At 48.3% G+C, this 144,179-nt stretch overlaps 3 protein-coding genes and 1 long non-coding RNA gene across 6 annotated transcripts in view; all 4 read right to left on the bottom strand.

Moving 5' to 3' along the window:
* GATAD2B (GATA zinc finger domain containing 2B) overlaps positions 1 to 3,530 on the bottom strand; it is an 8,292-nt gene extending 4,762 nt beyond the window's left edge. The window contains exons 1-3 of the mRNA XM_056546214.1: positions 3,204 to 3,530; positions 306 to 435; positions 32 to 163 (exon numbers count right to left, since the gene is read on the bottom strand). Of these exons, the coding sequence (XP_056402189.1) occupies positions 32 to 163; positions 306 to 435; positions 3,204 to 3,529 (588 nt within the window). The 5' untranslated portion in view covers position 3,530. The remainder of the gene's footprint in view (positions 1 to 31; positions 164 to 305; positions 436 to 3,203) is intronic.
* A 58,913-nt stretch (positions 3,531 to 62,443) lies between these two features.
* Positions 62,444 to 107,670, bottom strand: DENND4B (DENN domain containing 4B). Of its 2 annotated transcripts, XM_056545557.1 has the most exons (29): positions 107,469 to 107,670; positions 93,026 to 93,193; positions 92,512 to 92,825; positions 92,178 to 92,430; positions 90,142 to 90,211; positions 89,878 to 90,047; positions 89,556 to 89,797; positions 88,988 to 89,054; positions 85,729 to 85,787; positions 84,530 to 84,674; positions 84,257 to 84,432; positions 83,995 to 84,095; positions 83,685 to 83,900; positions 82,762 to 82,907; positions 82,541 to 82,680; positions 82,338 to 82,461; positions 80,715 to 80,921; positions 75,303 to 75,431; positions 75,048 to 75,219; positions 69,898 to 70,083; positions 67,207 to 67,652; positions 66,973 to 67,089; positions 66,723 to 66,898; positions 66,409 to 66,544; positions 66,078 to 66,320; positions 65,147 to 65,246; positions 64,718 to 64,886; positions 64,564 to 64,628; positions 62,444 to 63,806 (listed from the first exon to the last, which is right to left on the bottom strand). In XM_056545557.1, the coding sequence occupies exons 3-29, from the start codon at positions 92,802 to 92,804 to the stop codon at positions 63,661 to 63,663; spliced, it is 4,494 nt and encodes a 1,497-aa protein (XP_056401532.1). In that variant the 5' UTR covers positions 92,805 to 92,825; positions 93,026 to 93,193; positions 107,469 to 107,670; the 3' UTR covers positions 62,444 to 63,660. The 2 variants fall into 2 exon arrangements, with proteins under 2 accessions (XP_056401532.1, XP_056401533.1); XM_056545558.1 differs by lacking the exons at positions 62,444 to 63,806; positions 64,564 to 64,628; positions 64,718 to 64,886; positions 65,147 to 65,246 and having other exon boundaries at positions 66,186 to 66,320; positions 66,727 to 66,898.
* A 10,793-nt stretch (positions 107,671 to 118,463) lies between these two features.
* Positions 118,464 to 119,558, bottom strand: LOC130295409 (uncharacterized). The gene is made up of 2 exons (XR_008848818.1): positions 118,761 to 119,558; positions 118,464 to 118,678 (listed from the first exon to the last, which is right to left on the bottom strand). It is a non-coding gene; the product is annotated as an uncharacterized LOC130295409 (long non-coding RNA).
* A 638-nt stretch (positions 119,559 to 120,196) lies between these two features.
* On the bottom strand, positions 120,197 to 143,571 carry CRTC2 (CREB regulated transcription coactivator 2). Of its 2 annotated transcripts, none has more exons than XM_056546379.1 (14): positions 143,208 to 143,571; positions 137,068 to 137,163; positions 132,038 to 132,154; positions 128,215 to 128,276; positions 127,252 to 127,320; positions 126,920 to 127,023; positions 126,644 to 126,723; positions 126,510 to 126,559; positions 126,196 to 126,434; positions 123,108 to 123,523; positions 122,509 to 123,030; positions 122,360 to 122,434; positions 121,504 to 121,669; positions 120,197 to 121,421 (listed from the first exon to the last, which is right to left on the bottom strand). In XM_056546379.1, exons 1-14 carry the CDS (start codon positions 143,445 to 143,447, stop codon positions 121,213 to 121,215), a joined length of 2,445 nt encoding a protein of 814 aa, XP_056402354.1. In that variant the 5' UTR covers positions 143,448 to 143,571; the 3' UTR covers positions 120,197 to 121,212. The 2 variants fall into 2 exon arrangements, with proteins under 2 accessions (XP_056402354.1, XP_056402353.1); XM_056546378.1 differs by having other exon boundaries at positions 120,200 to 121,421; positions 137,068 to 137,169; positions 143,208 to 143,570.
* Positions 143,572 to 144,179: the final 608 nt, after the last annotated feature.

The raw sequence follows: 144,179 nt of genomic DNA, 5'->3' as shown, positions 1-144,179 counted from the left end.
GGCGTTTTAGGACAGGTCAGAGTCGCCTCACCTTCTGTAGGACGTTCTCTTTCTGGAGCTGACTCTGCCGCAGCTTCTTCAGCAGGACCAGGCGCGCCTCCTCCAGCCGGAGCTCGTCCTTCAGCTGTTTGATGAGCTGCTGACGCTCCTCTAGAGTCTTACCCTGGAGGAACAGAACAACATGGAGTCTGTGACTGATCAGCCAATCAGAAGCCCTGAGACAGCTCATGTGACATCCTCAGACCCCCTTCTGACTGAGGGGAAATGCGGATAGCGGCCCCTGACTACAGGATTCATGCTGGTACCTTGAACATCTCCAGGTTGGCCCCCCTAATCCGATCTTCTAATCTGGAGCTGGAGCGGGGGCTCGAGGCTTCATTGTCAGACAAGACGATGACGTCTGGAGAAGGGGTCAGTCCGGCCCGGTCCTGGTCACTAATGACAGACAACACATGATGATGAGCCAACATGGCGGGGTAATACAGGTGTGGAACCTTCCAGAAGCAGAGACGCCAGGGAGTGTAGGGTACGAACACGTCCCTAAGGACTACAGGGCCATGAAGCCACCGCCTCAGGGACCGGGACCATTGGAGGCTGATAATTCACAATTCAGATGGGAGCAGCCGATCCTCACTGACCGATCCAGCGACCATGTGACACATCCCTCTCTCTCCACAGCACTGCAACATTAGTGCCCCCTGCAGGCAGAGTATTATCTCCTGTCAGAAGAGGCCATCGCACCGCGGGTACGGACCTATAAAGGGGCACTCCGCTAAATATAAATCTCTACTCTGCCGGCTGAAAGATAAATACTTTAACGCCCCTCCCACGATGTGCAGATAGCGCTCTCCTGTCTCATGGTCTTGGGGGGGGGGGGGGGGGGGAGAGGAGATCAGGAGGATAGCTGTCAGCTGAGTGTACATGTGTATGGGGGGGGGGGATCAGGAGGATAGCTGTCAGCTGAGTGTACATGTGTATGGGGGGGATCAGGAGGATAGCTGTCAGCTGAGTGTACATGTGTATGGGGGGGGGATCAGGAGGATAGCTGTCAGCTGAGTGTACATGTGTATGGGGGGGGGGATCAGGAGGATAGCTGTCAGCTGAGTGTACATGTGTATGGGGGGGGGGATCAGGAGGATAGCTGTCAGCGGAGTGTACATGTGTATGGGGGGGGGATCAGGAGGATAGCTGTCAGCTGAGTGTACATGTGTATGGGGGGGGGATCAGGAGGATAGCTGTCAGCGGAGTGTACATGTGTATGGGGGGGGATCAGGAGGATAGCTGTCAGCGGAGTGTACATGTGTATGGGAGGGGGATCAGGAGGACCTGACTGGTGATGGGGCGCTGCAGGCTATGCTGACCTGGGGTCCAGGAGTGTCTCCCCCTGCAGGCTATGCTGACCTGGGGTCCAGGAATGTCTCCCCCTGCAGGCTATGCTGACCTGGTGTACAGGAGTGTCTCCCCCCTGCAGGCTATGCTGACCTGGTGTACAGGAGTGTCTCCCCCTGCAGGCTATGCTGACCTGGGGTCCAGGAGTGTCTCCCCCTGCAGGCTATGCTCACCTGGTGTACAGGAGTGTCTCCCCCTGCAGGCTATGCTCACCTGGTGTACAGGAGTGTCTCCCCCTGCAGGCTATGCTCACCTGGTGTACAGGAGTGTCTCCCCCTGCAGGCTATGCTGACCTGGGGTACAGGAGTGTCTCCCCCTGCAGGCTATGCTGACCTGTGGTCCAGGAGTGTCTCCCCCTGCAGGCTATGCTCACCTGATGTACAGGAGTGTCTCCCCCTGCAGGCTATGCTGACCTGGTGTACAGGAGTGTCTCCCCCTGCAGGCTATGCTGACCTGGTGTACAGGAGTGTCTCCCCCTGCAGGCTATGCTCACCTGATGTACAGGAGTGTCTCCCCCTGCAGGCTATGCTCACCTGGTGTACAGGAGTGTCTCCCCCTGCAGGCTATGCTGACCTGGTGTACAGGAGTGTCTCCCCCTGCAGGCTATGCTGACCTGTGGTCCAGGAGTGTCTCCCCCTGCAGGCTATGCTCCCCTGGTGTACAGGAGTGTCTCCCCCTGCAGGCTATGCTGACCTGGTGTACAGGAGTGTCTCCCCCTGCAGGCTATGCTCCCCTGGTCTACAGGAGTGTCTCCCCCTGCAGGCTATGCTGACCTGGTGTACAGGAGTGTCTCCCCCTGCAGGCTATGCTGACCTGGTGTACAGGAGTGTCTCCCCCTGCAGGCTATGCTGACCTGGTGTACAGGAGTGTCTCCCCCTGCAGGCTATGCTGACCTGGTGTACAGGAGTGTCTCCCCCTGCAGGCTATGCTGACCTGGTGTACAGGAGTGTCTCCCCCTGCAGGCTATGCTCACCTGGGGTCCAGGAGTGTCTCCCCCTGCAGGCTATGCTGACCTGGTGTACAGGAGTGTCTCCCCCTGCAGGCTATGCTCACCTGGTGTACAGGAGTGTCTCCCCCTGCAGGCTATGCTGACCTGTGGTCCAGGAGTGTCTCCCCCTGCAGGCTATGCTCCCCTGGTGTACAGGAGTGTCTCCCCCTGCAGGCTATGCTCCCCTGGTGTACAGGAGTGTCTCCCCCTGCAGGCTATGCTGACCTGGTGTACAGGAGTGTCTCCCCCTGCAGGCTATGCTCCCCTGGTGTACAGGAGTGTCTCCCCCTGCAGGCTATGCTCACCTGGTGTACAGGAGTGTCTCCCCCCTGCAGGCTATGCTCACCTGGTGTACAGGAGTGTCTCCCCCTGCAGGCTATGCTCACCTGGTGTACAGGAGTGTCTCCCCCCTGCAGGCTATGCTCACCTGGTGTACAGGAGTGTCTCCCCCTGCAGGCTATGCTCACCTGGTGTACAGGAGTGTCTCCCCCTGCAGGCTATGCTCACCTGGTGTACAGGAGCGTCTCCCCCTGCAGGCTATGCTCCCCTGGTGTACAGGAGAGTCTCCCCCTGCAGGCTATGCTGACCTGGTGTACAGGAGTGTCTCCCCCTGCAGGCTATGCTCACCTGGTGTACAGGAGAGTCTCCCCCTGCAGGCTATGCTCACCTGGGGTCCAGGAGTGTCTCCCCCTGCAGGCTATGCTCCCCTGGTGTACAGGAGTGTCTCCCCCTGCAGGCTATGCTGACCTGGTGTACAGGAGTGTCTCCCCCTGCAGGCTATGCTCCCCTGGTGTACAGGAGTGTCTCCTCCCCATATGGTTCTCACCTCCGTCTGGAGCTCATGTCCACGGGCTCCTCCATGTTCTCCTTGCCGTGTCTCCCCCCCGGCCGGGTGTCCACGTGAGGCCGGAGGTTCCCGTTCATCTTCTCCTCGTACATCTTCAGGCCGTCCGGTTTGGTCGGGTGCTCGTGCGGCAGCTCCAGTCCCGGAAGGTCCTTTCTCTTCAGTAAGGCCAACATCTTCAGCCTCTCCATGGCCTCGTGTCCCTCCATCTTCAGCTGCTTGGCCAGGACATCCTCACGATCGTCCGGCTGCTCCAGACCGCGCTTCAGCAGGTTGAGGCGCAAGGCGTCTTCTGTGACTCTGTCCATCCTACAGCGGAAGAGGAGATTATAATGTACAGATCCCTTATATAAGGAGATTATAATGTACAGATACCTTATATAAGGAGATTATAATGTACAGATACCTTATATAAGGAGATCATCATGTCCAGATACCTTATATAAGGAGATCATCATGTCCAGATACCTTATATAAGGAGCCGAATATATCCTGTACAGATACCTTATATAAGGAGCCGAATATATCATGTACAGATCCCTTATATAAGGAGATTATAATGTACAGATCCCTTATATAAGGAGCCGAATATATCATGTACAGATCCCTTATATAAGGAGCCGAATATATCCTGTCCAGATACCTTATATAAGGAGCCGAATATATCATGTACAGATACCTTATATAAGGAGCCGAATATATCCTGTCCAGATCCCTTATATAAGGAGCCGAATATATCATGTACAGATCCCTTATATAAGGAGCCGAATATATCATGTACAGATACCTTATATAAGGAGCCGAATATATAATGTACAGATACCTTATATAAGGAGCCGAATATATCATGTACAGATACCTTATATAAGGAGATTATAATGTACAGATCCCTTATATAAGGAGATTATAATGTACAGATCCCTTATATAAGGAGCCGAATATATCATGTACAGATCCCTTATATAAGGAGCCGAATATATCATGTACAGATACCTTATATAAGGAGCCGAATATATAATGTACAGATACCTTATATAAGGAGCCGAATATATCATGTACAGATACCTTATATAAGGAGATTATAATGTACAGATCCCTTATATAAGGAGATTATAATGTACAGATCCCTTATATAAGGAGCCGAATATATCCTGTACAGATCCCTTATATAAGGAGCCGAATATATCATGTACAGATACCTTATATAAGGAGCCGAATATATAATGTACAGATACCTTATATAAGGAGCCGAATATATCCTGTACAGATCCCTTATATAAGGAGCCGAATATATCCTGGACAGATACCTTATATAAGGAGCCGAATATATCCTGTACAGATCCCTTATATAAGGAGATTATAATGTACAGATCCCTTATATAAGGAGATCATCATGTCCAGATACCTTATATAAGGAGCCGAATATATCATGTCCAGATACCTTATATAAGGAGCGGAATATATCCTGTACAGATACCTTATATAAGGAGCCGAATATATCCTGGACAGATACCTTATATAAGGAGCCGAATATATCATGTACAGATACCTTATATAAGGAGATTATAATGTACAGATACCTTATATAAGGAGCCGAATATATCCTGGACAGATCCCTTATATAAGGAGATTATAATGTACAGATCCCTTATATAAGGAGATTATAATGTACAGATACCTTATATAAGGAGCCGAATATATCATGTACAGATACCTTATATAAGGAGCCGAATATATCTTGTACAGATACCTTATATAAGGAGATTATAATGTACAGATACCTTATATAAGGAGCCGAATATATCCTGGACAGATACCTTATATAAGGAGCGGAATATATCCTGTACAGATACCTTATATAAGGAGCAGAATATATCCTGTACAGATCCCTTATATAAGGAGATTATAATGTACAGATCCCTTATATAAGGAGCCGAATATATCATGTCCAGATACCTTATATAAGGAGCCGAATATATCCTGGACAGATACCTTATATAAGGAGCCGAATATATCCTGTACAGATACCTTATATAAGGAGCCGAATATATCCTGTACAGATACCTTATATAAGGAGCCGAATATATCCTGTACAGATACCTTATATAAGGAGCCGAATATATCCTGGACAGATACCTTATATAAGGAGCCGAATATATCCTGTACAGATACCTTATATAAGGAGCCGAATATATCCTGGACAGATACCTTATATAAGGAGCCGAATATATCCTGGACAGATACCTTATATAAGGAGCCGAATATATCCTGGACAGATACCTTATATAAGGAGCCGAATATATCCTGGACAGATACCTTATATAAGGAGATTATCATGTCCAGATACCTTATATAAGGAGCCGAATATATCCTGTACAGATACCTTATATAAGGAGCCGAATATATCCTGTACAGATACCTTATATAAGGAGCCGAATATATCCTGTACAGATACCTTATATAAGGAGCCGAATATATCCTGGACAGATACCTTATATAAGGAGCCGAATATATCCTGTACAGATACCTTATATAAGGAGCCGAATATATCCTGTACAGATACCTTATATAAGGAGCCGAATATATAATGTACAGATACCTTATATAAGGAGCCGAATATATCCTGTACAGATACCTTATATAAGGAGCCGAATATATCCTGGACAGATACCTTATATAAGGAGCGGAATATATCATGTACAGATACCTTATATAAGGAGCCGAATATATCCTGTACAGATACCTTATATAAAGGAGCGGAATATATCCTGTACAGATACCTTATATAAGGAGCGGAATATATCATGTACAGATACCTTATATAAGGAGCAGAATATATCCTGTACAGATACCTTATATAAGGAGCCGAATATATCCTGTACAGATACCTTATATAAGGAGCCGAATATATCATGTACAGATACCTAATATAAGGAGCCGAATATATCATGTACAGATACCTTATATAAGGAGCAGAATATATAATGTCCAGATACCTAATATAAGGAGATTATAATGTACAGAAGAGATTATAATATATAACATCCAGATGCCTTCTATAAGTAGATTATAATATATAATGTCCAGATAATTTATATAAGGAGATTATAAGTCACCGGATATTAAATATAATGTACAGAGATCTAGTGGCCGGATATTCTATATAATGTACAGAGATCTAGTGACCGGATATTCTATATAATGTACAGAGATCTAGTGACCGGATATTCTATATAATGTACAGAGATCTAGTGCCCGGATATTCTATATAATGTACAGAGATCTAGAGCCGGATATTCTATATAATGTACAGAGATCTAGTGCCGGATATTCTATATAATGTACAGAGATCTAGTGACCGGATATTCTATATAATGTACAGAGATCTAGTGCCGGATATTCTATATAATGTACAGAGATCTAGAGCCGGATATTCTATATAATGTACAGAGATCTAGTGCCGGATATTCTATATAATGTACAGAGATCTAGAGCCGGATATTGTATATAATGTACAGAGATCTAGTGCCGGATATTCTATATAATGTACAGAGATCTAGTGACCGGATATTCTATATAATGTACAGAGATCTAGTGACCGGATATTCTATATAATGTACAGAGATCTAGTGCCGGATATTCTATATAATGTACAGAGATCTAGAGCCGGATATTGTATATAATGTACAGAGATCTAGTGCCCGGATATTCTATATAATGTACAGAGATCTAGTGCCCGGATATTCTATATAATGTACAGAGATCTAGTGCCGGATATTCTATATAATGTACAGAGATCTAGTGGCCGGATATTCTATATAATGTACAGAGATCTAGTGGCCGGATATTCTATATAATGTACAGAGATCTAGTGGCCGGATATTCTATATAATGTACAGAGATCTAGTGGCCGGATATTCTATATAATGTACAGAGATCTAGTGGCCGGATATTCTATATAATGTACAGAGATCTAGTGGCCGGATATTCTATATAATGTACAGAGATCTAGTGGCCGGATATTGTATATAATGTACAGAGATCTAGTGGCCGGATATTATATATAATGTACAGAGATCTAGTGCCCGGATATTCTATATAATGTACAGAGATCTAGTGCCGGATATTCTATATAATGTACAGAGATCTAGTGGCCGGATATTGTATATAATGTACAGAGATCTAGTGGCCGGATATTCTATATAATGTACAGAGATCTAGTGCCGGATATTCTATATAATGTACAGAGATCTAGAGCCGGATATTGTATATAATGTACAGAGATCTAGTGCCCGGATATTCTATATAATGTACAGAGATCTAGTGCCCGGATATTCTATATAATGTACAGAGATCTAGTGCCGGATATTCTATATAATGTACAGAGATCTAGTGGCCGGATATTCTATATAATGTACAGAGATCTAGTGGCCGGATATTCTATATAATGTACAGAGATCTAGTGGCCGGATATTCTATATAATGTAGAGAGATCTAGTGGCCGGATATTCTATATAATGTACAGAGATCTAGTGGCCGGATATTGTATATAATGTACAGAGATCTAGTGCCCGGATATTCTATATAATGTACAGAGATCTAGTGGCCGGATATTGTATATAATGTACAGAGATCTAGTGGCCGGATATTGTATATAATGTACAGAGATCTAGTGGCCGGATATTGTATATAATGTACAGAGATCTAGTGCCGGATATTCTATATAATGTACAGAGATCTAGTGCCCGGATATTCTATATAATGTACAGAGATCTAGTGCCCGGATATTCTATATAATGTACAGAGATCTAGTGCCCGGATATTCTATATAATGTACAGAGATCTAGTGCCGGATATTCTATATAATGTACAGAGATCTAGTGCCCGGATATTCTATATAATGTACAGAGATCTAGTGCCGGATATTCTATATAATGTACAGAGATCTAGTGCCCGGATATTCTATATAATGTACAGAGATCTAGTGCCCGGATATTCTATATAATGTACAGAGATCTAGTGCCGGATATTCTATATAATGTACAGAGATCTAGTGCCCGGATATTCTATATAATGTACAGAGATCTAGTGCCCGGATATTCTATATAATGTACAGAGATCTAGTGCCCGGATATTGTATATAATGTACAGAGATCTAGTGCCGGATATTCTATATAATGTACAGAGATCTAGAGCCGGATATTGTATATAATGTACAGAGATCTAGTGCCCGGATATTCTATATAATGTACAGAGATCTAGTGCCCGGATATTCTATATAATGTACAGAGATCTAGTGCCGGATATTCTATATAATGTACAGAGATCTAGTGCCGGTTATTCTATATAATGTACAGAGATCTAGTGCCCGGATATTCTATATAATGTACAGAGATCTAGTGCCGGATATTCTATATAATGTACAGAGATCTAGTGCCCGGATATTCTATATAATGTACAGAGATCTAGTGCCCGGATATTGTATATAATGTACAGAGATCTAGTGCCGGATATTCTATATAATGTACAGAGATCTAGTGCCGGATATTCTATATAATGTACAGAGATCTAGTGCCCGGATATTGTATATAATGTACAGAGATCTAGTGCCGGATATTCTATATAATGTACAGAGATCTAGTGCCCGGATATTCTATATAATGTACAGAGATCTAGTGCCGGATATTCTATATAATGTACAGAGATCTAGTGCCGGATATTCTATATAATGTACAGAGATCTAGTGCCCGGATATTGTATATAATGTACAGAGATCTAGTGACACCCCTGAAATGTTTCTATAAAATGAAGTATCCCTCACAGGAAAGGATTGCAGTAACACACGTTGATTCCCTTTGTGTGTCACCAAACAAAAAATGGGCTGGACAAAATTATTGGTCCCCTTTCAAAATTGTGGGAAAATAAGATTGTTTCAAGCATGTTGGCAAAAATTTTGAAGAATTTTGTTGTTAAAAGGGAGTTTTGAGTTCACACCGATATGGAGTAATTAGTAAAATTACAAAATGTATAAATTGGAAAGATAAGGGAATAGATCAAGTGCTCCAATTATCTAGGAAGGGAAGGCGAAAAAGGGGACACATTTGTAATAAGTTTGGGTTAAGGGAGGGGAATACATTTGGGTATTGTCATGTAAAAGAAGCATGGCGGAGGGATAGGGAGAATGAAAGGTGGAAGACGGGAACAAGGAATAGTGGAATATTTGATGGGGTAAAAGGTGGAGAATTTGTTAGGGATAATATATAGAAAGGTGGTGAATGATACTGGAAACACCCAAAACTGGAAATGTAAAAAGCAATGGGAGGAGGATTTAGGGGTAATAACAGGAGGAATGGGAGGAGGATTTAGGTGTAATAACAGGAGGAATGGGAGGAGGATTTAGGGGTAATAACAGGAGGAGGAATGGGAGGAGGATTTAGGTGTAATAACAGGAGGAATGGGAGGAGGATTTAGGGGTAATAACAGGAGGAATGGGAGGAGGATTTAGGGGTAATAAGAGGAGGAATGGGAGGAGGATTTAGGGGTAAGAAGAGGAGGAATGGGAGTAGGATTTAGGGGTAATAACAGGAGGAATGGGAAGAGGATTTAGGGGTAATAACAGGAGGAGGAATGGGAGGAGGATTTAGGGGTAATAACAGAGGAGGAATGGGAGGAGGATTTAGGGGTAATAACAGAGGAGGAATGGGAGGAGGATTTAGGTGTAATAACAGGAGGAATGGGAGGAGGATTTAGGGGTAATAACAGAGGAGGAATGGGAGGAGGATTTAGGGGTAATAACAGGAGGAATGGGAGGAGGATTTAGGGGTAATAACAGAGGAGGAATGGGAGGAGGATTTAGGGGTAATGACAGGAGGAATGGGAGGAGGATTTAGGTGTAATAACAGGAGGAATGGGAGGAGGATTTAGGGGTAATAACAGAGGAGGAATGGGAGGAGGATTTAGGGGTAATAACAGGAGGAATGGGAGGAGGATTTAGGTGTAATAACAGGAGGAATGGGAGGAGGATTTAGGTGTAATAACAGGAGGAATGGGAAGAGGATTTAGGTGTAATAACAGGAGGAATGGGAGGAGGATTTAGGGGTAATGACAGGAGGAATGGGAGGAGGATTTAGGTGTAATAACAGGAGGAATGGGAGGAGGATTTAGGTGTAATAACAGGAGGAATGGGAAGAGGATTTAGGGGTAATAACAGGAGGAATGGGAGGAGGATTTAGGGGTAATAACAGGAGGAATGTGAGGAGGATTTAGGTGTAATAACAGGAGGAACGGGAGGAGGATTTAGGTGTAATAACAGGAGGAACGGGAAGAGGATTTAGGGGTAATAACAGGAGGGATGGGAGGAGGATTTAGGGGTAATAACAGGAGGGATGGGAGGAGGATTTAGGTGTAATAACAGGAGGAATGGGAGGAGGATTTAGGGGTAATAACAGGAGGAATGGGAGGAGGATTTAGGTGTAATAACAGGAGGAATGGGAGGAGGATTTAGGTGTAATAACAGGAGGAATGGGAGGAGGATTTAGGGGTAATAACATAGGAGGAATGGGAGGAGGATTTAGGGGTAATAACAGAGGAGGAATGGGAGGAGGATTTAGGTGTAATAACAGGAGGAATGGGAGGAGGATTTAGGTGTAATAACAGGAGGAATGGGAGGAGGATTTAGGTGTAATAACAGGAGGAATGGGAGGAGGATTTAGGTGTAATAACAGGAGGAATGGGAGGAGGATTTAGGGGTAATAACAGGAGGAATGGGAGGAGGATTTAGGGGTAATAACATAGGAGGAATTGGAGGAGGATTTAGAGGTAATAACAGAGGAGGAATGGGAGGAGGATTTAGGGGTAATAACAGGAGGAATGGGAGGAGGATTTAGGTGTAATAACAGGAGGAATGGGAGGAGGATTTAGGGGTAATAACAGGAGGTTTTCAAAAATGTTAAGAGGGCGTCCGTTATTATGAACCATTGTGTCTCCTATTGGAAAATTAATCACAGGATTCATTATACACCAAAACTTCTCGAAAAAAATGGGGGTAAGAAAAGATGCTCTGTGCCCTAAGTGTAGTAAGGAAGAAGCTGATTTATATCATGTAGAGTGGGATTGTTGGAGAATTAAAGAATTTTGGGAGAGCGTGTATAAGAAAAATTTGGACCATTTCAAGGTTTCTCTGCCGTTTGATTCCAGAAATGCAATTTTGGGGACAGGATTAAACATAAAAGGGTGTGGAAAAGTGAATTAGCAAAGATGGTTATACATAGAAAGATGGCTGCGGGGGAACCAATGGAAAGAATGGATAGGTTTGGGTAATAGGGTAAAAAATATGAAGAAATCATTTATAAGGATAGAAAAAAAATAAAATAAAAAGGAGAGGTGGTTATTATGGAAAAACTAGGGCGCCTCCTCTGCTACAGGAATAGGTTTCTTACTTGTTCTCTCTGTGGTAAGGTAATAGCAGAATAGGACAAGATAGTAATGCCAGGCCGAAAGGTGGGATGGGGGGCGGGGTATCATGAATTGTATTTCTGCACTTTTTTGTATAGAATTTATATGAAGAAAAAAAAAAATAATAATATGATTGTTTCAAGCATGTGATGTTCCTTATACTCACCTGGGGCAAGTAACAGGTGTGGGCAATATAAAAATCACACCTGAGAGCAGTTAAAAAGGAGAGAAGTTCACTTAGTCTTTGCATTGCGTGTCTGTGTGTGTCACACTAAGCATGGACAACAGAAAGAGGAGAAGAGAACTGTCTGAGGACTTGAGAACCAAAATTGTGGAAAAATATCAACAATCTCAAGGTTACAAGTCCATGTCCAGAGATCTAGATTTGTCTTTGTCCACAGTGCGCAACATTATCAAGAAGTTTACAACCCATGGCGCTGTAGATAATCTCCCTGAACAGTGGATAAGCAGCCCCAAACAAGTTCCAAAGATATTCAAGCTGTCCTGCAGGCTCAGGGAGCATCAGTGTCCGCGCAAACTATCTGCCGACATTCAAATGAAATTAAAAACGCTATGGAGGAGACCCAGGAGGACCCCACTATGGAGGAGACCCAGGAGGACCCCACTATGGAGGAGACCCAGGAGGACCCCACTATGGAGGAGACCCAGGAGGACCCCACTGCTGACTCAGAGACATAAAAAGCAAGACTACAATTTACCAAAATGAACTTGAGTAACCAAAATCCTTCTGGAAAACGTCTTGTGGACAGATGAGACCAAGATAGATCTTTTTGGTAAAGCAAATCATTCTACTGTTTACCGAAAATGGAATGAGGCCTACAAAGAAAAGAACACAGTACCTACAGTGACATATGGGGGAGGTCAGTGATGTTTTGGGTTGTTTTGCTGCCTCTGGCACTGGGGGCCTTGAATGTGTACAAGACATCATGAAATCTGAGGATTACCAATGGATTTTGGGTCGCACTCTACAGCCCAGTGTCAGAAAGCTGGGTTTGAGTCCGAGATCTTGGGTCTTCCAGCAGGACAATGAACCAAAACATACGTCAAAAAGCCCCAGAAATGGAGGCAACAAAGCGCTGGAGAGTTCTGAAGTGTCAGCAATGAGTCCAGATCTAAATCCCATTGATCACCTGTGGAGAGATCTTATAATTACTGTTGGGAAAAGGCGCCGTCCAATAAGAGACCTGGAGCAGTTTGTAAAGGAAGAGTGGTCCAACATTCCGGCTGAGAGGTGTAAGAAGCTTATTGATGCTTATAGGAAGAGTGGTCCAACATTCCGACTGAGAGGTGTAAGAAGCTTATTGATGCTTATAGGAAGAGTGGTCCAACATTCCAGCTGAGAGGTGTAAGAAGCTTATTGATGGTTATAGGAAGAGTGGTCCAACATCCCGGCTGAGAGGTGTAAGAAGCTTATTAATGGTTATAGGAAGAGTGGTCCAACATCCCGGCTGAGAGGTGTAAGAAGCTTATTGATGGTTATAGGAAGAGACTGATTTCACTTATTTATTCCAAAGAGTGTACAACCAAATATTAAGTTAAAGGGGCCAATAATTGTGTCCAGCCCATTTTTGGAGTTTGGTGACATTATGTCCAATTTGCATTTTTTTCCTCCTTTTTTGGTTTAGTTCCAATACAGACAAAGGGAATAAACATGTGTATAGCAAAACCTGTGTTACTGCAATATATATATATATATACAGAGGAGAGGAGATCTATATATATATATATACAGAGGAGAGGAGATCTATATATATATATCTATCTATCTATCTATCTATCTATCTATCTATCTATCTATCTATCTATCTATCTATCCAAAGGGAATAAACATGTGTATAGCAAAACCTGTGTTACTGCAATATATATATATATATATATATATATATATATATATACAGAGGAGAGGAGATCTATATATATATATATCTATCTATCTATCTATCTATCCAAAGGGAATAAACATGTGTATAGCAAAACCTGTGTTACTGCAATATATATATATATATATATATATATATATATATATATATATATATATATATATATATATATATATATATATATATATGAATGAGGAGAGGAGATCTATATATATATATATATATATATATATATATATATATATATATATATACACACACAGAGGAGAGGAGATCTATATATATATATATACACAGAGGAGAGGAGATCTATATATATATATATACACAGAGGAGAGGAGATCTATATATATATATATATATATACACAGAGGAGAGGAGATATATATATCTATATCTCTATATATCTATATATAGCTATCTATCTATCTATCTATATATATACACACACATATATACACACAAAGGGAATAAACATGTGTATAGCAAAACCTGTTACTGCAATATATATATATATATATACACAGAGGAGAGGAGATCTATATATATATACATATATATATATATACACATATACAGAGGAGAGGAGATCTATATATCTATCTATCTATCTATCTATCTATACAAAGGGAATAAACATGTGTATAGCAAAACCTGTGTTACTGCAATCAATATATATATATATATATACACAGAGGAGAGGAGATCTATATATATATATATATATATATATATATATATATATACACAGAGGAGAGGAGATCTATATATATATATACACAGAGGAGAGGAGATATATATATCTATATCTCTATATATAGCTATCTATCTATCTATCTATATATATATATACACATATATACACACAAAGGGAATAAACATGTGTATAGCAAAACATGTGTTACTGCAATCCTTTCCTGTGCGAAATATATACACACACCACATATATGTACAGAGTATACACACACACGCAGTACACACACACAGCTCTATGCACACGCAGTATACACACACACACAGCTCTATGCACACGCAGTATACACACACACACAGCTCTATGCACACGCAGTATACACACACACACACACAGCTCTATGCACACGCAGTATACACACACAGCTCTATGCACACGCAGTATACACACACACACAGCTCTATGCACACGCAGTATACACACACACACACAGCTCTATGCACGCGCAGTATACACACACACACACACAGCTCTATGCACGCGCAGTATACACACACACAGCTCTATGCACGCGCAGTATACACACACACAGCTCTATGCACGCGCAGTATACACACACACACAGCTCTATGCACGCGCAGTATACACACACACAGCTCTATGCACGCGCAGTATACACACACACAGCTCTATGCACACGCAGTACACACACAGCTCTATGCACACGCAGTATACACACACACACAGCTCTATGCACACGCAGTACACACACACACACAGCTCTATGCACACGCAGTACACACACACACACACAGCTCTATGCACACGCAGTACACACACACACAGCTCTATGCACACGCAGTACACACACACAGCTCTATGCACACGCAGTACACACACACACACAGCTCTATGCACACGCAGTACACACACACACACACACACAGCTCTATGCACACGCAGTACACACGCACACAGCTCTATGCACACGCAGTACACACACACAGCTCTATGCACACGCAGTACACACACAGCTCTATGCACACGCAGTACACACGCACACACAGCTCTATGCACACGCAGTACACACGCACACACAGCTCTATGCACACGCAGTACACACGCACACACAGCTCTATGCACACGCAGTACACACGCACACAGCTCTATCCACACGCAGTACACACACAGCTCTATGCACACGCAGTACACACGCACACACAGCTCTATGCACACGCAGTACACACGCACACACAGCTCTATGCACACGCAGTACACACGCACACACAGCTCTATGCACACGCAGTACACACGCACACACAGCTCTATGCACACGCAGTACACACGCACACACAGCTCTATGCACACGCAGTACACACGCACACACAGCTCTATGCACACGCAGTACACACGCACACACAGCTCTATGCACACGCAGTACACACGCACACACAGCTCTATGCACACGCAGTACACACGCACACACAGCTCTATGCACACGCAGTACACACGCACACACAGCTCTATGCACACGCAGTACACACGCACACACAGCTCTATGCACACGCAGTACACACGCACACACAGCTCTATGCACACGCAGTACACACGCACACACAGCTCTATGCACACGCAGTACACACGCACACACAGCTCTATGCACACGCAGTACACACGCACACACAGCTCTATGCACACGCAGTACACGCACACACAGCTCTATGCACACGCAGTACACACGCACACACAGCTCTATGCACACGCAGTACACACGCACACAGCTCTATGCACACGCAGTACACACGCACACAGCTCTATGCACACGCAGTACACACGCACACAGCTCTATGCACACGCAGTACACACGCACACAGCTCTATGCACACGCAGTACACACAGCTCTATGCACACGCAGTACACACAGCTCTATGCACACGCAGTACACACAGCTCTATGCACACGCAGTACACACAGCTCTATGCACACGCAGTACACACGCACACAGCTCTATGCACACGCAGTACACACGCACACAGCTCTATGCACACGCAGTACACACGCACACAGCTCTATGCACACGCAGTACACACGCACACAGCTCTATGCACACGCAGTACACACGCACACAGCTCTATGCACACGCAGTACACACGCACACGCAGTACACACGCACACAGCTCTATGCACACGCAGTACACACGCACACAGCTCTATGCACACGCAGTACACACGCACACAGCTCTATGCACACGCAGTATACACACACACACAGCTCTATGCACGCGCAGTATACACACACACAGCTCTATGCACGCGCAGTATACACACACACAGCTCTATGCACACGCAGTACACACACAGCTCTATGCACACGCAGTATACACACACACACAGCTCTATGCACACGCAGTACACACACACACACAGCTCTATGCACACGCAGTACACACACACACACACACAGCTCTATGCACACGCAGTACACACACACACAGCTCTATGCACACGCAGTACACACACACAGCTCTATGCACACGCAGTACACACACACACACACAGCTCTATGCACACGCAGTACACACACACACACACACACAGCTCTATGCACACGCAGTACACACGCACACAGCTCTATGCACACGCAGTACACACACACAGCTCTATGCACACGCAGTACACACACAGCTCTATGCACACGCAGTACACACGCACACACAGCTCTATGCACACGCAGTACACACGCACACACAGCTCTATGCACACGCAGTACACACGCACACACAGCTCTATGCACACGCAGTACACACGCACACAGCTCTATCCACACGCAGTACACACACAGCTCTATGCACACGCAGTACACACGCACACACAGCTCTATGCACACGCAGTACACACGCACACACAGCTCTATGCACACGCAGTACACACGCACACACAGCTCTATGCACACGCAGTACACACGCACACACAGCTCTATGCACACGCAGTACACACGCACACACAGCTCTATGCACACGCAGTACACACGCACACACAGCTCTATGCACACGCAGTACACACGCACACACAGCTCTATGCACACGCAGTACACACGCACACACAGCTCTATGCACACGCAGTACACACGCACACACAGCTCTATGCACACGCAGTACACACGCACACACAGCTCTATGCACACGCAGTACACACGCACACACAGCTCTATGCACACGCAGTACACACGCACACACAGCTCTATGCACACGCAGTACACACGCACACACAGCTCTATGCACACGCAGTACACACGCACACACAGCTCTATGCACACGCAGTACACACGCACACACAGCTCTATGCACACGCAGTACACGCACACACAGCTCTATGCACACGCAGTACACACGCACACACAGCTCTATGCACACGCAGTACACACGCACACAGCTCTATGCACACGCAGTACACACGCACACAGCTCTATGCACACGCAGTACACACGCACACAGCTCTATGCACACGCAGTACACACGCACACAGCTCTATGCACACGCAGTACACACAGCTCTATGCACACGCAGTACACACAGCTCTATGCACACGCAGTACACACAGCTCTATGCACACGCAGTACACACAGCTCTATGCACACGCAGTACACACGCACACAGCTCTATGCACACGCAGTACACACGCACACAGCTCTATGCACACGCAGTACACACGCACACAGCTCTATGCACACGCAGTACACACGCACACAGCTCTATGCACACGCAGTACACACGCACACAGCTCTATGCACACGCAGTACACACGCACACGCAGTACACACGCACACAGCTCTATGCACACGCAGTACACACGCACACAGCTCTATGCACACGCAGTACACACGCACACAGCTCTATGCACACGCAGTACACACGCACACAGCTCTATGCACACGCAGTACACACGCACACAGCTCTATGCACACGCAGTACACACGCACACAGCTCTATGCACACGCAGTACACACGCACACAGCTCTATGCACACGCAGTACACACGCACACAGCTCTATGCACACGCAGTACACACACACACAGCTCTATGCACACGCAGTACACACACACACGCAGTATCTACACAGCTCTATGCACACCCAGCTCTATGCACACCCAGCTCTATGCACACACAGTATATACACAGCTCTATGTACACACAGTATATACACAGCTCTATGTACACACAGTATATACACAGCTCTATGTACACACAGTATATACACAGCTCTATGTACACACAGTATATATACACACACACCACACAGATAAAGTATATCTGTGTGTGTGTATATACATATATCTGTGTGGTATGTGTGTATAAACTGTGTATACATATATGTATACACAGTATTTACACACCACAGATATATGTATACACAGTATTTACACACCACACAGATATATGTATACACACACACACCACAGATATGTATACACAGTATTTACACACCACACAGATATATGTATACACAGTATTTACACACCACACAGATATGTATACACACACACACACACACATATATATATATATACACACACACACACATATATATATATACATATATATATATACACACACACACACACACACACACAGTATATACACACACACACACCACAGATATATGTACACACAGTATATATAAACCAGATATATGTATACACACACATATATGTATACACAGTACACACACACACACCACACATATAAATATATACAGTATATACACCACACATATATGTATACACACTATATACACCACACACATGTATACACAGACAACAAAGATCTATGTATACACAGTATATACCCATACACCACAAATTATATGTATACACACACACACACATATGTACACAGTATATGTACACACTATACACACACACACACACACACACACACACACAATATATGCACAGTATATACACACACATATATATATATATATATATATATATATATATATATATATACATATACACACACACACATATGTACACAGTATATTTACACACAGTATATTTACACACACACACACATAAATGTACACACTATACACACACACACACACAATATATGCACAGTATATATACACACACACATATATATATATAATATATATACACACACACACACACACACACACACACAGTATATTTACACACACACATATATGTACACACTATACACACACACACACACAATATATGCACAGTATATATACACACACACATATATATATAATATATATACACACACACACACACAGTATATTTACACACACACACATATATATGTACACACTATACACACACACACACAATATATGCACAGTATATATACACACACATATATATATAATATATATACACACACACACATATATATGTACACACTATACACACACACACACACACACACACACACACAATATATGCACAGTATATATACACACACATATATATATATAATATATATACACACACACACACACAGTATATTTACACACACATGTACACACTATACACACACACACACACACACACACACACAATATATACACAGTATATATACACACACATATACACACACACACACACCCTATACATATATACACACACACAATACAGCACATCAGCGCCTCTATATGAAGCTGGTTATTACAGGTCACATATAATGGACCAATAAGCAACCAGCAAAGGGTTAACACAAGTATGTGCATCCAGGGGTGCCTACAGCAAAAGATGGAGGAGCCCGGCGTGCCCTGCACCTGTTTCTAGTTGTGACACATGCCATGGGGGAGGGGAGCGTGCGTGCCCCGACTTATTTTTACATAATGGTGGTTGTGTTCACGTCTCCAGATGTCCCAGCGGCGCAGATCAGCCATCACGGGAGTCGCCGTGTACCATGACCGCCCCCCCCTGCAGAGCTCCTCCATGGCGGGTGACATCCAGCCTGTAGTGGCAGCGCTGCCCGGGCACATGTTGGCGAAGCTACTCTGTTGTGGGGGTGAACTGAGGTGAGGGCAGGAGCCGCGGCGTGTGTACGAGGCGCAGACAGACGGCCGCCGGTGCCCAGGTAATGAGGCATTCACCACTCTACGCCACCAGACTGGCACAATGGACACGGCGCCTACACATCGCACCTACCCCAACAGAACGCAGCCCCAATCCATCACACGGCACCGGCGGCTTCACCAATCCTGATCCTAAACTGGAGGCCGGCACAATGCTCCAACAATTAGATGGCCGGCACAGTACAGAGGGTCCCTGCAACCCCCCCAGACGGCATCAATCCCCCCGTGCCCACCCCTCGGCTGGAGAATCCGCTGCATTTACCTGCCATATCATGACTCTCGTATTCCATGGGCCAGACAGCCGCCCCCCCTCCTCTATCCTCACAATGAGGAGGGAGGAAGAAATGGAGGAGGTCCCCCTCCCCCCCCCCCCCCATCCTCCTCCTCCTCCTCCTCGAGTCTTCACTCAGGCCCCGCTGCTTACACTCACAATATCCCAGGCCTCGCACTACCTACACGCACACCGGAGGCTGGCACCTCGCCATCCCCAGCCGCCCGTCAGCTGACTGTCCTCATTCACAGAGCTGGAGGAGGGGGAGCGCCAGGAAGGGGGAGCCATTACCTCAAACCTCATCCCAACCAACAAAAGAATCCATGTCACCTCCAGCAGCCGTGCTGCAGCCCCCCCAGACCCCGGGATGTGACGATTCCATCACCGCCGCCGCGCACGTTTGGCCCCCCAGGACGCACACATTCCAGAACATACTCACAGATCTCCGGCAGCAGCTGTCTGGGGGGGGGGGGGACACAGGGAAGGGGGGCACCAGGAGACACAGACGGAGGGAAGGAAGGGGGGGACGCAGGAGGGAGAGGTGAGGGGGTGTCTATACTGGGATGTAAGGATTGTGTTGGGTGGGCGGCTCATGACACCAGTGCCCCCCCCCTCCCCGGAGCCCTGCGGGATTCCTGCCCTGAGTGTGGGCACTGAGCCGCCATCCAGCCAATCATAACCTTACAGTCAGATTAAACAAAAGGAAAGAGGGGGGGTGATACGGAGGGGGGAAGATGCATACTTTTACCCATGATTCATAGCGTGGGCACAGGGGGGGTTAAGATCCAGTTGCAGCTGGTTTAAAACCTCTGGACATGGAATTAGCTCTTAATTTTTTGGTTTAGGTAATTTGTGGCTGCGCACGACCATCATCATACCCCCCAGCCTGGACCCCCTCACACCCCACCCTGCAGGCCTGGACCCCCTCACACCCCACCCTGCAGGCCTGGACCCCCTCACACCCCACCCTGCAGGCCTGGACCCCCTCACACCCCACCCTGCAGGCCGGGACCCCCTCACACCCACTGATCCCCCCAGCCTGGACCCCCTCACACCCCACCCTGCAGGCCGGGACCCCCTCACACCCGACCCTGTGGGCCTGGACCCCCCCTCACACCCCCAAGGCACACCACTCAAGCTCCCCCGTTCCCAGCCTGGACCCCCTCACACCCTACCTTATGGGCCTGGGCCCCTCACAACCCCCAAGCCTGCAGGTCCCCCCCCCCCCCCAAGCATGGACCCCCACACACCCCACCCTGCAGGCCTGGACCCCCTCACACCCACCGGGCCCACTACTCCCCCAGCCTGGACCCCCTCACACCTGACCCTGTGGGCCTATAAGTCCCCTATACTACATACCCAACGGGCCTATAAGTCCCCTATACTACATACCCAACAGACCAGAGACGTCCCCTATACTACATACCCAACAGACCAGAGACGTCCCCTATACTACATACCCAACAGACCAGAGACGTCCCCTATACTACATACCCAACAGACCAGAGACGTCCCCTATACTACATACCCAACAGACCAGAGACGTCCCCTATACTACATACCCAACAGACCAGAGACGTCCCCTATACTACATACCCAACAGACCAGAGACGTCCCCTATACTACATACCCAACAGACCAGAGACGTCCCCTATACTACATACCCAACAGACCAGAGACGTCCCCTATACTACATACCCAACAGACCAGAGACGTCCCCTATACTACATACCCAACAGACCAGAGACGTCCCCTATACTACATACCCAACAGACCAGAGACGTCCCCTATACTACATACCCAACAGACCAGAGACGTCCCCTATACTACATACCCAACAGACCAGAGACGTCCCCTATACTACATACCCAACAGACCAGAGACGTCCCCTATACTACATACCCAACAGACCAGAGACGTCCCCTATACTACATACCCAACAGACCAGAGACGTCCCCTATACTACATACCCAACAGACCAGAGACGTCCCCTATACTACATACCCAACAGACCAGAGACGTCCCCTATACTACATACCCAACAGACCAGAGACGTCCCCTATACTACATACCCAACAGACCAGAGACGTCCCCTATACTACATACCCAACAGACCAGAGACGTCCCCTATACTACATACCCAACAGACCAGAGACGTCCCCTATACTACATACCCAACAGACCAGAGACGTCCCCTATACTACATACCCAACAGACCAGAGACGTCCCCTATACTACATACCCAACAGACCAGAGACGTCCCCTATACTACATACCCAACAGACCAGAGACGTCCCCTATACTACATACCCAACAGACCAGAGACGTCCCCTATACTACATACCCAACAGACCAGAGACGTCCCCTATACTACATACCCAACAGACCAGAGACGTCCCCTATACTACATACCCAACAGACCAGAGACGTCCCCTATACTACATACCCAACAGACCAGAGACGTCCCCTATACTACATACCCAACAGACCAGAGACGTCCCCTATACTACATACCCAACAGACCAGAGACGTCCCCTATACTACATACCCAACAGACCAGAGACGTCCCCTATACTACATACCCAACAGACCAGAGACGTCCCCTATACTACATACCCAACAGACCAGAGACGTCCCCTATACTACATACCCAACAGACCAGAGACGTCCCCTATACTACATACCCAACAGACCAGAGACGTCCCCTATACTACATACCCAACAGACCAGAGACGTCCCCTATACTACATACCCAACAGACCAGAGACGTCCCCTATACTACATACCCAACAGACCAGAGACGTCCCCTATACTACATACCCAACAGACCAGAGACGTCCCCTATACTACATACCCAACAGACCAGAGACGTCCCCTATACTACATACCCAACAGACCAGAGACGTCCCCTGTACTACATACCCAACAGACCAGAGACGTCCCCTGTACTACATACCCAACAGACCAGAGACGTCCCCTGTACTACATACCCAACAGACCAGAGACGTCCCCTGTACTACATACCCAACAGACCAGAGACGTCCCCTGTACTACATACCCAACAGACCAGAGACGTCCCCTGTACTACATACCCAACAGACCAGAGACGTCCCCTGTACTACATACCCAACAGACCAGAGACGTCCCCTGTACTACATACCCAACAGACCAGAGACGTCCCCTATACTACATACCCAACAGACCAGAGACGTCCCCTATACTACATACCCAACAGACCAGAGACGTCCCCTGTACTACATACCCAACAGACCAGAGACGTCCCCTGTACTACATACCCAACAGACCAGAGACGTCCCCTATACTACATACCCAACAGACCAGAGACGTCCCCTATACTACATACCCAACAGACCAGAGACGTCCCCTGTACTACATACCCAACAGACCAGAGACGTCCCCTGTACTACATACCCAACAGACCAGAGACGTCCCCTATACTACATACCCAACAGACCAGAGACGTCCCCTATACTACATACCCAACAGACCAGAGACGTCCCCTATACTACATACCCAACAGACCAGAGACGTCCCCTATACTACATACCCAACAGACCAGAGACGTCCCCTATACTACATACCCAACAGACCAGAGACGTCCCCTATACTACATACCCAACAGACCAGAGACGTCCCCTATACTACATACCCAACAGACCAGAGACGTCCCCTATACTACATACCCAACAGACCAGAGACGTCCCCTATACTACATACCCAACAGACCAGAGACGTCCCCTATACTATATACCCAACAGACCAGAGATGTCCCCTATACTATTTACCCAACAGACCAGAGATGTCCCCTATACTATATACCCAACAGACCAGAGATGTCCCCTATACTATTTACCCAACAGACCAGAGATGTCCCCTATACTATATACCCAACAGACCAGAGATGTCCCCTATACTATATACCCAACAGACCAGAGATGTCCCCTATACTATATACCCAACAGACCAGAGATGTCCCCTATACTATATACCCAACAGACCAGAGATGTCCCCTATACTATATACCCAACAGACCAGAGATGTCCCCTATACTATATACCCAACAGACCAGAGATGTCCCCTATACTATATACCCAACAGACCAGAGATGTCCCCTATACTATATACCCAACAGACCAGAGATGTCCCCTATACTATATACCCAACAGACCAGAGATGTCCCCTATACTATATACCCAACAGACCAGAGATGTCCCCTATACTATATACCCAACAGACCAGAGATGTCCCCTATACTATATACCCAACAGACCAGAGATGTCCCCTATACTATATACCCAACAGACCAGAGATGTCCCCTATACTATATACCCAACAGACCAGAGATGTCCCCTATACTATATACCCAACAGACCAGAGATGTCCCCTATACTATATACCCAACAGACCAGAGATGTCCCCTATACTATATACCCAACAGACCAGAGATGTCCCCTATACTATATACCCAACAGACCAGAGATGTCCCCTATACTATATACCCAACAGACCAGAGATGTCCCCTATACTATATACCCAACAGACCAGAGATGTCCCCTATACTATATACCCAACAGACCAGAGATGTCCCCTATACTATATACCCAACAGACCAGAGACGTCCCCTACACTACATACAAGAGGCTAAAGGTGCCAGAAATTCCCACTATGCTATATACACATACACAACAGATGAGGACCCCCCCCCTAGTCTGTATTCTCAGTGATGTCACCGCTGATCTCTAGTGATGGATAGACTGTATTCTCAGTGATGTCTCCGCTGATCTCTAGTGATGGATAGACTGTATTCTCAGTGATGTCACCGCTGATCTCTAGTGAATGGATAGGCTGTATTCTCAGTGATGTCACTGCTGATCTCTAGTGATGGATAGGCTGTATTCTCAGTGATGTCACCGCTGATCTCTAGTGATGGATAGGCTGTATTCTCAGTGATGTCATCGCTGATCTCTAGTGATGGATAGGCTGTATTCTCAGTGATGTCACCGCTGATCTCTAGTGATGGATAGGCTGTATTCTCAGTGATGTCACCGCTGATCTCTAGTGATGGATAGGCTGTATTCTCAGTGATGTCACCGCTGATCTCTATTGATGGATAGACTGTATTCTCAGTGATGTCACTGCTGATCTCTAGTGATGGATAGGCTGTATTCTCAGTGATGTCACCGCTGATCTCTAGTGATGGATAGGCTGTATTCTCTGTGATGTCACCGCTGATCTCTAGTGATGGATAGGCTGTATTCTCAGTGATGTCACCGCTGATCTCTAGTGATGGATAGGCTGTATTCTCAGTGATGTCACCGCTGATCTCTAGTGATGGATAGACTGTATTCTCAGTGATGTCACCGCTGATCTCTAGTGATGGATAGGCTGTATTCTCAGTGATGTCACCGCTGATCTCTAGTGATGGATAGGCTGTATTCTCAGTGATGTCACCGCTGATCTCTAGTGATGGATAGGCTGTATTCTCAGTGATGTCACCGCTGATCTCTAGTGATGGATAGGCTGTATTCTCAGTGATGTCACCGCTGATCTCTGGTGATGGATAGGCTGTATTCTCAGTGATGTCACTGCTGATCTCTAGTGAATGGACAGGCTGTACTCTCAGTGATGTCACCGCTGATCTCTAGTGATGGATAGGCTGTATTCTCAGTGATGTCACCGCTGATCTCTAGTGATGGATAGGCTGTATTCTCAGTGATGTCACCGCTGATCTCTAGTGATGGATAGGCTGTATTCTCGGTGATGTCACCGCTGATCTCTAGTGATGGATAGGCTGTATTCTCAGTGATGTCACCGCTGATCTCTAGTGATGGATAGGCTGTATTCTCAGTGATGTCACCGCTGATCTCTAGTGATGGATAGGCTGTATTCTCAGTGATGTCACCGCTGATCTCTAGTGATGGATAGGCTGTATTCTCAGTGATGTCACCGCTGATCTCTAGTGATGGATAGGATGTATTCTCAGTGATGTCACCGCTGATCTCTAGTGATGGATAGGCTGTATTCTCAGTGATGTCACCGCTGATCTCTAGTGATGGATAGCCATAGTAGCTTCTCTTTATATAACACATACCCAGTAGGTTATAATATATACATGGCCCGGTAATTCTCATTAGGTTTATAGTAAAGATACCATCATACAATAAAATAGTCGCCGACTAATAACGCACAGCGGTGTGTGAACCGTCGGTCACCGCTTGGCTGTACGGGCTCGCGGGTCTCTGACATATCGCAGCACCGGAGTGGTGAGCGCCATCGCCTCCTCTCCTAGAGATAATAGTGAAGAGCGTTCCCTCCTTATGGCGGCTGTGATGGTCCCGTAAGTGCGCGTCCGCCGTATTATCATCCGAGTCTCTGGATACATTATACAATCACCGTACTAAAGAAACCACAGACGAGACTGCACGGAGCCGGGAGACTAGGATACACCGTATCACAGGCTTAGATACATTCCCCATCCTCTCTAATACAGAAGGAGCTCTACAAAGCATCAATGATTCTCCCCCCTCCTCCATCCACCGATCGGGAACCATGGCCCCCCCCTCCTCCATCCACCGATCGGGAACCATGCTCCCCCCTCCTCCATCCACCGATCGGGAACCATGCTCCCCCCTCCTCCATCCACCGATCGGGAACCATGCTCCCCCCTCCTCCATCCACCGATCGGGAACCATGCTCCTCCCTCCTCCATCCACCGATCGGGAACCATGCTCCTCCCTCCTCCATCCACCGATCGGGAACCATGCTCCCCCCTCCTCCATCCACCGATCGGGAACCATGCTCCCCCCTCCTCCATCCACCGATCGGGAACCATGCTCCCCCCCTCCTCCATCCACCGATCGGGAACCATGCTCCCCCCTCCTCCATCCACCGATCGGGAACCATGCTCCCCCCCTCCACCGATCGGGAACCATGCTCCCCCCTCCACCGATCGGGGAACCATGCTCCCCCCTCCACGGATCGGGAACCATGCTCCTCCATCCACCGATCGGGAACCATGCTCCCCCCTCCTCCATCCACCGATCGGGAACCATGCTCCCCCCTCCTCCATCCACCGATCGGGAACCATGCTCCCCCCTCCTCCATCCACCGATCGGGAACCATGCTCCCCCCTCCTCCATCCACCGATCGGGAACCATGCTCCCCCCTCCTCCATCCACCGATCGGGAACCATGCTTCCCCCCTCCTCCATCCACCGATCGGGAACCATGCTCCCCCCTCCTCCATCCACCGATCGGGAACCATGCTCCCCCCTCCTCCATCCACCGATCGGGAACCATGCTCGCCCCTCCTCCATCCACCGATCGGGAACCATGCTCCCCCCTCCTCCATCCACCGATCGGGAACCATGCTCCCCCTCCTCCATCCACCGATCGGGAACCATGCTCCCCCCTCCTCCTTCCACCGATCGGGAACCATGCTCCCCCCTCCTCCATCCACCGATCGGGAACCATGGCCCCCCCCTCCTCCATCCACCGATCGGGAACCATGGCCCCCCCTCCTCCATCCACCGATCGGGAACCATGGCCCCCCCTCCTCCATCCACCGATCGGGAACCATGCTCCCCCCTCCTCCATCCACCGATCGGGAACCATGCTCCCCCCTCCTCCATCCACCGATCGGGAACCATGCTCCCCCCTCCTCCATCCACCGATCGGGAACCATGCTCCCCCCTCCTCCATCCACCGATCGGGAACCATGCTCCCCCCCTCCTCCATCCACCAATCGGGAACCATGCTCCCCCCCTCCTCCATCCACCGATCGGGAACCATGCTCCCCCCTCCTCCATCCACCGATCGGGAACCATGCTCCCCCCTCCTCCTTCCACCGATCGGGAACCATGCTCCCCCCTCCTCCATCCACCGATCGGGAACCATGCTCCCCCCTCCTCTATCCACCGATCGGGAACCATGCTCCCCCTCCTCTATCCACTGATCCTCTATATATTCTACGCCCTTCTCTATCTACTGATCCAGAACCATTCTCCACCCTTCTCTACTGACCCAGAAACATTTTACGCCTTTATCTAATGATCCAGAAACATTATCCCTGATTGTCATTATCAATGATAGTTTATCTTGTATCGACTGATCTAGAAACAAACCACTCTATTCTGTATCTTCTGGTCTAGAGACATCAACAATGCTCCATATTCTATCTACTGACCTAGAAATCCCTATTCTCTTTTTTTCTACGGATCTAGAAACTCCAATGAGATCTAGAGCAGTTCTTCATCCAATAGACAACACAAATCTAGAGCCCCCTTCTATTCTTGTGGAGTGTAAGATGTCAGGGTCTGTCATTTACTGTATGTATCTTAAACCCTTATATGTGCAGCACCCTGGAACCAAGACCCCTACGAAAATAAATCAAGATCTCCCCCATCATACAAACAATTCTAGAGCCACTCTTCTATATTATTCAGTAACCTAGAGGTGCTCTTCATCTAATAGCAATCTCGGGCCAATCTATATTCTGCATTCCTCAGTGATCTAGAGCTGCTCTTTATTCAATATATCAGTGATCTAGTCACTCCATTCCTCAGTGATCTAGAGCTCTCATCCAGCCAACATACGAGCCATCAAGAGACAATTTTTGCTGCTCTCCATCCAATAGATCAGTGATCTAGAGCCAATCACTATAGATGTGAGGTACAGCTGTCCTCGATCAAATATACCAGTGTTCTAAAGCCACTTTATTCTGTAGTGATCTAGAGCTGCTGTCCATCCAATATACCAGCAATCTAGAGCCATTTTTTTGCATTCCTGTGAATTAGTACTGCTCCTCATCTAGTATACCAGTGATCTAGGGATGCCCTAGTCTGGATTCCTCATCTAGAGCTGCTCTTCAAACAATATACGAGCACACCAAAGTGAGCTAGAACTGCTCTCCATCCAAAATACCAGTGATCTAGAGCCACTCTCTAATTTGCATTCCTAGGACATAGAATTGCTCTCCATTCAATATACAATAATCCTACAGCCCCTCTATTCTCTTCTGCATTTCTCTGATCTAGAGCTGCTCTCATCCCAACATATGATCTAGAGCTGCTCTCATCCCAACATATGATCTAGAGCTGCTCTCATCCCAACATATGATCTAGAGCTGCTCTCATCCCAACATATGATCTAGAGCTGCTCTCATCCCAACATATGATCTAGAGCTGCTCTCATCCCAACATATGATCTAGAGCTGCTCTCATCCCAACATATGATCTAGAGCTGCTCTCATCCCAACATATGATCTAGAGCTGCTCTCATCCCAACATATGATCTAGAGCTGCTCTCATCCCAACATATGATCTAGAGTCAATCTCTGCATTTCTTAGTGATCTAGATAGAGCTCCAATATACAAGCAATCTAGTGCAACCAATGTAAATTCCTTAGAAATCTAGAGCTGTTCTCCATCCAATATTCCACCAGGGGCCCAGAACCAGGGGCCCAGAACCAGGGGCCCAGAACCAGGGGCCCAGAACCAGGGGCCCAGAACCAGGGGCCCAGAACCTGTACTGTAGATTTACCAGACAAACAATTAAGATTATTAAAACCATCAAAATATGCTGTAAAATAAACACTGAACTAAGGAAACAACATAATGTCGTCTACCACCCCCCCCCCCACCCCGTACATACCCCGTCCCCTCTATGCCCCCGTGTACATACCCCCCCCCCCACCCCGTACATACCCCGTCCCCTCTATGCCCCCGTGTACATACCCCCCCCCCCCACCCCGTACATACCCCGTCCCCTCTATGCCCCCGTGTACATACCCCGTCCCCTCTATGCCCCCGTGTACATACCCCGTCCCCTCTATGCCCCCGTGTACATACCCCGTCCCCTCTATGCCCCCGTGTACATACCCCGTCCCCTCTATGCCCCCGTGTACATACCCCCGTCCCCTCTATGCCCCCGTGTACATACCCCGTCCCCTCTATGCCCCCGTGTACATACCCCGTCCCCTCTATGCCCCCGTGTACATACCCCGTCCCCTCTATGCCCCCGTGTACATACCCCGTCCCTCTATGCCCCCGTGTACATACCCCGTCCCCTCTATGCCCCCGTGTACATACCCCGTCCCCTCTATGCCCCCGTGTACATACCCCGTCCCCTCTATGCCCCCGTGTACATACCCCGTCCCCTCTATGCCCCCGTGTACATACCCCGTCCCCTCTATGCCCCCGTGTACATACCCCGTCCCCTCTATGCCCCCGTGTACATACCCCGTCCCCTCTATGCCCCCGTGTATATACCCCGTCCCCTCTATACCCCCGTGTATATACCCCGTCCCCTCTATACCCCCGTGTATATACCCCGTCCCCTCTATACCCCCGTGTATATACCCCGTCCCCTCTATGCCCCCGTGTACATACCCCGTCCCCTCTATGCCCCCGTGTACATACCCCGTCCCCTCTATGCCCCCGTGTACATACCCCGTCCCCTCTATGCCCCCGTGTACATACCCCGTCCCCTCTATGCCCCCGTGTACATACCCCGTCCCCTCTATGCCCCCGTGTACATACCCCGTCTCCTCTATACCCCCGTGTACATACCCCGTCCCCTCTATACCCCCGTGTATATACCCCGTCCCCTCTATACCCCCGTGTATATACCCCGTCCCCTCTATACCCCCGTGTACATACCCCGTCCCCTCTATGCCCCCGTGTACATACCCCGTCCCCTCTATGCCCCCGTGTACATACCCCGTCCCCTCTATACCCCCGTGTATATACCCCGTCCCCTCTATACCCCCGTGTATATACCCCGTCCCCTCTATACCCCCGTGTATATACCCCGTCTCCTCACGGTCAGTGTTCCGCTGTTTGTGTCATTTCTCTCCGGTGTTTTGCTCTCTACACATCCGGGCTTCCCCTCACTGTCCCGGTCACAGCTGTATCTCCCCACCGCTCATCACCACACCCTCCCCTCCATTCCCGCCATCTTCCCCGGCCTCCACCTGACGGCCTCGGATCCCCGGGCTCACCTGGGTGCTGTGTCCGGCTGCGGGGAGTCTCACTGCGGCAGACACCGGCCACACACAAACAATGACTCTGATTGGGCGAAAGCCAAAGCTCTGAGGACCGCCCACCGGCGCTGCTGTTGCACATCATTGGTTACCACTGGCGGGGAACCGGCGGAAGTGGGTGGGACGAAAATAACAACCAATCAACGCGCCGAACCGTGTTTCGCTACTGTGACAAACGTGACAGCCGCCCAATCAGCGGCGACAAACCAATTCTTAGTACTCGTCCTGTAATTGGCTGTACGCTCTGACTGACAGAAACGTCTAAGAATCAGCTTCTCATAGGCATCTACGGGGGGCGGAGACTCAAGGGATTGGCTGACAACGGGCAGATTGACTGCATAAGGCGTGACTTAGCTGTGAGTGACAATCAGACCGGCCAATAGAAAACGAGAACCCGCAGTAAGATTGACAGGTAGTAGTGACCGCTACTCCAGCTGTGACACTGACTGATTGCCCCTCCCCTACACACTGTATCCTCCTCTGCTATACTACTACCCCCCCCCCGTATATACCTCCCCACACTGTATATACCTCCTCCCCCCCGTATATACCTCCCCCACACTGTATATACCTCCTCCCCCCGTATATACCTCCCCCACACACTGTATATACCTCCTCCCCCCCGTATATAATTCCCCCCGTATATACCTCCCCACACTGTATATACCTCCTCCCCCCATATATACCTCCTCCACACTGTATATACCTCCTCCCCCCGTATATACCTCCCCCACACTGTATATACCTCCTCCCCCCGTATATACCTCCCCCACACACTGTATATACCTCCTCCCCCCCGTATATACCTCCCCCACACACTGTATATACCTCCTCCACACTGTATATACCTCCCCCACACACTGTATATACCTCCTCCACACTGTATATACCTCCTCCCCCCGTATATACCTCCTCCCCCCGTATATACCTCCTCCCCCCGTATATACCTCCTCCCCCCCGTATATACCTCCTCCCCCCCGTATATACCTCCTCCCCCCGTATATACCTCCTCCCCCCCGTATATACCTCCTCCCCCCGTATATACCTCCTCCCCCCGTATATACCTCCTCCCCCCCGTATATACCTCCTCCCCCCGTATATACCTCCTCCCCCCGTATATACCTCCTCCCCCCCGTATATACCTCCTCCCCCCCGTATATACCTCCTCCCCCGTACATACCTCCCCCACACTGTATATACCTCCCCCCGTATATACCTCCCCCACACTGTATATACCTCCTCCCCCCGTATATACCTCCTCCACACTGTATATACCTCCTCCCCCCGTATATACCTCCTCCACACTGTATATACCTCCCCCCGTATATACCTCCCCACACTGTATATACCTCCTCCCCCCCGTATATACCTCTCCCCGTATATACCTCCCCCACACTGTATATACCTCCTCCCCCACACTGTATATACCTCCTCCCCCCGTATATACCTCCTCCACACTGTATATACCTCCCCCCCGTATATACCTCCCCCACACTGTATATACCTCCTCCCCCCGTATATACCTCCCCCACACTGTATATACCTCCCCCCGTATATACCTCCCCCACACTGTATATACCTCCTCCACACTGTATATACCTCCCCCCCGTATATACCTCCCCACACTGTATATACCTCCTCCCCCCGTATATACCTCCCCCACACTGTATATACCTCCTCCCCCCCGTATATACCTCCTCCCCCGTATATACCTCCTCCCCCGAACACTGTATATACCTCCCCCCCGTATATACCTCCCCCACACTGTATATACCTCCTCCCACACTGTATATACCTCTCCTCCCCACGTATATACCTCCTCCCACCGTATATACCTCCCCCCCCGTATATACCTCCTCCCCCCCGTATATACCTCCCCCCGTATATACCTCCCCCACACTGTATATACCTCCTCCCCCCCGTATATACCCTCCCCACACACTGTATATACCTCCTCCCCCCTGTATATACCTCCCCCCCGTATATACCTCCCCCACACTGTATATACCTCCTCCCCCCGTATATACCTCCCCCAACACTGTATATACCTCCCCCCCGTATATACCTCCCCCACACTGTATATACCTCCTCCCCCGTATATACCTCCCCCACACTGTATATACCTCCTCCCCCCCGTATATACCTCCCCCACACTGTATATACCTCCTCCCCCCGTATATACCTCCCCCACACTGTATATACCTCCTCCCCCCGTATATACCTCCCCCCACACTGTATATACCTCCTCCACACTGTATATACCTCCCCCCCGTATATACCTCCCCCACACTGTATATACCTCCTCCCCCCGTATATACCTCCCCCACACTGTATATACCTCCCCCCCGTATATACCTCCCCCACACTGTATATACCTCCTCCCCCCGTATATACCTCCTCCACACTGTATATACCTCCCCCACACTGTATATACCTCCTCCACACTGTATATACCTCCTCCCCCCGTATATACCTCCCCCACACTGTATATACCTCCTCCCCCGTATATACCTCCCCACACTGTATATACCTCCTCCCCCGTATATACCTCCCCCACACTGTATATACCTCCTCCACACTGTATATACCTCCGTATATACCTCCCCCACACTGTATATACCTCCTCCCCCCGTATATACCTCCTCCCCCGTATATACCTCCCCCACACTGTATATACCTCCTCCCCCGTATATACCTCCCCCACACTGTATATACCTCCTCCCCCCGTATATACCTCCCCCACACTGTATATACCTCCTCCACACTGTATATACCTCCTCCCCCGTATATACCTCCCCCACACTGTATATACCTCCTCCCCCCGTATATACCTCCCCCACACTGTATATACCTCCTCCCCCGTATATACCTCCCCCACACTGTATATACCTCCCTCCACACTGTATATACCTCCCCCCCGTATATACCTCCCCCACACTGTATATACCTCCTCCCCCCGTATATACCTCCCCCACACTGTATATACCTCCTCCCCCCGTATATACCTCCTCCACACTGTATATACCTCCCCCCCCGTATATACCTCCCCCACACTGTATATACCTCCTCCCACACTGTATATACCTCCTCCCCACCGTATATACCTCTCCCCGTATATACCTCCCCCACACTGTATATACCTCCTCCCCCCCGTATATACCTCTCCCCGTATATACCTCCCCCACACTGTATATACCTCCTCCCCCCGTATATACCTCCCCCACACACTGTATATACCTCCTCCACACTGTATATACCTCCCCCCCGTATATACCTCCCCCACACTGTATATACCTCCTCCCCCCGTATATACCTCCCCCACACTGTATATACCTCCCCCCGTATATACCTCCCCCACACTGTATATACCTCCTCCACACTGCATATACCTCCTCCCCCCGTATATACCTCCTCCACACTGTATATACCTCCTCCCCCCGTATATACCTCCCCCACACTGTATATACCTCCTCCCCCCGTATATACCTCCCCCACACTGTATATACCTCCTCCCCCCGTATATACCTCCTCCACACTGTATATACCTCCTCCCCCCGTATATACCTCCCCCACACTGTATATACCTCCTCCCCCGTATATACCTCCCCACACTGTATATACCTCCTCCCCCCGTATATACCTCCCCCACACTGTATATACCTCCTCCCCCCGTATATACCTCCTCCACACTGTATATACCTCCTCCCCCCGTATATACCTCCTCCACACTGTATATACCTCCTCCCCCCCGTATATACCTCCTCCACACTGTATATACCTCCTCCCCCCGTATATACCTCCCCACACTGTATATACCTCCCCCCGTATATACCTCCTCCACACTGTATATACCTCCCCCCCGTATATACCTCCCCCACACTGTATATACCTCCCCCACACTGTATATACCTCCTCCCCCCGTATATACCTCCTCCCCCCGTATATACCTCTCCCCGTATATACCTCCCCCACACTGTATATACCTCCTCCCCCCGTATATACCTCCTCCACACTGTATATACCTCCTCCCCCCCGTATATACCTCCCCCGTATATACCTCCCCCACACTGTATATACCTCCTCCCCCCCGTATATACCTCCCCCACACTGTATATACCTCCCCACACTGTATATACCTCCCCCCGTATATACCTCCTCCACACTGTATATACCTCCCCCCCCGTATATACCTCCCCCACACTGTATATACCTCCCCCACACTGTATATACCTCCTCCCCCCGTATATACCTCCCCCCGTATATACCTCCCCCACACTGTATATACCTCCCCCACACTGTATATACCTCCTCCCCCCGAATATACCTCTCCCCGTATATACCTCCCCCACACTGTATATACCTCCTCCCCCTGTATATACCTCCCCCCCGTATATACCTCCCCCCGTATATACCTCCCCCACACTGTATATACCTCCTCCCCCCGTATATACCTCCCCCACACTGTATATACCTCCTCCCCCCCGTATATACCTCTCCCCATATATACCTCCCCCACACTGTATATACCTCCTCCCCCCGTATATACCTCCTCCACACTGTATATACCTCCTCCCCCCCGTATATACCTCCCCACACTGTATATACCTCCCCACACTGTATATACCTCCCCACACTGTATATACCTCCTCCCCCCGTATATACCTCCTCCACACTGTATATACCTCCTCCCCCCGTATATACCTCCTCCACACTGTATATACCTCCTCCCCCCGTATATACCTCCTCCACACTGTATATACCTCCTCCCCCCCGTATATACTTCCTCCACACTGTATATACCTCCTCCCCCCGTATATACCTCCTCCACACTGTATATACCTCCCCCCCGTATATACCTCCCCCACACTGTATATACCTCCTCCCCCCGTATATACCTCCCCCACACTGTATATACCTCCTCCCCCCCGTATATACCTCTCCCCGTATATACCTCCCCCACACTGTATATACCTCCTCCCCCCCGTATATACCTCTCCCCATATATACCTCCCCTACACTGTATATACCTCCTCCCCCCGTATATACCTCCCCACACTGTATATACCTCCCCACACTGTATATACCTCCCCACACTGTATATACCTCCTCCCCCCGTATATACCTCCTCCACACTGTATATACCTCCTCCCCCCGTATATACCTCCTCCCCCCGTATATACCTCCTCCACACTGTATATACCTCCTCCCCCCCGTATATACTTCCTCCACACTGTATATACCTCCTCCCCCCGTATATACCTCCTCCACACTGTATATACCTCCCCCCCATATATACCTCCCCCACACTGTATATACCTCCCCCACACTGTATATACCTCCTCCCCCCCGTATATACCTCCCCCACACTGTATATACCTCCTCCCCCCCGTATATACCTCTCCCCGTATATACCTCCCCCACACTGTATATACCTCCTCCCCCCGTATATACCTCCTCCACACTGTATATACCTCCTCCCCCCGTATATACCTCCCCCACACTGTATATACCTCCTCCCCCCGTATATACCTCCTCCACACTGTATATACCTCCTCCCCCCGTATATACCTCCTCCACACTGTATATACCTCCTCCCCCCGTATATACCTCCCCCCGTATATACCTCCCCCACACTGTATATACCTCCTCCCCCCGTATATACCTCCCCCACACTGTATATACCTCCTCCCCTGTATATACCTCCCCCACACTGTATATACCTCCTCCCCCCGTATATACCTCCCCACACTGTATATACCTCCTCCCCCCGTATATACCTCTCCCCATATATACCTCCCCCACACTGTATATACCTCCTCCACACTGTATATACCTCCTCCCCCCCGTATATACCTCCTCCACACTGTATATACCTCCTCCACACTGTATATACCTCCCCACACTGTATATACCTCCTCCCCCCCGTATATACCTCCCCACACTGTATATACCTCCCCACACTGTATATACCTCCCCACACTGTATATACCTCCTCCCCCCGTATATACCTCCTCCACACTGTATATACCTCCCCCCCCATATATACCTCCTCCACACTGTATATACCTCCTCCCACCGTATATACCTCCTCCACACTGTATATACCTCCTCCCCCCCGTATATACCTCCTCCACACTGTATATACCTCCTCCCCCGTATATACCTCCTCCACACTGTATATACCTCCTCCCCCCGTATATACCTCCTCCACACTGTATATGCCTCCTCCCCCCGTATATACCTCCTCCACACTGTATATGCCTCCTCCCCCCGTATATACCTCCTCCACACTGTATATGCCTCCTCCCCCCGTATATACCTCCCCCACACTGTATATACCTCCCCCACACTGTATATACCTCCTCCCCCCCGTATATACCTCCCCCACACTGTATATACCTCCTCCCCCCGTATATACCTCTCCCCGTATATACCTCCCCCACACTGTATATACCTCCTCCCCCCCGTATATACCTCCTCCACACTGTATATACCTCCTCCCCCCGTATATACCTCCCCCACACTGTATATACCTCCTCCCCCCGTATATACCTCCTCCACACTGTATATACCTCCTCCCCCCCGTATATACCTCCTCCACACTGTATATACCTCCTCCCCCCGTATATACCTCCCCCCGTATATACCTCCCCCACACTGTATATACCTCCTCCCCCCGTATATACCTCCCCCACACTGTATATACCTCCTCCCCCGTATATACCTCCCCCACACTGTATATACCTCCTCCCCCCGTATATACCTCCCCACACTGTATATACCTCCTCCCCCCGTATATACCTCTCCCCATATATACCTCCCCCACACTGTATATACCTCCTCCACACTGTATATACCTCCTCCCCCCCGTATATACCTCCTCCACACTGTATATACCTCCTCCACACTGTATATACCTCCCCACACTGTATATACCTCCTCCCCCCCGTATATACCTCCCCACACTGTATATACCTCCCCACACTGTATATACCTCCCCACACTGTATATACCTCCTCCCCCCGTATATACCTCTCCCCGTATATACCTCCCCCACACTGTATATACCTCCTCCACACTGTATATACCTCCCCCCCCCATATATACCTCCTCCACACTGTATATACCTCCTCCCCCCGTATATACCTCCTCCACACTGTATATACCTCCTCCCCCCCGTATATACCTCCTCCACACTGTATATACCTCCTCCCCCGTATATACCTCCTCCACACTGTATATACCTCCTCCCCCCGTATATACCTCCTCCACACTGTATATGCCTCCTCCCCCCGTATATACCTCCTCCACACTGTATATGCCTCCTCCCCCCGTATATACCTCCTCCACACTGTATATGCCTCCTCCCCCCGTATATACCTCCCCCACACTGTATATACCTCCCCCACACTGTATATACCTCCTCCCCCCGTATATACCTCCCCCACACTGTATATACCTCCTCCCCCCCGTATATACCTCTCCCCGTATATACCTCCCCCACACTGTATATACCTCCTCCCCCCGTATATACCTCCTCCACACTGTATATACCTCCTCCCCCCGTATATACCTCCCCCACACTGTATATACCTCCTCCCCCCGTATATACCTCCTCCACACTGTATATACCTCCTCCCCCCCGTATATACCTCCTCCACACTGTATATACCTCCTCCCCCCGTATATACCTCCCCCCGTATATACCTCCCCCACACTGTATATACCTCCTCCCCCCGTATATACCTCCCCCACACTGTATATACCTCCTCCCCCCGTATATACCTCCCCCACACTGTATATACCTCCTCCCCCCGTATATACCTCCCCACACTGTATATACCTCCTCCCCCCGTATATACCTCTCCCCATATATACCTCCCCCACACTGTATATACCTCCTCCACACTGTATATACCTCCTCCCCCCCGTATATACCTCCTCCACACTGTATATACCTCCTCCACACTGTATATACCTCCCCACACTGTATATACCTCCTCCCCCCGTATATACCTCCCCACACTGTATATACCTCCCCACACTGTATATACCTCCCCACACTGTATATACCTCCTCCCCCCGTATATACCTCCTCCACACTGTATATACCTCCCCCCCCATATATACCTCCTCCACACTGTATATGCCTCCTCCCCCCGTATATACCTCCTCCACACTGTATATACCTCCTCCCCCCCGTATATACCTCCTCCACACTGTATATACCTCCTCCCCCCGTATATACCTCCTCCACACTGTATATACCTCCTCCCCCCGTATATACCTCCTCCACACTGTATATGCCTCCTCCCCCCGTATATACCTCCTCCACACTGTATATGCCTCCTCCCCCCGTATATACCTCCTCCACACTGTATATACCTCCTCCCTCCGTATATACCTCCTCCACACTGTATATACCTCCTCCCCACAGTATATACCTCCCCACACTGTATATACCTCCTCCCCCCGTATATACCTCCTCCACACTGTATATACCTCCTCCCCCCGTATATACCTCCTCCACACTGTATATACCTCCTCCCCCCCGTATATACCTCCCCACACTGTATATACCTCCTCCACACTGTATATACCTCCTCCACACTGTATATACCTCCTCCCCCCGTATATACCTCCTCAACACTGTATATACCTCCCCACACTGTATATACCTCCCCACACTGTATATACCTCCTCCCACACTGTATATACCTCCTCCCACACTGTATATACCTCCTCCCACACACTGTATATACCCCCGTATATACCTCCCCACACTGTATATACCCCCCGTATATACCTCCCCACACTGTATATACCTCCTCCACACTGTATATACCTCCTCCCACACACTGTATATACCCCCCGTATATACCTCCCCACACTGTATATACCTCCTCCACACTGTATATACCTCCTCCCAACGTATATACCTCCCCACACTGTATATACCTCCTCCCACACACTGTATATACCCCCGTATATACCTCCCCACACTGTATATACCTCCTCCACACTGTATATACCTCCTCCCACACACTGTATATACCCCCCGTATATACCTCCCCACACTGTATATACCTCCTCCACACTGTATATACCCCCCGTATATACCTCCTCCACACACTGTATATACACACTTCCCCCAGACAATGCCCCCCAGTACACACACAGCCCCCAGACAATGCCCCCCAGTATACACACTGCCCCCAGACAATGCCCCCCAGTATACACACCGCCCCCAGACAATACCCCCCAGTATACACACCGCCCCCAGACAATGCCCCCAGTATACACACCGCCCCCATACAATGCCCCCCAGTATACACACTGCCCCCAGACAATACCCCCAGTATACAGACTGCCCCCAGACAATGCCCCCCAGTATACACACTGCCCCCAGACAATACCCCCCAGTATACACACTGCCCCCAGACAATGCCCCCCAGTATACACACTGCCCCCAGACAATGCCCCCCAGTATACACACCGCCCCCAGACAATGCCCCCCAGTATACACACTGCCCCCAGACAATGCCCCCAGTATACACACTGCCCCCAGACAATGCCCCCCAGTACACACACTGCCCCCAGACAATACCCCCCAGTATACACACTGCCCCCAGACAATGCCCCCCAGTACACACACCGCCCCCAGACAATACCCCCCAGTATACACACCGCCCCCAGACAATGCCCCCCAGTGTACACACCGCCCCCAGACAATACCCCCCAGTATACACACTGCCCCCAGACAATGCCCCCCAGTATACACACTGCCCCCAGACAATACCCCCCAGTATACACACTGCCCCCAGACAATGCCCCCAGACAATGCCCCCCAGTATACACACTGCCCCCAGACAATACCCCGCAGTACACACACTGCCCCCAGACAATGCCCCCAGTATACACACCGCCCCCAGACAATGCCCCCCCAGTACACACACTGCCCCCAGACAATGCCCCCCAGTATACACACTGCCCCCAGACAATACCCCGCAGTATACACACCGCCCCCAGACAATGCCCCCCCAGTACACACACTGCCCCCAGACAATGCCCCCCAGTATACACACTGCCCCCAGACAATGTCCCCCCAGTATACACACTGCCCCCAGACAATACCCCCCAGTATACACACCGCCCCCAGACAATACCCCCCAGTATACACACCGCCCCCAGACAATGCCCCCCAGTATACACACTGCCCCCAGACAATGTCCCCCCAGTATACACACTGCCCCCAGACAATACCCCCCAGTATACACACCGCCCCCAGACAATGCCCCCCAGTATACACACTGCCCCCAGACAATGCCCCCCAGTATACACACTGCCCCCCAGACAATGCCCCCCAGTATACACACTGCCCCCAGACAATGCCCCCCAGTACACACACTGCCCCCAGACAATGCCCCCCAGTATACACACTGCCCCCAGACAATGCCCCCCAGTATACACACTGCCCCCAGACAATGCCCCCCAGTATACACACTGCCCCCAGACAATGCCCCCCAGTATACACACTGCCCCCAGACAATGCCCCCCAGTATACACACTGCCCCCAGACAATGCCCCCAGTACACACACTGCCCCCAGACAATGCCCCCCAGTACACACACTGCCCCCAGACAATGCCCCCCAGTACACACACTGCCCCCAGACAATGCCCCCCAGTACACACACTGCCCCCAGACAATGCCCCCCAGTACACACACCGCCCCCAGACAATACCCCCCAGTATACACACCGCCCCCAGACAATGCCCCCCAGTGTACACACCGCCCCCAGACAATACCCCCCAGTATACACACCGCCCCCAGACAATGCCCCCCAGTACACACACTGCCCCCAGACAATACCCCCCAGTATACACACTGCCCCCAGACAATACCCCCCAGTATACACACTGCCCCCAGACAATGCCCCCCAGTACACACACTGCCCCCAGACAATACCCCCCAGTATACACACTGCCCCCAGACAATGCCCCCCAGTATACACACTGCCCCCAGACAATGCCCCCCAGTATACACACTGCCCCCAGACAATACCCCCAGTATACACACTGCCCCCAGACAATGCCCCCAGACAATGCCCCCCAGTATACACACTGCCCCCAGACAATACCCCGCAGTATACACACCGCCCCCAGACAATGCCCCCACTATACACACTGCCCCCAGACAATGCCCCCCAGTACACACACTGCCCCCAGACAATGCCCCCAGTACACACACTGCCCCGAGACAATGCCCCCCAGTACACACACCGCCCCCAGACAATACCCCCCAGTATACACACCGCCCCCAGACAATGCCCCCCAGTGTACACACCGCCCCCAGACAATACCCCCCAGTATACACACCGCCCCCAGACAATGCCCCCAGTATACACACCGCCCCCATACAATGCCCCCCAGTACACACACTGCCCCCAGACAATACCCCCCAGTATACACACTGCCCCCAGACAATGCCCCCCAGTATACACACTGCCCCCAGACAATACCCCCAGTATACACACTGCCCCCAGACAATGCCCCCAGACAATGCCCCCCAGTATACACACTGCCCCCAGACAATACCCCGCAGTATACACACCGCCCCCAGACAATGCCCCAGTATACACACCGCCCCCAGACAATGCCCCCCAGTACACACACTGCCCCCAGACAATGCCCCCCAGTATACACACTGCCCCCAGACAATGCCCCCCCAGTACACACACTGCCCCCAGACAATGCCCGCCAGTACACACACTGCCCCCAGACAATGCCCCCCAGTATACACACTGCCCCCAGACAATACCCCCCAGTATACACACCGCCCCCAGACAATGCCCCCCAGTATACACACTGCCCCAGACAATGCCCCCCAGTATACACACTGCCCCCAGACAATACCCCCCAGTATACACACCGCCCCCAGACAATACCCCCCAGTATACACACTGCCCCCAGACAATGCCCCCAGTATACACACCGCCCCCATACAATGCCCCCCAGTACACACACCGCCCCCAGACAATACCCCCCAGTATACACACCGCCCCCAGACAATGCCCCCCAGTATACACACTGCCCCAGACAATGCCCCCCAGTATACACACTGCCCCCAGACAATACCCCCCAGTATACACACCGCCCCCAGACAATACCCCCCAGTATACACACTGCCCCCAGACAATGCCCCCAGTATACACACCGCCCCCATACAATGCCCCCCAGTACACACACCGCCCCCAGACAATACCCCCCAGTATACACACCGCCCCCAGACAATGCCCCCCAGTACACACACCGCCCCCAGACAATACCCCCCAGTATACACACTGCCCCCAGACAATGCCCCCCAGTATACACACTGCCCCCAGGTAATTGCAATAATGCCATTTTGGCCCAAGAGATCCTTGTTTGCCCTGATCATGACAACGAGTCGAGGGACATATTGGACTCTTCCACTCAAGCAGAATCTAGTGTCACAAGGGACACAGGTCTGTCACAGCCTCAGATCATACAACCCGACTGATCACACCCTTTTAGTAGCCAGTGGCTATTCAGAAAGGGTATAGACACACTTGCCTACTCAAGGAGTGAGGCTACCAATAGATCCTATGCCAGAATCAAAGGAATTTTCCAGGCTTGGTGGGTGTCTAAAGGTATTGAACCCTCTATACCCTTCAATCATGACATTTTAGAATTTCTCCAGGATGGGTTTGATAAGGGTTTGTTTACCAAGTACTTTAAAAGTACAAATCTCAGCCCTTTCTGCAGTTCTACAAAGAAGATTTTGACTAATTCCTGAGTTCAAGGCTTTCGTCAGAGCGGTATCTAGGATTTTGAGGCCTGTTTCGCCCTGGGACTTACCCTTAGTTTTGAAGAGGCTTTCTGATCATCCCTTGTGAACCCATCCAAGAGATCATTTTGAAGCTTCTCTCCTTAAAGACAGCTTTTCTTTTGCCCATTACTTCAGGCAAGAGGGTGGGTGAGCTGCAGGCTTTTTCGGCCAAAGAGCTTTACACTGTTTTCGAGGGCAGGGTCCTTTTGAGGTTTCTTCCCAGCTTCTTACCTAAATGTGCCTCCTTTCTTAATACAAACCAGGTCCTTGCTTTGCCTGCTCTTCCAGAGAATGAGGATCAGCTACTCAGGAATCTGGATGTTGTTGGTTGTCTTAGGACTTACCTGGATAGAACATCTACCTTCAGGATGGACGAGAGCTTGTTTATTTTGTTTCTGGGAACTAATAGAGGCAAGAAGGCCTCTGAACCTACCAACACTCTAGATGGATTTGTAACTGTATAAACTTTTGTTATGTTTTGGAGGTAGTAGATCCCCTGCTTTCACTAAAGCCCACCCTCCCAGAGCAGTAGGATCCTCTCAGGCTGAGAAATGCTCAGTCCCAATTGAACACATTTGTGTATCTGCTACCTGGTCCACACCAGTAACCTTTTTTTGTTTTTATAGAATGGAGACCAGACTTTCTGCCCAACTGAGTTTTGCTAACTCTGTAATTAAGTCTGTTAAGCGTTGAGACCCTACCTATGGGGTATTCTCTTCTTGCTAAACCCCCCTATTGTGCTGCTGAGGGATGCTAGGGAAGATATTATTTGATTGATAATCTGGTTTCCTATAGTCTCCTCAGCAGCACAAGTTTCCCTCCTTTTTTTAGGTTAGGTTTTTACTTTTTAATTTACTCTGTGGTCATTTGCAGGTAAGCCCGATTTATGGGCTAAGGGGGAGGGGAACCTAATTACTGTATATAATTTATTGATTAAAAATTCCTTATGTCCTGTGGGCGCACAGGGGCATGAGACACCCATATTGTGCTGCTGAGGAGACTAAGGGAAAACAGATTATCAAATCATATCTTACCTTCCATGTGATGCACCTACCACAGCAAACCCCACAGGATACCATAACGTATTGCACAGTACCGACCTCTAAATACCCACAGCCCTATGTAGAAACCATTGTATGTTGAGACCATAACTCTATGGAAACCTGGTAATTGCTTCTGAAGCCCAAAATGTCATCCAAAAATAGGAAAAAGTGAGGATTAGAAGAAAAATAAGTAGATAACTAATAAAGATAAAGCAAGTCTTTACATATAAGAGTAAGAAAGATCTGCTGGGAGCTGTAATCACTGTCTATGCAGACTCTGCTACTCCTCCAGGCTGGACTGATGCTCGTAGACCATTCCCCCGGCTCTTCTCCTCCTCCAGGCTGGACTGATGCTCGTAGACCATTCCCCCGGCTCTGCTTCTCCTCCAGGCTGGACTGATGCTCGTAGACTATTCCCCTGGCTCTTCTCCTCCTCCGGGCTGGACTGATGCTCGTAGACTATTCCCCCGGCTCTGCTCCTCCTCCGGGCTGGACTGATGCTCATAGACCATTCCCCCGACTCTGCTCCTCCTGCAGGCTGGACCGATGCTCGTAGACCATTGCCTTGGCAGTACTTCTACAGATCTCAGACGTCTCAGTTCATAGTTCCATCCCATACATATTGTTGTGGAAGAATATCGGTCCCGTGGTCCCGAGAAAAAAGAGAAGTGCTTCTGTGGGCGCTCACCTCCGTCACAGATGTAGTCCGTCACAGGTATGTGGAAGTTTCCGAGAACTTGGTAAAATAAAACCGCTTGGACACGGATGTATTTTGGAAAATAAAAAGAAGGTTTATTCCTTCAGCATGCAATACAGCAACGCGTTTCAAGGGGCAGGGACCCCCTCTTCATCAGGCTATCTGCAGATAGCAGATAGCCTGATGAAGAGGGGGTCCCTGCCCCTCGAAACGCGTTGCTGTATTGCATGCTGAAGGAATAAACCTTCTTTTTATTTTCCAAAATACATCCGTGTCCAAGCGGTTTTATTTTACCAAGTTCTCGGAAACTTCCACATACCTGTGACGGACTACATCTGTGACGGAGGTGAGCGCCCACAGAAGCACTTCTCTTTTTTCTCGGCACCACTGGACCGATATTCTTCCATTCCAGTGACCGTCCTCCGCCGGTGAGAACGGGTCTAGTGCCGGCTGCACTCCTCCAATCTGTGTCCCCCAGAATAGTGGGAAACAAGCGTCTACTGGTGTTGTGCCCACGGTACAACACAGAAAGGTGAGCAAACCTAACATAACAACTGAAAACACGAATCTGGAAACGGCTGCTCCCCCCCTTCCTTGGAGCCGACATCCATTTATTTTTATTTTTTATTTTATTTAATTATTTTCTTTTACACTCAGATTATCTATATATATATATATATATATATATATATATATATATATATATATATTTTTTTTTTTACTACGCTTAGATGCGCATTGTGTCTCCTCTGTCTTTTTCTATATATTTCTGTATACATATTGTTGTGGTGGATGCAAATCCATCCTGAAGGGTTATGTATCAATAGGGGGCACCAATGTAACTCAATATAAAGTTCAGATGTATTTGGGCAACATGTCAAAAGTATTTATTAGTGACGCAAAAGCTTTAACTCCTTAATGACACAGGACGTTTATTTGAATCCTGTGCTGGCTCCCGTGATATAATGTGGTGACCCCGCGTCATAACGGGTCAATCCCGCCGGCCATCAACGGCTAGGACCCGCAGCTAATACCCGACATCATGATGAAAGTTGACCGCCACGTCTGAAGTAAAAGTGAAAAAACTATGTAAATAAAAATGTTGGTGGTATAGGTAGCATCGCTGCGTGCGTAAATGTTTTTTAACACTTTTCATACCATAAAAAAAGAGAATAAAAAGTGATCAAAAAGTCAGATCAAAACAAAAATGGTACCGCTAAAAACTTCAGATCACGGCGCATAAAATTGAGCCCACATGCATCCCCATATGCAGAAAAATAAAAAAGTTATAGGGGGTCAGAAGAGGACATTTTTAAACGTATTAATTTTCATGCATGTAGTTATGATTTTTTCCAGAAGTACGACAAAATCAAACCTATATAAGTAAAAATGTACTGCGTAGTGCTTCTCCCTCCCTTATTGGCTATGTATCTGGCAGCAGCGTTTGCTGATGGCACCCTGCCGGACTCTCTGCATGAAGCGACCATAGTTGTCCTGAAACCGGATAAAAAGCTCCTACAGGCCGATATCTCATTTAGACTACAAAATACTTCCCAAAATTCTGGCCAACTGGCTGAACCGTTGTATTCTTACGATTATTCACGATGATCAGACGGGCATGATGCCTGCTAAGTCCACCTCAGATAACATCCGCCGCGTTCAGACAGGTGTCCAGGTGGAAGGAGCTCTGGAGGGGGATTGGGCCTTGGCGTCTTTGGATGCAGCCAAGGCATTTGATTCGGTGGAATGGGGTTATCTTTTAGAGGTCCTCCATAGATTTGGCTTTGGCCCCAACTTCCGGAAGTGGGTCTCTATCCTCTATAGGCACCCCTGGGCTCAGGTTCTTGTGAACGGGATCTGTTCTCTCCCGTTTGGCCTGGGCCGAGGCATGAGACAGGGGTGCCCCCTGTCTCCACTCCTGTCTGTGGTGGCAGTGGAGCCTCTTGCTCTGCGCACCAGATTTGTCCCTACTCCTGTTCTGATTGTATCTCACTTATGTATATATATTTGGGTCGATAGTTAAGTTATTATCATGCCCTTGTATTGTTGGATGGCCCCACTTCCGTCCTTATCCTATTCTATTTTTGCCCCATTTCCGGACAAGCATATACTCAGAATCCCACCTCCCCTGGGTATCGTGTCAGGCTCGATCACGTGACGGGTGGGCGGGGTGCGGTGCCGATCCGGCAGGGCAATATGCCGGGCGCGGTCGTGTATTGCATTGCGGTCTGGGCCTCGCTCTGGTCCGCGGTGCGTGCAGGGCCTCGTTTCGGATATGTGCTGTGGGCGGTGCCTTGCCCCGGGCGCTCGTGCGCTTCGAGCCTCGTTCCCGATCCCATGGAGGGCTAATAGAACCACATGCCAAGCCTCGGTTCCACATACACTGATTAGTTATCAAGCCTCGCTTCTATCCCTGGTCTCGGCCATGTTATGGTAGTCATTGTGGCGCGCCAAGCCTCGCTTTCGCTGATATTCCATAATGAATGCGAGTCAACATGCGGTCCACAGGTATTACTCCAGGTGATTGTAATTTTAATGATTTGGTTGTATACATAAGAACGGCCAAGATGAGTATTTTGTCACTCCTGAGGAAGCCTCCGTAGCTGGAGGCGGAACGCGTGGGGTCAGCTTCTCCCTGCTTTGGATGTGAGGAGTCCCGGTAGCAGCACTTTAGCACTGAGCCTGACAGCCAGACTTGATGGACACATAGCACTTTTTCTCAGGTCGTAGTATTGCACTTTACATTGGGCATACTTATTACATGCACTGAGTTTTAGTTCTTTGCACCTTATACTGGTCAGATTTATATGCACTGTGATTTACATACATATTTTTCATTATATTTACATTGGTCAGGCTGCTAGGCGTTCTACATATTATATTTATATTTGCCAGGTGCTACTTATTGGTATAATCTCTAGAATTTGCTGCATACATTGGTTGTGTTCTATTAGTCCGGGACTGGTTCACATCTTAGGGTAATGTGTACCCACTGCAGGGTGGGCGTAGTAGGATTATATTCCTCCGCTTTTGGATTATGTGTTTTTAACTGTTTTTAATTGTATGTACTCATCTGTCTGTTTTGAGAGAAATAAAGATTTATATATTTTTTTGGAACATATTGACTATTTGTGGTGTGCAATGTATATATGGCTGCTAGCTTTCTCTTTTCTTCTCCATAGATTTGGCTTTGGCCCCAACTTCCGGAAGTGGGTCTCTATCCTCTATAGGCACCCCTGGGCTCAGGTTCTTGTGAACGGGATCTGTTCTCTCCCGTTTGGCCTGGGCCGAGGCATGAGACAGGGGTGCCCCCTGTCTCCACTCCTGTCTGTGGTGGCAGTGGAGCCTCTTGCTCTGCGTGTCCGGCAGGACCCTGACTTCCATGGTATGTCTATGGGCAGTAGGGAGGAATGCATAGGATTATATGCGGACGACATGGTGCTCTTTCTCTCCGATCCCATCAACATGCTGCCCAATGTTACCAATCTCATGAATAGATTTGGCTACTTTTCCAGTTTCTTTATTAATTGGTCCAAGTTGGCGGTGATGCCGCTTTTGAGGCATGATTTGTCCCATCCTGTGTGGTCTCCCGATTGTTGTGGAGTTCAAGTATCTGTGGGTGTATATCAATAGGGACCCACTACTTGATCTGAATCCTAATGTCCTTGCCCTTATTCCTACATCAAAACCAAATTTTGAATCTGGGCGACATTGCCGCTCTCACTAGCCGTATCAATCTCATTAAACTTATCATTCTTCCCAAATGTTTATATGCACTGGAACATGCCTCGGTTCCGATTCCTAAATCTTTCTTTGACACACTCCACTTCCCATTTATCTGTGGTCCCAATAGGCCCAAAATTCGTCTTACTACCTTGCAGCGCCCTAAACTAGAGGCTGGTCTATCATTATCCGTTTTTTTCTTGTATTATTTGGCCGGCCAACTGAGATATATCCGTTCATGGATACACGATGCCAGATGCTGAGCTAAATGTAGCCAGATTTGTTCCGCACCTGACGTCGAGACTTCTCCTGGAGCGCCCTACCCTAGGGGGTCGCACCCTCTTGCCTCTCCACAAACTGGCTATCCGTGTTTGGGCGGCTAAACTGGTCCATGGTTATACTGATATACCCTCAGATACTCCGCTGTGGCACAATCCAAATTTCACACACTGGGGTGAGGACCTGGACCCAATATTTTGGCAGAACGTAGGGGTGTGTTTCTTAGAAAATGTATACCGGGATAACATACTGTGCTCATTTGACCAACTGCAATCTACTCATGCTTTACCCAGACACAGCTTCTTTAGATATTTACAATTACGTCACGCTCTTAATGCTCAATTCCATGTGGGAGGTCCGCCTATCTCTGCATTCCCGCTTATTGGGATTTAAAAGTCTCAAGGGCGTAGGGGTATGGTGTCCATCCTTTATAGGCATCTTATTCAGGCCAAGATTTCACGATCACAATTGGCAGTCATATATCCCCAATCTTACAGGTGATGATTGGGAGGAGATCCTATCCTCCCACATGCTAGTATCCCTGGATGCCAATAACAAACTTATTCAATTGAACATCATTCATTATAGTTGTCACCCGCACCAGATTACTTAGAATGGGTCGCTCAGACTCGGATGCATGTCACTGCTGTGGAGCTGCTAGAGCCAATTTTTGGCATCTCCTCTGGGCTTGCCCTGACATTGCAGCCTTTGGGACTGAAGTCCTGCGACCTCTAGCCACTCTTGCACAACCTTCACCTCCAATGGACCCCCTAGTATGCTTGTAATAATAGTAATGAATGAAGAAGTGTGGACGCATCATGTTCGCACATTTCTTCGAGAAACCCTGTTTCTGTCCAGAAAGGCGATTGCTCTCAAATGGGTGGACCCACGACCGCCTATGTTGCCCCAGTGGCACGGGCTTGTTAATGCAGTGATTCCCTGGTGCTCCTCTCCTCTCACACAATGCACTTACTCTATGACCACTCCTCGTGTCCACTACTTGTCATATCTACTGATGATTTACATTTTTGTTTTTAGTCCCCTCTATCTTTTTGCCCTCCTTTTTGTCAGTGCCTGTCCATCATTCGTCTTGTGAGTCCTCTCTTCATCATTTATGTATGGTCTCAGGTGGTGTATGCTGCAGTTTTAGAACCTGCTGATGCTTGATGCCAAATGGCGGTTATTCGCCCTGTGATGTTGTGTTTTAAGTTATTTAATTGGTTTGTTAACTTGACATTGAGTAGGCCCCTGCGGCCAGAGGTCTGTGAACCTGTCGTCTTGATGCTGTATCCTTACCTATGTCACTGTGTGCCTCCTTTTTGCACTGTACTTGTTCTTATGCTCTCAGTGAGGCCACTCGGTCAAGTGTTGTTTACTTTTTAATAAAACAAATAAAAATAAAAAAATGCACTGCATAGAAACGGAAGACCCCAAAAGTTACAAAAAGGAGATTTTTGTTTACTGACCGTAAAATCTCTTTCTCGAAGGATCCATTGGGGGACACAGACCGTGGGTGTATGCTGCTGTCTCTAGGAGGTGTGACACTATGGTTATAAAATAAAGTCGGCTCCTCCCAGCAGGATTTACCCACCTTCAGGCTCTGAGCTAATCAGTTTAAGTTCCAGAGCAATAGGAGGAGACCAACAGGTCAAAGAAAAACCCCAAACTGTCCGAGAACCAGAAGAAAAAACATAACTGAACACACCCTCGGATAGAGAACCCCAAAAAGGGCAGGAGCTGTGTCTCCCAATGGATCCTTCAAAAAAGAGATTTTACGGTAAGTAAACAAAAATCTCCTTTTATCTACCGGCTCCATTGGGGATACAGACTGTGGGATGTACCAAAGCCGTCCCTTGGGTGGCCAGATAAGCAGTCAGGCAGATGGCCGATCCACTGCCGCCTGCAACACTTTACGACCCAGACTAGCATCAGCCGATGCGAAAGTATGAACTCGGTAAAACCTCGAGAAAGTGTGCAAAGACGACCAGGTAGCCGCCATGCAAATCTGCGAGGCCGAGGCTCTATTCTGGAGAGCCCAGGATGCCCCAACAGAACGGGTAGAATGAGCCACAACCCTGAAAGCAGAAATCTTCCCCTTACAGCGATAGGCATCCGAAATGGCGGACCAAATCCACCGAGAAATGGTGGCCTTGGAAGCAGGTTGTCCCTTGCGACAACCTTCCGTAAGGATGAAAAAGGAATCACACTGACGAAACGAAGAAGTGATGGAAAGATAAGACCGAACAGCCCGAACTACATCCAGCTTGTGTAGTAAGCGCTCCCTAGGAGCAGGACAAAAGGACGGGAGGACAATGTCCTCATTGAGGTGAAAGGCCAAGACCTCCTTAGGCAAAAAGGAAGGATCTGGCCGGAAAACAACCTTATCCTGGTGGATCACCAGAAACGGAGAACGGCAGGAAAAAGCTGCCAGTTCAGTCCCCCTCCGGATGGAGGTGATAGCAACAAGAAACGCCACTTTCCAAGAAAGGAGGCAGAGAGACACCTCTCTAAGGGGCTCAAAGGGTGCACCCTGTAGGGCACTCAGAACCAAATTCAAGTCCCAAGGGGGAGAGGGTGACAGATAAGGAGGAACAGCGTGCGCCACTCCTTGAAGGAACCTGACCTTTAAACGAAACCTGACCTTTAAAAGAGACAACCCCAGTTCCAACCCCGACTGCAAAAAGGAGAGAAGACGGGGAACCGAGAAGGTTACCAAAGAGAAGTCCTGAGCTTCACACCAACGAAAATAAGGAGGAGGGCTTACGAGCCTTGAGCATGGTGTAAATGACTTGGGAAGAGAACCCGCGGGCCCTCAAAACTGCGGTCTCAACCGCCACGCCATCAAATGCAGTGACTGAAAATTGGGGTGGCAAAGATGACCCTAAGAGAGTAGGGCGGAGCGGAAGGCACAGTGGAGCATCGTCCAGGAGCCTGACTATGTCGGCGTACCACGACCTTCGGGGCCAATCTGGAGCTACCAGATTGGCGGGGACCTCCTCTGCCTTGAGCTTCCTCAGCACCCTGGGAAGGAGCGGAAGAGGAGGGAACAGATAGGGTAGGGCAAACCCCGCCCAAGGAATCACTAGGGCGTCCACGGCCAGAGCCTGAGGGTCCCGGGACTTGGACACAAAAGGAAGGATCTTCCGATTGTGCCGGGACGCGAAGAGGTCCATGTCCGAAGTGCCCCAGAGGTCGCAGAGCTGCGCGAAGACCTCCGGATGTAGAGACCACTCGCCGTGGTGGGGTGAGAACCAACTGAAGAAGTCCGCTTCCCAGTTGAGCACTCCCGGAATGTGAATCGCCGAAATGGTCGGAACCTTGCTCTCCACACAGGTGAGAATCTTGGTCACCTCGGCCATGGCTGCCGAGCTGCGAGTGCCGCCCTGTCGATTTATGTACGCCACGGCCGTGGTGTTGTCCGACTGAACGCGGACAGGACGGGATTGAAGACGGGACTCCCAATGAAGAAGACAAAGAAGAATCGCCCGTAATTCCAATGGGGGGCATTTACTAAGGGGTTTAGTCATTTTTTTCTGACTATTTTTGGCGCAAAATTGTCGCAATTGCGCCTACCCTATAAATTGTGCGACTTTCCCTAGCAAGAGCTAGAAAGTAAAAAAAAAAATTCCCGCTTAATTTACGCAAGTTTTCAGTTTTTACTTGCAGTGGTCAGGAATTTATTAACTGAGACAGTCGCAGTTGCGCAATAAACTGTCGCAACGGCCATAAAAATTTACTCCAGCTCCAACATGGAGCAGGAAAAGCTGCTGCCGCCCGGGCTCCGACATACTTTCTCCCCGCTACCCTCACTGCGCTACAGGGACACTGCAGTGATTTATATCCCCCCCCTCTCACCTGCCAGCGCCACACAACTCCCATCTGTCTGCTGTTGCAAGACTACAAGTCCCAGCATGGCCTTACAGTGAGGACACGCTGGGAGTTGTAGTCTTGTAGCAGCGGGAGCTGAGCGGCGCGGGCGGGAGACAAGGGGAGGGGGGGGGGGGGTAGCGGGGAGGCCGTATGAGGAGCCCGGGCGGGAGACAAGGGGGGGTAGCGGGGAGACCGTATGAGGAGCCCGGGCGGCTGCACTGTAATGTCAGCCCGGGCTCCTGCCCTGAGAGCCATAGGCTTTGGCTGTCAGGGCATGCTGGGTGTTGTAGTTTTGCAACAGCTGGAGGGCCACAGTTTGCAGACCACTGGTGTGTGGTCTGTAAACTGTAGTCCTCCAGCTGTTGCAAAACTAAACAGCTGAAGGGGACCGGCGAAGAAGTTCACTTACCCTTCCGAGGCTCCAGCGACGATCGCTGACGGAGATCGTCGCGCGGCAGTGTCGTGCAGCGCTGGATCCTACGGAAGCCGGTAAGTTGCGCAAGCTTCCCAACCAGGGTGCCTCCAAATGTTGCAAGACTACAACTCCCAGCATGCCTGGACACCCTTTGGCTGTCCGGGCATGCTGGGAGTTGTAGTTTTGCAACAGCTGGAGGCACCCTTGTTGGGAAACACTGGCCTAAAACAGTGTTTCCCAACCAGGGTGCCTCCAGATGTTGCAAGACTACAACTCCCAGCATGCCTGGACAGCCATTGGCTGTCCGGGCATGCTGGGAGTTGTAGTTTTGCAACAGCTGGAGGCACCCTTGTTGGGAAACACTGGCCTAAAACAGTGTTTCCCAACCAGGGTGACTCCAGATGTTGCAAGACTACAACTCCCAGCATGCCTGGACAGCCATTGGCTGTCCAGGCATGCTGGGAGTTGTAGTTTTGCAACAGCTGGAGGGCCACAGTTTGCAGACCACTGGTTTGTGGTCTGTAAACTGTAGTCCTCCAGCTGTTGCAAAACTAAACAGCTGAAGGGGACCGGCGAAGAAGTTCACTTACCCTTCCGAGGCTCCAGCGACGATCGCTGTCGGAGATCGTCGTGCAGCGCTGGATCCTACGGAAGCCGGTAAGTTGCGCAGGCTTCCCAACCAGGGTGCCTCCAGTTGTTGCAAGACTACAACTCCCAGCATGCCTGGACAGCCTTTGGCTGTCCAGGCATGCTGGGAGTTGTAGTTTAGCAACAGCTGGAGGCACCCTGGTTGGGAAACACTGGCCTAAAACAGTTGGGAAACACTGGCCTAAAACAGTGTTTCCCAACCAGGGTGCCTCCAGATGTTGCAAGACTACAACTCCCAGCATGCCTGGACAGCCAAAGGCTGTCTAGGCATGCTGGGAGTTGTAGTCTTGCAACATCTGGAGGCACCCTGGTTGGGAAACACTGTTTTAGGCCAGTGTTTCCAAACCAGGGTGCCTCCAGATGTTGCAAGACTACAACTCCCAGCATGCCTGGACAGCCTTTGACTGTCCAGGCATGCTGGGGCTTGTAGTTTTGCAACATCTGGAGGCACCCTGGTTGGGAAACACTGTTTTAGGCCAGTGTTTCCCAGCCAGGTTGCCTCCAGATGTTGCAAAACTACAAGTCCCAGGTTGGGAAACACTGTGCCCGGCCTCCGCCCCACCTTACTGTAAGGGCATGCTGGGAGTTGTAGTCCTGCAGCTGGGGGCAGGGGACAAGCTTGTCACTTGCCCACACATCTCCTGCACCACACAACTACAACTCCCAGCATGTCCTTACTGTAAGGGCATGCTGGCAGTTGTAGTCGTGCGGGGCGGGAGATGTGTGAGCAGGTGATAATAAATGTACTAACCCATTTTTTTTGTTTTCTTCTCATTTCAGATCCGTGTATCCTGTGGACTCCTTCGGATTCGGTGGACTACTTCGATGACCAGCGTTTTTCTTTGTTTGATTTTAATAAAATGGTTAACGAGGGCTTGTGGGGGAGTGTTTTTTGTAATAAAAATGTTTTAAAACCTGTTGTGTTTTTTTCTTACTTTACTAGACAGGCTTAGTAGTGGAAGCTGTCTTATAGACAGAGTCCATTACTAACCTGGGCTTAGCGCTAGCCACAAAAACAGCTAGCGCTAACCCCCTATTATTACCCCGGTACCCAACGCCACAGGGGTGCTGGGAAGAGCCGGTACCAACAGGCCTGGAGCGTCAAAAATGGCGCTCCTGGGCCTAAGCGGTAACAGGCTGGCGTTATTTAGGCTGGGGAGGGCCAGTAACAATGGTCCTCGCCCACCCTGGGAACGTCAGGCTGTTACTGTTTGGTTGGTATTTGGCTGAGAATGAAAATAGGGGGGACCCTATGCGTTTTTTTTTTTTAAATAAATAATTAAATATATTTAAAAAACGTATAGGGTCCCCCTATTTTTATTCTCAACCAAATACCAACCAAACAGTAACAGCCTGACGTTCCCAGGGTGGGCGAGGACCATTGTTACTGGCCCTCCCCAACCTAAATAACGCCAGCCTGTTACCGCCTAGGCCCAGGAGCGCCATTTTTGACGCTCCGGGCCTGTTGGTACCGGCTCTTCCCGGCACCCCTGTGGTGTTGGGTACCGGGGTAATAATTGGGGGTTAGCGCTAGCTGTTTTTGTGGCTAACGCTAAGCCCGGCTTAGTAATGGACTCAGTCTATAAGACAGCTTCCACTACTAAGCCTGTCTAGTAAAGTAAAATAAAAATAAAACACAACAGGTTTAAAAATAAATTTATTACAAAAAACACTCCCCCACAAGCCCTCGTTAACCATTTTATTAACATCAAGCAAAGAAAAACGCTGGTCATCGAAGTAGTCCACCGAATCCGAAGGAGTCCACAGGATACACAGATCTGTAGAAGAAGTAACCAAAAAAAAAAAAAAAGTGTAAGTACATTTAGGGAGAAAAAAACTGTGTTAAAAAAATGTAATAAACACACACACACACACACACTAAACGCCGTTTACCACTTCTGAGCCATAACTACAATTTACAGTGATCCCTCAACTTACAATGGCCTCAACATACAATAGTTTCAACATACAATGGTCTTTTCTGGACCATCGTAAGTTGAAACCAGACTCAACATACAATGCTACAGACAGTCCAGATCTGTAAAACGTGTCAATGGCTGGAAGAACCAACCAATCAAAATGGGCATTCACTGGTAAAACCCCTGTATTACTGAAGTGTATGCACTGCCTGGTGTCTGGTATTACATGTTCTGTACACTTTACCTGTATCAGGGTTAGCTGCTCTTTTGGACACCAGGTGAGGGCGACTCCATTACTTGTTTGGGACATTGCCTGTACTGTACAGGACCCCTGAAGAAGCTCCTGTCCTCTACATAGACAGTGTTTCCCAAGCAGGGTGGCCCCATCTTTTGCAAAACTACAACTCCCAGCATGCCCGGACAGCCTTTGGCTGTCCAGGCATGCTGGGAGTTATAGTTTTGCAACAGCTGGAGGCTCCCTGCTTGGGAAACACTGACATAGACAGTAATTTACAGCTCCCAGCAGATCTTTATTACTTTTATATGTAAGGATTTGCTTTATCTATATCAGTTATCTACTTATTTTTCTTTGTCACTTTTTCCTGTTTTGGATGACATTTTGGTGCCTTTAGAACCAATTACCACGTTTCCATAGAGTTATGGTCTCAACATACAATGGTTTCAACTTACAATGGTTTTCCTGGAACCAATTAATATTGTAACTTGAGGGACCGCTGTAGTTATTGAATTATTTAGATGTGGTGAAAAAGCTAAAAAAAAACCTCAAAAACAAAAGATCCAGAAGGAAACCAGCAGCCAAACCTATTCAGACAGCAGGAAAGAGGAACAGACTATTTTTTCTACTACATGAAGTAAATTTCCCACTTTTGCCTATGTGTGCCAAATTTATTAATGCCGTGCAACAATTTAGTAAATTTGTCGCACATAGTCAAAAATGAAGTAGAAAAAAACAGGGTAAAAACCAGACTACATAGTAAAAGATTAGTAAATGCCCCCCAATATGTTTATTGGAAGAAGGGTCTCCTGGGGAGACCAGAGTCCCTGAACCGTCCAATCCCTGAACACCCCAGCCCGACAGGCTGGAATCCGTTGTAACAACCTGCCAGTGAAAGGGAAGAAACGACCGCCCTTGGAGAAGAAGGGGGGAGCGGAGCCACCAGAGCAGACTGACGGACCCTGCGAGGGAGAACAATCTGACGATCGAGGGACAGAAGAGACCTGTTCCATCGAGAGAGAATCGCCAGTTAAAGGGGGCGGTAATGAAACTGGGCAAAGGGTACGGCCTCCATAGTTGCCACCATCCGACCCAGGACTTCCATACAAGTGCGGATGGAGACTGAGACCTGGGTCCGAAGGGAGCGGACCCCTGACCGAAGCGCCAGACGTTTGTCCGGCGGAAGACAAATTCGGGCAGAGGCCGTGTCGAATCGAAGTCCCAGGAAGGTTAGAGACTGGGTAGGACGAAGGACTGACTTGTCCCGGTTGATCATCCAACCGAAGCGAGTCAGAGTGTGGAGAGTGACGTCCAGATTCTCCAGAGTCTGGGCTCTGGTTGGAGCCTTGATGAGAAGGTCGTCCAGATAGGGTATCACTGAGATTCCCCTCGACCGTAACAGGCCCATCACTGGCGCAAGGATCTTTGTAAAGACCCGAGGAGCCGTGGCTAGACCGAAGGGGAGGGCTACGAATTGAAAGTGCCCCTCTGGGACCGCAAAGCGGAGGTACCGATGATGGCCTGGAAATATTGGCACATGGAGGTAGGCATCCTTGATGTCCAACGAGGAAAGAAACTCCCCCTTGTTCCAGGGACGCCACCACCGAGATTCCATTCGGAAGTGGTGGATGAGAAGGTGACGGTTGAGATGCTTGAGGTATAGGATTGGTCGCACAGAACTGTCCTTCTTGGGGACCACAAAAAGATTTGAATAGAAACCTCGAAACCGTTCCCCTGGAGGAACAGGAATGATAACCCCCTGGAGAAGCAGAGACTGGAGAGCCGCTCGAATTTGCTTCGCCAGAGGAGGAGACCGGGGGGCCCGGGATCGAAAAAAGGGATCCCTCGGAAGGGAGGCGAATTCGATTCGGTAACCGTTGGACACCACGTCCCTGATCCAAGAGTCCTGAATGTGAGAGGTCCAGATGTATCGAAAAAGCAAGAGACGACCTCCCACCCGAGAAGAAACCGCGGGTGGGGGCCTCCCTTCATGCAGAAGTGGGTTTGCGGTTGCCCGATTTGGGGCACAAAACGGCCGGACCGGTTGGAGACCGACTTTCAAGACGGGCGGGCCAGGAACAAGGGAGCCTTCTTGTCCCGCGAGGGCGCCTGCCCGGACCCTTTAATGGAGCCAGAGGTCCGAAAGGACCGAAAGGAAAAGGACTTCCTTGGGGAAGTAGGGCGAGCCTTATTTTGAGGTAACAAGGAACTCTTACCTCCCGTTGCCCCAGAGATAATCTTATCAAGGCGTTTGCCAAAAAGACGGCAACCGGTAAAGGGAAGCTCAGTGAGAGACCTCTTGGAAGCGGCATCTGCATTCCAAGCTTTAAGCCACATAGAGCGGCGGAGAGCCGCTAGGTGACCCACAGCAAAAGCAGAACAACGGGCTGACGGCATGGAAGCTGGGCACAGAAAGTCCCCAGCTTTAGAGCATTGGAGAGCCAGAGCAGATAGATCCTCTGGGGGGGGGGGGGGGGGGGGGGGATCCCGCTAAGATATCCTGATGGAGCTTTTGGCACCACTCCGATAGGGCCTTGGACACCCATGTTGAGGCGAAGATGGGAAGAAGAGAAGAGCCAGCTGCTTCAGAAGCAAACTTCGCTAAGGATTCTACCTTCTTGTCCATGGGATCCTTGAAGGCAGCGGCATCTGCCAGAGGCAGTGTAGTCGCCTTAGAGATCCGGGAGATTGGTGGATCCACTGAGGGAGGGGAAACCACCTTAGCGACAAAGTCCTTGTCATTTGGATAACATTCTTGAATTGTCTTGATTCCCGGGAACCTCTTGTCTGGATGTTTCCATGCAGATTCCAGAATGTTGTCAAAGTCAGCGTTAGAGCTGAACCTTTGAGGTGCTGGCTTAGCACGATGAAAGGATACTCCTGGATTGACATCCGAAGATCCTGGGTCCTCTAAGTGAAAGGTGTCTCTTATGGCTGTCACCAATGAGTTCACCGTTGCAATTGAGTCCGAGCGGTCCTCTGAGTCAGATGCCGGCTCGGAAGCCTCGACCACCAGTTCACCAGGGGAATGTGAATGAGTAGAGGCAGTCCTGGAGGGGGGCGACCCTGACCAGGTACGCGGCTCTGGCGTGGTAGAGCGGCGACTCCGAGAACGTCCTCTGGAGGAGCGACGTTTGTGCCCAGATGACAGGGGGGGGGGGGGCGGGACCCACGAGGGGAACGCTCACGTCTATCTGAAGACTCAATGGAAGAGTCAGATGAGGCACCCCTAGTACGCTTGTGAGAGCGTGAAGTATGTGGAGACGAGGAGCGGGCCCTCTCAGAGGTCCTGCGCAGGGAAGACCCCTTCAAGGCGGACACCACTTCCCGGGAGGCCTCAGCCACCGAACGGGAGACCTGGGTCAAGTCAGTCATATACTGGGTCAGGGAAGAAACCCAGGCTGGTGGAGCGGCTGAACCCACCGGGACCGAAAGGGCATCAGGGGGTCTGGGGGAGCAGGCAGGGCAAGTGGGCTCAGCAGAGCAAGACATCTTGGTGTTACAGGGCTTACAGACAAAATAAGTCACTGACGTTCCAGGTTTCTGTTTAGAGGGAGGAACAGCTCTGGGTACAGACATAATGTGGGAAAAAGACAGGAACTTTCTCACCCTAGTCTGTGTCCCCTGTCAGCTGCAGTGAGGAGAACTCGCTCCAGGCAGCTAGAGTGAAGGAACAGGCCAGTCAATAGGAAGAGAGGGGTGTGCCTGAAGCAAGGCACTAACTAACTGACCCCTTCTCACTTAAAATCGCGCCCACGGCGCTGATTGGAGGCTGCTTTGCTCCTCTGAGAACTCCCAGCCCTGTGGGCGGAGCTATAGACCGGCCGAGAAGAACTGTCATGGTGCCCGCTAGTTGTCCGGAGCGCACATGTCAGCCGCATATGCGCTCGGGGGAATAGAGCGGGCTGCCTGACTGGGAAAGTGAAAGTAAGCCGGCGCTGAAGCGCCCGGCTCGTAGCAGCGCCGCGGCTCTCAGCCACGTATAAGGCGCTGCCGGCAAAGTGAAAGCAAGCCGGCACTGAGAGCACAGGGGGTCTCCAGAGGTTGCCAGTCCGTACCTATGGAGAAAAAGGGGGGGAAAGTACTTACCTCAGTCAGAAGAACTTACCTAATGGAGTCTTCAGTGAAGTCTTCAGTCAGCTTTAGTTACCTGCATCACGCCTGGCTGCTATGCGCGAGCGAGGCGAGCAGGGAAATAGGGAGACCCGGACTAAGGTACCAACCCAGGCGCTGACCGTAGGCGAGGGGGGGTGAACAGCGCATATACGCAATTATTCGCAATGGGGAAACAGGGAACCGGAGTCCCTGAGTCCCCACCTGAAAACAGAAAAGAAAAAGGAATAAAAAACTAACACGTCCCTATACTAGGAAAACAAAAAATCAGAAGACCTGGTCTGGAGAAATCCAGACCATGTCCACCTCCTTCAGACACTAAGCTTAAACTGATTAGCTCAGAGCCTGAAGGCGGGTATATCCTGCTGGGAGGAGCTAACTTTTTTTTTTATTACCATAGTGTCACACCTCCTAGAGACAGCAGCATACACCCACGGTCTGTGTCCCCCAATGGAGCCGATAGAGAAAAGGCGTTTTTTTATTTTTATTTTGTCGCACAATTATTTTATTTTTTTTCTGGTTTCGCCGTTGATTTTTGGGTAAAATTACTGATGTCATTACGAAGTAGAATTGGTGGCACATAAAATAAGCCATCATATGGATTTTTAGGTGGAAAATTGAAAGGGTTATTAGTTTTAAAAGGTGAGGAGGAATAAATGAAAGTGCAAAAACTGAAGAATGCAGATCCTTAAGGGGTTAAAGGGGTTATCGGAGGAAGAAAATAACTTTCCCAGCCTGTGCGTAGTGTAACTCTAGGTCCTTCTTGGGACTGCTGCGATTGGCAGGTCCTGCTTAAATGCGTTGTCTGCGGGGGAACAAGAGGAGGTAAGTGTAATTTATTACTTATTTTTACAGTCCCCTCAAGCAACATAAAAAAATTATTACATTCCAGAATCTCCCTTTATTCATCCAGTGAGGAGACAGAAAGGACACAAAATGTCAGCAGTGAAGGAAGCAAACACTTTTATTTCCAATGACACCGTCCTCCTCAGATCCAGTCCAGACCTGTGACCCCCTTATATCTGGAGCATTATGGGTGAATGGGATGAGGACAACCCTCCGACATGTACAATGGCCTTAAAAACGGCAAAAAACATAAAATGATGGCGACCAATAAAAATCTATACATCAACAAGGTTAAAAAAATAATACACGAAAATCATTATTAGAAAATGCTACCGGTGACGCCTGAGACGCCACCACAGCTCACAGTCTTATGTGACCTGGGGTCCCGGAAATGACACCCCCACCCTACCCCCCTCACAACACTGTACGGTAAACACCAGGAGGAATCCCACATAAATAAATTAGAAAACATCTGTTAATACTGATAACTCACACTGTCATTTTCGGGGTGATGCCCCCGGACCCCATTCCAGTAAAAAACACAGAACACAGTGCCAGGTAAGAGAGCGGCCTATGCAGTGGTATTAGTCACCAATGGGACTGAACAGTATGGCTGCAGGGCCCCAGGTGACTGATGACACCGCGTGGCTCATGTCTCAGACCCTTCACATAGCGATGGACGTGGCTTTGTCAGCCGGTGGTGGTGACTACAGGAGGTAAACATGGCAGCCGCTATCTTTGGAAGACGGAACCTTGGCTCATGGCGAGAAGAACGTGAAGTGGCAGAAATCAGGTCTGTACCACCGCCGCCGCATGAATTGCAAAAAAAAAAAATGTATTAAAATAAAATCATCATCATCTTTGGCGCCCGTGATTAACCCCTTCTTATCCTAAGCAGCAGAAGATATCAGGGTTGATCAGCAGAGGTCAACGTAAAAGTTGCGCATTGCTCCTGTAACTGAGCTTAATGTAAACCGAGCGTTAAATATGGTGAGACCGATGGAGTAGGACTGCGTGGATGCGCGCCCCAGGTTGCTGGCGTTGGGCGCTGGCTGGCACGTATCCGATGAGATGCAGGAAGTGTTGGCTCCAGACTCTCCTCAGTCTTATAGTCTCCAGCCGGTGAGCGGGTGGATAGCGAGGACAGGAGGGGGTGTTCGCTGATATCTTCCCAGCACGTCAATACGACGTCACTGACACCCCCCCACCCCACTAGTCTCGCTCCACGATTTACGCGCACACAGTCTCTGACTAGAACGGAGACTGCACTCCATATTGCACTTTTCACATAGCGAGTGTCATGATGAGACCTAGCATTCCAGCGTTGCGCCAAATGTCTTGCGGCAGTCCATTGCTTTAGCACTGGGGAGCTGGGCCCGACGTCTGCGCAGTTCTTCTTTTCCCAGGGAGTTCCCCAGTTTCTTACAGGCCGTCTTGTATCTGCTGTCGAATGCAGCTGCAGGAAGGGGGAGAGAAGGGGTTAATTGTCTGTCATGTCTGTAGTCGTGTCCGCCTACACCAGTGTTTCCCAACCAGGGTGACTCCAGCTGTTGCAAAACTACAACTCCCAGCATGCCCGGACAGCCGAAGGAGTTGTAGTTTTGCAACAGCTGGAGGCACTCTGGTTGGGAAACACTGCTCTACACCATGTGGACATTCAGCAAAACGACAACTGAGGGCTGGGGGGCATGATGGTAACTGTAGTTCTGCAGCAGCTGGAAAGCTACAGGTGGGGAGGACACTGAACTAGTCAAGTCTAGGGCATGATGGGGGTAGTAGTTTTGCAGCGGCTTTACAGCCACAAGTTGGGGAGCACCCGTCTAAAGGATTATATAAATAGCTGGCTGCAAGAAAGGAGGTACCGCCTGTATGGACAAGATACAGGATCAGAGGAGCCTATAGTCTCCATCCACAGAGGCCAGATATGACTAAACAATGATGCAGGGAGCACACAGAAACTAACACTGGCGCCCCCTGATGCCCTGAAGAATCCCACCGGCCAGCTGTCTCTCTAGTTCTTCCCAAATACATGCACGCTCAGCCGAGTCAAGTGTGCATGTATGCAGGATGGGGAGAGGCGGGGGTAAGCAGCTACAGTTAAAGCCCCATCATTCTGTCCTCTGACGTCTGCTGTAATGAGAGTCAGGGGCCCACTATACAGATAAAATGGTTGGGCTGATACATGTCCAACAGGTATGTCCGGAATCACTCACCAACATCCATGTGTTCCCTCCCCAGGGCGGCCATTGTCAAAAGCAGCATCTCTCTGTAGATCCCCCTGAAGGAGAACAGGACAAGGATGGAGTCAGTAGTATACAGAACAGTTTGGCGGGGTTCCTCTTTAGATACATTCATAGTATACTCCACCTCTGGATGATCTGCGGAGGGGAGTTCTGCTCCTGCGGGACATTTAATAGCAGCAAGATGGCTTTATGAACCTCAAAGAGTCCGATGAAATTTAGGACCTTCTCCAGGAACTCCAGGGTGAAGGGGTGGGAGTGGGAGCGCCAGCCGAGCAGGTGGTTCGGGAGGTTTCCTGTGAGTTACACAAAAAACATAAACCTGACCACCAGGTGGCAGCACTCTTATCTATCACTGCACTCTATAGAGCAGTGTTTCCCAACCAGGGTGCCTCCAGCGGTTGCAAAACTACAACTCCCAGCATGCCCGGACAGCCGAAGGCTGTCCGGGCATGCTGGGAGTTGTAGTTTTGCAACCGCTGGAGGCACCCTGGTTGGGAAACACTGCTATAGAGTCCACCAACATCCCCATCCCCCAGGCATTGCCATCACTTACGGTGAAGTTTCCACAGCGCGTACATGGGCGGCCATCGGTCGGGGTCCTGCACCAGGACATCCCATAATGAGCGGACTCTGACACTCATATTGTCTGTCACCTGAGAAGGAACAGACAGAATCATACAGTGGCTTGTGTGTCTACGCGATAAATGTAACTTCGTAACGGCCGCCATCATTTTACCATATAATGTAAAAATCATTGGAGTGCATAAAGAGAATGCACAACTGCGCCATTTTATCCTGTCAGTGCAAATGCCCCAAGATCAGAATTATAGCGCTTTCTTATGTTTTACTACTATCAGAAAATAAAACTTTCTATACGCTTCCCTATAACTTTTATTTTTCCGTATCTTAAGCTCATTCTCTGTAGATTTTGATCATTTTTCATATTCCAAAAAGCCCCACAAGCCGGCAGCCATGATACAATACACTACAATACAGCGCTGCAGGAGACACCCCCCCCCCCCCCCCCATAGACTATCTATAAAGTTGGTCTCCTGCCACTGCTTAGCGATTCAGCGGGGATGGAGGGGGGGGGGGGGTCTGCACACCTAGCCTAGTGTTTTCCAAATAGTGTGTCTCCAGATGTTGCTAAACTACAATTCCCAGCATGCCCAGACTTGCTGGGAGTTGTAGTTTTGCAACAGCTGGAGACACACTATTTGGAAGACACTGACCCAGCCCCTGACTAATCAAATCTTTTGACGTGTCTCTAACGTGTCTTAGTCATTTGCAAAATCTTCTGACCTGCACAGAGACGTAAAAAGGCTAAAAGGAGATAAGCGCTGTAAAAAAATAAATAAAATAGAAAACAATCGTTACTAGTTTAGGCAAGAATGCGGAGGAACGCCGAACAGTCACACACAGACGACCCTATGACTGCTCTGCAGACCCCTAAATGACCATCCTCAACCCACCCTGATGCCCACCTGTGTAGATGGCTGCACGTGCTTCGATGCCAATATGAGCTGCAAGAGGTTACTGGGCAGCGCCAGGCGCTGGAAGTACCAGACCAGGTTCCAGTAGATGATGGGGTGGTTGTCGACCAGTTCCGGTTGGGACAGGAAGTCGCCACCCTCGTTCTCCAGCAGGCTCTCCATCTCCTTGCGAAGGACCAGGGGGCACAGATAGGCCACAGTCACCATCTCAGAGTCCGCATCGTTGGCGCTGTGCTGGTGAAGGGAAAAGGAGAAAGTAGAAATGAGAAAACAGAATCCAAAAGACTAAGGCGACACTTAGGGACGTGACCCTGTACTGTACCTGGACATCAGGGAAGCCATTACACGGAGCACGGGAGGAATATTCATCTAACACCAAACACTGATAGCGGTCACTAAGAACAGGTCCACGGCTCCCAGTACCACCATCCGTGGATGACTCCGAGGGGCCATCAGCGCTGTAACCAAAGAGGCAGATACTTTATAACATCCCATCATAACACTATGGCCCCTACTCATCTAGGCAGGAACTGAGGGGTTAGGTGCTAAGTCCTAGCACACAGATCCACATTCACAAGCCTGAAGAGGAGCTCCCCTTTAAGAACCCCAACCCTCACATCAGGGGGTCGCCCTCACCTACGCTGTCTCTGCAGGTCAGTGATCTTTATGTTTAGGAACGGCACAAAGTTCTGTCCGCAGAACGTACACACTGTCTTCAGGTTGGAGTCGTCGGACGTCCAGCCGGCCATGATGTCCTCATCGTAGATTAGGGAGTGACAGGCCGGACACTGGGAGCAGCTGGAGAGCAAGACCTGAGGAATAGGAGCGGAACAGTGCAAGTACTGGGGACAGCTGATGCCCACACATCAGGCGGTGTGACACCTACCTCCACAGCGGGGGCGTCCTCGCCTCTATCTAACAGACGCTCAGTAGATTTGTGAATTGTAAAGTTGCAGACGGACGTGTCGGAGGAGTCGGCTTCACTTCCCAGGGACACCGAGCTCTGGAAGAAGGAGGCAAAGAGCCTGAAGATGCTGTGTATTCATTTCCATGTCTTCTCTGTGACCCCCACCATCATACAACAGTTATGGCCACAAGTGGTAATGAAGCAGGATCTCACCTCTGAGGCGGTGGACTCTGGTCTCCTGTGACCCTTCCAGCCATGATGCTGCTCCAGCAGGAGAGGAGAAGGCGTCTCAGACATACTCCCGGCCTTCCTCAGCAGCGAGGTCCTGGACGGTTTTCTGGAGGGGGTGAGCAGCTGCTGGATCTTCCCGGCGAGGCTCCGTCTCCTCACCCCGTCCCTGGAGCTGCTGCTGCCGGCCTCGTCCCGGCTCCTGCTGGTCAGGGCTTCTGTGGAGCTCTCAGTCAGGACCGGTTCAGAGTCATCAGATGTGACTGTCCCGCTGCCTGTGCCGTCCGTGACAAAACTGACATTGGATGAGCTTCCATTTTCTGAAGGCCCGAGAACAAGTGGGGTCCCACAAGCTCTTCGGAGAGATCCACTTAGTGAGGGGCTGGCGTCCGACCCCTCGGTCACCCCTTCCACTTCCAAATCCTCCATCACTGTGGACGAAAATACACAACATGAAAGGAACTGCAGCTACTTAAAGGGGAACTCCAATCAAACTGCAAAAAGAAGGATGTTATCACAGCCCCACATCCTCTTCCTGCTAAATATTCCTTTTTCCATTCTGCATATTAGAAATCACATTCATCCCCCTCTAATTAGTCTTATTGAATCATTTGGCTGCTATTCCGGCCTAGCTATCAATTGGGATAAGTCTACACTACTTCCCCTAGACCCTCTCCCTTCGATACCTGTGGTTGCTGGGGTTGGGCTCCCCCTAGTTTCTAGATTTAGGTATTTGGGTGTATTTGTTACGACTAATCCCTCTGACTATGTCTCTTTGAATTTGTTACCATTATTAGACCGTATTTCCCAAAAGGTAGCTACGTGGTGCAAGCTCCCCCTCTCTATGGTAGGTAGATCTAATCTGGTTAAAATGGTTCTCATGCCCCAATTTCTAAATGTTCTACATAATACCCCTGTCTGGATCCCAATGCATTTTTTTTGTAGAATTCAGTCTTTATTCAGAGTGGTAAATCGGCTAGGATCCCCCTAGAAACGTTACAGCGCGGTAAGGGGGCGGGCGGTTTGTCTATTCCTAACCCGTGGTTGTATTTCCTGGCATCGCAGATCCAACAATTGAAGGGTTGGGAACAGTTAGACACTATGGGGCGAACGGGGGCTTTGATCTCACAGCGTATTGGTGGTGTAACTCCCCTCTATCTTTTAGAAATGGCGGCACAGACGCGTCCCCCAGACTTCCGTCCTACTTTCCTACTCCTCCGTAAAGTATGGTTGACATGTAAGACTCTCCTACATTACCCTGTTTTCGGAACATATTCACCGTTGTGGTATAATCCGAGTCTTCCTGAGTTGACTTCCCTGCCAGATATTAATCTGTGGCTCTCGTATGGGATTCTGTACCTCCCCCAGCTATATGACGGGCCGACGCTGAAGTCATTTACTCAGCTGCCGGAAGACTTTTCTCTACCACATTCTTTTTCCTTTCGTTACCTGCAGCTGAGACATGAGCGAGTGACCCGACTGTCGGCCCCTCATTGGCAATAAATGAATTGTTCACTCGGGTCTCTACTAAAGGAGTTATATCGATATTATATAAGGAACTTATCATGAAGCCTTCCCCTTACTTGTTAGGGAGAAGTGGGAGGGACATGTGGGTCCCCTGTCTGATGAACAATGGGCACAGATTTTAACTATGACCCCGCGTCTGGGTGTGTCAGAGGCTCATTGGGTGTCCCAAGTTTTCTTGCTACACCGGGTATATCGCACCCCTGCCATTTTACACAAAATTGGGGTGCGCCTTGACTTGTTGTCCTAGATGCTCTAGGCCTGATGCCCAATTGCTTCATATGAAGTGGGACTGCGCTCCTCTTACACAGTTTTGGGCTGATGTGAGTCAGCTGCTAAGAAGAGTATTCGGGTGTATAGATGATTTAGATGAAGACAGTGGCTCAGATATTGGTATCAATAGAATTTTATATCAAGCCTGCAAGTTAATTGCACAACATTGGTTGAGAGCCTGTCCGCCTACTGTGTCCGAACTCATAACGGAAATAAACCATATTATTAGGTTAGAGAAGGGTGTTTATCTTCAGCAGAAGGCCATGCATAAGTTTGAGCTCATATGGGGACCTTGGATTGACACCCCGGGTCATTATACTTACGGAGGACTCCTATGGAAGTATTGTTGGGGGGAGTGGGATAATCTCCTTGTCTTTCTTTTCTACAGTGTTGCTCATTTGTTATCTGTCTTGTTCTCCTTTGTCAGTCTCATATTGTTGTATGTTCTATGGTAATGGAGCTCTCTTTGAGCTTCTGAGTGGGACTCCACTTGTACTTTCTCTGTGGTCCCTTGTAGATGTCCTCACCCACACCCTTGGCCGTCTGTCTTGAGTGGTGACCCTATTTAGATACTTCGCTATTGTTTAGTATATCTTGGTTGTTTTTTATCTATGCAGTGTATGTACGGATCAAACACTATTATTGCACTAATTTTCTATGTTGTGGTTCTTTTTTCATCCTTAGGGGAAGATACGGCACGGGAACCCAGGGGAGAGGGTTGATTTGTTTTGTTGTTTGTTTATAAAAAAAATAAATGTTCAATAACATTTTCTGATAAAAAAAAAAAAAGAAATCAAATCCATAAAACCATCCCAGCATGCATTGTGCTCCAACCGCTCTGCATCCAGTCCCAGCTCTGACTAGGTCCCTCTCACTTACGGTGCGTCACTCCCATTTCCAGTATACAGGTGTCACTCCGGGTACAACCAACGCTCCAGCTCTTCACCAGTTTCCCCGGAGGGGCGTCCTCGGGTCCCCGGCTGGTCTGGCTGGACCAAGTGGTCTGTCGCAGTAGGTTCAATCGTGGGGGCAAATCCCCGGAGCAGCTGTTATGCTTCCAACGATCTGTAGAACCGGAAAGATAAAGAGGAAAAGCATAAAGATATATCTGTAGGGTAGTGATGTCACTGTATATATATATATATATATATATATATATATATATATATATATATATATATATATATATATACTATAGGAGAAGACATAAGGATATATCTGTAGGGTAGTGATGTCACTGTATATATACTATAGGAGAAGACATAAGGATATATCTGTAGGGTAGTGATGTCACTGTATATATACTATAGGAGAAGACATAAGGATATATCTGTAGGGTAGTGATGTCACTGTATATATACTATAGGAGAAGACATAAGGATATATCTGTAGGGTAGTGATGTCACTGTGTGTGTATATATATATATATATATATATATATATTATAGGAGAAGACATAAAGATATATCTGTAGGGTAGTGATGTCACTGTATATATATATATATATATATATATATATATATATATATTATAGGAGAAGACATAAGGATATATCTGTAGGGTAGAGAGGTCACTGTATATATATTATACTATAGAAGACATAAGGATATATCTGTAGGGTAGTGATGTCACTGTATATATATTATACTATAGGAGAAGACATAAGGATATATCTGTAGGGTAGTGATGTCACTGTATATATATATATATATATATATACTATAGGAGAAGACATAAGGATATATCTGTAGGGTAGTGATGTCACTGTATATATTATACTATAGGAGAAGACATAAGGATATATCTGTAGGGTAGTGATGTCACTGTATATATATATACTATAGGAGAAGACATAAGGATATATCTGTAGGGTAGTGATGTCACTGTATATATATTATACTATAGGAGAAGACATAAGGATATATCTGTAGGGTAGTGATGTCACTGTATATATACTATAGGAGAAGACATAAGGATATATCTGTAGGGTAGTGATGTCACTGTATATATACTATAGGAGAAGACATAAGGATATATCTGTAGGGTAGTGATGTCACTGTATATATACTATAGGAGAAGACATAAGGATATATCTGTAGGGTAGTGATGTCACTGTGTGTGTATATATATATATATATATATATATATATATATATATTATAGGAGAAGACATAAAGATATATCTGTAGGGTAGTGATGTCACTGTATATATATATATATATATATATATATATATATATTATAGGAGAAGACATAAGGATATATCTGTAGGGTAGAGAGGTCACTGTATATATATTATACTATAGAAGACATAAGGATATATCTGTAGGGTAGTGATGTCACTGTATATATATTATACTATAGGAGAAGACATAAGGATATATCTGTAGGGTAGTGATGTCACTGTATATATATATATATATATATATACACTATAGGAGAAGACATAAGGATATATCTGTAGGGTAGTGATGTCACTGTATATATTATACTATAGGAGAAGACATAAGGATATATCTGTAGGGTAGTGATGTCACTGTATATATATATACTATAGGAGAAGACATAAGGATATATCTGTAGGGTAGTGATGTCACTGTATATATATTATACTATAGGAGAAGACATAAGGATATATCTGTAGGGTAGTGATGTCACTGTATATATACTATAGGAGAAGACATAAGGATATATCTGTAGGGTAGTGATGTCACTGTATATATATATACTATAGGAGAAGACATGAGGATATATCTGTAGGGTAGTGAGGTCACTGTATATATATTATACTATAGGAGAAGACATAAGGATATATCTGTAGGGTAGTGATGTCACTGTATATATACTATAGGAGAAGACATAAGGATATATCTGTAGGGTAGTGATGTCACTGTATATATATTATACTATAGGAGAAGACATAAGGATATATCTGTAGGGTAGTGATGTCACTGTATATATACTATAGGAGAAGACATCAGGATATATCTGTAGGGTGGTGAGGTCACTGTATATATATTATACTATAGGAGAAGACATAAGGATATATCTGTAGGGTAGTGATGTCACTGTATATTATTATACTATAGGAGAAGACATAAGGATATATCTGTAGGGTAGTGATGTCACTGTATATATACTATAGGAGAAGACATAAGGATATATCTGTAGGGTAGTGATGTCACTGTATATATATTATACTATAGGAGAAGACATAAGGATATATCTGTAGGGTAGTGATGTCACTGTATATATACTATAGGAGAAGACATAAGGATATATCTGTAGGGTAGTGAGGTCACTGTATATATACTATAGGAGAAGACATAAGGATAAATCTGTAGGGTAGTGATGTCACTGTATATATATTATACTATAGGAGAAGACATAAGGATATATCTGTAGGGTAGTGATGTCACTGTATATATATATATACTATAGGAGAAGACATAAGGATATATCTGTAGGGTAGTGATGTCACTGTATATATACTATAGGAGAAGACATAAGGATATATCTGTAGGGTAGTGATGTCACTGTATATATATATATACTATAGGAGAAGACATAAGGATATATCTGTAGGGTAGTGATGTCACTGTATATATATTATACTATAGGAGAAGACATAAGGATATATCTGTAGGGTAGTGATGTCACTGTATATATTATACTATAGGAGAAGACATAAGGATATATCTGTAGGGTAGTGAGGTCACTGTATATATACTATAGGAGAAGACATAAGGATATATCTGTAGGGTAGTGAGGTCACTGTATATATACTATAGGAGAAGACATAAGGATATATCTGTAGGGTAGTGATGTCACTGTATATATACTATAGGAGAAGACATAAGGATATATCTGTAGGGTAGTGATGTCACTGTATATATATTATACTATAGGAGAAGACATAAGGATATATCTGTAGGGTAGTGAGGTCACTGTATATATATTATACTATAGGAGAAGACATAAGGATATATCTGTAGGGTAGTGAGGTCACTGTATATATATATACTATAGGAGAAGACATAAGGATATATCTGTAGGGTAGTGATGTCACTGTATATATATATATATATATATATATATATATATATATATATACTATAGGAGAAGACATAAGGGTATATCTGTAGGGTAGTGATGTCACTGTATATATATTATACTATAGGAGAAGACATAAGGATATATCTGTATGGTAGTGATGTCACTGTATATATATATATATACTATAGGAGAAGACATAAGGATATATCTGTAGGGTAGTGATGTCACTGTATATATATTATACTATAGGAGAAGACATAAGGATATATCTGTAGGGTAGTGATGTCACTGTATATATATATATATACTATAGGAGAAGACATAAGGATATATCTGTAGGGTAGTGATGTCACTGTATATATATTATACTATAGGAGAAGACATAAGGATATATCTGTAGGGTAGTGATGTCACTGTATATATATATATACTATAGGAGAAGACATAAGGATATATCTGTAGGGTAGTGATGTCACTGTATATATATTATACTATAGGAGAAGACATAAGGATATATCTGTAGGGTAGTGATGTCACTGTATATATATTATACTATAGGAGAAGACATAAGGATATATCTGTAGGGTAGTGATGTCACTGTATATATATACTATAGGAGAAGACATAAGGATATATCTGTAGGGTAGTGAGGTCACTGTATATATACTATAGGAGAAGACATAAGGATATATCTGTAGGGTAGTGATGTCACTGTATATACACTATAGGAGAAGACATAAGGATATATCTGTAGGGTAGTGATGTCACTGTATATATACTATAGGAGAAGACATAAGGATATATCTGTAGGGTAGTGATGTCACTGTATATATACTATAGGAGAAGACATAAGGATATATCTGTAGGGTAGTGATGTCACTGTATATATTATACTATAGGAGAAGACATAAGGATATATCTGTAGGGTAGTGATGTCACTGTATATATATATATACTATAGGAGAAGACATAAGGATATATCTGTAGGGTAGTGATGTCACTGTATATATACTATAGGAGAAGACATAAGGATATATCTGTAGGGTAGTGATGTCACTGTATATATTATACTATAGGAGAAGACATAAGGATATATCTGTAGGGTAGTGATGTCACTGTATATATATTATACTATAGGAGAAGACATAAGAATATATCTGTAGGGTAGTGATGTCCCTGTATATATATTATACTATAGGAGAAGACATAAGGATATATCTGTAGGGTAGTGATGTCACTGTATATATATTATACTATAGAAGAAGACATAAGGATATATCTGTAGGGTAGTGATGTCACTGTATATATACTATAGGAGAAGACATAAGGATATATCTGTAGGGTAGTGATGTCCCTGTATATATACTATAGGAGAAGACATAAGAATATATCTGTAGGGTAGTGATGTCACTGTATATATACTATAGGAGAAGACATAAGGATATATCTGTAGGGTAGTGATGTCACTGTATATATATATATACTATAGGAGAAGACATAAGGATATATCTGTAGGGTAGTGAGGTCACTGTGTATATACTATAGGAGAAGACATAAGGATATATCTGTAGGGTAGTGATGTCACTGTATATATACTATAGGAGAAGACATAAGGATATATCTGTAGGGTAGTGATGTCACTGTATATATACTATAGGAGAAGACATGAGGATATATCTGTAGGGTAGTGAGGTCACTGTATATATATTATACTATAGGAGAAGACATAAGGATATATCTGTAGGGTAGTGAGGTCACTGTATATATACTATAGGAGAAGACATAAGGATATATCTGTAGGGTAGTGAGGTCACTGTATATATACTATAGGAGAAGACATGAGGATATATCTGTAGGGTAGTGAGGTCACTGTATATATACTATAGGAGAAGACATGAGGATATATCTGTAGGGTAGTGAGGTCACTGTGTATATATATATACTATAGGAGGTCGGGGTTGGGGATCTCTCACCTCTCGCCCTGTTTTTAGACATGTCATCACTTTGCGGAGGGGTTTCACCCCCCGGCTGTTTGTGACGGAGGGGCTGACGGAACTGGGCGGCCCCAAGGACCACGTTTCTTAGTTTGGCCCAGTGGAGTCTTCCACTCTGATTGCTGGACGGCCACTTGCTCTCCAGCACAGCCTGCGGAGGATACAAAGTGGTAGTAAGATCCGCACGTCCTGCCCCCGACCCCATACATTTTATATCATTTTCTTACAATGCACCTTATTGTAATACCCATATGTGATGGCGTTTGGGACGATCCCAGCTTTTCTCATCTCCAGCATGACGCGCACAGCCAACACCGGCTCTCCATACTGACCGCAGAGCTGCATCAGGATACGGTAACAAACCTGCCGAGAGACATAAGGACGCGGGAGATTACATTACATTGGGGTCTATAGACGTATAATTATTGTTATATAAGGACACTGGAGAGGACATTACATTGGGGTCTATAGAGATATAATTATTGTTATATAAGGACACAGGAGAGGACATTACATTGGGGTCTATAGATATATAATTATTGTTATATAAGGACACGGGAGATGACATTACATTGGGGTCTATAGATATATAATTATTGTTATATAAGGACACTGGAGATGACATTACATTGGGGTCTATAGATATATAATTATTGTTATATAAGGACACTGGAGAGGACATTACATTGGGGTCTATAGAGATATAATTATTGTTATATAAGGACACTGGAGATGACATTACATTGGGGTCTATAGATGTATAATTATTGTTATATAAGGACACTGGAGATGACATTACATTGGGGTCTATAGAGATATAATTATTGTTATATAAGGACACTGGAGATGACATTACATTGGGGTCTATAGAGATATAATTATTGTTATATAAGGACACTGGAGATGACATTACATTGGGGTCTATAGAGATATAATTATTGTTATATAAGGACACTGGAGATGACATTACATTGGGGTCTATAGAGATATAATTATTGTTATATAAGGACACTGGAGATGACATTACATTGGGGTCTATAGATGTATAATTATTGTTATATAAGGACACTGGAGATGACATTACATTGGGGTCTATAGACGTATAATTATTGTTATATAAGGACACTGGAGATGACATTACATTGGGGTCTATAGATATATAATTATTGTTATATAAGGACACTGGAGATGACATTACATTGGGGTCTATAGAGATATAATTATTGTTATATAAGGACACTGGAGATGACATTACATTGGAGTCTATAGATGTATAATTATTGTTATATAAGGACACTGGAGATGACATTACATTGGGGTCTATAGATATATATATTATTGTTATATAAGGACACTGGAGATGACATTACATTGGGGTCTATAGATATATAATTATTGTTATATAAGGACACTGGAGATGACATTACATTGGGGTCTATAGAGATATATATTATTGTTATATAAGGACACTGGAGATGACATTACATTGGGGTCTATAGAGATATAATTATTGTTATATAAGGACACTGGAGATGATATTACATTGGGGTCTATAGATACATAATTATTGTTATATAAAGGACGCGGGAGATGATATTACATTGGGGTCTATAGATATATGATTATTGTTATATAAGGACACTGGAGAGGACATTACATTGGGGTCTATAGATATATAATTATTGTTATATAAGGACACTGGAGAGGACATTACATTGGGGTCTATAGATATATATATTATTGTTATATAAGGACACTGGAGATGACATTACATTGGGGTCTATAGAGATATAATTATTGTTATATAAGGACACTGGAGATGACATTACATTGGGGTCTATAGAGATATAATTATTGTTGTATAAGGACACTGGAGAGGACATTACATTGGGGTCTATAGAGATATAATTATTGTTATATAAGGACACTGGAGAGGACATTACATTGGGGTCTATAGATATAATTATTGTTATATAAGGACACTGGAGATGACATTACATTGGGGTCTATAGATATAATTATTGTTATATAAGGACACTGGAGATGACATTACATTGGGGTCTATAGAGATATAATTATTGTTATATAAGGACACTGGAGATGACATTACATTGGGGTCTATAGATATATAATTATTGTTATATAAGGACACTGGAGATGACATTACATTGGGGTCTATAGATATATAATTATTGTTATATAAGGACACTGGAGATGACATTACATTGGGGTCTATAGAGATATATATTATTGTTATATAAGGACACTGGAGATGACATTACATTGGGGTCTATAGATATAATTATTGTTATATAAGGACACTGGAGATGACATTACATTGGGGTCTATAGATATATAATTATTGTTATATAAGGACACTGGAGATGACATTACATTGGGGTCTATAGAGATATAATTATTGTTATATAAGGACACTGGAGATGACATTACATTGGGGTCTATAGAGATATAATTATTGTTATATAAGGACACTGGAGATGACATTACATTGGGGTCTATAGAGATATAATTATTGTTATATAAGGACACTGGAGATGACATTACATTGGGGTCTATAGAGATATAATTATTGTTATATAAGGACACTGGAGAGGACATTACATTGGGGTCTATAGATGTATAATTATTGTTATATAAGGACACTGGAGATGACATTACATTGGGGTCTATAGATGTATAATTATTGTTATATAAGGACACTGGAGATGACATTACATTGGGGTCTATAGAGATATAATTATTGTTATATAAGGACACTGGAGATGACATTACATTGGGGTCTATAGATATATAATTATTGTTATATAAGGACACTGGAGAGGACATTACATTGGGGTCTATAGAGATATAATTATTGTTATATAAGGACACTGGAGATGACATTACATTGGGGTCTATAGAGATATAATTATTGTTATATAAGGACACTGGAGAGGACATTACATTGGGGTCTATAGAGATATAATTATTGTTATATAAGGACACTGGAGAGGACATTACATTGGGGTCTATAGAGATATAATTATTGTTATATAAGGACACTGGAGAGGACATTACATTGGGGTCTATAGATATATAATTATTGTTATATAAGGACACTGGAGATGACATTACATTGGGGTCTATAGATATATAATTATTGTTATATAAGGACACTGGAGAGGACATTACATTGGGGTCTATAGATATATAATTATTGTTATATAAGGACACAGGAGATGACATTACATTGGGGTCTATAGAGATATAATTATTGTTATATAAGGACACTGGAGAGGACATTACATTGGGGTCTATAGATATATAATTATTGTTATATAAGGACACTGGAGATGACATTACATTGGGGTCTATAGATATATATATATTATTGTTATATAAGGACACTGGAGATGATATTACATTGGGGTCTATAGATATATAATTATTGTTATATAAGGACACTGGAGATGACATTACATTGGGGTCTATAGATATATATATATTATTGTTATATAAGGACACTGGAGAGGACATTACATTGGGGTCTATAGATATATAATTATTGTTATATAAGGACACTGGAGATGACATTACATTGGGGTCTATAGAGATATAATTATTGTTATATAAGGACACTGGAGATGACATTACATTGGGGTCTATAGATATATATATATTATTGTTATATAAGGACACTGGAGATGATATTACATTGGGGTCTATAGATATATAATTATTGTTATATAAGGACACTGGAGATGACATTACATTGGGGTCTATAGATATATATATATTATTGTTATATAAGGACACTGGAGAGGACATTACATTGGGGTCTATAGATATATAATTATTGTTATATAAGGACACTGGAGATGACATTACATTGGGGTCTATAGAGATATAATTATTGTTATATAAGGACACTGGAGATGACATTACATTGGGGTCTATAGACGTATAATTATTGTTATATAAGGACACTGGAGATGACATTACATTGGGGTCTATAGAGATATAATTATTGTTATATAAGGACACTGGAGATGACATTACATTGGGGTCTATAGATATATAATTACTGTTATATAAGGACACTGGAGATGACATTACATTGGGGTCTATAGAGATATAATTATTGTTATATAAGGACACAGGAGATGACATTACATTGGGGTCTATAGACATTTATGATTATTGTTATATAAGGACACAGGAGATGACATTACATTGGGGTCTATAGACATTTATGATTATTGTTATATAAGGACACTGGAGATGACATTACATTGGGGTCTATAGACATTTATGATTATTGTTATATAAGGACACTGGAGATGATATTACATTGGGGTCTATAGATATATAATTATTGTTATATAAGGACACTGGAGATGACATTACATTGGGGTCTATAGATATATATATATTATTGTTATATAAGGACACTGGAGAGGACATTACATTGGGGTCTATAGATATATAATTATTGTTATATAAGGACACTGGAGATGACATTACATTGGGGTCTATAGAGATATAATTATTGTTATATAAGGACACTGGAGATGACATTACATTGGGGTCTATAGATATATATATATTATTGTTATATAAGGACACTGGAGATGATATTACATTGGGGTCTATAGATATATAATTATTGTTATATAAGGACACTGGAGATGACATTACATTGGGGTCTATAGATATATATATATTATTGTTATATAAGGACACTGGAGAGGACATTACATTGGGGTCTATAGATATATAATTATTGTTATATAAGGACACTGGAGATGACATTACATTGGGGTCTATAGATGTATAATTATTGTTATATAAGGACACTGGAGATGACATTACATTGGGGTCTATAGAGATATATAATTATTGTTATATAAGGACACTGGAGAGGACATTACATTGGGGTCTATAGATATATAATTATTGTTATATAAGGACACTGGAGATGACATTACATTGGGGTCTATAGAGATATAATTATTGTTATATAAGGACACTGGAGATGACATTACATTGGGGTCTATAGACGTATAATTATTGTTATATAAGGACACTGGAGAGGACATTACATTGGGGTCTATAGATATATAATTACTGTTATATAAGGACACTGGAGATGACATTACATTGGGGTCTATAGAGATATAATTATTGTTATATAAGGACACTGGAGATGACATTACATTGGGGTCTATAGACATTTATGATTATTGTTATATAAGGACACAGGAGATGACATTACATTGGGGTCTATAGACATTTATGATTATTGTTATATAAGGACACTGGAGATGACATTACATTGGGGTCTATAGACATTTATGATTATTGTTATATAAGGACACTGGAGAGGACATTACATTGGGGTCTATAGATATATAATTATTGTTATATAAGGACACTGGAGATGACATTACATTGGGGTCTATAGGTATATAATTATTGTTATATAAGGACACTGGAGATGATATTACATTGGGGTCTATAGACATTTATGATTATTGTTATATAAGGACACTGGAGATGACATTACATTGGGGTCTATAGACATTTATGATTATTGTGCCCTATAGGGGAGCGGCCCTACCGTGGGGTCTCACTGCACACGCTCACCTCATCAGGTAAAACCACATTCTTGGTCTCCATCTGTTTCAGGGCGTCGTATGCCGTCTGCAGAGCTCGCACCTTGGAGGCTGTCGCTCTGACAAATGTGGGCAGGTAGATGAACCACAACCCATAGCAGTGCCCCAGGAGGCATTTAGCCCACATTTCAGGCATGGAAGAATAGATATGGGCAACGCGCTGTGCGGATTTGATCTCCTGAGACACAGAATGAAGAGAGTTGTAGGGACAGGGGTTAGCACTTCACAAGGTTACAATGATAAAGGGGTACTCTACTCTACTTAAACAGGCAGGGTCACTTTAAGCAGCTGAAATGGTCATCCCTAGACGCTGGAGATCTTCCTCCTACCTAGGAGGAATGGTTCACTGAGATCACACATGTCCAACATATGGAGGATCTGCTCTCATCCCTATAGACGTGAATCACTATGGAGCTACCTGGAGCCCTTGGGTGGATTTTTGCTCCTCCTGGACTTACCGCACGCTGTCCTTTATGATCGCAGCACCACGAGTGGGATGGAAGTGTCGCCCCCTTGCTTTTTTCCTTGGACTTTTTTGTGGTTTACCTCGGGCTGCCTGGTAGCCGTTCTCCTGATCACCTTGTCTTTTGGCTTCTTTAGTGGGATTCCCTCGGTCTCGCTCCTAATCTTTCGTCTTCTCTCTCCTGTTGTCTGGTTGGTTGTCCGTTCACTTCTTCTTTTCTCTCTCTGTGGTTTGACGACCTTGTTTTTCCATATTAATGTAGTCATGTTTTGTCCTTGGGCTGGCCATCTTTCTTTGTCTGTTTTATTTCCTATAATGTTTATCTATTCATATAATCTGGTTATGTATGACCAATTTCCTATTTGTATTATTTGTTTGGGATACACTTTTGGCACTTGGTCTGTCCCTACTTGTCCTGCACCGGCTAACAATGTTTGCTGTATAATCCTTAAACTTGTTCTTGCATTAAAAAAAAAAACAACAAAAAAACAAACCTTTTGACATGATGTAGAGACAAGTCAAAAATTTTGATCGGTGATGATCTGAGTGTTCAGACCCCGACTGATAACCAAAATGAGCCAGAAGAAGACCTCGCTCATTCCAGTGATCGGTGAAGATCTGAACACTCAGACCCTGACCGATGATAACTTTTCACTTTTCCCCAGGATATTTGAACAGTTTTCTAACTTCTTATTCTTTTGAATAGGGGATAAGTGTCTGATCGCGGGGGTCCGATTGCTAGGACTACAGGCCATATCCTGTATGGGGCTCCATCTCTCACAACTTCATGCAGGATCAATTGCATCTTTCCAGTCTGCTTCGGCCTTCACCCTCGGAAACGCGCTCTCGTTGTACATAAATGACGGCCTGCTCAGCCAATCACTGGCCAAGACAGGACCCCGTTTTGTCCAGTCTTTGGCCAAGCAGGCCAGTTCAGCACCAGTGAATCTCAGAGAGTGGTGGCTGGAGAGTACTGGACCCTGCATGAAGAGGTGAGGGATGGAGCCCCATACAGAATATCACAGGTAGTCCCAGTGGTCGTATCCCCTGAGGTCAGATACTGATCCCCTATTCAAAGAATAGGGTGATACATTTTAATTAAGTGGAGCACCCCTTTAATGTCTTCCTTACCTGTTTGGTCCGCCGTGGTGCTGGACTGCTGGGGGCGCTGGTTTTTAGCTGACTCTGTGGTGCCATAAGAAAGTCCTGTGGCAGCTCAAACAACTCTCTCTGGAGAATGGGGAAGCTTTCATATCTGCAGTGATAAAAAGCATAAAGTGAGCACAAACTTATACAGACAGATAGCAAATGGGGAGAAAAACCACATGTCTGACTTGTATTGAGCCGGCGGTTCGGTTCCATCCGGGTCCATCGGTTCCTCTGCTGGCATGATAAACACTGTATGCTCACTGCGGTGAGACTCATCCAGCTCCACTAAGTGCAGGTCCTCCATCTTTTCCCCATCCACTTGCACCTAGAAAGCAAAGTATAGGAAGTTAAAGGAGTGGGGTGAGGGAGTATAAATGGGGAGGACACCGAGGGGCGGCTCACCTACCTTCTCAACACAATTATCGAAAAACTCTAGTGAAGCGTGACGGTCACTGACAAAGGAGCAATCCTCAATGAACTGCATAAACATCTGCGTCTTCACCATCTGGGAGTAGAACTTCTGGTAAGTGCGCTCTCTGGATTTCCTGAATCCTGCAGTGATAAGTAATGTCTCATTGACCAGTTATGTCTCATTGACCAGTTATTTCTCATTCACCAGTTATGTCTCATTCGCCAGCTCATTCACCAGCTATGTCTCATTGACCAGTTATGTCTCATTGACCAGTTATGTCTCATTCGCCAGCTATGTCCCATTCGCCATCTCATTCACCAGCTCATTCACCAGCTATGTCTCATTCGCCAGCTATGTCTCATTCGCCAGCTATGTCTCATTCGCCAGCTATGTCTCATTCGCCAGCTATGTCTCATTCGCCAGCTATGTCTCATTCGCCAGCTATGTCTCATTCGCCAGCTATGTCTCATTCGCCAGCTATGCCTCATTCGCCAGCTATGCCTCATTCGCCAGCTATGCCTCATTCGCCAGCTATGCCTCATTCGCCAGCTATGCCTCATTCGCCAGCTATGCCTCATTCGCCAGCTATGTCTCATTCACCTGCTAGGTCTCATTCACCAGCTAGGTCTCATTCACCTGCTAGGTCTCATTCACCTGCTAGGTCTCATTCACCTATTGTCTCATTCACCTATTATGTCTCATTCACCTATTATGTCTCATTCACCTATTATGTCTCATTCACCTATTATGTCTCATTCACCTATTATGTCTCATTCACCTATTATGTCTCATTCACCTATTATGTCTCATTCACCTATTATGTCTCATTCACCTATTATGTCTCATTCACCTATTATGTCTCATTCACCTATTATGTCTCATTCACCTGTTGTGGCTCCTTTTATCAGCCCACCTACCCTCCAGGTTGAAGAGGTTACTGGAGTCCCGCGTCTTCTCTGAAGGGGCCTGTGTGATTGGTAACAGATAGGAGCGGTAGCCTTTGAAGAGACAAGCCATGAAGCGCAGGAAAGCGGCGCGCACGTCTAACTCCAGCTGCGTCCGACGTCCGTAGATCAGGTCGTAATCTTTTAGCAGAAATTCTAAAGAAGCTTCTTCCATGGGCTTGTTATACACTGGAGGGATAAAAGCAATAATCTGATTGGCCCAGGAAAGTGGTGGTGGTGGTGGTGGTGGTGGTGGGGGGGGGGGGGACAGGCCCGGCCTTACTCTCGTCCAGCTGCTTGTGCAGGTCGCTCAGGCAGTTGCGCAGAACTTTGCAGGGCTTGCGGGGCAATGTCTGGTATGATGGGATTTTCTTTTCTTCACTCCTAAAAGAAACATAGAAGAAAACTATGGAGACGAGCAGCAGCGGCATTTAGTGGTTGTCACCAATGTCTAATGCCTGTCAGTATATTTCTATCCCCCATGACATGTGCCCCTCACCCCTTACATTTACCCTCCTGCAACTCCATCCTACACGAGCGCTTACTGGAACAGAGTGTTGGTGTCGAGGTCCACACACAGGACATCTTGGGGTGGGTCATGGAGGTCAAAGTAGCTGGAATGGATCCCCACAATGAATGGTACAGGGGCAGAGAGGACGTCAGAGAGAGTGAGGGGGCACAGAGGGATGTAAGGGCACTGCCAGCGAAGGGGAAAGATGATCTGCAGAGACAAAAAAAAAGGGGGAACAATACAGGTCTGCACCCCACAGGTCAGCACCTCGTCCCCACCAATGTATCTGACTGTGAGGACTACGCACAGACACCAGGGCTTCTCCAACGCTGGTCAGCACGTCCGGCCTCTGCGAGTGGATCAGAAGCTTCTGCTCAGTGAGTACGGCCAAGAGTAAAGTCACCGCGTTCTCCGGACCAAGATTCTGCAGGAACGTCACGTAACTGGCTCCACTGCAACATCATAGATGAAAGAGGAGATATATATATATATATATATACACACACAACCTGATCTATAACACATCACTATATATATATATATATATATATATATATATATGACTGTATATACAACCTGATCTATAACACATCACTATATATATATATGACTGTATATACAACCTGATCTATAACACATCACTATATATATATATATGACTGTATATACAACCTGATCTATAACACATCACTATATATATATATATGACTGTATATACAACCTGATCTATAACACATCACTATATATATAAATATATATATATATATATGACTGTATATACAACCTGATCTATAACACATCACTATATATATATATATATATATATATATATATATATATATATATATATGACTGTATATACAACCTGATCTTTAACACATCACTATATGACTGTATATACAACCTGATCTATAACACATCACTATATATATATGACTGTATATACAACCTGATCTATAACACATCACTATATATATATGACTGTATATACAACCTGATCTATAACACATCACTATATATATATGACTGTATATACAACCTGATCTATAACACATCACTATATATATATATATATATATATGACTGTATATACAACCTGACCTATAACACATCACTATATATATATATATATATATATATATATATGACTGTATATACAACCTGATCTATAACACATCACTATATATATATATATATATATATATATATATATATATATATATATGACTGTATACACAACCTGATCTATAACACATCACTATATATATATATATATATATATATATATATATATATATATATATATATATATATATATGACTGTATACACAACCTGATCTATAACACATCACTATATATACATGACTGTATACACAACCTGATCTATAACACATCACTATATATATATGACTGTATATACAACCTGATCTATAACACATCACTATATATCTATATGACTGTATACACATGACCATATACTGTATGTATGATGTACAATACACTGACCTGAGGGGTAGAGGTGAGGACACGGGTTGGCACAGGAGAACGTTATCATATGGAGACATCTGGAGAGTAAGACAATAAATCAGTGTACGGCTGCGTTCACACTGACGTCCGCTCCATCACAGATTCCGTTTATTTTGCACAGTATGACCGGACTATAATATATATAATAATAATATAATATACTGACCGACCCCACTGAAGTCAATAAGATCTCTCAGGATCTGTCGGTGTCCATTGTGTAATGGACTGTAAAGACCCCTGGGGCGTATACAGAGGGGGGACATGGAAACATGAACCCCCTTCTCTCTTTGGGGGGTTTTGATGTATGCTGCCCCCTTCTTTTAATTATCTGTACCTTAACGCAGATACCGCATGGATGTTTGTTATGGGGGTCGGCTCCTGATTGGCTGCGGCTCCAGGAGCGGGACCCCCTTTAAAAGGCAGGTTTTTTCGTGTGCGTAGCCATTTCAATGGTGGAGATTCAAGCCCCTCCCTCTTTTTTTGTTTTATTTATATATTTAACAAAAAAAAAAAAGAGAGAGAGATATTTGTATATATATATATATATTGCTCAAAAAAATAAAGGGAACACTTAAACAACACAATGTAACTCCAAGTCACTGAAGCAACACTGATTGACAATCAATTTCACATGGAACAGACAACAGGTGGAAATTATAGGCAATTAGCAAGACACCCCCCAATAAAGGAGTGCTTCTGCAGGTGGTGACCACAGACCACTTCTCAGTTCCTAAGCTTCCTGGCTGATGTTTTGGTCACTTTTGAATGCTGGTGGTGCTTTCACTCTAGTGGTGGCATGAGACGGAGTCTACAACCCACACAAGTGGCTCAGGTAGTGCAGCTCATCCAGGATGGCACATCAATGCGAGCTGTGGCAAGTAGGTTTGTTGTGTCTGTCAGCGTAGTGTCCAGAGCATGGAGGCGCTACCAGGAGACAGGCCAGTATATCAGGAGACGTGGAGGAGGCCGTAGGAGGGCAACAACCCAGCAGCAGGACCGCTACCTCCGCCTTTGGATAAGGAGGAGCAGGAGGAGCACTGCCAGAGCCCTGCAAAATGACCTCCAGCAGGCCACAAATGAGCATGTGTCCACTCAAACGGTCAGAAACAGACTCCATGAGGGTGGTATGAGGGCCCGACAATCACAGGTGGGGGTTGTACTTTCTGCCCAACACCGTGCAGGACGTTTGGCATTTGCCAGAGAACACCAAGATTGGCAAATTCACTACTGGCGCCCTGTGCTCTTCACAGATGAAAGCAGGTTCACACTGAGCACATGTGACAGACGAGACAGTCTGGAGACGCCGTGCAGAACGTTCTACTGCCTGCAACATCCTCCAGCATGACCGGTTTGGCGGTGGGCCAGTAATGGTGTGGGGTGGCATTTCTTTGGGGGGCCGCACAGCCCTCCATGTACTTGCCAGAGGTAGCCTGACTGCCATTAGGTACCAAGATGAGATCCTCAGACCCCTTGTGAGACCATATTCTGGTTGGGTTGTCCCTGGGTTCCTCCTAATACAAGACAATGCTAGACCTCATGTGGCTGGAGTGTGTCAGCAGTTCCTACAAGAGGAAGGCATTGATGCTATGGACTGGCCGCCCGTTCCCCTGAATCCGATTGAGCACATCTGGGACGTCTCGCTCCATCCACCACAGACTGTCCAGGAGTTGGCGGATGCTTTAGTCCAGGTCTGGGAGGACATCCCTCAGGAGACCATCCTCCACCTCATCAGGAGCATGCCCAGGCGGGGAGGTCATACGGGCACGTTAAGGCCACACACACTACTGAGCCTCATTGGGACTTGTATTAAGGACATTACATAAAGTTGGATCGGCCTGTAGTGGGGTTTTCCACTGTGATTTTGAGGATGACTCCATATCCAGACCTCCAGGGGGTGAAACATTTCATTTCCATTGATAATTTTTGTGGGATTTTGTTGTCAGCGCATTCAACTATGTAAAGAGGAAAGGATTTCATACGATTAGTTCATTCAGATCTAGGATGCGTTATCTTAGTGTTCACTTTATTTTTTTGAGCAGTGTAATATATATATATATATATTTTTTTTTTTATTTATTTATAGATAATGTACTTTATTATTTATTTAAGTATTTTTCTGTATTTATATGTATTTTTATTATTCAATATCAGTTAACATTACATTTTAATTATTTTCTTTCTCCATTTTATGTTGCAATGTTTATGGTGGGGGGGGGGGGTTTAGTTGCCTGCTTGGTTATCACGGGTGAAAAGTTATTATTTTATATATTTATTATTCACTTTGGTTTCATCTATATATTTATTAATGTTGTATTTTAATATTAATAAAAAGTGGCGGGCTTTATCAACCCACAATTATTCTTGTCTGGTCTCTTATTTGTTTTCGGTAAGCTTTGCATGGATTTAGTGGAGTTCTATGTTTCCATGACAGGCTGAGATTTCTGTCCCAAACGGAGTCCGACACGAATGTGAACCGAACCTTAGACCGTGACCTATGTCCAACCCAGTGACCCAAACATGTATTCTGTGCTGCGGGTTCAGTGCAGGCTGCAATGTAATACCAGGGGCCCGAGATCACTCAGTCACTTATCAATATGGCCCTTGATATTGTGAAAATCCTTATGACAGGGGAAGGTGCCCGACAGTCGGGGGATCCATGGCGGTCGTCTTCTTAGTGCCCACACTCTTACAGAAGGCCCCCGACTGGAATCAACACTGCAGCTGGAGGATGTATTCTGTACATGGGTCTCCATCTCTCCAGCAGAACGGCGGAAAAATCTGAATTTAACTATAAGGGTAGAGTCAGACGTAACGGATCCGCAACGCAAAATACCAGACACATTTTGTGCCTCCAGCTGTTGCCACCCCCCTTTCCCCCGCCTCTGGCCTGTTCGCAGTGGCAATCCGCCGCTACGAACAGTCACACAGGGGGCCTGCGAGTCGCCGGGTCTACTTAGACATCGCCGAGCAGCCTCACATGCGCGGTGCACTCAGACATCACGGCTGCTCCGCGATGTCAGAGTGCATTCGCCGACTCGCAGGCCCCCTGTGTGGCTGCTTTTAGCGGCGGATTGCTGCTGCGAGCAGGCCAGGTATGGGAGAAGGGGGGGGTGGAAACAGCTGGAGGCACAAAATGGGACGGGTCACCGGCAGATCTGCAGCGTAAAATATGCTGCAGATCCGTTACGTGTCACCCTACCCTAATACACATCTTATAGTGAGACTGAGCGGTACCCACCTGGATGAGGATGCGGGGTCTCTGAGGGGAAGGGAAAGGAACATTGAACATGAAGTTTGAGATGTGTCTGTAAAAAGAAGAGAAAATAATCAGTTTCGCTTTATATGCTAAGTTAGTGTTTCCCAACCAGGGTGACTCCAGCTGTTGCAAAACTACAACTCCAAGCATGCCCGGACAGCCGAAGGCTGTCCGGGCATGCTTGGAGTTGTAGTTTTGCAACAGCTGGAGGCACCCTGGTTGGGAAACACAGTGGCAATTTATAATTAGGGGCGCAGGAAAACCTAAAAAATCTTTTCACTTGTTTTTATCTGCCTACTACAGTATACATATTATTTTAAAGTAAAGCCCCCCCCCCCCCAAAAACAAAAATTTTTGGGTCATTTTGCCAAACACTTTTTTAACCTCCATTGGCTAATTGGGGTCTATGAATATGTTTGCGCCAATCTCTATCTCAAGTACAACCACATGGACAGTGGAGTCTATGGGTTACAGTGATAGATCTACCACTCAGTGACCACAGAAAAGCTGGGTGATGGCAGCCATGTTGGTTATCGTCTGGAGGACTCACTTCTCTATGGGGAGCACGTGGGGACCGGAGATGGAATATCGATAAATGAACGTCAGGAACTTCTGGAACACGTCAAAGAACGGCCATCGGGAAAGGACGCAGATGCTCTTCTTGGTCTGGACGGACTTACTGCTCACCGGACGCTTGTCCACTACGCTGAGGAGGCCGAGCCGCTGGCACTGCTTCTCGGTCAGGTTCTCTCGGGGGTACTGCTCGTAGAACTGGATGGCGGCGCAGTAAACCTGTGGGAAGAAGGTGGTGTCAATCCGAAAACCACTCATGTAAGTAAAGCTCATTGGCTGCACCGCCAGGGACCTCTCACCTTGTCTCCCGAAGCGCCGGTCAGGACAAAGGTGGAAAAGACGGGAAGGTGGTACTTGGTGTTCAGGGACCAGCTCTCTATGGTGGCTCCCATCGGAAGACAGAACATCGGGACCAATTCCGGAAAAGGGAACATTTCACTGTCTGTCTCAGGAAATCGGCTGATCACCCCTGAAGACAACAAAGGGTTACAGCCAGGCGTCCGGACCATCTGCTGACATACATGAAGATCATGGTGCATGCAACAAACCGACAGGGGACTGACCTGCTTCATACACCAGGCTGTGCACTTTGCCCATCGCTTTCTTGTAGCAGAGGAAAAGAGCCGGACCAAACTGAAGGGCAGAGAAGAGAACAGGATGATTACACCTATACCGAATTATACCGGGGCTTATCCTGCACTCACTATTCTGCTGTTACATCATGTCTTATCCTCCAGTGCTGCACTCACTATTCTGCTGTTACATCATGTCTTATCCTCCAGAGCTGCACTCACTATTCTGCTGTTACATCATGTCTTATCCTCCAGAGCTGCACTCACTATTCTGCTGTTACATCATGTCTTATCCTCCAGAACTGCACTCACTATTCTGCTGTTACATCATGTCTTATCCTCCAGAGCTGCACTCACTATTCTGCCATTACATCATGTCTTATCCTCCAGAGCTGCACTCACTATTCTGCTGTTACATCGTGTCTAATCCTCCAGTCACCTACAATACTGAACTCACCATTCTGCTGTTACATCATTCATATCTTCAACTCATCTCCTGAGCTGCACTCACTATTCTGCTGTTACATCATGTCTTATCCTCCAGAGCTGCACTCACTATTCTGCTGTTACATCATGTTCTATCCTCCAGAGCTGCACTCACTATTCTGCTGTTACATCATGTCTTATCCTCCAGAGCTGCACTCACTATTCTGCTGTTACATCATGTTCTATCCTCCAGAGCTGCACTCACTATTCTGCTGTTACATCATGTCATCCTCCAGAGCTGCACTCACTATTCTGCTGTTACATCATGTTCTATCCTCCAGAGCTGCACTCACTATTCGGCTGTGACATCACGTCATCCTCCAGAGTTGCACTCACTATTCTGCTGTTACATCATGTCTTATCCTGCAGAGCTGCACTCACTATTCTGCTGTTACATCATGTCTTATCCTCCAGAGCTGCACTCACTATTCTGCTGTTACATCGGGTGTAATCCTCCAGTCACCTACAATACTGAACTCACCATTCTGCTGTTACATCATTCATATCTTCAACTCATCTCCTGAGCTGCACTCACTATTCTGCTGTTACATCATGTCTTATCCTCCAGAGCTGCACTCCATATTCTGCTGTTACATCATGTTCTATCCTCCAGAGCTGCACTCACTATTCTGCTGTTACATCATGTCTTATCCTCCAGAGCTGCACTCACTATTCTGCTGTTACATCGGGTGTAATCCTCCAGTCACCTACAATACTGAACTCACCATTCTGCTGTTACATCATTCATATCTTCAACTCATCTCCTGAGCTGCACTCACTATTCTGCTGTTACATCATGTCTTATCCTCCATAGCTGCACTCCATATTCTGCTGTTACATCATGTTCTATCCTCCAGAGCTGCACTCACTATTCTGCTGTTACATCATGTCTTATCCTCCAGAGCTGCACTCACTATTCTGCTGTTACATCATGTTCTATCCTCCAGAGCTGCACTCACTATTCTGCTGTTACATCATGTTCTATCCTCCAGAGCTGCACTCACTATTCTGCTGTTACATCATGTCATCCTCCAGAGCTGCACTCACTATTCTGCTGTTACATCATGTTCTATCCTCCAGAGCTGCACTCACTATTCTGCTGTGACATCACGTCATCCTCCAGAGTTGCACTCACTATTCTGCTGTTACATTATGTCTTATCCTGCAGAGCTGCACTCACTATTCTGCTGTTATATCATGTCTTACCCTCCAGAGCTGCACTCACTATTCTGCTGTTACATCATGTCTTATCCTCCAGTCACCTCCAAAGCTGTATCTAAAATACACCACAGCAGAAAATGCTACAGAAGCAGTCGGCTGCCAAGCTGTGATTGCAGCTCTGGATGTGACTGGTGGAGGTGACAAGATAAAGAAGCAAAGTGTTTGAACAGGATCATCCTAATATGTTTATACGTAAGCTGTAAGATATGGTGGGGTATAGAGGAAAAGGTAAGGTTGGCATAGGGAGAGAGGTAGTGGGTAAATGGTGAGTGTAAGGTGGGGTACAGGACAATTACCAGTCACACACTGGCACAGCTCACCATGCTGGTGTTAAGGTTTCGATCCACCCTGCAGAAGGTGTGGGGGGTGCTGTCACCTTTGCTGGGACTGATGATACAGATATCCATCACGCCCAGGGTGTTCATCCCCAGCGATTCAGGTGCCCGCTTGTAAGTGAGGAAGGTCTTGGGGTGGCCAGGGGCACCACTACTCAAGTTGGCAGAATGACTGTATGGAGTGGTGTCAATGAGCTGGAAGCCGGGCCGCAGATTCTCCTTACCCTCATAATAGATGCTGGAAAGAGTAGAAGAGGAGACATCTTATTTCCCTTTGCCAATATAGTGCCCACATGTGTCACAACAGGCAGCCCCTCACCCCAACTCCGTGATAGGCGTCTTGTCCCGTCCCCGGCGGTAGCACAGATACATCTGCTGGTTGGTGATGAAGCTGAAGCTGAGGTCGGCCGAGTGGCCCCCGGGGGTCTTCTCGATGCAGGTAAATCCATGAGGCACCTCCTCAGACTGGGATCGGATGATGATGGCCACATCGGTCACTGGTTCTGCTGGCCGCGTCGGTCTCTGGCGGTTCTCCTCCTCCAATGGTCGAGATGTTGGTGTCAATCCGGCGATGAGAAAGTAATCCACCAGCTTTGGGGGTCCCTCCTCCATTATGACTGCATCTCACACACACTGGGGAGACACAAGATGGGGTATGGATTAAGATGGAGCCCTCACAGGCTGGAGATCAGTGGCTGCAGTTGCCCCTTATCTCCCCTCTATTACAGCAGAAGTGTAGAAGGTCTCAGAAGAAGGGGCACCCCTTAGATCCGCTCACTGTCAGGGGGGACACATTTAACAAGGCCACACACAGCGCAGAAGATGAGACTCACCCGGAGATGTCCCCGCCGCTCATCACTTCCTCCCAGATCTTCTCTGTGTGGAGTTCTGCATCTTGTAGAAGGTGGTGAAGAGATTTTGGGTGCGGTGGGTCAGAGCTGGTGATGGAGCGGTGACAGCGAAGGAACCATCAGGGACAACGAGAGGACAGGATGCTGAGGCTAAAAGCGAAAGAGAGTGAAAACAGGAAGCAGGGAAGGAACCCTCCACACCGGCACTTCCTGACCCCGCACAATCACCCAGTCACACAGCAAAAACTGCACACGCAGGGGAAAAGACAGAGAAAGGCGTTCAGGAGGTGCCAACAGTAGGCACTGCCCTCGAAGGCTGACAGACCAAGGGGCACCACACACAGGGGCCTATTGTCTGCACCAGGCATGGCACAAAGTCACTGCTTAAGGGAAGAGAGCAGGTGCCAGGCTACTGCTGCCAGTCTATGGCCTGGCACTGCTTATGTATGGGTAAAAAACTGGGCAGTCTATGGCACAAATACAGAGGAGAGGGCATTTAGAAGTTGCCCCCCCTACTGGACTAGAATTTCTATCTCCTTTAAAAGGCCATGCCAGTGGGCACACAAAAAGATGAAGGGGTTAACTCGGGTAGAACTGGCATGTAGAGAAGCCTGCAGACATTTCTAGGAAACGTAATGATAGTAGAGGGCAGCATGAATGGAGCGGGCGCACCTGTCCTGCGATCTACGTTCTGAGGCCTAAAATAACCCAGAGGTTATAAATACAACCAGAGGCGAAGGAAAGGACATCCGAGCGCAACCACCAACCAGGGACACAGCAGCCGCCAACCAGGGACAGCGCAACCACCAACCAGGGACACAGCAGCCACGAATCAGGGACACAGCAGCCGCCAACCAGGGACAGCGCAACCACCAACCAGGGACACAGCAGCCGCCAACCAGGGACAGCGCAACCACCAACCAGGGACACAGCAGCCGCCAACCAGGGACAGCGCAACCACCAACCAGGGACACAGCAGCCGCCAACCAGGGACAGCGCAACCACCAACCAGGGACACAGCAGCCGCCAGCCAGGGACACAGCAGCCGCCAACCAGGGACACAGCAGCCGCCAACCAGGGACAGCGCAACCACCAGCCAGGGACACAGCAGCCACCAGCCAGGGATACAGCAGCCACCAGCCAGGGACACAGCAGCCACCAGCCAGGGACACAGCAGCCACCAGCTAGGGACAGCGCAACCACCAACCAGGGACAGCGCAACCACCAACCAGGGACACAGCAGCCGCCAACCAGGGACAGCGCAACCACCAACCAGGGACACAGCAGCCGCCAACCAGGGACAGCGCAACCACCAACCAGGGACACAGCAGCCACCAGCCAGGGACAGCGCAACCACCAACCAGGGACAGCGCAACCACCAACCAGGGACACAGCAGCCACCAGCCAGGGACAGCGCAACCACCAACCAGGGACACAGCAACCGCGAACCAGGGACAGCGCAACCACCAACCAGGGACAGCGCAACCACCAGCCAGGGACACAGCAGCCACCAGCCAGGGACAGCGCAACCACCAACCAGGGACAGCGCAACCGCCAACCAGGGACACAGCAGCCGCCAACCAGGGACAGCGCAACCACCAACCAGGGACACAGCAGCCGCCAACCAGGGACAGCGCAACCACCAACCAGGGACACAGCAGCCACCAGCCAGGGACAGCGCAACCACCAACCAGGGACAGCGCAACCACCAACCAGGGACACAGCAGCCACCAGCCAGGGACAGCGCAACCACCAACCAGGGACACAGCAACCGCGAACCAGGGACAGCGCAACCGCCAACCAGGGACACAGCAACCGCCAACCAGGGACAGCGCAACCACCAACCAGGGACACAGCAGCCACCAACCAGGGACACAGCAGCCGCCAACCAGGGACACAGCAGCCGCCAACCAGGGACACAGCAGCCGCCAACCAGGGACAGCGCAACCACCAACCAGGGACACAGCAGCCGCCAACCAGGGACAGCGCAACCACCAACCAGGGACAGCGCAACCACCAACCAGGGACACAGCAGCCGCCAACCAGGGACAGAGCAACCGCCAACCAGGGACACAGCAGCCGCCAACCAGGGACACAGCAGCCGCCAACCAGGGACAGAGCAACCACCAACCAGGGACACAGCAACCACCAACCAGGGACACAGCAACCACCAACCAGGGACACAGCAACCGCGAACCAGGGACAGCGCAAGCACCAACCAGGGACACAGCAGCCGCCAACCAGGGACAGCGCAACCACCAACCAGGGACACAGCAGCCACGAATCAGGGACACAGCAGCCGCCAACCAGGGACAGCGCAACCACCAACCAGGGACACAGCAGCCGCCAACCAGGGACAGCGCAACCACCAACCAGGGACACAGCAGCCGCCAACCAGGGACAGCGCAACCACCAACCAGGGACACAGCAGCCACCAGCCAGGGACAGCGCAACCACCAACCAGGGACACAGCAGCCACCAGCCAGGGACAGCGCAACCACCAACCAGGGACACAGCAGCCGCCAACCAGGGACAGCGCAACCACCAACCAGGGACACAGCAGCCGCCAACCAGGGACAGCGCAACCACCAACCAGGGACACAGCAGCCGCCAGCCAGGGACACAGCAGCCGCCAACCAGGGACACAGCAGCCGCCAACCAGGGACAGCGCAACCACCAGCCAGGGACACAGCAGCCACCAGCCAGGGATACAGCAGCCACCAGCCAGGGACACAGCAGCCACCAGCCAGGGACACAGCAGCCACCAGCCAGGGACAGCGCAACCACCAACCAGGGACAGCGCAACCACCAACCAGGGACACAGCAGCCGCCAACCAGGGACAGCGCAACCACCAACCAGGGACACAGCAGCCGCCAACCAGGGACAGCGCAACCACCAACCAGGGACACAGCAGCCACCAGCCAGGGACAGCGCAACCACCAACCAGGGACAGCGCAACCACCAACCAGGGACACAGCAGCCACCAGCCAGGGACAGCGCAACCACCAACCAGGGACACAGCAACCGCGAACCAGGGACAGCGCAACCACCAACCAGGGACAGCGCAACCACCAGCCAGGGACACAGCAGCCACCAGCCAGGGACAGCGCAACCACCAACCAGGGACAGCGCAACCGCCAACCAGGGACACAGCAGCCGCCAACCAGGGACAGCGCAACCACCAACCAGGGACACAGCAGCCGCCAACCAGGGACAGCGCAACCACCAACCAGGGACACAGCAGCCACCAGCCAGGTACAGCGCAACCACCAACCAGGGACAGCGCAACCACCAACCAGGGACACAGCAGCCACCAGCCAGGGACAGCGCAACCACCAACCAGGGACACAGCAACCGCGAACCAGGGACAGCGCAACCACCAACCAGGGACACAGCAACCGCCAACCAGGGACAGCGCAACCACCAACCAGGGACACAGCAGCCACCAACCAGGGACAGCGCAACCACCAACCAGGGACACAGCAGCCACCAACCAGGGACAGCGCAACCACCAACCAGGGACACAGCAACCGCGAACCAGGGACAGCGCAACCACCAAACAGGGACAGCGCAACCACCAGCCAGGGACACAGCAGCCACCAGCCAGGGACAGCGCAACCACCAACCAGGGACAGCGCAACCACCAACCAGGGACACAGCAGCCGCCAACCAGGGACAGCGCAACCACCAACCAGGGACACAGCAGCCGCCAACCAGGGACAGCGCAACCACCAACCAGGGACACAGCAGCCACCAACCAGGGACAGTGCAACCACCAACCAGGGACACAGTAGCCACCAACCAGGGACAGCGCAACCACCAACCAGAGACACAGCAACCGCGAACCAGGGACAGCGCAACCGCCAACCAGAGACACAGCAACCGCCAACCAGGGACAGCGCAACCGCCAACCAGGGACACAGAAGCCGCGAACCAGCGACAGAGCAGCGGCGAACCAGCGACAGAGCAGCGGCGAACCAGCGACAGAGCAGCGGCGAACCAGCGACAGAGCAGCGGCGAACCAGCGACAGAGCAGCGGCGAACCAGCGACAGAGCAGCGGCGAACCAGCGACAGAGCAGCGGCGAACCAGCGACAGAGCAGCGGCGAACCAGCGACAGAGCAGCGGCGAACCAGCGACAGAGCAGCGGCGAACCAGCGACAGAGCAGCGGCGAACCAGCGACAGAGCAGCGGCGAACCAGCGACAGAGCAGCGGCGAACCAGCGCCAGAGCAGCGGCGAACCAGCGCCAGAGCAGCGGCGAACCAGCGCCAGAGCAGCGGCGAACCAGCGCCAGAGCAGCGGCGAACCAGCGCCAGAGCAGCGGCGAACCAGCGCCAGAGCAGCGGCGAACCAGCGACAGAGCAGCGGCGAACCAGCGACAGAGCAGCGGCGAACCAGCGACAGAGCAGCGGCGAACCAGCGACAGAGCAGCGGCGAACCAGCGACAGAGCAGCGGCGAACCAGCGACAGAGCAGCGGCGAACCAGCGACAGAGCAGCGGCGAACCAGCGACAGAGCAGCGGCGAACCAGCGACAGAGCAGCGGCGAACCAGCGACAGAGCAGCGGCGAACCAGCGACAGAGCAGCGGCGAACCAGCGACAGAGCAGCGGCGAACCAGCGACAGAGCAGCGGCGAACCAGCGACAGAGCAGCGGCGAACCAGCGACAGAGCAGCGGCGAACCAGCGACAGAGCAGCGGCGAACCAGCGACAGAGCAGCGGCGAACCAGCGACAGAGCAGCGGCGAACCAGCGACAGAGCAGCGGCGAACCAGCGAGAGAGCAGCGGCGAACCAGCGAGAGAGCAGCGGCGAACCAGCGAGAGAGCAGCCGCCAACCAGCGAGAGAGCAGCCGCCAACCAGCGAGAGAGCAGCCGCCAACCAGCGAGAGAGCAGCCGCCAACCAGCGACACAGCAGCCGCCAACCAGCGACACAGCAGCCGCCAACCAGCGACACAGCAGCCGCCAACCAGCGACACAGCAGCCTCAAACCAGAGACACAGCAGCCGCCAACCAAGGACAGCGCAACATCGAACCAGGGACAGCGCAACCACCAACCAGGGACACAGCAGCCGCAAACCAGGGACACAGCAGCCGCAAATCAGAGACACAGCAGCCGCCAACCAGGAACAGCAGCCGCCAACCAGGGACAGCACAACCACCAACCAGCGACAGAGCAGCCGCGAACCAGCGACAGAGCAGCCGCGAACCAGCGACAGAGCAGCCGCGAACCAGCGACAGAGCAGCCGCGAACCAGCGACAGAGCAGCCGCGAACCAGCGACAGAGCAGCCGCGAACCAGCGACAGAGCAGCCGCGAACCAGCGACAGAGCAACCGCCAACCAGCGACAGAGCAGCCGCGATCCAGCGACAGAGCAGCCGCGAACCAGCGACAGAGCAGCCGCGAACCAGCGACAGAGCAGCCGCGAACCAGCGACAGAGCAGCCGCGAACCAGCGACAGAGCAGCCGCGAACCAGCGACAGAGCAGCCGCGAACCAGCGACAGAGCAGCCGCGAACCAGCGACAGAGCAGCCGCGAACCAGCGACAGAGCAGCCGCGAACCAGCGACAGAGCAGCCGCGAACCAGCGACAGAGCAGCCGCGAACCAGCGACAGAGCAGCCGCGAACCAGCGACAGAGCAGCCGCGAACCAGCGACAGAGCAGCCGCGAACCAGCGACAGAGCAGCCGCGATCCAGCGACAGAGCAGCCGCGAACCAGCGACAGAGCAGCCGCCAACCAGCGACAGAGCAGCCGCGATCCAGCGACAGAGCAGCCGCGAACCAGCGACAGAGCAGCCGCGAACCAGCGACAGAGCAGCCGCGAACCAGCGACAGAGCAGCCGCGAACCAGCGACAGAGCAGCCGCGAACCAGCGACAGAGCAGCCGCGAACCAGCGACAGAGCAGCCGCGAACCAGCGACAGAGCAGCCGCGAACCAGCGACAGAGCAGCCGCGAACCAGCGACAGAGCAGCCGCGAACCAGCGACAGAGCAGCCGCGAACCAGCGACAGAGCAGCCGCGAACCAGCGACAGAGCAGCCGCGAACCAGCGACAGAGCAGCCGCGAACCAGCGACAGAGCAGCCGCGAACCAGCGACAGAGCAGCCGCGAACCAGCGACAGAGCAGCCGCGAACCAGCGACAGAGCAGCCGCGAACCAGCGACAGAGCAGCCGCGAACCAGCGACAGAGCAGCCGCGAACCAGCGACAGAGCAGCCGCGATCCAGCGACAGAGCAGCCGCGAACCAGCGACAGAGCAGCCGCCAACCAGCGACAGAGCAGCCGCCAACCAGCGACAGAGCAGCCGCCAACCAGCGACACAGCAGCCGCCAACCAGCGACACAGCAGCCGCCAACCAGCGACACAGCAGCCGCCAACCAGCGACACAGCAGCCTCAAACCAGCGACACAGCAGCCTCAAACCAGAGACACAGCAGCCGCCAACCAAGGACAGCGCAACCACCAACCAGGGACAGCAGCCGCAAACCAGGGACAGCGCAGCCGCGAACCAGGGACAGCGCAGCCGCGAACCAGGGACAGCGCAGCCGCGAACCAGGGACAGCGCAGCCGCGAACCAGGGACAGCGCAGCCGCGAACCAGGGACAGCGCAGCCGCGAACCAGGGACAGCGCAGCCGCGAACCAGGGACAGCGCAGCCGCGAACCAGGGACAGCGCAGCCGCGAACCAGGGACAGCGCAGCCGCGAACCAGGGACAGCGCAGCCGCGAACCAGGGACAGCGCAGCCGCGAACCAGGGACAGCGCAGCCGCGAACCAGGGACAGCGCAGCCGCGAACCAGGGACAGCGCAGCCGCGAACCAGGGACAGCGCAGCCGCGAACCAGGGACAGCGCAGCCGCGAACCAGGGACAGCGCAGCCGCGAACCAGGGACAGCGCAGCCGCGAACCAGGGACAGCGCAGCCGCGAACCAGGGACAGCGCAGCATCGAACCAGGGACAGCGCAGCATCGAACCAGGGACAGCGCAGCATCGAACCAGGGACAGCGCAGCATCGAACCAGGGACAGCGCAGCATCGAACCAGGGACAGCGCAGCATCGAACCAGGGACAGCGCAGCATCGAACCAGGGACAGCGCAGCATCGAACCAGGGACGGAGCAGCATCGAACCAGGGACGGCGCAGCCACGAACCAGGGACGGCGCAGCCACGAACCAGGGACGGCGCAGCCACGAACCAGGGACGGCGCAGCCACGAACCAGGGACAGCGCAGCCACGAACCAGGGACAGCGCAGCCACGAACCAGGGACAGCGCAGCCACGAACCAGGGACAGCGCAGCCACGAACCAGGGACAGCGCAGCCACGAACCAGGGACAGCGCAGCCACGAACCAGGGACAGCGCAGCCACGAACCAGGGACAGCGCAGCCACGAACCAGGGACAGCGCAGCCACGAACCAGGGACAGCGCAGCCACGAACCAGGGACAGCGCAGCCACGAACCAGGGACAGCGCAGCCACGAACCAGGGACACAGCAGGCGCAAATCAGTGAAAGAGCAGCCTCGAACCAGGGACAGAGCAGCCGCGAACCAGGGACAGCGCAACCACCAACCAGGGACAGCGCAACCACCAACCAGGGACACAGCAGCCGTGAACCAGGGACAGCGCAGCCTTGAACCAGGGACAGCGCAGCCTCAAACCAGGGACAGCGCAGCATCGAACCAGGGACAGCGCCGCATCGAACCAGGGACAGCGCAGCATCGAACCAGGGACAGCGCAGCATCGAACCAGGGACAGCGCAGCATCGAACCAGGGACAGTGCAACCACCAACCAGCAAAAGAGCAGCCACGAACCAGGGACAGAGCAGCCACGAACCAGCAAAAGAGCAGCCACGAACCAGGGACAGAGCAGCCACGAACCAGCAAAAGAGCAGCCACGAACCAGGGACAGAGCAGCCACGAACCAGGGACAGAGCAGCCGTGAACCAGCGACAGAGCAGCCGCGAACCAGCGACAGAGCAGCCGCGAACCAGCGACAGAGCAGCTGTGAACCAGCAACAAACGCGAACCAGCAAAAGAGCAGCCTCAAACCAGGCACAGAGCAGCCACTGACCAGCGACAGAGCAGCCGCGAACCAGGGACAGAGCAGCCGCCGACCAGCGACAGAGCAGCCGGGAACCAGCGACAGAGCAGCCGGGAACCAGCGACAGAGCAGCCGGGAACCAGCGACAGAGCAGCCGGGAACCAGCGACAGAGCAGCCGGGAACCAGCGACAGAGCAGCCGCCGACCAGCGACAGAGCAGCCGCCGACCAGCGACAGAGCAGCCGCCGACCACTGCGCCCCGAGAATAGGACTGCACCCCCAACACCTCACATCCTGACTGCACCCCGAGAATAGGACTACACCCCCAACACCTCACTTCCTGACTGCAACCCGAGAATAGGACTACACCCCCCCCACACATAACATCCTGACTGCACCCCGAGAATAGGACTACACCCCCCCACACATAACATCCTGACTGCACCCCGAGAATAGGAATGCACCCCCCCACACCTCACATCCTGACTGCACCCCGAGAATAGGACTGCACCCCCCACACCTCACATCCTGACTGCACCCCGAGAATAGGACTGCACCCCGAGAATAGGACTGCACCCCCCACACCTCACATCCTGACTGCACCCTGAGAATAGGATTGCACCCCCAACACATCACATCCTGACTGCACCCCGAGAATAGGACTACACCCCCACACCTCACCAGGGACACAGCAGCCTCGAACCAGGGACAGAGCAGCCGCGAACCAGGGACAGAGCAGCCGCGAACCAGGGACAGCGCAACCACCAACCAGGGACACAGCAGCCGTGAACCAGGGACAGCGCAGCCTCGAACCAGGGACAGCGCAGCATCGAACCAGGGACAGTGCAACCACCAACCAGGGACACAGCAGCCACGAACCACGGACACAGCACCCGCGAACCAGCGACAGAGCAGCCACGAACCAGCAAAAGAGCAGCCATGAACCAGGGACAGAGCAACCGCGAATCAGTGACAGAGCAGCCGTGAACCAGGGACAGAGCAGCCGTGAACCAGGGACAGAGCAGCCGCTCAACACTGCGCCCCGAGAATAGGACTGCACCCCCAACACCTCACATCCTGACTGCACCCCGAGAATAGGACTACACCCCCCCACACATAACATCCTGACTGCACCCCGAGAATAGGACTGCACCCCCCACACATAACATCCTGACTGCACCCCGAGAATAGGACTGCACCCCCAACACCGCACATCCTGACTGCACCCCGAGAATAGGACTACACCCCCCCACACATAACATCCTGACTGCACCCCGAGAATAGGACTGCACCCCCCCACACCTCACATCCTGACTGCACCCCGAGAATAGGACTGCACCCCAAACACCTCACATCCTGACTGCACCCCGAGAATAGGACTGCACCCCCAACACATCATATCCTGACTGCACCCCGAGAATAGGACTGCACCCCGCCCCCACACCTCACATCCTGACTGCACCCCGAGAATAGGACTGCACCCCCCACACCTCACATCCTGACTGCACCCCGAGAATAGGACTGCACCCCCCAGACCTCCCATCCTGACTGCACCCCGAGAATAGGACTAAACCCCCCCCCACACCTCACATCCTGACTGCACCCCCAACACATCACATCCTGACTGCACCCCGAGAATAGGACTGCACCCCGAGAATAGGACTGCACCCCCGACACCTCACATCCTGACTGCACCCCGAGAATAGGACTGCCCCCCCACACACCTCCCATCCTGACTGCACCCCGAGAATAGGACTGCACCCCCAACACCTCCCATCCTGACTGCACCCCGAGAATAGGACTGCACCCCCCCACACATCACATCCTGACTGCACCCCGAGAATAGGACTTCACCCCCAACACATCACATCCTGACTGCACCCCGAGAATAGGACTGCACCCCCCCCAACACCTCACATCCTGACTGCACCCCGAGAATAGGACTGCACCCCCCCACATCACATCCTGACTGCACCCCGAGAATAGGACTGCACCCCCCACACATAACATCCTGACTGCACCCCGAGAATAGGACTGCACCCCCAACACATCACATCCTGACTGCACCCCGAGAATAGGACTGCACCCCCCAACACCTCACATCCTGACTGCACCCCGAGAATAGGACTGCACCCCCCCCACACCTCACATCCTGACTGCACCCCGAGAATAGGACTGCACCCCCCAACACCTCACATCCTGACTGCACCCCGAGAATAGGACTGCACCCCCCAACACCTCACATCCTGACTGCACCCCGAGAATAGGACTGCACCCCCCACACATCACATCCTGACTACACCCTGAGAATAGGACTGCACCCCCCACATCTCACATCCTGACTGCACCCCGAGAATAGGACTGCACCCCCCACACCTCACATCCTGACTTCCCCCCCGAGAATAAGACTGCACCCCCCACACATCACATCCTGACTGCACCCCGAGAATAGGACTGCACCCCCCAACACATCACATCCTGACTGCACCCCGAGAATAGGACTGCACCCCCCAACACCTCACATCCTGACTGCACCCCGAGAATAGGACTGCACCCCCCAACACCTCACATCCTGACTGCACCCCGAGAATAGGACTGCACCCCCCACACCTCACATCCTGACTGCACCCCGAGAATAGGACTGCACTCCCCCAACACCTCACATCCTGACTGCACCCCGGGAATAGGACTGCACCCCCCCACACATCACATCCTGACTGCACCCCGAGAATAGGACTGCACCCCCCACCTCACATCCTGACTGCACCCCGAGAATAGGACTGCACCCCCCAACACATCACATCCTGACTGCACCCCGAGAATAGGACTGCACCCCCAACACATCACATCCTGACTGCACCCTGAGAATAGGACTGCACCCCCAACACATCACATCCTGACTGCACCCCGAGAATAGGACTGCACCCCCCACACCTCACATCCTGACTGCACCCCGAGAATAGGACTGCACCCCCCACACCTCACATCCTGACTGCACCCCGAGAATAGGACTGCACCCCCCAACACCTCACATCCTGACTGCACCCCGAGAATAGGACTGCACCCCCCACACCTCACATCCTGACTGCACCCCGAGAATAGGACTGCACTCCCCCAACACCTCACATCCTGACTGCACCCCAAGAATAGGACTGCACCCCCCCCACACATCACATCCTGACTGCACTCCGAGAATAGGACTGCACCCCCCACACATCACATCCTGACTGCACCCCAAGAATAGGACTGCACCCCCAACACCTCACATCCTGACTGCACCCCGAGAATAGGACTAAACCCCCAACACCTCACATCCTGACTGCACCCCGAGAATAGGACTGCACCCCCAACACCTCACATCCTGACTGCACCCCGAGAATAGGACTGCACCCCCAACACCTCACATCCTGACTGCACCCCGAGAATAGGACTGCACCCCCCACACCTCACATCCTGACTGCACCCCGAGAATAGGACTGCACCCCCCAACACATCACATCCTGACTGCACCCCGAGAATAGAACTGCACCCCCCCCACACATAACATCCTGACTGCACCCCGAGAATAGGACTGCACCCCCCCACACCTCACATCCTGACTGCACCCCGAGAATAGGACTGCACCCCCAACACCTCACATCCTGACTGCACCCCGAGAATAGGACTGCACCCCCCAACACCTCACATCCTGACTGCACCCCCCAACACATCACATCCTGACTGCACCCCGAGAATAGGACTGCACCCCCAACACCTCACATCCTGACTGCACCCCGAGAATAGGACTGCACCCCCCCACACATAACATCCTGACTGCACCCCGAGAATAGGACTGCACCCCCCCACACCTCACATCCTGACTGCACCCCAAGAATAGGACTGCCCCCCCACACCTCACATCCTGACTGCACCCCGAGAATAGGACTGCACCCCCCCACACATAACATCCTGACTGCACCCCGAGAATAGGACTGCACCCCGAGAATAGGACTGCACCCCCCCACACATAACATCCTGACTGCACCCCGAGAATAGGACTGCACCCCCCACACCTCACATCCTGACTGCACCCCGAGAATAGGACTGCACCCCCCACACCTCACATCCTGACTGCACCCCGAGAATAGGACTGCACCCCCCCACACATCACATCCTGACTGCACCCCGAGAATAGGACTGCACCCCCCAAAACATCACATCCTGACTGCACCCCGAGAATAGGACTGCACCCCCCACACCTCACATCCTGACTGCACCCCGAGAATAGGACTGCACCCCCAACACATCACATCCTGACTGCACCCCGAGAATAGGACTGCACCCCCCAACACCTCACATCCTGACTGCACCCCGAGAATAGGACTGCACCCCCCACACCTCACATCCTGACTGCACCCCGAGAATAGGACTGCACCCCCAACACATCACATCCTGACTGCACCCCGAGAATAGGACTGCACCCCCCACACCTCACATCCTGACTGCACCCCGAGAATAGGACTGCACCCCCAACACATCACATCCTGACTGCACCCCGAGAATAGGACTGCACCCCCCCACACCTCACATCCTGACTGCACCCCGAGAATAGGACTGCACCCCCCACACCTCACATCCTGACTGCACCCCGAGAATAGCACTGCACCCCCAACACTTCACATCCTGACTGCACCCCGAGAATAGGACTGCACCCCCAACACATCACATCCTGACTGCACCCCGAGAATAGGACTGCACCCCCCCACACCTCACATCCTGACTGCACCCCGAGAATAGCACTGCACCCCCAACACTTCACATCCTGACTGCACCCCGAGAATAGGACTGCATCCCCCAACACCTCACATCCTGACTGCACCTCGAGAATAGGACTGCACCCCCCCACACATCACATCCTGACTGCACCCGAGAATAGGACTGCACCCCCCAAAACATCACATCCTGACTGCACCCCGAGAATAGGACTGCACCCCCCACACCTCACATCCTGACTGCACCCCGAGAATAGGACTGCACCCCCCACACCTCACATCCTGACTGCACCCCGAGAATAGGACTGCACCCCCCAACACATCACATCCTGACTGCACCCCGAGAATAGGACTGCACCCCCCACACATCACATCCTGACTGCACCCCGAGAATAGAACTGCACCCCCCACACCTCACATCCTGACTGCACCCCGAGAATAGGACTGCACCCCCCAAAACATCACATCCTGACTGCACCCTGAGAATAGGACTAAACCCCCAACACCTCCCATCCTGACTGCACCCCGAGAATAGCACTGCACCCCCAACACTTCACATCCTGACTGCACCCCGAGAATAGGACTGCACCCCCCAACACCTCACATCCTGACTGCACCCCGAGAATAGGACTGCACCCCCCACACCTCACATCCTGACTGCACCCCGAGAATAGGACTGCACCCCCCCCACACATCACATCCTGACTGCACCCCGAGAATAGGACTGCACCCCCCAAACACCTCACATCCTGACTGCACCCCGAGAATAGGACTGCACCCCCCAACACATCACATCCTGACTGCACCCCGAGAATAGGACTGCACCCCGAGAATAGGACTGCACCCCCCACACATCACATCCTGACTGCACCCCAAGAATAGGACTGCACCCCCCAACACATCACATCCTGACTGCACCCCGAGAATAGGACTGCACCCCCCAACACCTCACATCCTGACTGCACCCCGAGAATAGGACTGCACCCCCCACACCTCACATCCTGACTGCACCCCGAGAATAGGACTGCACCCCCAACACCTCACATCCTGACTGCACCCCGAGAATAGGACTGCACTCCCCCAACACCTCACATCCTGACTGCACCCCGAGAATAGGACTGCACCCCCAACACCTCACATCCTGACTGCACCCCGAGAATAGGACTGCACCCCCCAACACCTCACATCCTGACTGCACCCCGAGAATAGGACTGCACCCCCCAACACCTCACATCCTGACTGCACCCCGAGAATAGGACTGCACCCCCCAACACCTCACATCCTGACTGCACCCCGAGAATAGGACTGCACCCCCCAACACATCACATCCTGACTGCACCCCGAGAATAGGACTGCACCCCCCAACACCTCACATCCTGACTGCACCTCGAGAATAGGACTGCACCCCCAACACCTCACATCCTGACTGCACCCCGAGAATAGGACTGCACCCCCCAACACCTCACATCCTGACTGCACCCCGAGAATAGGACTGCACCCCCCCACACATCACATCCTAACTGCACCCCGAGAATAGGACTGCCTCCCCCCCCCTTGACTGTCCCCCTCAGGCTACATACCCCTCACATTCTCACCTACCACAGACCCCCTCATTCTCTGTACCTCTGCCCCACACACATACCCCTGTACTCCGGCCCGGTGTCCCTCCAGTCTCCTCACATTCCCGGCTCCTCCGGGTGACAGCCGCTGTTTTCGTTGCTGTCAGTCAGACCACCATAGAGCTGTCATAGAGGGGCTACAGGTCACCATAGAGACGTCAGGCAGGGAAAGGATGGCCGACGTTACCATGGGGATTGGCGGGATGTGGTAGAAGCTAGAACGGAGTGCGTAAGAGGAATTTTGACGTCACAGTCACATGATGATCACGTGGCCCTTTGCATTAGGTAAAGGCTAAATACTGAACTCGCTGAGGAATGTCACGTGACTCAGGGGCATGGCGATGTGTGAAACACAGGCTTATTGTAGTATGGGGCAGTCGTTATGGTATTTACATGGGACTGTATGCTGGGGCAGTCGTTATGGTATTTACATGGGACTGTATGCTGGGGGGAGTGATGGTATTTACATGGGACTGTATGCTGGGGGAGTGATGATATTTACATGGGACTGTATGCTGGGGGGAGTGATGATATTTACATGGGACTGTATGCTGGGAGGGATGGTATTTACATGGGACTGTATGCTGGGGGGGAGTGATGATATTTACATGGGACTGTATGCTGGGGGGGAGTGATGATATTTACATGGGACTGTATGCTGGGAGTGATGATATTTACATGGGACTGTATGCTGGGGGGGAGTGATGATATTTACATGGGACTGTATGCTGGGGCAGTCGTTATGGTATTTACATGGGACTGTATGCTGGGGGGAGTGATGATATTTACATGGGACTGTATGCTGGGAGTGATGGTATTTACATGGGACTGTATGCTGGGGGGAGTGATGGTATTTACATGGGACTGTATGCTGGGGGGAGTGATGGTATTTACATGGGACTGTATGCTGGGGGAGTGATGGTATTTACATGGGACTGTATGCTGGGGGAGTGATGGTATTTACATGGGACTGTATGCTGGGGAGTGATGGTATTTACATGGGACTGTATGCTGGGGGGAGTGATGGTATTTACATGGGACTGTATGCTGGGGCAGTCGTTATGGTATTTACATGGGACTGTATGCTGGGGGGAGTGATGATATTTACATGGGACTGTATGCTGGGAGTGATGGTATTTACATGGGACTGTATGCTGGGGGGAGTGATGATATTTACATGGGACTGTATGCTGGGGGAGTGATGGTATTTACATGGGACTGTATGCTGGGGAGTGATGGTATTTACATGGGACTGTATGCTGGGGGGAGTGATGGTATTTACATGGGACTGTATGCTGGGGCAGTCGTTATGGTATTTACATGGGACTGTATGCTGGGGGGAGTGATGGTATTTACATTGGACTGTATGCTGGGGGGAGTGATGGTATTTACATGGGACTGTATGCTGGGGGAGTGATGGTATTTACATGGGACTGTATGCTGGGGGAGTGATGATATTTACATGGGACTGTATGCTGGGGGGAGTGATGATATTTACATGGGACTGTATGCTGAGAGTGATGATATTTACATGGGACTGTATGCTGGGGGAGTGATGATATTTACATGGGACTGTATGCTGGGAGGGATGGTATTTACATGGGACTGTATGCTGGGGGGGAGTGATGATATTTACATGGGACTGTATGCTGGGGGGGAGTGATGATATTTACATGGGACTGTATGCTGGGGGGGAGTGATGATATTTACATGGGACTGTATGCTGGGGGGGAGTGATGATATTTACATGGGACTGTATGCTGGGAGTGATGATATTTACATGGGACTGTATGCTGGGGGGGAGTGATGATATTTACATGGGACTGTATGCTGGGGCAGTCGTTATGGTATTTACATGGGACTGTATGCTGGGGGGAGTGATGATATTTACATGGGACTGTATGCTGGGAGTGATGGTATTTACATGGGACTGTATGCTGGGGGGAGTGATGGTATTTACATGGGACTGTATGCTGGGGGGAGTGATGGTATTTACATGGGACTGTATGCTGGGGGAGTGATGGTATTTACATGGGACTGTATGCTGGGGGAGTGATGGTATTTACATGGGACTGTATGCTGGGGAGTGATGGTATTTACATGGGACTGTATGCTGGGGGGAGTGATGGTATTTACATGGGACTGTATGCTGGGGCAGTCGTTATGGTATTTACATGGGACTGTATGCTGGGGGGAGTGATGATATTTACATGGGACTGTATGCTGGGAGTGATGGTATTTACATGGGACTGTATGCTGGGGGGAGTGATGATATTTACATGGGACTGTATGCTGGGGGAGTGATGGTATTTACATGGGACTGTATGCTGGGGAGTGATGGTATTTACATGGGACTGTATGCTGGGGGGAGTGATGGTATTTACATGGGACTGTATGCTGGGGCAGTCGTTATGGTATTTACATGGGACTGTATGCTGGGGGGAGTGATGGTATTTACATTGGACTGTATGCTGGGGGGAGTGATGGTATTTACATGGGACTGTATGCTGGGGGAGTGATGGTATTTACATGGGACTGTATGCTGGGGGAGTGATGGTATTTACATGGGACTGTATGCTGGGGGAGTGATGGTATTTACATGGGACTGTATGCTGGGGGAGTGATGGTATTTACATGGGACTGTATGCTGGGGAGTGATGGTATTTACATGGGACTGTATGCTGGGGGGAGTGATGATATTTACATGGGACTGTATGCTGGGAGTGATGGTATTTACATGGGACTGTATGCTGGGGGAGTGATGGTATTTACATGGGACTGTATGCTGGGGGAGTGATGGTATTTACATGGGACTGTATGCTGGGGAGTGATGGTATTTACATGGGACTGTATGCTGGGGGGAGTGATGGTATTTACATGGGACTGTATGCTGGGGCAGTCGTTATGGTATTTACATGGGACTGTATACTGGGGGGAGTGATGATATTTACATGGGACTGTATACTGGGGGGAGTGATGATATTTACATGGGGCTGTATGCTGGGGGGAGTGATGGTATTTACATGGGACTGTATGCTGGGGCAGTCGTTATGGTATTTACATGGGACTGTATGCTGGGGGGAGTGATGGTATTTACATGGGACTGTATGCTGGGGGGAGTGATGGTATTTACATGGGACTGTATGCTGGGAGAGTGATGGTATTTACATGGGACTGTATGCTGGGGGAGTGATGGTATTTACATGGGACTGTATGCTGGGGGGAGTGATGGTATTTACATGGGACTGTATGCTGGGGGGAGTGATGGTATTTACATGGGACTGTATGCTGGGGGGAGTGATGGTATTTACATGGGACTGTATGCTGGTATTTACATGGGACTGTATGCTGGGGAGTGATGGTATTTACATGGGACTGTATGCTGGGGGGAGTGATGGTATTTACATGGGACTGTATGCTGGGGGGAGTGATGGTATTTACATGGGACTGTATGCTGGGGGGAGTGATGGTATTTACATGGGACTGTATGCTGGGGGAGTGATGGTATTTACATGGGACTGTATGCTGGGGGGAGTGATGGTATTTACATGGGACTGTATGCTGGGGCAGTGATGGTATTTACATGGGGCTGTATGCTGGGGGGAGTGATGGTATTTACATGGGACTGTATGCTGGGGGGAGTGATGGTATTTACATGGGACTGTATGTTGGGGGAGTGATGGTATTTACATGGGACTGTATGTTGGGGGAGTGATGGTATTTACATGGGACTGTATGTTGGGGGAGTGATGGTATTTACATGGGACTGTATGTTGGGGGAGTGATGGTATTTACATGGGACTGTATGTTGGGGGAGTGATGGTATTTACATGGGGCTGTATGCTGGGGGGAGTGATGGTATTTACATGGGACTGTATGCTGGGGGGAGTGATGGTATTTACATGGGACTGTATGTTGGGGGAGTGATGGTATTTACATGGGACTGTATGTTGGGGGAGTGATGGTATTTACATGGGACTGTATGCTGGGGGAGTGATGGTATTTACATGGGACTGTATGCTGGGGGAGTGATGGTATTTACATGGGACTGTATGCTGGGGGGAGTGATGGTATTTACATGGGACTGTATAGTGGGGGAGTGATGGTATTTACATGGGACTGTATGCTGGGGGAGTGATGATATTTACATGGGACTGTATGCTGGGGGAGTGATGGTATTTACATGGGACTGTATGCTGGGGGGAGGGATGGTATTTACATGGGACTGTATGCTGGGGGGAGGGATGGTATTTACATGGGACTGTATGCTGGGGGGAGGGATGGTATTGACATGGGACTGCATGTTGGGGGAGTGATGGTATGTACATGGGACTGTATGCTGGGGGAGTGATGGTATTTACATGGGGCTGTATGCTGGGGGGAGTGATGGTATTTACATGGGACTGTATGCTGGGGCAGTGATGGTATTTACATGGGACTGTATGCTGGGGCAGTTATGGTATTTACATGGGGCTGTATGCTGGGGGGAGTGATGGTATTTACATGGGACTGTATGTTGGGGGAGTGATGGTATTTACATGGGACTGTATGTTGGGGGAGTGATGGTATTTACATGGGACTGTATGCTGGGGCAGTGATGGTATTTACATGGGACTGTATAGTGGGGGAGTGATGGTATTTACATTGGACTGTATGCTGGGGGAGTGATGGTATTTACATGGGACTGTATGCTGGGGGAGTGATGATATTTACATGGGACTGTATGCTGGGGGAGTGATGGTATTTACATGGGACTGTATGCTGGGGGAGGGATGGTATTTACATGGGACTGTATGCTGGGGGGAGTGATGGTATTTACATGGGACTGTATGCTGGGGGGAGGGATGGTATTGACATGGGACTGCATGTTGGGGGAGTGATGGTATGTACATGGGACTGTATGCTGGGGGAGTGATGGTATTTACATGGGGCTGTATGCTGGGGGAGTGATGGTATTTACATGGGGCTGTATGCTGGGGGGAGTGATGGTATTTACATGGGACTGTATGCTGGGGCAGTGATGGTATTTACATGGGACTGTATGCTGGGGCAGTTATGGTATTTACATGGGACTGTATGCTGGGGCAGTTATGGTATTTACATGGGGCTGTATGCTGGGGGAGTGATGGTATTTACATGGGACTGTATAGTGGGGCAGTGATGGTATTTACATGGGACTGTATGCTGGGGGAGTGATGGTATTTACATGGGACTGTATGCTGGGGGGAGTGATGGTATTTACATGGGACTGTATGCTGGGGCAGTGATGGTATTTACATGGGACTGTATGTTGGGGGAGTGATGGTATTTACATGGGACTGTATGCTGGGGCAGTGATGGTATTTACATGGGACTGTATAGTGGGGGAGTGATGGTATTTACATGGGACTGTATGCTGGGGGAGTGATGGTATTTACATGGGACTGTATGCTGGGGGAGTGATGGTATTTACATGGGACTGTATGCTGGGGGGGAGTGATGATATTTACATGGGACTGTATGCTGGGGGGGAGTGATGGTATTTACATGGGACTGTATGCTGGGGGGAGTGATGGTATTTACATGGGACTGTATGCTGGGGGGAGGGATGGTATTGACATGGGACTGCATGTTGGGGGAGGGATGGTATTTACATGGGACTGTATGCTGGGGGGAGTGATGGTATTTACATGGGGCTGTATGCTGGGGGAGTGATGGTATTTACATGGGGCTGTATGCTGGGGGAGTGATGGTATTTACATGGGTCTGTATTCTGGGGGGAGTGATGGTATTTACATGGGACTGTATGCTGGGGGGAGGGATGGTATTGACATGGGACTGCATGTTGGGGGAGGGATGGTATTTACATGGGACTGTATGCTGGGGGGAGGGATGGTATTGACATGGGACTGCATGTTGGGGGAGAGATGGTATTTACATGGGACTGTATGCTGGGGGGAGTGATGGTATTTACATGGGGCTGTATGCTGGGGGAGTGATGGTATTTACATGGGGCTGTATGCTGGGGGAGTGATGGTATTTACATGGGTCTGTATGCTGGGGGGAGTGATGGTATTTACATGGGACTGTATGCTGGGGGAGGGATGGTATTGACATGGGACTGCATGTTGGGGGAGGGATGGTATTTACATGGGACTGTATGCTGGGGGGAGTGATGGTATTTACATGGGGCTGTATGCTGGGGGAGTGATTGTATTTACATGGGGCTGTATACTGGGGGAGTGATTGTATTTACATGGGGCTGTATACTGGGGGAGTGATTGTATTTACATGGGGCTGTATGCTGGGGGAGTGATTGTATTTACATGGGGCTGTATGCTGGGGGAGTGATTGTATTTACATGGGGCTGTATGCTGGGGGGAGTGATTGTATTTACATGGGACTGTATGCTGGGGGGAGTGATTGTATTTACATGGGGCTGTATGCTGGGGAGAGTGATGGTATTTACATGGGGCTGTATGCTGGGGGAGTGATTGTATTTACATGGGGCTGTATACTGGGGGAGTGATTGTATTTACATGGGGCTGTATACTGGGGGAGTGATTGTATTTACATGGGGCTGTATACTGGGGGAGTGATTGTATTTACATGGGGCTGTATACTGGGGGAGTGATGGTATTTACATGGGGCTGTATGCTGGGGGGAGTGATGGTATTTACATGGGACTGTATGTTGGGGCGGGTGTGTCGGGGGCTCCGGGTGCCTCCTACACAGTCTGTTCCTTTTCTGAGGTGGGGACAGTGCTGGGAGATCGGGGTCTCATTCTCCTTTTAACACTTTCTACTGCATCTGGAGCCATTGAGAAGATTCTTCAGAACCTGTGTAGAGTAAGTGGTGCAGTTTCCCATAGCAACCAATCAGATCGCTTCTTTACATTTTTAAACAGGCTTCTGATATAAACTGGAATCTGATGGGTTGCCATGGGTAACTGATCCATTTCTCACCACAGGTTATGGGGGAGCCATAATAGAGACGAGATGAGGAGCCGTGCTGGGGACTAGGGACGAGATGAGGAGCAGTGCTGGGGACTAGGGACGAGATGAGGAGCAGTGCTGGGGACTAGGGACGAGATGAGGAGCAGTGCTGGGGACTAGGGACGAGATGAGGAGCAGTGCTGGGGACTAGGGACGAGATGAGGAGCAGTGCTGGGGACTAGGGACGAGATGAGGAGCAGTGCTGGGGACTAGGGACGAGATGAGGAGCAGTGCTGGGGACTAGGGACGAGATGAGGAGCCGTGCTGGGGACTAGGGACGAGATGAGGAGCAGTGCTGGGGACTAGGGACGAGATGAGGAGCAGTGCTGGGGACTAGGGACGAGATGAGGAGCCGTGCTGGGGACTAGGGATGAGATGAGGAGCCGTGCTGAGGACTAGGGATGAGATGAGGAGCCGTGCTGGGGACTAGGGATGAGATGAGGAGCCGTGTCGGGGACTAGGGACGAGATGAGGAGCCGTGCCAAGGACTAGGGACGAGATGAGGAGCAGTGCTGGGGACTAGGGACGAGATGAGGAGCAGTGCTGGGGACTAGGGACGAGATGAGGAGCAGTGCTGGGGACTAGGGACGAGATGAGGAGCAGTGCTGGGGACTAGGGACGAGATGAGGAGCAGTGCTGGGGACTAGGGACGAGATGAGGAGCCGTGCTGGGGACTAGGGACGAGATGAGGAGCCGTGCTGGGGACTAGGGACGAGATGAGGAGCCGTGCTGGGGACTAGGGACGAGATGAGGAGCCGTGCTGGGGACTAGGGACGAGATGAGGAGCAGTGCCGGGGACTAGGGACGAGATGAGGAGCCGTGCCGGGGACTAGGAATGAGATGAGGAGCCGTGCCGGGGACTAGGAATGAGATGAGGAGCCGTGCCGAGGACTAGGAATGAGATGAGGAGCCGTGCCGAGGACTAGGAATGAGATGAGGAGCCGTGCCGAGGACTAGGGATGAGATGAGGAGCAGTGCGGAGGACTAGGGATGAGATGAGGAGCAGTGCTGAGGACTAGGGATGAGATGAGGAGCGGTGCTGAGGACTAGGGATGAGATGAGGAGCGGTGCTGAGGACTAGGAATGAGATGAGGAGCAGTGCTGAGGACTAGGAATGAGATGAGGAGCAGTGCTGAGGACTAGGAACAGGATGGGGAGCAGTGCTGAGGACTAGGAACAGGATGGGGAGCAGTGCCGAGGACTAGGAACGGGATGGGGAGCAGTGCTGAGGACTAGGAACAGGATGGGGAGCAGTGCCGAGGACTAGGAACGGGATGGGGAGCAGTGCTGGGGACTAGGAACAGGATGGGGAGCAGTGCTGAGGATGGGATGGGGAGCAGTGCTGAGGACTAGGGATGAGGAGCAGTGCTGGGGACTAGGAACAGGATGGGGAGCAGTGCTGAGGATGGGATGGGGAGCAGTGCTGAGGATGGGATGGGGAGCAGTGCTGAGGATGGGATGGGAAGCAGTGCTGAGGATGGGATGGGGAGCAGTGCTGAGGACGGGATGGGGAGCAGTGCTGGGGACTAGGAACAGGATGGGGAGCAGTGCTGGGGACTAGGAACAGGATGGGGAGCAGTGCCGAGGACTAGGAACGGGATGGGGAGCAGTGCCGAGGACTAGGAACAGGATGGGGAGCAGTGCTGGGGACTAGGAACAGGATGGGGAGCAGTGCTGGGGACTAGGGATGAGATGGGGAGCAGTGCTGAGGACTAGGGATGAGGAGCAGTGCTGGGGACTAGGAACAGGATGGGGAGCAGTGCTGAGGATGGGATGGGGAGCAGTGCTGAGGACGGGATGGGGAGCAGTGCTGGGGACTAGGAACAGGATGGGGAGCAGTGCTGGGGACTAGGAACAGGATGGGGAGCAGTGCTGGGGACTAGGAACAGGATGGGGAGCAGTGCTGAGGACTAGGAACGGGATGGGGAGCAGTGCTGGGGACTAGGAACAGGATGGGGAGCAGTGCCGAGGACTAGGAATGGGATGGGGAGCAGTGCCGAGGACTAGGAACGGGATGGGGAGCAGTGCCGGGGACTAGGAACGGGATGGGGAGCAGTGCCGGGGACTAGGAACAGGATGGGGAGCAGTGCCGAGGACTAGGAACAGGATGGGGAGCAGTGCTGGGGACTAGGAACAGGATGGGGAGCAGTGCCGAGGACTAGGAACGGGATGGGGAGCAGTGCTGGGGACTAGGAACAGGATGGGGAGCAGTGCTGAGGATGGGATGGGGAGCAGTGCTGAGGATGGGATGGGGAGCAGTGCTGAGGACGGGATGGGGAGCAGTGCTGAGGACGGGATGGGGAGCAGTGCTGAGGACTAGGAACAGGATGGGGAGCAGTGCTGAGGACTAGGAACAGGATGGGGAGCAGTGCTGGGGACTAGGAACAGGATGGGGAGCAGTGCTGAGCACTAGGGATAAGGAGCAGTGCTGGGGACTAGGAACAGGATGGGGAGCAGTGCTGAGGACGGGATGGGGAGCAGTGCTGAGGATGGGATGGGGAGCAGTGCTGAGGACGGGATGGGGAGCAGTGCTGAGGATGGGATGGGGAGCAGTGCTGAGGACGGGATGGGGAGCAGTGCTGAGGATGGGATGGGGAGCAGTGCTGAGGACGGGATGGGGAGCAGTGCTGAGGATGGGATGGGGAGCAGTGCTGAGGATGGGATGGGGAGCAGTGCTGAGGACGGGATGGGGAGCAGTGCTGAGGACGGGATGGGGAGCAGTGCTGAGGACTAGGGATGAGATGGGGAGCAGTGCTGAGGACTAGGAACAGGATGGGGAGCAGTGCTGAGGACGGGATGGGGAGCAGTGCTGAGGACGGGATGGGGAGCAGTGCTGAGGACGGGATGGGGAGCAGTGCTGGGGGATCAGTAATTTGACATAATTAGATTTTTTGGCTCGTTCACCATTATTTGAGCACTGTACTCTATATAATAGTTTTTTGTGTGATCAGCTCTGGATCACATGGGGGACATTTATCAAAGCATTTAGGTTTTTTTTTTTGCTTAAAATTGTCGCACGTGCGACCTTTTGATTGTGCAGTGTCCTAAGCAAAAAATAAAAATCTTGCTTACCAAAGCAAAAAGTGATTTTTGACTTGCAATGGTCAGAGATATATCAAGTGCGAAAGTCGAAAAAAAATCGCATTACTTAAAAAAACCTACAAAATTTACTCCAGCTCAGACATGGAGCAGAAAAAGCCATTACCAAAGCATAAAAATAAAAATAGCTTATGTGAAAGATATTTAACAGGTAATAAGTCGCACAAACGCAAAAAGAATATAAGAAAAAAAATTACAAAAAAAAGGAATAGAAAAGCAAACAATGATAAATGTCCCCCATGGAGTCCAGAGAGGATAAGAATCCTGTTGTATGGCAAAATCCACCAGGCAAAAAAGGTTTAATTCACAACAAACTTTAATTATAAAACCAAACACAACACGGAGCCCCTTAGTCAGGAGAACTGGCCATACACAATAATACACCTGAACGGGCCATGAAACGCGTTGTTTGGTTTTATAATTAGTTTGTGGTGAATTAAAACAAGCACAACACGTTTCAGGGCTCCTTCCTCAGCCCCTTCATCAGGTGTATTGGTGTACATCCCTGTAAACCAGTGTTTTCTAACCAGGATGCCTCCAGCTGTTGCAAAACTACAACTCCCAGCATGCCCGGACAGCCAATGGGCTGTTGGGGCATGCTGGGAGTTGGTTTTGCAACAGCTGGAGACACCCTGGTTGGGAAACACTGCTGTAAACAAAGAAAATTCCTCTTACCAGCGAGCATCGGCGCAAAGGTAAAGTCCACGCCCCTTTTGTGATTTTTCTCTTTTATTTTTGCTATCTTATAAAAAGGACGACTTCCATACAAATATATACATTTATACAGCAGGTTTATAAAAGTGAACGGACAAGGTCTTTTTTTCCTTTAATGGGGATGGAAGCGGTGATGTCAGATCTATCGCGGGGCGTAGGAAAGAGGGCGCCAGATAAAACACACCGCCTCTATGTTTTGCCTGTAAAATCAGGAGTAAATAAATACGTTTATTTTTCTAAAAAAAAATATTAAGAAATGTAGGAAAGTTGTGTGGACCTCAGGTGGAAATGTTGTGGGAATAGGGAGAATGAATGTATATAGCAATATATAAAGTGCGCTTGGCGGGACGCGACGGTGCGTTACCGGGATAGCAGCTGTGCCAATAGGGACGTGACACTGTAACCTGGACAGAAGCTGCGCTGGGCGGAACGAGAAGCCATTTTACCTGTATAGAAGCTGCGCTGGGTGGGACGTGACATTGTAACCTGCACAGAAGCTGCGCTGGGCGGAACGAGAAGCCATTTTACCTGGATAGAAGCTGCGCTGGCCATGTGACGCTGTTTTACCTGGATAAAAGCTGCACTGGCCGGGACGCCATGTTACCTGGATAGAAGCTGTGCTGGCCATGATGTGACTCCGTGATCCCTGGATAGAAGCTTTGGTGGACGGGACGTGACAGTGTTACTGGTATAGCAGCTGTGCTGGGTGGGACGTGACACCATGATACCAGGATAGAAGCTGCGCTGTGCGGGATGTGATGCCATGTTACCTGGATAGAAGTTGCACTGTGCGGGATGTGAGGCCGCGATACCTGGATAGAAGCTGCGCTGTGCGGGATGTGAGGCCATGTTACCTGGATAGAAGCTGCGCTGTGCGGGATGTGAGGCCATGTTACCTGGATAGAAGCTGCGCTGTGCGGGATGTGAGGCCATGTTACCTGGATAGAAGCTGCGCTGTGCGGGATGTGATGCCGCAATACCTGGATAGAAGCTGCGCTGTGCGGGATGTGAGGCCATGTTACCTGGATAGAAGCTGCGCTGTGCGGGATGTGATGCCGCAATACCTGGAAAGAAGCTGCACTGTGCGGGATGTGAGGCCATGTTACCTGGATAGAAGCTGCGCTGTGCGGGATGTGAGGCCGCGATACCTGGATAGAAGCTGCGCTGTGCGGGATGTGAGGCCATGTTACCTGGATAGAAGCTGCGCTGTGCGGGATGTGAGGCCGCAATACCTGGATAGAAGCTGCGCTGTGCGGGATGTGAGGCCATGTTACCTGGATAGAAGCTGCGCTGTGCGGGATGTGAGGCCATGTTACCAGGATAGAAGCTGCGCTGTGCGGGATGTGAGGCCGCGATACCTGGATAGAAGCTGCGCTGTGCGGGATGTGAGGCCGCGATACCTGGATAGAAGCTGCGCTGTGCGGGATGTGAGGCCGTGTTACCTGGATAGAAGCTGCGCTGTGCGGGATGTGAGGCCGCGATACCTGGATAGAAGCTGCGCTGTGCGGGATGTGAGGCCATGTTACCTGGATAGAAGCTGCGCTGTGCGGGATGTGAGGCCGCGATACCTGGATAGAAGCTGCGCTGTGCGGGATGTGAGGCCATGTTACCTGGATAGAAGCTGCGCTGTGCGGGATGTGAGGCCGCGATACCTGGATAGAAGCTGCGCTGTGCGGGATGTGAGGCCGCGATACCTGGATAGAAGCTGCGCTGTGCGGGATGTGAGGCCATGTTACCTGGATAGAAGCTGCGCTGTGCGGGATGTGAGGCCGCGATACCTGGATAGAAGCTGCGCTGTGCGGGATGTGAGGCCGCGATACCTGGATAGAAGCTGCGCTGTGCGGGATGTGAGGCCGTGTTACCTGGATAGAAGCTGCGCTGTGCGGGATGTGACACCGCGATACCTGGATAGAAGCTGCGCTGTGCGGGATGTGAGGCCATGTTACCTGGATAGAAGCTGCGCTGTGCGGGATGTGAGGCCGTGTTACCTGGATAGAAGCTGCGCTGTGCGGGATGTGAGGCCGCGATACCTGGATAGAAGCTGCGCTGTGCGGGATGTGAGGCCGTGTTACCTGGATAGCAGCTGAACTTATGATGGGAGAAATGGCCCCACGTAGGATGGAGCTGACGGATTGAAGGCACATTGTTACTAAGAGTTTATGAGGATGCGTGACATGTAAGTCATGGACAGCACAACGCTATCGGGACTACAACATGGCCAATAAGCCCCACTCATAAGTCAGCGCTAAACACAGGGCAACAGCCATACTTGTGTGACCCTCCACCGAAGTCATAGGAAGAAGAACACATTTATAAAAGATTTTAAAAAATCCAGAGATACCTGCGACAGAGAATGCAAAAGGGGCTCATCCTACACAGGGACCACTGCCTGAAGTATAAGAGACCTCCTTCATATGGGTGAGGTGAGAGACCTAGTCATGGCTGTATGGGGTCACATGACCTCAGCGGCGGCAGGGTCACCTCCGTAGAGATGGTGGTTCTACCTATGATGATCTACTGAGGAGAAGAGAGAAAATCCTCCGCTCCTTTTAAGTGCTAACAAAGTGAATCGGGTTAAAGTTCTTTCGTTTTGTCGCAGGTCATAGACATTTCTCATTTTAGCAATGGATAATAAAATATATTAGTTACAGACTCGGGCAATAAAATATATTCTTCTCTAAAAAACCCAAAAACATCCTCCCACTGCAGGGGCAGACATAATAAAATAGATTGTTCTGACAAATGTGAATTTACAATATGTTACACTGAGCGTTCACCGTCACCCATCGGGTGCTGCAGGACCGGACACAGGTCTGGGGGGGGGGGCTGATGTCCCCCATCACGTGAGCACAGCTCCGGACAGTCGGCTTCCCCGCGGACAGAAGGGTCCTGAGCTGACTGACGTTCCTCACTCGTCTCTCTTCCCTCCGTCCTCCATGTTGGACAGCTGACCACCGCACTCGGACAAACAGTAAACTCTTCACTGCAGACGGTCAGAGCGGAAAGAATCCTCCACTAAGGAGTCTGTCAGGGGGGCGTAGGGGTCGCTGAGCATATTAAGTCCGTCCAGAGTGAGGGGCTCAATGTTAAGATCTTCCTCAAGGCCCAGAGATTGATCCATCTCGAAGCCGGGGACGGCAGACAATGCGCTGGTGATCTCTTTGGAGAAGCCGGGAGGGGAGTCCACAGCTAAGGAAGAGGCGGGAGAAGAGTGTTATGGGGGGGGGGGGGTATAAGAAGGACGGACACCGCCGGGAGGGCGCACACCCACCTGTCAGGATGATGTTGGGGATTGGGTCGTGACGGCTGCAGTTGCTGTTGTTCATTTTCTTCAAGGACTGAGAGGAGCCGGAGTTCTGCATCGGGGGAAACTCTCCATGAAAGCAGCTGCTGCCCAGGCCCAGGCGGCCGCCCTCCACCATGTTACACTGCTCAAACTAAGCACAGACATCAGAACCCTTAAAGGGGTATTCCAGGAAAAAAACTTTTTTATATCAACTGGCTCCAGAAAGTTAAAAAGATTTGCATATTACCTCTATTAAAAAAAAAATCTTAATCCTTTCATTAATTATCAGCTGCTGAAGTTGAGTTGTTGTTTTCTGTCTGGCAACAGTGCTCTCTGCTGACATCTCTGCTTGTCTCGGGAACTGCACCGAGTAGAAGAGGTTTGCTATGGGGATTTGCTTCTAAACTGGGCGGTTCCCGAGACACGTTTCAGAGAGAGCACTTAGAAAAGAACAACTCAAATTCAGCAGCTCATGAGTACTGAAAGGATTAAGATTTTTTTAATAGAAGTAGTTCTCTGGAGCCAGTTGATATATGAAAAAAAAAAGTTTTTCCCTGAAAAACCCCTTTAAGTCAGTGTTTCCCAACCAGGGTGCCTCCAGCTGTTGCAAAACTACAACTCCCAGCATGCCCGGACAGCCGTTGGCTGTCCGGGCGTGCTGGGAGTTGTAGTTTTACAACAGCTGGAGGCACCCTGGTTGGGAAACATTGCCTTAAGTAGTGTTCAAAACCACAACTCCCATCATGCATTGACAGCCGAAGGGTTAACCTATGGCAATGCAACTGTTGCCCCCTCCCGTTACTGCACCCTTTAGTGGTAGGAGATGAAGCTGGCGCCATACCTGCTGTGACAGAGTGCTGGCCTGCTGAGCCGACAGCTGTAAATCACAGTCATCGAAGAGACTGCTGAGCAGAGACTGCGGACAGAACAGAGGAGACAGTCAGTGAGAGCACACTGGGTCATGGGGGACACAGACCCCTGATTACTTACATTATTCAGAGAGTAGTCTCCCAGAGGCGGCTGGTAGAACGATCCTCCGGAGTTCTGCTGGAACGGGTACGGCTGCATGCCTGATGCAACCCCATGATTGTTCTTGTGGGAGGATTGTGGCAAAGGCTTCTGGGAAACCTCCCCCATTACAGATGGGCCATGTTGGTTCATGGTCTGGGGGGCTTGTTGTGATGACGGCTGATGGTTCTGCATGCTCGGCTGGGCATTCTGGGACTGGCGTAAAGACTGTTGGGACTGGTGCAGAGGCTGCTGGGAGTCATGGATTGGCTGTTGGGAATGAAGCTGTTGGGAATTATGCATTGTCTGCTGGGATTGATGCAGAGGCTGCTGGGAGTCATGGACCGACTGCTGGGAATGGTGCACCGACTGCTGGGAATTATGTGCCGGTTGATGAGGATGGTGCAGAGGCTGCTGGGACTGGTGCAATAAATTGGGGTGGTTATAGTGGTAAGGCGGCAGTCTCTGTTCCGCTGGCATTTTACTGGTGTCCAGAGGGACCCCCTAGAATAGACAAGAAGAATACATGAGAGCGGCTCTGGTGGATCCAGAGGAAGGAGACTGATCTCCCCAGACTTTACCTGGGTAATGGACGTCAGCGTGGGCGACATGGTGGGCGAGAACTGCTTCTGGTGCGGCCTCCTGGAGTCACCAGCCATCGGCAATGTAAGCGGGCTGAGCGGGACCCTGCGCCGAGGGGAGGTGTTCAGTGAGGCGGAGGCCAGAGGAGGGAAGGAGGACGAGGAGGATGAAGACGGGGAGGACGGGGTACTGTAGGCAGAGGGCAGGCTGTGGCTGCTGGCCGAGGGGGACAGGGAATGATTGCTGAGAGAAGACGGCAGAGACTGACTGCTGAGGGACGACTGCAGGGACGGGTTACTATAAGACGTCTGCAGGGAGGCGCTACTGAGCGACGTCTGGAGGTTCGGGTTACTCAGCGATGACTGCAGCGACTGACGACTGAGAGAATTCTGTACAGCGGCCGAGGATGGGAAACCTGGAACCAGAGAGAGAAAGAAACAAGGGCTGATCATGAGGCGAGGTCTGGAGTGTGAGGGGGGATGGGATGTAATGTATATGAGGACAGGGCAGTATATAAGGGCTGGGATGTATATAATTACAGGGCAGTATATAAGGGCTGGGATGTATATGATTACAGGGCAGTATATAGGGGATGTAATGTATATGATGACAGGACAGTATATAGGGGATGTAATGTATATGATGACAGGACAGCATATAGGGGCTGGGATGTATCTGATGACAGGACAGTATATAGGGGCTGGGATGTATAGGAGGACAGGACAGTATATAGGGGCTGTAATGTATATGATGACAGGACAGTATATAGGGGATGTAATGTATATGAGGACAGGACAGTATATAGGGGCTGAGATGTATATGATGACAGGACAGTATATAAGGACTGGGATGTATATGATGACAGGGCAGTATATAGGGGCTGGGATGTATATGATGACAGGACAGTATATAAGGACTGGGATGTATATGATGACAGGGCAGTATATAGGGGCTGGGATGTATAGGAGGACAGGACAGTATATAGGGGCTGTAATGTATATGATGACAGGACAGTATATAAGGGCTGGGATGTATACGAGGACAGGACAGTATATAGGGGCTGAGATGTATATGATGACAGGACAGTATATAAGGACTGGGATGTATATGATGACAGGGCAGTATATAGGGGCTGTAATGTATATGATGACAGGACAGTATATAGGGGATGTAATGTATATGATGACAGGACAGTATATAGGGGCTGGGATGTATCTGATGACAGGACAGTATATAGGGGATGTAATGTATATGAGGACAGGACAGTATATAGGGGCTGGGATGTATGAGGACAGGACAGTATATAGGGGATGTAATGTATATGATGAAAGGACAGTATATAAGGACTGGGATGTATATGATGACAGGGCAGTATATAGGGGCTGGGATGTATATGATGACAGGACAGTATATAGGGGCTGGGATGTATATGATGACAGGGCAGTATATAGGGGATGTAATGTATATGATGACAGGACAGCATATAGGGGCTGGGATGTATCTGATGACAGGACAGTATATAGGGGCTGGGATGTATATGATGACAGGACAGTATATAGGGGCTGGGATGTATCTGATGACAGGACAGTATATAGGGGATGTAATGTATATGAGGACAGGACAGTATATAGGGGCTGGGATGTATGAGGACAGGACAGTATATAGGGGATGTAATGTATATGATGAAAGGACAGTATATAAGGACTGGGATGTATATAATTACAGGACAGTATATAGGGGCTGGGATGTATCTGATGACAGGACAGTATATAGGGGATGTAATGTATATGAGGACAGGACAGTATATAGGGGCTGGGATGTACGAGGACAGGACAGTATATAGGGGATGTAATGTATATGATGAAAGGACAGTATATAGGGGATGTAATGTATATGATGAAAGGACAGTATATAAGGACTGGGATGTATATGATGACAGGGCAGTATATAGGGGCTGGGATGTATATGATGACAGGACAGTATATAGGGGCTGGGATGTATATGATGACAGGGCAGTATATAGGGGCTGTAATGTATATGATGACAGGACAGTATATAAGGGCTGGGATGTATGAGGACAGGACAGTATATAGGGGGATGTAATGTATATGAGGACAGGACAGTATATAGGGGCTTGGATGTATATGATGACAGGACAGTATATAGGGGCTGAGATGTATATGAGGACAGGACAGTATATAAGGGCTGGGATGTATATGATGACAGGACAGTATATAGGGGATGTAATGTATATGATGACAGGACAGTATATAGGGGCTGGGATGTATATGATGACAGGACAGTATATAGGGGATGTAATGTATATGATGACAGGACAGTATATAGGGGCTGTGATGTATATGAGGACAGGACAGTATATAGGGGCTGGGATGTATATGAGGACAGGACAGTATATAGGGGCTGGGATGTATATGAGGACAGGACAGTATATAGGGGCTGGGATGTATATGATGACAGGACAGTATATAGGGGATGTAATGTATATAAGGACAGGACAGTATATAGGGGGATGTAATGTATATAATTACAGGACAGTATATAGGGGATGTAATGTATATGACAGGACAGTATACATACGGGGATGTGATGTATATGATGACAGGACAGTATATAGGGAGATGTAATGTATATAATTACAGGACAGTATATAGGGGCTGGGATGTATATGAGGACAGGACAGTATATAGGGGATGTAATGTATATAATTACAGGACAGTATATAGGGGCTGGGATGTATATGAGGACAGGACAGTATATAGGGGATGTAATGTATATGATGAAAGGACAGTATATAATGGCTGGGATGTATATGAGGACAGGACAGTATATAGGGGATGTAATGTATATGATGAAAGGACAGTATATATACAGGGATGTAATGTATATGATGACAGGACAGTATATAGAGGATGTAATGTATATAAGGACAGGACAGTATATAGGGGATGTAATGTATATGACAGGACAGTATATATACGGGGATGTGATGTATATGATGACAATATACTGTATACAGTATATGGGGGCGTGATGTATTTGGACATAAGAGCAGGGTGTTCTCTGTACCTGAATCAAATCCGGGGGGTAACCCCATTCTACTGATGCCCAGATGGGTCATGGTGCTGGTCAGGTTCCCGGTGCTGCTCCCACCACTCAAGCTGCTGAATCCTGACTCATCTGGGTCCAGGGGGGTGGGCAAAGGGGATGGGAAGTGGAGGTTGGTCAGGTCCGGTAGTGACCCCCCAGTATTAAGAACTGAGGCGACTGGGGGGACGCTGGCAGGCTGGTCTACTGATGGGTAAATGCTGAAAAGTGAAGACAGAGGGTGAGGAGGATGTCTTGGCCCCCATTAGGGTCAGCCCCGCTCCTGTGATACTCACTTAATCCCGGGGACCTCGCAGGACTTGGGCCGACCAGAGGCAGAGGGCATCTGTGGAGAGGGCACAGGAGGAACATTTACAACCAATCATTTACAATCATGGCGCCAGCTGCCAGTCATACACATGTCACTCACTTTTTTGGCGTCACATGGGGTCAGTAGGTGCGTGCCATCCGTCTGAGATTCCTCTATTGCTGGAACGCTGAACGGGAAGGCTGCAAGAGACGACGGACAGCGTGAGGCACCAACGTGACTGCCGCCTATACATGCTCTGCTTTGATTGGTTACATGTTACCCTAGCTCCTCCCATTTGAATGTAAATAAATCCAATGAAGTCCACTGACCTTAAATACTCTGTACTGCTGTTACAGCAGTACCCGATATAAATAGGTGGGGTGCCGTGACACTTACCACTCCTCCGGTTGGGGGTGGGGACCCCCTGTGATGGTCCTGGGTACGGCTCCTGGGAGGCAGGGTTCATCACGCTGGTGTGCAGGGCAGAATCCGAGTTGGTTCTGATGGGGGAGGGGAGGAATAACGCACAATTCTGTCAGGACGGGCACATGACTGGTACAAGGAGGCAGAAGACAGGGGCCAAGCTGGAAGCGGCATCTCACTGCAGGGGTCATAGGAACATGGACACATTCACACAGCGCAGCCACAAAGCACAGAGGCACCCAGTAAGTAGCGGGGTATCCCAGCACAGGGGGAGGGGAGCGGGGCAGAGCCACAAGATGCTTCACCTGTTCAATGCGCTTGGCAGCCTAAACAGCTGTCCTGTGTCCGAGGGGTAGTTACCCCAGGGTAAGTTCCTTGATAATGGAAAAAAATGGTTATTAAAGTGCCCCTAGTGGTCACACAGAGAACACAAGGACACGGCACCCACACAGCAAAGAGCACCGGGACCTCATACATCTACAGAAGGAGAATGCTCAGACTCCATAGACAACCATGATGTAACAGCAGAATAGTGAGTGCAGCTCTGGAGGATATGACATGTAACAGCAGAATAGTGAGTGCAGCTCTAGAGGATAAGACATGATGTAACAGCAGAATAGTGAGTGCAGCTCTGGAGGATATGACATGTAACAGCAGAATAGTGAGTGCAGCCCTGGAGGATAAGACATGATGTAAATGCAGAATAGTGAGTGCAGCTCTGGAGGATATGACATGATGTAAATGCAGAATAGTGAGTGCAGCTCTGGAGGATAGGACATGTAACAGCAGAATAGTGAGTGCAGCTCTGGAGGATATGACATGTAACAGCAGAATAGTGAGTGCAGCCCTGGAGGATAAGACAGGATGTAACAGCAGAATAGTGAGTGCAGCTCTGGAGGATATGACATGTAACAGCAGAATAGTGAGTGCAGCTCTGGAGGATATGACATGTAACAGCAGAATAGCGAGTGCAGCTCTGGAGGATATGACATGTAACAGCAGAATAGTGAGTGCAGCTCTGGAGGTGAGTAGATATGAAATAAGTTGGGGGTGTGCAGTAATTAAAGATTATACACTATCCCACAGATACAAGGGAAGGGAATAATCACACAGACAACATGGCCGCCCCAGGTCTGGATGGAGTTGTTCCCCTCTGGGGCTGCTCTAGGATGTTCACACAGGTCACACAACATTAAGCAAGAAGAATCGCGTCCACACAGCACCTGAAGGGTTAACGCCGCAGTGATCACGCTCAGCCGCCATATTACCTTCTCCAAGATGACTCCTGGTGCGGGGAGAGGTAGGAGGCGCCATACGGAGAGCTGTCCATGTGACATAGCTAAGGAAAGTCAGGAATGATGCGGTGTCTGGGACACGGCTGTGTGTGGATACGAGCTATTGTTCTCTGGGATCAGCCACCTGACACACTGGGAATGGCCTTATAAGATAGGACATATGTGATGAGGACATTCCCTACAAACAAATCTAAATAGGCAAATCACCAGGTCCAGATGGCATTCACCCCCCGTGAATAGACAGACCCCTAATTAATATTCAGGGACTCTATCGTATCAGGGACTGTTCCCCAGGACTGGCGCCTGGCAGCTGTGGTGCCAATATTTAAGAAGGGGACAAAAGATGACCCCGGGAATTATAGACCTGTTAGTTTAACCTCCATTGTATATAAATTGTTTGAGGGTTTTCTAAGAGATGCTATTTTAGAATATCTTGATAAAAATGAATGTATGACCCCATATCACATGGCTTTATGAGGGATCGGTCCTGTCACCTGATCAGCTTTTATGAGGAGGTGAGCTCCAGACCAGGGGCAATCACTGGATGTCGGATATCTGGATTTTTCCAAAGCATTTGATACGGTGCCAGATAAAAGGTTGGTGCATAAAATGAGAAGGATTGAGCTGGGGGAGAAGTGGGTAAGTAACTGGTTCAGTGATAGGAAACAGAGGGTGGTTATTAATGGTACTTATTCTGATTGGGTGACTGTTACTAGTGGGGACCACTGGGGTCAAACTTGGGTTCTGTCCTATTTAATTAATAATGACCTTGTAGAGGGGTTGAATTGTAAAGTAGCAATCTTTGCAGATGATACTAAACTCTGTAAAGTGGTAAACACAATAGAGAACTGTGCACTGTGTATAGTAGATAACACAACAGAGGACAGTGCATTGTTACAAATGGATCTGGATAGGTTGTAGGTTTGGGCTGGGAAGAGGCAGCTGAGGTTCAACACTGATAAATGTAAGGTAATGCACATGGGGAAGAAAAATCCGGGCTGGGATTATGTATTAAATGGGAGCACATTTGGGATGACTGACATGGAAAAGGACTTGGGGGTCTTAGTTAACAGTAGATTTAGCTGTAGTGACCAGTGTCGGGCAGCTGCTGCCAAGGCAAATAAAATCATGGGGGGCATCAATAGGGGCATAGGAACAAGGAAATAATTCTACCGCTGTACAAATCACTAGTCAGACCACACATAGAATACTGTGTACAGTACTGATCAGACCACACATAGAATACTGTGTACAGTACTGGTCAGACCACACATAGAATACTGTGTACAGTACTGGTCAGACCACACATGGAATACTGTGTACAGTACTGGTCAGACCACACATGGAATACTGTGTACAGTACTGGTCAGACCACACATGGAATACTGTGTACAGTACTGGTCAGACCACACATAGAATACTGCGTACAGTACTGGTCAGACCACACATAGAATACTGCGTACAGTACTGGTCAGACCACACATAGAATACTGTGTACAGTACTGGTCAGACCACACATAGAATACTGTGTACAGTACTGGTCAGACCACACATGGAATACTGTGTACAGTACTGGTCAGACCACACATGGAATACTGTGTACAGTACTGGTCAGACCACACATGGAATACTGTGTACAGTACTGGTCAGACCACACATAGAATACTGCGTACAGTACTGGTCAGACCACACATAGAATACTGCGTACAGTACTGGTCAGACCACACATAGAATACTGTGTACAGTACTGGTCAGACCACACATAGAATACTGTGTACAGTACTGGTCAGACCACACATAGAATACTGTGTACAGTACTAGTCAGACCACACATAGAATACTGTGTACAGTACCGGTCAGACCACACATAGAATACTGCGTACAGTACTGGTCAGACCACACATGGAATACTGTGTACAGTACTGGTCAGACCACACATGGAATACTGTGTACAGTACTGGTCAGACCACACATGGAATACTGTGTACAGTACTGGTCAGACCACACATGGAATACTGTGTACAGTACTGGTCAGACCGCACATGGAATACTGTGTACAGTACTGGTCAGACCACACATAGAATACTGTGTACAGTACTGGTCAGACCGCACATGGAATACTGTGTACAGTACTGGGCACCAGTGTACAAGAAAGATATAGTGGAGCTGGAGAGGGTTCAAATACGTGTAACCAGAGTAATACGGGGAATGGGAGGACTACAGTACCCAGAAAGATTATCAGAATTAGGGTTATTTAGTTTAGAAAAAAGAAGGATTAGGGGCGACCTAATAACTATGTATAAATATATCAGGGGCCGTACAGAGATCTCTCCATGATCTATTTATACCCAGGACTGTATATATAACAAGGAGGAGACCTAATAATATATATAATATATCAGGACAGTACAGAGATCTCTCCATGATCTATTTATACCCAGGACTGTATATATAACAAGGAGGTGACCTAATAATATATATAATATATCAGGACAGTACAGAGATCTCTCCATGATCTATTTATACCCAGGACTGTATATATAACAAGGGGGTGACCTAATAATAATATTATATATATATATATATATATAATATATCAGGACAGTACAGAGATCTCTCCATGATCTATTTATACCCAGGACTGTATATATAACAAGGAGGTGACCTAATAATATATATAATATATCAGGACAGTACAGAGATCTCTCCATGATCTATTTATACCCAGGACTGTATATATAACAAGGAGGTTACCTAATAATATATATATATCAGGACAGTACAGAGATCTCTCCATGATCTATTTATACCCAGGACTGTATATATAACAAGGAGGAGACCTAATAATATATATAATATATCAGGGACCGTACAGAGATCTCTCCATGATCTATTTATACCCAGGACTGTATATATAACAAGGAGGAGACCTAATAATATATATAATATATCAGGACAGTACAGAGATCTCTCCATGATCTATTTATACCCAGGACTGTATATATAACAAGGAGGTGACCTAATAATATATATAATATATCAGGACAGTACAGAGATCTCTCCATGATCTATTTATACCCAGGACTGTATATATAACAAGGAGGTGACCTAATAATATATATATAATATATCAGGACAGTACAGAGATCTCTCCATGATCTATTTATACCCAGGACTGTATATATAACAAGGAGGTGACCTAATAATATATATAATATATCAGGACAGTACAGAGATCTCTCCATGATATATTTATACCCAGGACTGTATATATAACAAGGAGGTGACCTAATAATATATATAATATATCAGGACAGTACAGAGATCTCTCCATGATCTATTTATACCCAGGACTGTATATATAACAAGGAGGCATCCTCTACGTCTAGAGGAAAGCATTTCTGGAGAATAAGAACATCGCTGGTTATGTATATTAGATTTATAGGGACAGAAGGTTGATCCAGGGATTTGTTCTGATGCCATATTTGGAGTCGGGAAGGAATTTTTACCTCTACTATGAGGGTTTTTTGCCTCCTCTGGATCAGTAGGGACTCATTAGGGTTATAGGTTTAAATTGAAGGACTCTGGTCTTTTTTCAACCTTATGAACTATGTTACAAAATAGGAGCTGAACTGCAGTACCACACACGGCCCCTGGACAGATGTGGCGCTGTATCTGAGGAAAAAAGCAGACCCTCTTACTAGTCCTAGAAAACCACTTTAAGGGTCGTGTCTACGCTATTTATATCCTATATATCTCCACCGTACACCCCATGTAAGAGCATGTATAAGGATATCTGTCGCATGTAGCGGCGCAGAGGGGACATCATTCTGCGGGGGTCCCGATGCTGAACCCTTTCCACTAAGCCATGATGTCTGGTGCTCCGTGAGTCCAAAGGTGACTGGGGGGGACCCTGCCGGATAAAGGGGGTCAAGATCAGAATCAAACATCACATCAGGCAGAAACAGAGGTGTAAAGAGAAAGATAAGAGATTGTAAAGTAGGGAAAATCTAGATAAAGAGAGGAGAGGGGGGTAAAGTAGGGAAAATCTAGATAAAGAGATGAGAGGGGGGTAAAGTAGGGAAAATCTAGATAAAGATGAGAGGGGGGTAAAGTAGGGAAAATCTAGATAAAGAGATGAGAGGGGGTAAAGTAGGGAAAATCTAGATAAAGAGAGGAGAGGGGGGTAAAGTAGGGAAAATCTAGATAAAGAGATGAGAGGGGGTAAAGTAGGGAAAATCTAGATAAAGATGAGAGGGGGGTAAAGTAGGGAAAATCTAGATAAAGATGAGAGGGGGGTAAAGTAGGGAAAATCTAGATAAAGATGAGAGGGGGGTAAAGTAGGGAAAATCTAGATAAAGATGAGAGGGGGGTAAAGTAGGGAAAATCTAGATAAAGAGAGGAGAGGGGGGTAAAGTAGGGAAAATCTAGATAAAGAGATGAGAGGGGGATAAAGTAGGGAAAATCTAGATAAAGAGATGAGAGGGGGTAAAGTAGGGAAAATCTAGATAAAGAGATGAGAGGGGGGTAAAGTAGGGAAAATCTAGATAAAGATGAGAGGGGGGTAAAGTAGGGAAAATCTAGATAAAGATGAGAGGGGGGTAAAGTAGGGAAAATCTAGATAAAGAGATGAGAGGGGGGTAAAGTAGGGAAAATCTAGATAAAGATGAGAGGGGGGTAAAGTAGGGAAAATCTAGATAAAGATGAGAGGGGGGTAAAGTAGGGGAAATCTAGATAAAGAGAGGAGAGGGGGGTAAAGTAGGGAAAATCTAGATAAAGAGATGAGAGGGGGGTAAAGTAGGGAAAATCTAGATAAAGAGATGAGAGGGGAGTAAAGTAGGGAAAATCTAGATAAAGAGATGAGAGGGGAGTAAAGTAGGGAAAATCTAGATAAAGAGAGGAGAGGGGAGTAAAGTAGGGAAAATCTAGATAAAGAGAGGAGAGGGGAGTAAAGTAGGGAAAATCTAGATAAAGAGAGGAGAGAGGGGTAAAGTAGGGAAAATCTAGATAAAGATGAGAGGGGGGGTAAAGTAGGGAAAATCTAGATAAAGAGATGAGAGGGGGGTAAAGTAGGGAAAATCTAGATAAAGAGATAAGGGGGGGTAAAGTAGGGAAAATCTAGATAAAGAGATGAGAGGGGAGTAAAGTAGGGAAAATCTAGATAAAGAGATAAGGGGGGGTAAAGTAGGGAAAATCTAGATAAAGAGATGAGAGGGGGGTAAAGTAGGGAAAATCTAGATAAAGAGATGAGAGGGGGTAAAGTAGGGAAAATCTAGATAAAGAGATGAGAGGGGGATAAAGTAGGGAAAATCTAGATAAAGAGATGAGAGGGGGTAAAGTAGGGAAAATCTAGATAAAGAGATGAGAGGGGGGTAAAGTAGGGAAAATCTAGATAAAGAGATGAGAGGGGGGTAAAGTAGGGAAAATCTAGATAAAGAGATGAGAGGGGGGTAAAGTAGGGAAAATCTAGATAAAGAGATGAGAGGGGGTAAAGTAGGGAAAATCTAGATAAAGAGATGAGAGGGGGGTAAAGTAGGGAAAATCTAGATAAAGAGATAAGGGGGGGTAAAGTAGGGAAAATCTAGATAAAGAGATGAGGGGGGTAAAGTAGGGAAAATCTAGATAAAGAGATGAGATGGGGGGTAAAGTAGGGAAAATCTAGATAAAGAGATAAGGGGGGGTAAAGTAGGGAAAATCTAGATAAAGAGATGAGAGGGGGTAAAGTAGGGAAAATCTAGATAAAGAGAGGAGAGGGGGGTAAAGTAGGGAAAATCTAGATAAAGAGAGGAGAGGGGGGGTAAAGTAGGGAAAATCTAGATAAAGAGAGGAGAGGGGGGTAAAGTAGGGAAAATCTAGATAAAGAGAGGAGAGGGGGGTAAAGTAGGGAAAATCTAGATAAAGAGATGAGAGGGGGGTAAAGTAGGGAAAATCTAGATAAAGAGATGAGAGGGGGTAAAGTAGGGACAATCTAGATAAAGAGATGAGAGGGGGGTAAAGTAGGGACAATCTAGATAAAGAGATGAGAGGGGGGTAAAGTAGGGAAAATCTAGATAAAGAGATGAGAGGGGGCAAAGTAGGGAAAATCTAGATAAAGAGATGAGAGGGGGTAAAGTAGGGAAAATCTAGATAAAGAGAGGAGAGGGGGGTAAAGTAGGGAAAATCTAGATAAAGAGAGGAGAGGGGGTAAAGTAGGGAAAATCTAGATAAAGAGATGAGGGGGGGTAAAGTAGGGAAAATCTAGATAAAGAGATGAGGGGGGGTAAAGTAGGGAAAATCTAGATAAAGAGATGAGATGGGGGTAAAGTAGAGAAAATCTAGATAAAGAGATGAGAGGGGGGGTAAAGTAGGGACAATCTAGATAAAGAGATGAGAGGGGGGTAAAGTAGGGACAATCTAGATAAAGAGATGAGAGGGGGGTAAAGTAGGGAAAATCTAGATAAAGAGAGGAGAGGGGGGTAAAGTAGGGAAAATCTAGATAAAGAGAGGAGAGGGGGGTAAAGTAGGGAAAATCTAGATAAAGAGATGAGAGGGGGGTAAAGTAGGGACAATCTAGATAAAGAGAGGAGAGGGGGGTAAAGTAGGGACAATCTAGATAAAGAGAGGAGAGGGGGGTAAAGTAGGGACAATCTAGATAAAGAGATGAGAGGGGGGTAAAGTAGGGAAAATCTAGATAAAGAGAGGAGAGGGGGGTAAAGTAGGGACAATCTAGATAAAGAGATGAGAGGGGGGTAAAGTAGGGAAAATCTTGATAAAGAGAGGAGAGGGGGGTAAAGTAGGGAAAATCTAGATAAAGAGAGGAGAGGGGGGTAAAGTAGGGAAAATCTAGATAAAGAGAGGAGAGGGGGGTAAAGTAGGGAAAATCTAGATAAAGAGAGGAGAGGGGGGTAAAGTAGGGAAAATCTAGATAAAGAGATGAGAGGGGGGTAAAGTAGGGAAAATCTAGATAAAGAGAGGAGAGGGGGGTAAAGTAGGGACAATCTAGATAAAGAGAGGAGAGGGGGGGTAAAGTAGGGAAAATCTAGATAAAGAGAGGAGAGGGGGGTAAAGTAGGGAAAATCTAGATAAAGAGATGAGGGGGGGTAAAGTAGGGAAAATCTAGATAAAGAGAGGAGAGGGGGTAAAGTAGGGAAAATCTAGATAAAGAGAGGAGAGGGGGGTAAAGTAGGGAAAATCTAGATAAAGAGATGAGAGGGGGGTAAAGTAGGGACAATCTAGATAAAGAGAGGAGAGGGGGGTAAAGTAGGGACAATCTAGATAAAGAGAGGAGAGGGGGGTAAAGTAGGGAAAATCTTGATAAAGAGAGGAGAGGGGGGTAAAGTAGGGAAAATCTAGATAAAGAGATGAGAGGGGGATAAAGTAGGGAAAATCTAGATAAAGAGAGGAGAGAGGGGGGTAAAGTAGGGAAAATCTAGATAAAGAGAGGAGAGAGGGGTAAAGTAGGGAAAATCTAGATAAAGAGAGGAGAGGGGGGGTAAAGTAGGGAAAATCTAGATAAAGAGATGAGAGGGGGTAAAGTAGGGAAAATCTAGATAAAGAGATGAGAGGGGGGTAAAGTAGGGAAAATCTAGATAAAGAGATGAGGGGGGGGGTAAAGTAGGGAAAATCTAGATAAAGAGAGGAGAGAGGGGGGTAAAGTAGGGAAAATCTAGATAAAGAGAGGAGAGAGGGGTAAAGTAGGGAAAATCTAGATAAAGAGAGGAGAGGGGGGGTAAAGTAGGGAAAATCTAGATAAAGAGAGGAGAGGGGGGGGTAAAGTAGGGAAAATCTAGATAAAGAGATGAGGGGGGGGTAAAGTAGGGACAATCTAGATAAAGAGATGAGAGGGGGGTAAAGTAGGGAAAATCTAGATAAAGAGATGAGGGGGGGTAAAGTAGGGACAATCTAGATAAAGAGATGAGAGGGGGGTAAAGTAGGGAAAATCTAGATAAAGAGATGAGGGGGGGTAAAGTAGGGACAATCTAGATAAAGAGATGAGAGGGGGGTAAAGTAGGGAAAATCTAGATAAAGAGATGAGGGGGGGTAAAGTAGGGAAAATCTAGATAAAGAGATGAGAGGGGGGTAAAGTAGGGAAAATCTAGATAAAGAGATGAGGGGGGGTAAAGTAGGGAAAATCTAGATAAAGAGAGGAGAGGGGGGTAAAGTAGGGAAAATCTAGATAAAGAGAGGAGAGGGGGGTAAAGTAGGGACAATCTAGATAAAGAGATGAGAGGGGGGTAAAGTAGGCAAAATCTTGATAAAGAGAGGAGAGGGGGGTAAAGTAGGGAAAATCTAGATAAAGAGATGAGAGGGGGGTAAAGTAGGGAAAATCTAGATAAAGAGAGGAGAGGGGGGTAAAGTAGGGAAAATCTAGATAAAGAGATGAGAGGGGGGTAAAGTAGGGAAAATCTAGATAAAGAGAGGAGAGGGGGGTAAAGTAGGGACAATCTAGATAAAGAGATGAGAGGGGGGTAAAGTAGGCAAAATCTAGATAAAGAGAGGAGAGGGGGGTAAAGTAGGGAAAATCTAGATAAAGAGAGGAGAGGGGGGGTAAAGTAGGGAAAATCTAGATAAAGAGAGGAGAGGGGGGTAAAGTAGGGAAAATCTAGATAAAGAGATGAGGGGGGTAAAGTAGGGACAATCTAGATAAAGAGATGAGGGGGGGTAAAGTAGGGAAAATCTAGATAAAGAGAGGAGAGGGGGGTAAAGTAGGGAAATCTAGATAAAGAGAGGAGAGGGGGGTAAAGTAGGGAAATCTAGATAAAGAGATGAGGGGGGGGGTAAAGTATAGAGGAGGAAGGTAAAGGGAGAGATTAGAGAGGGTGAGGAGAGATGGAGGAGGAGGTTTACCTGGAACTCTGTGGATCCGCTGCTGATCTGATTGACATTGGGCAGTGAGCCGCCATAGTAGGAGCCCCGCATGTGAGCCATCCTCAGCTTCTGCACCTGCAGCTGCCAAACACAGAGTCAGATCAGCCAAACCCACCGCACCCCCATGTCTATACTATAAGGACACATTGATTAGTGATATGTATGACATCAGTCACACCAATAATCTATGACACACGCGATATCAGTGATCTATGACATGTATGAAACACATGATATCAGGGATCTATGACATATGACACACGTGATATCAGTGATCTATGACATCAGTAATATCAGTGATCTATGACATGTATGACACATGATATCAGTGATCTATGACATGTATGACACACGTGATATCAGTGATCTATGACATGTATGACACACGTGATATCAGTGATCTATGACATGTATGACACATGATATCAGTGATCTATGACATGTATGACACACGTGATATCAGTGATCTATGACATGTATGACACACGTGATATCAGTGATCTATGACATGTATGACGCACGTGATATCAGGGATCTATGACATGTATGATATGATATCAGTGATCTATGACATCAGTAATATCAGTGATCTATGACATGTATGACACACGTGATATCAGTGATCTATGACATGTATGACACACGTGATATCAGTGATCTATGACATGTATGAATCACGTGATATCAGTGATCTATGACATGTATGAATCACGTGATATCAGTGATCTATGACATGTATGACATGATATCAGTGATCTATGACATGTATGACATGATATCAGTGATCTATGACATGTATGACATGATATCAGTGATCTATGACATGTATGACACACGTGATATCAGTGATCTATGACATGTATGACATATCAGTGATCTATGACATGTATGACACACATGATATCAGTGATCTATGACATGTATGACATGATATCAGTGATCTATGACATGTATGACACACGTGATATCAGTGATCTATGACATGTATGACACACGTGATATCAGTGATCTATGACATGTATGACATGATATCAGTGATCTATGACATGTATGACACACGTGATATCAGTGATCTATGACATGTATGACACACGTGATATCAGTGATCTATGACATGTATGACACACGTGATATCAGTGATCTATGACATGTATGACACACGTGATATCAGTGATCTATGACATGTATGACATGATATCAGTGATCTATGACATGTATGACATGATATCAGTGATCTATGACATGTATGACATGATATCAGTGATCTATGACATGTATGACATGATATCAGTGATCTATGACATGTATGACATGATATCAGTGATCTATGACATGTATGACATGATATCAGTGATCTATGACATGTATGACATGATATCAGTGATCTATGACATGTATGACATGATATCAGTGATCTATGACATGTATGACATGATATCAGTGATCTATGACATGTATGACATGATATCAGTGATCTATGACATGTATGACACACGTGATATCAGTGATCTATGACATGTATGACACACGTGATATCAGTGATCTATGACATGTATGACACACGTGATATCAGTGATCTATGACATGTATGACACACGTGATATCAGTGATCTATGACATGTATGACACATATCAGTGATCTATGACACACGTGATATCAGGGATCTATGACATGTATGACACACGTGATATCAGTGATCTATGACATGTATGACACACGTGATATCAGTGATCTATGACATGTATGACACATATCAGTGATCTATGACACACGTAATATCAGGGATCTATGATATGTATGACCCACGATATCAGGGATCTATTACATGTATGACCCACGTGATATCAGTGATCTATGACATGTATGACCCACATGATATCAGTGATCTATGACATGTATGAAACATGTGATATCACTGATCTATGACATGTATGACACACGTGATATCAGTGATCTATGACATGTATGACACACGTGATATCAAGGATCTATGACATCAGTAATATCAGTGAACTATGACATGTATGACACGTGATATCAGTGATCTATGACATATGACACACGTGATATCAGGGATCTATGACATGTATGACACACGTGATATCAGTGATCTATGACATGTATGACACACGTGATATCAGGGATCTATGACACCAGTAATATCAGTGATCTACGACATGTATGACACACGTGATATCAGTGATCTACGACATGTATGACACACGTGATATCAGTGATCTATGACATGTATGACACACGTGATATCAGTGATCTATGACATGTATGACACACGTGATATCAGTGATCTATGACATGTATGACACACGTGATATCAGTGATCTATGACATGTATGACACACGTGATATCAGTGATCTATGACATGTATGACACACGTGATATCAGTGATCTATGACATGTATGACACACGTGATATCAGTGATCTATGACATGTATGACACACGTGATATCAGTGATCTATGACATGTATGACACACGTGATATCAGTGATCTATGACATGTATGACACACGTGATATCAGTGATCTATGACATGTATGACACACGTGATATCAGTGATCTATGACATGTATGACACACGTGATATCAGTGATCTATGACATGTATGACACACGTGATATCAGTGATCTATGACATGTATGACACACGTGATATCAGTGATCTATGACATGTATGACACACGTGATATCAGTGATCTATGACATGTATGACACACGTGATATCAGTGATCTATGACATGTATGACACACGTGATATCAGTGATCTATGACATGTATGACACACGTGATATCAGTGATCTATGACATGTATGACACACGTGATATCAGTGATCTATGACATGTATGACACACGTGATATCAGTGATCTATGACATGTATGACACACGTGATATCAGTGATCTATGACATGTATGACACACGTGATATCAGTGATCTATGACATGTATGACACACGTGATATCAGTGATCTATGACATGTATGACACACGTGATATCAGTGATCTATGACATGTATGACACACGTGATATCAGTGATCTATGACATGTATGACACACGTGATATCAGTGATCTATGACATGTATGACACACGTGATATCAGTGATCTATGACATGTATGACACACGTGATATCAGTGATCTATGACATGTATGACACACGTGATATCAGTGATCTATGACATGTATGACACACGTGATATCAGGGATCTATGACATGTATGACACACGTGATATCAGTGATCTATGACATGTATGACACACGTGATATCAGTGATCTATGACATGTATGACACACGTGATATCAGTGATCTATGACATGTATGACACACGTGATATCAGTGATCTATGACATGTATGACACACGTGATATCAGTGATCTATGACATGTATGACACACGTGATATCAGTGATCTATGACATGTATGACACACGTGATATCAGTGATCTATGACATGTATGACACACGTGATATCAGTGATCTATGACATGTATGACACACGTGATATCAGTGATCTATGACATGTATGACACACGTGATATCAGTGATCTATGACATGTATGACACACGTGATATCAGGGATCTATGACATGTATGACACACGTGATATCAGGGATCTATGACATGTATGACACACGTGATATCAGGGATCTATGACATCAGTAATATCAGTGATCTATGACATGTATGACACACGTGATATCAGGGATATATGACATGTATGACACATGATATCAGGGATCTATGACATGTATGACACATGATATCAGGGATCTATGACATATGACACACATGATATCAGTGATCTATGACATCAGTAATATCAGTGATCTATGACATGTATGACACACGTGATATCAGTGATCTATGACATGTATGACACACGTGATATCAGTGATCTATGACATGTATGACACACGTGATATCAGTGATCTATGACATGTATGACACATATCAGTGATCTATGACACACGTGATATCAGTGATCTATGACATGTATGACACACGTGATATCAGTGATCTATGACATGTATGACGCACGTGATATCAGGGATCTATGACATGTATGATATGATATCAGTGATCTATGACATCAGTAATATCAGTGATCTATGACATGTATGACACACGTGATATCAGTGATCTATGACATGTATGACACACGTGATATCAGTGATCTATGACATGTATGAATCACGTGATATCAGTGATCTATGACATGTATGACATGATATCAGTGATCTATGACATGTATGACATGATATCAGTGATCTATGACATGTATGACACACGTGATATCAGTGATCTATGACATGTATGACACACGTGATATCAGTGATCTATGACATGTATGACACACGTGATATCAGTGATCTATGACATGTATGACACACGTGATATCAGTGATCTATGACATGTATGACACACGTGATATCAGTGATCTATGACATGTATGACACACGTGATATCAGTGATCTATGACATGTATGACACACGTGATATCAGTGATCTATGACATGTATGACACACGTGATATCAGTGATCTATGACATGTATGACACACGATATGAGGGATCTATGACATGTATGACACACGTGATATCAGTGATCTATGACATGTATGACACACGAGATATCAGTGATCTATGACATGTATGACACACGTGATATCAGTGATCTATGACATGTATGACACACGTGATATCAGTGATCTATGACATGTATGACATGATATCAGTGATCTATGACATGTATGACACACGTGATATCAGTGATCTATGACATGTATGACACACGTGATATCAGTGATCTATGACATGTATGACACACGTGATATCAGTGATCTATGACATGTATGACACACGTGATATCAGTGATCTATGACATGTATGACACACGTGATATCAGTGATCTATGACATGTATGACACACGTGATATCAGTGATCTATGACATGTATGACATATCAGTGATCTATGACATGTATGACACACGTGATATCAGTGATCTATGACATGTATGACACACGTGATATCAGTGATCTATGACATGTATGACACACGATATCAGTGATCTATGACATGTATGACACACGTGATATCAGGGATCTATGACATGTATGACACACGTGATATCAGTGATCTATGACATGTATGACACACGTGATATCAGTGATCTATGACATGTATGACACACGTGATATCAGTGATCTATGACATGTATGACACACGTGATATCAGTGATCTATGACATGTATGACATATCAGTGATCTATGACATGTATGACACACGTGATATCAGTGATCTATGACATGTATGACACACGTGATATCAGTGATCTATGACATGTATGACACACGATATCAGTGATCTATGACATGTATGACACACGTGATATCAGGGATCTATGACATGTATGACACACGTGATATCAGTGATCTATGACATGTATGACATCAGTAATATCAGGGATCTATGACATGTATGACACACGTGATATTAGTGATCTATGACATGTATGACACACGTGATATCAGTGATCTATGACATGTATGACACACGTGATATCAGTGATCTATGACATGTATGACACACGTGATATCAGTGATCTATGACATGTATGACATCAGTAATATCAGGGATCTATGACATGTATGACACACGTGATATTAGTGATCTATGACATGTATGACACACGTGATATCAGTGATCTATGACATGTATGACACACGTGATATTAGTGATCTATGACATGTATGACACACGTGATATCAGTGATCTTTGACATGTATGACACACGTGATATTAGTGATCTATGACATGTATGACACACGTGATATTAGTGATCTATGACATGTATGACACACGTGATATCAGTGATCTATGACATGTATGACACACGTGATATCAGTGATCTATGACATGTATGACACACGTGATATCAGTGATCTATGACATGTATGACACACGTGATATCAGTGATCTATGACATGTATGACACATGATATCAGTGATCTATGACAGGTCAGATACATGTGACAGATGGGATCTGACAGGTTTGCAGAATAACAGAGTCAGATATCGCGATATGTCGCAGGCAGTACCCGGGTGGAGCCGATATCCATCATGACCTCCTCGAAGGCTGCCGTCTCTTCCGCCTGTCTCTGGCGCTGCAGGGCGATCTTCTCGCTGAACTTGCGCGGGTTGGAGGCCGAGCCCGGCCCGCTGGCCCCCGGAGCCGCCATTTTTTCCAGCCCTTCCGTAGCCGCCGATGGGATTCGAGGGGGAGAGGACCCAAGGAGCAGGGCACGCCGGGAAACGTAGTCCTGCTCCGCCCTAACCATGAGCTGCAGGCGGCAGAAAGAGCGGAAGCGGACTACAAGTCCCACTCACCACTGCGAGGCGTGGGCGGCGCGGGACGCAATGCCTACTGGGAAAGGAGGTTCACGACGGCACCATTAAAACCCGCCAAATCTGCACTAGAACTACATATCCCGACATGCTCTGCGCGACCCACCCGAAGTAACCCTTAACAGTCTAAGGGGGGAGATTTATCAAAACCTGTGTAGAGGACAATTGGTGCAGTTGCCCATGACAACCAATCACATATTTTTTTTTATATTTTTTTTTTATGCCTGCGAAAAATGAAATACGCAATCTGATTGGTTTCTAGGGCAACTGCACCACTCTTCTCTACACTGTGTACGCCGACATCTCCCATTCATCTGATAGGGGGCGCTATAAACATAATAAAACATAAAAGGGCGGGCATTATATACACTAGACCAGTGATGGCGAACCGTAATAAACGCCAACTTTTTTCCCCTCAAAGTGCCAGAACAGCAATTAAATCAGAATACACATTAGGTTGGCAGTATAGTTCCCTCACATTAGGTTGGCAGTATAGTTCCCCCCACATTAGGTTGGCAGTATAGTTCCCTCACATTAGGTTGGCAGTATAGTTCCCCCACATTAGGTTGGCAGTATAGTTCCCCCCCACATTAGGTTGGCAGTATAGTTCCCCCCCACATTAGGTTGGCAGTATAGTTCCCTCACATTAGGTTGGCAGTATAGTT

The sequence above is a fragment of the Hyla sarda genome, chromosome 11 (assembly GCF_029499605.1).
Source record: "Hyla sarda isolate aHylSar1 chromosome 11, aHylSar1.hap1, whole genome shotgun sequence".
Taxonomy (NCBI): domain Eukaryota; kingdom Metazoa; phylum Chordata; class Amphibia; order Anura; family Hylidae; genus Hyla; species Hyla sarda.
The sequence above is the reverse complement of the archived record's forward strand: the minus strand, read 5'-3'. Positions and strand labels throughout refer to the sequence as shown.

Excerpts from the sequence above, each read along its gene's own strand:
- DENND4B (XM_056545557.1), bottom strand. The coding sequence starts at position 92,804 with ATGGAGGAGGGACCCCCAAAGCTGGTGGATTACTTTCTCATCGCCGGA. Across the intron at positions 89,798-89,877 it reads CCGGCGCTTCGGGAGACAAG|GTTTACTGCGCCGCCATCCA; the intron begins GTGAGAGGTCCC and ends TTCTTCCCACAG. Across the intron at positions 64,629-64,717 it reads CCTCCGCAGATCATCCAGAG|GGGGATCTACAGAGAGATGC; the intron begins GTGGAGTATACT and ends GTTCTCCTTCAG.
- CRTC2 (XM_056546378.1), bottom strand. The coding sequence starts at position 143,447 with ATGGTTAGGGCGGAGCAGGACTACGTTTCCCGGCGTGCCCTGCTCCTT. Across the intron at positions 128,277-132,037 it reads TGCGCCGCTACATGCGACAG|ATGGACAGCTCTCCGTATGG; the intron begins ATATCCTTATAC and ends TAGCTATGTCAC. Across the intron at positions 126,435-126,509 it reads TGCGAGGTCCCCGGGATTAA|CATTTACCCATCAGTAGACC; the intron begins GTGAGTATCACA and ends TTCACTTTTCAG.